The sequence below is a fragment of the Myotis myotis genome, unplaced genomic scaffold (assembly GCF_014108235.1).
Source record: "Myotis myotis isolate mMyoMyo1 unplaced genomic scaffold, mMyoMyo1.p scaffold_m19_p_3, whole genome shotgun sequence".
Taxonomy (NCBI): domain Eukaryota; kingdom Metazoa; phylum Chordata; class Mammalia; order Chiroptera; family Vespertilionidae; genus Myotis; species Myotis myotis.
Window position 1 is genome coordinate 14,048,798 of NW_023416335.1, and position 144,179 is coordinate 14,192,976.

Genomic DNA, 144,179 nt, shown 5'->3' on the forward strand with positions numbered 1-144,179 from the left:
GCACATCCCCAGTGGGGAGTGTGCAGGAGGCAGCTGATCGATATTTCTCTATCATCGATGTTTCTAACTCTCTATCCCTCTACCTTCCTCTCTGTAAAAAAAAAAAAATCAATAAAATATATTTTAAAAAAAGAAAGAAAGAAAGAAAATACATTAGACATAGCCCAGTCGGTGTGGCCCAATTGTTGAACACCAACCTATGAACCAGGAAGTCACAGTTAGATTCCCATTCAGGGCACATGCCTGGGTTGCAGGCTCGGTCCCCTGTGTAGGGTGTGCAGGAGGCAGCCAACCAATGGTTCTCTCTCATCATTGATGTTTCTATCTCTCTCTCCCTCTGCCTTCCTCTCTGAAATCAATAAAATATATATTTAAAATAAGTGAATAAATAAATAAGAAAATGCACTGAATATAAAACTTATAACCTCATTTTTTTCACATAAAATTGTAGCAAAGCCTTTTGTATATTATTGTAAACCGTTCTTCAGAAGCATCATTCCAATGACATTTCCCATCTCGCACTTCATCACGTTCCCATTGTTGCTTTATATGTTTATGAGAAACATCCATATACATATACCTTTGACCATATCTCTAGGATGTTGGGATAGAGTCCTGAGAGTGGGGTTAAATTTGGACTCATTGAAAGCTTTTGCTAACTATTTCTACTCCCATGAAAGTCCCACTCCTCTGCCATGCCTCAGGCTCTGAGTGCAGACAAGGTAACATTTAAAGGCACCTTATTTGGGAAAGTCCTAGTGGCAGATGGCACAAAGTGACAAAAATAAGGTGGTTTATTGGCACGATCCCTCTCAGTATCTTCACTTTACAGTCCTAATAATGGAGCACAATTCTGTTTGCGTTTCCACCTGGTGAGTTTGGCCTCAGAAACGCCTCACATTATAGTCCAGTCAGTCCATGTTTTAAAAACATGGGTTCCAAGAACAGCATTCCAGAAGCGCCCGGGTGTTAACATCTCTGGCGAAACCAGACTCACTGTTTTCCTTGCGCTGTCTTGAATGTCCTCCTCGTTTTTACAGGGGAGCACCCTTGCACAGAAATGTACCACTCCTCCAACCTGTCCACTTAAGAACTTGAGCACTGAGTTCTTTTCACTTGCGTTTGAAAATAACACTGTGACCAAATCCTTGAAGGCCAGTGATTACATGAACCGCTTCATTAACTATCTGTTGGTCTCTGCAGCTAAGGAGACTGCAGTCCTAGAGGCTGTTCCCGAGAGTAAGAGGAAAAGTGCCCCAGCACCAGCCAGATCTAACTATTCAAGGCCACTGCATGACAGTCGCAGGGTTAGCCACAAGGAGAACCAGGTCAGAACGTGTGTGTGGATCTGTGCAATTAGAAAAATGACCAAATGTTGACAGGTCAGCTGCAGTAATTTTGTAGCTATGGGACAACAGCCTTATGAACTGACATACTGGTAGATTCTGTTCAAACTGTGGAGGGGACTGCAAGCAATCACTAGGAATACAGATGAACAATCTGTGGCCTAAAGAAGTCCCATCCCATGTACAAGATCCCACGGCTAGTTAGAGGCTATCCGGGTCTTTATCCAGGTCATCTGATAGGAAGCCCAGTGCTCCTTCTAGTCCTGCATCAGCTGTATCTCTGGCCATGTCCATGGGGACTTGGCAAGGCCCACAGTGCTTGGCAGAACTGGTTGAGAGAGAAGCCTGGGTCTGTGAGAAGACATCCCTTTTTATTATGTTGCTGTCACCTGCACATAGTAGTGGAATTTTCTGATGCAGCTCAAACACGGACAGCCATCCACTTGTCTTCATTTGCATCTCTTAGGAGGAAATAAAATCATTTAAGAATTCCAGCCCCTTATTTATAACAAGCTCCTTCCCTATGCACGAAGGAATAGCTCCAAATCAAGATGCTTTCCCGATGAGATGCAAACCAGTGTGCAGTGAAACATGTAACCAGAGAGCTGTAATTTCCTGACCTCAGCAGCATTAAACCTCATCAATAGCATGCCAGTAGCTGGTTTCCATGTAATGGCATAAACACAGTTTTGCCAGTTCAAAGCACTTGGAAGTATTTCATTATGCCTTCTTCCTAGCTGGATGACACTGACATATGCCAAGTCTGAAATAATAACTAGCTTGTCGGTCGACTGGTGATGTTTTAGATTTGTAAGAAGGCAGCTGGACCAAACAGTCTTTAGATATATGTCATCATTTCAGTTGTGCTCTAGGATCCGGGGTGATAATGAGGGGCTCATGCCCATATGCTCAGATGCGGAAGCTGGGAATCAGGGGAAAGGGTGAATGTCCTCCTCATTTCTCCCTCCCTGGTTCCTCAGAGGTTGGGTGTAGTTCAGTGGAACCAATACACATTAAGGCAGCAGTTCTCAACCTGTGGGTCGCGACCCCTTTGGCGGTCAAGCGACCCTTTCACAGGGGTCGCCTAAGACCATCCTGCATATCAGATATTTACATTACGATTCATAACAGTAGCAACATTACAGTTATGAAGTAGCAACGAAAATAATTATATGGTTGGGTCACAACATGAGGAACTGTATTTAAAGGGCCAGAAGGTTGAGAACCACTGCTAAAGGGATGGAACGTGGAAGGTGTTCCCAAGGACTTCAAGTTCCTAAACATAAGATATAAATAACTTCAACTCTGAGCCAGAATGGCAGATGTGCCATTTGGTCTGGGGCAATGGAGGCAACTCTAGGGACCCCCGATTGTCTCCAGACCCACTCACAGGGGTGTGGCCTTTAGCTCATTGTTGAGTTCTATTCTTCTTCTGTCAGCTTCCTCGGCTTCACCCAGATCTCTGCTCCATCTTTACTTCGGTCTGGAAGTGGCCCTAATGGCCACTCTGACCCTTCTCTCCATATCACGGCATTCTTCCTACTTCTGCTGTTGGTTGGCTTCTATTCTAAGAGCGGGAAACTTACTTGTCTGGACAGTTTTTGCACACCAGGCCACCAGATGCCCATGCCTACTTTAACCAGCATTGTAGAACTGGCAGAGGGGCATTGGGAGCTGTGGGCAAGGTGTTACCGTTAGACTTGGGTGTGGTTGCACTGATACTCTCAAGTATACCTCTAGAGGGAATGGAGTTTAGATTTATGCCAATTGACCAAGGAATTGCCTCCATGCAGGAGGCACATGTTGCGAAAGGCTTTTATCTGGCCATAGGCCACTGGCTCTATATCCTTTCACGGTCTCAGACTCTACCATGCCATGGGCAAGCAGCCTAACGACTCATTGCCTCCAAATATTTTCCTTTATTTCAATTTTGTGTCTTCATTTGAAAGACTCATCACTCCTTTCTCAACGTGGCTCTATCACTCGGTCTTTGTCCTTCAAGGCTTTCTCAGAGAAGCCTGTGCTCTCAGCTTTCATAACTGCAGACTGACCTCCATCATATGAGTAGGCCTCACCCAATCAGTTGAAGGCATGGACAGAACCAAAGGCTGACCTTCCCTCAGAAAGTCAGAATTCCTCTGCCAAACAGCCTTTACACCGGACATCAGCTCTGCAGATACTGGACTCGCTAACCTCCCTAGTCAATGAGCCAATTTCCTATAATCTGTCCCCAATGTATCCTATTGGTTCTCTCTCTGGAGAACCCTAGTACACTCCCCTAAAAGAATCCCTGCACCCCTTAGCAGTCATTGCCAAGCCCTCCCCACTCCAGAGCAACCACTATTATTTGCCTATTCTGGATATTTTATAGAAATGGAATCATACTCTATGTGATCTTCTGTGACTGGTTTCTTTCACCTAGAATAATGTTTTTAAGGTTTCTCCTAGTGGTAGCATGTATCACTACTTCATTTCTTTTTATTGCCAGATAACATTCCATTGTATGAACATAGCAACATTTTAGTTCTCCATTCACCAGTAGATACATATCTGGGTTGTTTCCGTTTTTTGGTCATTATGAATTATACTGCCATAAACACTTATTGACAGGTGTTTTTTTTTGGATAGACACGTGCCTTTTTTTCTCTTGGGTATAGACTGAAAGTGGAGGAATAGAATGTTTAACATTTTGAAGAACTGCCAAACTGTTTGCCAAAGTATCTTGATCATTTTAGCAGCAATGTACAAGAGTCCCAATTTCTCCACATCCTAGTTAACACTTCCATTGTCTATCTTTGTTATGTTAGCCATCACAGTAGTTGTGAAGTGGTATCTTACTGAAGTCTTGGTTTGTATTGCCCTCTAATCATCCTTTTGGTTTCTTCTTTGACCCACTGGTGATTTAGCACTGTGCTGTTGAATCTATATTTTTGTGCATGTCCTAAATTTCCTTTTCTTCCTGATCAATTGACCTCTTTTCATAATGAAATATCCCTCTTTACCCCTCATTTTTAAAAATTTTATTGTCTATTTTTATCCAATATTAGTGCAGTCAGTGCAGCTCTATTGTGGCATTTGTTGTTGTTTTGTGTTTTGTTTTAGTTTTGTGTTGTGTGTATGTTTTGGCCTGGTATATCTTTGTCCAACCTATATTTTTAAATTAAAATCTGTGTCCTGTAGAGAGCATAAATTTTTAGTCCAATCACAAAGATCTCTTATAATTGAGCTGTTTAAGCCATTCACATTTAATGTTATTTGTGATGTTGTTAGTGCAAACCTCTCAGGTTGCAATTTGGGAAAACTGGTCTCAGAGGATGTCCACAGACAGCTCTTGGGAAAGACTTCCTTCCACAGTCAGATACACATGGAAATGCTGCATTCTATCCCCTTTGGACACTCACCATTTAATCGGCATCTGAAAGGTTCTGAGTCTTGCAGCAATAACTCTTAAGCTTTGTTTAATGCAGCATTTCTCAAACTTACTTGATCTCAGAACTCTTTTGCAGAAGAACAAATCTCAGGAGACATGGATGTTTCATGGAGCAGTTGGGGAAACACAGTGTTTAGAATGAAATTAATTTCATTCAAAAATCTTTCCTGTATATCAAGATGAAGAAGATATTTCTTACTTGTGCTTAAATATTCAAACAGGGTTTCTGTCACCAGGTGAATTTTCTCATGTCATCAAACCCAGGCAACTTCAAAGGGCATTGCTTTCTAGAACTTCTTCCAGGTCCCCTCCCTGCAGCAGCCGCAGGTTCTACCAGGGGATGTCCCTTCTGGCGCCCAGGACCAGTGGGTGCCACAAGCAGACACAGTCAAAGGCAAACCAGGGCTTTTGAATTTAACCACCTGTGGTACTCAAAGCAAATCTGGAATCTATTTCAAAAAGCTCACAATTAAGTAGGAGAAACAGACTTGGGAGGGAGTGATCGATGTGATAAATCAGGAACTTCTATTGTCACCACGGTCATCTGTGACGACTTCTCTTCTGCCCTGTTCACCAGGAGGGATAGAGGGCTGGGCACGGGGCCTTACTCACCTGGACCAGCTTGTCAGAGCAAAACCGTCTATGCTGCTGTTTTGAAAATTCCGCCAGCCTCATGGTTTCATCCTTTCCATTGGCAGAGGTATGTTTGGATTCAGGGCTCCCGGTGGCTCCACCTACCTTCTCAGGAGTCTCACATGAAGCCTCCTGGCTGAGGGGGCCCCTTCCTCCCTGTGCCCCCAGGTTGGGGCTTTCCTGCTTTGGTTCTTCTCTAGAGGCTGTGGCGTCTACACGAAGCAGCCTCATTCTTTTTCTTTCCTTAGCTTCTCAACTGTCCTTTCAAACAAACAGGGAGAATAGGGCCTCTGGTCCTGGTACCTGGTCCCAGCCTGAAATATACACCCTCCCTCCTCGATAGTAACATGGTGGTGGCAGGCTGCTAAGAGCCCAGGGAGAGAGAACTTGCAAGCTTATCACACATGCATAAGCTCTGATTCAGGAGGACAGCAGGTCACTGGGAAAAGGATCTGATTTAAGAAACCAGAGCCAATATTCAAGAGTTGAATCTCCGGTCTGAAAACAGAGGACAGAGTGGGGTTTTTTTTGTTGTTGTTTTAAATATGTTTTTTATTGATCTTTAGAGAGAGGAAGGGAGAGGGATAGAGCGATAGAAACATCATCAATCAGCTGCCTCCTGCACATACCCCCACTGTAGATTGTGCCTGAGCATGTGCCCTGACCAGGAATCGAACCATAGACCTCTTGGTTCCTGGGTTGGTGCTCAACCACTGCGCACACTGGCCTGGCCAGAGTGCAGGTTTAAACAATCTTCTTCTTTGGGACTCAATCCCCAAACAGAGCTGCCACTGCCCACCTCCCATAGCTCAAAAGTGACTTAGCTAAAAATATAAAAGTTATTCCTTAAGTGATAAAATCAAAACTAAAAGAAAGAAAGAAATAAACACACCCATAGAAATAACTAAACTCTGGAAATACATGGCTTAAACATTTGTATTTTTATTGAACTTTTTTTTTTTTTTTTAATTTCTGCCCGGTTACAATTAAATAGGAAACCGCAATTACAATTCACAAACTGTGGCATGAAAAATAACACACATCCCATCACCCATCAGGCATGACACCAAGCCCTTTCCATGTTTTTCAGTCATAGGAGTCCATCACACAAGTGTCAAATATGAGCACTGTCATTTTTTCTTAGAAGGGGAAGAACATTAATCCTGGCAGCACGTTACAATTCCAGGAAGCGGTTCTGATACTGCGAGTTGCAGGGATAGAAACCATAACCAACGTGGAGGGTGTTTCTTTGGGGGGCCAGGGACTACCTGGCGGGAAGACTCCCCGTGTGCTTAGGGACCTGTCGCCTCCGCTGGCTGAGTCTTCCCAGGTGTGGAAGGAGGAAAGGACTTCCTGCACAGAGGGTGCAAGTTCCCGAGAGCAGAGTGTTTTCTGTATCTTCACCCCTCCCCCACCCTGGGCCAACGTCTCAAGCTTTTCTGGAGCTGCTTTCGGTCACATGACCCTCGACTGCATGGTCTTTTTACTTGAACACATGTGACCCCAAGATTTCTTCTTACTCTGCTTCTCTAGGGTTCGGATGACAGCACAAAACATCACTTGTTGAAAAACTGATATTAAGAACGTGGACATTTATGTTCATAATAACAGCACACACTCTTCAGGGTATGTCACCCAAAGGGGCATTTTTTTTTTTTTTTTTCATTTAATATGGTCCCAGGAGAATTAGCTCAAAGTCACACACTTAAGAGTCTTTACAAAAGACCGGGAAAAATCTGTTAATTTGACATTTTAGGAACTGTCTCGTGCCAATTAAAAACTTTTACGATTCAACGGTCCACAAAGCAATTAAACATTAGCATTCAGTTGACACGCACGCACACACACCCATGCACACACACGAGAACTGTGACAAAAGGCTCAACCAGACTATTTTTGTGACTGTTCTCAAGAGAGCAAAATCTCAATTTTGAGGTGTCATATTCAAGTATTTAAAAATGGACAGTCTGATTCCACGTGGTTTTCTGATCATCAGAAATCACCCTTGTTTAACTGGAGATTCTGGAATTGGTCAAGTTAACTCCTGGGGCACAAAATAGTCTACAAAAATTGATTCGTGATTTTTTGTGATGCAGCCACTTGCTTGTTGACACTTTGTGGACCGTGGCATTCCAAGAGTTAATACTTTATGAAAGAATACGACCAGCGGACTCACTTTTCCTGCCTCACACGGGTGAGAACAGTCTTACACATTTTCGATCAACACGCAGAGGAGGCAGATGTAAATGGTCCCTCACATCCCTCAGACGAGAAGGTGTTACTACTGCAGGAGATGCTGCTTGGCCCTAGTTAGGAATCGAAGGGAAAGCAATTTGTTTGGTTTGCTTCTTACGTTTTGCTTTGTGGAGATTTTAAAACAAGTTTTCCTAGTTCTTGGCAGAAGACCGACCAGTCAGAGGCTCTGTATTTATAAATAACCAATGGGGGATTATGCTCTCCAATTAGACCATTGACTATCTGAAGGCCTGACAGCCAGATGTGGAGGCTTGCCAAGTGCTCTGCTAAATTTCACAGACTCTGTCCTAGAAGAAAGAGCACTCACTCTGGGAGTTCTCTGAGTGTTTCAGAACTGACTCCTGATTATCTTAAGCTGTTGAAAGACTCAGGCCCTGCCAGTGTGGCTCAGTGGTTGAGCACCGACCCATGAACCAGGAGGTCATGGTTCTACTCCCGAGCAGGGCACATGCCCGGGTTGTGGGCTTCATCCCTAGTAGGGGGCATGCAGGAGGATCAGATCAATGATTCTGTTGCATCATTGATGTTTCTCTCTCTCCCTTCCTCTCTGAAATAAAAAAAAATTTTTTTTTTTAATAGAAAGACTCAGGTTTTCAATGGACTCACTAACGCTTCGGCCTCCTGCTAAAGAACCCTAACCCCAGACCTCCATCGGTGCATCACCAGTGACCACAAACGGTCAGCGAGGAACACTGTGCTCGGCAGTAGTGACATGTGGCAGCGAAAAGGAACAACCCCACACCCTGCCCAGCGGCTCACAGGCAGGGCCTTTCGTCAGAAGGAGAGGAGTCGGTGCCTGCGTGTACCTTGCAGACTATTGGCAACCTCTACAAGCCAACCCTTACCCCATGGGCAGACAGGTATCTTTTTCGTTTTTTAATCTGCCAAGGATTACAGAGTAAAGAATGAACAGAAAGGTCTTATGCTAAAATAAGAAGTCAGCCCCGTCTTGGCACAGTTCTCATGCGAATATTGCACCCAGTGTTAACTAATGCTAGAAGCTTCCAACTGTATAAATTTAAATGTCTTTGCATATTATAAAAATAAAGATAAACATGTACATATTTTACACTAGTTGCGGAACAGCAATGAATGGTCAGGCGCGCCCTCGTTCACATTGAACAGAACTGAAATCTGAGTGCTCTAAATACTGCCACCTGCGCTGGAACTATGGCTTATATGTGCACAGAAAACAAAATCCCTGAGAAGCCATTCGACTTTTTTTTTTGTCTTTTCTTTTCTTCAAGTAGCGCTCTCCTTGGAGGATCACAGTTCTGAGGTTCAGGTTGTAAAACACTTGCTCCATATTCTCCCTCCCGACCTCCCCCGGCCCCTCCCCACCTCGTGGGAAGGCCAGGCGGGCTCCCTCCTCTGAGAGCACCCTGAGCCGTGCGCTCAAGTTCACGACACACGGGGAGTGTGGAGGGTTACCAGGTACGAAACATGGTCCAGGTGAGTCTCTTCACGGAAATTCCACAGCCATAAAGGTCACTGGTTTCTGTGCTTTTCACCAACGTTCTTCCTACATGGGTGGGTGAGAAGAAAGCACAGGAATGACAACAGGCAATGGTATTCTCAACAATAAGGACAGGAAGCGATGCTCTAAATCTACTTTGCACGGATTTTATTTCTATTTCCAGAGCATCTTATAGTTGCCTAATCATGTTCCTACCAAGGAAAGAGTCCTTTCACGAGACACCTGTCGGACATTTCTGTGACATGAGGCTCAGACATAGAGACGAGACCAATGACATAGAAGCACTTACTCCACTGCAGTCTCAGTTCCCTGGGTCTGTAATTAAGAACCCCAAGCTCTAAACACATCACTGCCCCCTGACCAGGAACTCACACAGACACACGCTAAATAAATAACCCTCTAGGACAGTGATGACAAACCTATGACACGCGTGTCAGAAGTGACACACGAACTCATTTTTTTGGTTGATTTTTCTTTGTTAAATGGCATTTAAATATATAAAATAAATATCAAAAATATAAGTCTTTGTTTTACTATAGTTGCAAATATCAAAAAATCTCTATATGTGACACGGCACCAGAGTTAAGTTAGGGTTTTTCAAAATGCTGACACGCTGAGCTCAAAAGGTTCACCATCACTGCTCTAAGAGTAGGGATGTATACTAAAGAGTAAGAAGAATTTTACTTAAAGTGTTGTGAACAAGGCTGTTAAACTATACTCAGGAGCTGGGTGAATATAAAATGAAGAAAGGGCTGTGTCTTCAGTTAATTAAACGAAGTGACCTTCAATTCAGACAAGAGGGGAAAATGGCCAATGTCCCCCTCCCTAATTTCAGCTTTCCTACAAAGGCAAGCTGTGATGTTTTAAGAACTGCTTTAGCAACGTTTAGAAAAACATACGAAGACATACAGGGGTTAGGATTCCCCTCCCTCACCCTCCAACCTCCACCTCTCCTAAGGCTGCTTGATCTCAAGGAAACTGATAACTCAGTATCTACCTAAGACATCTCTCCAGCCCATACAAGAATCTGCTGAACATAATAATGATGTCACCAAAAACAGACACCTTCCATTTACTAACAACATACTACACGCCGGGAAGAGCACCGTCCACTGTGGAGCATTATTTCACGAATCATCAGCTCAGCTCATCCTGCCAGGTAAGCACGTTTCCCCTGCATTTTACCAAGACGCAAACCACACCAGAGAGCGGCAGGGCCAGGCCTTCAAAGGAGTTGCCTGACCCCAGCCTGTGATGCACGGGTTGGAATATTCAGGGCCCCAGGACAGTCTCCGGCTTCTATGGCACTCAGCCACAAGGACCCTTTGAAGGCCTGTTAATATAGTAACTTCGGCCCTAGCCGGTTTGGCTCAGTGGATAGAGCATAGGCCTGCAGACTGAAGGGTCCCCGGTTCGATTCCAGCCAAGGGCACATACCTGGGTTGCAGGCTCAATCCCCAGTAGGGGGTGTGCAGGAGGCAGCCGATCAATGATTCTCTCTCATCATTGATGTTTCTATCTCTCTCCCCCTCTCCCTTCCTCTCTAAAATCAATAGAAATATATTTTTAAAAAAATAGTAACTTCACAGTAGAGAAAGATTTGAAGGCTGCCTGAAATTCAAGTAATAATACAGTACATCTAACTGTAAAGAGGACGGCCTCGTGAAAACACACGTTTCAACCAAGCAGTTAATTTTGGCACTGGGAGACGTGGGTTCGTGCGAGAGAAGTGCAACGTAAATGTTTTGTTCACGGAATCCAAGAACCTGCGGAAATGCGGACAGCTGTGTCTGGCTGTCGGCTCCCTTGAGCCACACATGAGATTGAGAAACACAAGAATCCCTCATCAGGGGCACCTACAGGGGATTCTCCAGCGCGGAAGGGAGTAAAAGGAAAAGCGGTGTGAACATTTCCCCACATGAATACCACTCTTCATGTTCGGGCTCTTAGAGAAAAAAAATCCATCAGGTCACCGCTTCCCCATCTCAGTTAGCTTGTCCTCACCCATCAATCAAGATCCACTCAAGTTTCTAGAACTTCTCCCAGCTCTGGCTGGTGGTGTTCTTTCTTCCCTGTGCCTACAGGACTTTGCTGATCCACCGGTCAGCAGGTATCACACTTTAGTTGTAATTACTCACAAGACTGCCTGGTTGTAGCTTTGGTTCTCATTCTCCTCAAGGAGGCTATTAGATTCTTGAGGCCAGAGTCTAACTCAGTTATTTCTGCATCAACTCTTGGCACAATGCCTAGCAGAGGTTAAACACTCAACAAAGATCTGCTGAATGAATGATTAATAAGATGTGATGAAAAAGTCACAGGTAAAAAATAGCCAAGCTACTGTGAGCTCACTGCTATAATGGAGGTATATAGAGGTATTGAAGAGATGTGAAGGAAAGAGTGACCGATGAGTTAGAAGGGCTGATGGCTTCTCAGAGGTGACACATGGCCTTGGCCTTAGGAATAATGGGCCTTCACTGGGTGGGAGAAAAGGGGTGGCAGCCAGCTGAGGCCTAAGACCCAGCCAGGGGCACAGTATGGCTGACCGCTCCCACAGTAAGAGGGTATGGGAGTCATGCCCAGGATTTAAACTGAGACTATAATCACTAGGAAGCAATTCAAGGCTTTTTCATAAGGAGAGAAGTAACAGGGTCTCACACTTGAGTTGAGACTTAATCACAGAAATCCTGGCAAAGGCAGGTGGATCTAGAGAATAGCGTGGGTTGAAGAGAAAGTTACACGGAGGGTTCACTCCTGTTGCGACACGCAGATATGTAGAAGGTGTGCACCTGGAGAAGGGGGGCAGTGCTGAGGCTGACGGATCCCTAGCTTCACAGATGGGTGCAAAGCACAGGCTGATGAAGGGCTTTGGGGGAGAAAGACAATAATTCACACCCATGAAGCCTACATCCAAGGGGGTTGCCAGGTAGGAAGTTGGAAACAGAGGCCTGGAGAAGGGAGAGATCAACTGGGTGGGGGGGGGAGGGTGTCTGAGACCCAGCATCCTCACCGGTTATTGAACACGCATTCCTGGGATATATGTTATTGAAGGTATTGAGAAGCTTAGCCCCAAACTGAAGCCACACCATGACGTGGTAGCCATGCCTTTTACTTCCTGTATTCTGAAGTTGTGACATCGGGATCTTGCTGCCCCTGGAGGGGCTGCCCCCTCAATGGGAGCCAGTTGCCAGAGATGGTAAACAACTCAAATGTGAGTGTACTTCTCAAATGCAAACCAGACCCCACAACCTCCTCACTCTCTGGGCCACCATCCACCTGCCCCAAACACTGCAAAGGTCCCAGACAACCAGGGACAGTCCTAGGCCCCAGAGCCCCCTGAAACTATCCAATCTGGCCAGTGCTAAGCCTGCCCCTCTGCCTTCCCACAGAAACCACAATACAGGCCCTTGCCCAGTTCCTCCCTCTCTCTCCGCCTTGTGACTGACCGGGTGATTCCCCATGCAGCTCCCCGCCCAGACCGCCCGCGGCATGTCTGTCCTCTAAGGAAATGTGAGTAATCAACTACCTTTTCAATGGCAGCCGTTTCCTGATCTGGTGGCCTTACTATACCTCCAATGTTCTATTAATATACTATATTTTGAAACCAATGTGGAAGGAAGAGCTTGCTGTGAAAACAGCACCGACTGGGAGCCACGATGCAGATTTCAGCCCAGCGGTGCCCTCAGTAACTGTTTGGGCTCAGTGCTCCGGCCTATGGAACTCACAGGGCTGTCGGGAGGAGCGAAGGAGTCGGGGTCCCCTCCGAGGAGGTTATCCAGTCACAGCAGGCATGCGTGACTACAACACGAAAGAAATGCTACCGCTCATCTCTTAGCTCCTGAAGCCTGGGCTGGGTACTGATGCTCACTGATAACTGCAGGCAGCCTTACCAACAGATCCTCGTGCATTCTACCTGGGCCCCTTCATGGGCAAGGCAGGGGAGGGAGGCCAACACCCTCACCTACCTATCCCGCACTCATGTGTACCTTCCGTGGGCAGGCACCTCCATTAACAAGCTAAACCCTGCTAGTAAGTCAGAGGGTGGATTTTACTCAAATATCTCTATGTGTATTATGAAATTTTTTTCATTATTACCTGTATGTGCCACCCCCAGTACACACCACTAATAATTCTGAGTAGAAATAAGAGCAACTAAATTTATTGAGCATTATTTACTCAGTGTAAGGAACAATGCTAAATGCTTTCCCTGTGATAGTCTCTCATTATTTTTTTTTTTTTTATTTTTTACAGAGAGAAAGGGAGAGGGACAGAGAGTTAGAAACATTGATGAGAGAGAAACATCGATCAGCTGCCTCCTGCACACCTCCCACTGGGGATGTGCCCGCAACCAAGGTACATGCCCTTGACCGGAATCGAACCCAGGACCTTTGAATCCGCAGGTCGACGCTCTATCCATTGAGCCAAACCGGTTAGGGCTGTGATAGTCTCTCTTAATGCTCCCAGTAACCCCAGGAGATTAGCGCTTCTGTAATCTGCATCTGACAGATGCTACCTCACAGCTAAACAAGTCAAGTCGGGAAGATTCCAACTCAGGAAGTTAATTCCAGAGCCCATCAAAGTGCCCTGAGAAAATAAATACAAACACGGCTTTTAGAAAGCTATCGGCTGTGCTGACCAACTGAGCTTTTCCTGACGTTATCATCTTGCCTAATATTGGAGTAATTTTTTTAGATGACTTCTTTTTTTCCAGTAAGGATCTGCTGACTGATGTATTCCGGATTACAGTGAATTGGGTGAAAGAATCAAGCACTTTCCTTATCCTTAATTCCCAAATGGGTCTTGATTCTGGACAAGTAAAAGATTTGTAATCTGTCCTGCTCAATACAATCTCTTCATCCCAAACCCAATCCCCCCTTTGCCCCTAAACTCTCTGAGTCGGTAGTTCAGAAACCCTCTCTGCTTCCCAGAGACTTACCCTTAAACACTGGTGCTCCTAAAGTCAGAGTGGGCACAGTAAAAATGATGGCATAAGGGAAAGAAGCACTATCTTTTCCACTTAATTTTCCAAGAAAGTATGGAGATACCTAAGCAGAGAGGGAACAAATGCCATATCAATGTGGCTGACGGGAGACTCCATCATCACAGAAACACTCCTGCTCCTCACCTGTAAAGGCGGCAAGGCAAGGAGCTGCAAAGAACAGCACAAGTCAATGCACATCAACCTGCTCCACACCCCAGGCACACTCCGCACGCAGCCTGCCCCGCCCTCGGCATTTAAAAAATTCTGTGATCAGTGAGAAAGTCCCCACTGTGATAAAGCCAAATTTATCTCATCCCATTGTTTAAAGGAATTTTTTTTAATCGAGTTCATATTAACAAATCTGAGTGTGATTAAACATCCTTTGCCTGTTTAGTTGGTAAGATACAGGCCACAGGGTCTGCATCCTACTTTTTATAAAAGGCTATTTCAATTGGTCTTGAATATCCTTGTCATAACAATATAACGGCCAACATTCCTATGCAAAGTAATCATTATATTTTTGAGAATACTTACAACAGTGCATAACTGGAATTTTACTGGGATCGTGCTTGAATGGAACGCTCCAGTATATACACAAGAGCTCATGTTTAAAAGGCAGTTTTGAAGTGCGGTACCTCAACCTTGCCTCCTATTATTAGTAGTACTTTTTGGAAAAGGAGAAAGCTCAGCCCAACAATTTTCAAACCGGCCCATTTTTTTTTTCTCGCTCTGTAACACACGACCTGCCAAAATCAGAACTGAAGGTCCTTTTTCAGTACTACCACCCCACAAATGACGGAGCCCAGACAGACATGTACCAACACAAGAGAGATGGCAGCTGTCAGGAAATAAAAATGATAGATTCCCATTTCCTGTACATTCAAGGATCAGTCCATTAACAAGCCACAGGGAAGAACATGGGCTGCACTCCAGCACGGAAGGTAAAGCATTTTCATGTGCTAACCTGTTGAATTCTATCTTTTACAGGAAAATCAGAAGATACACTGGGGTATCTGCCTGGGGAGCGGGGGGTGTTGTCCTACACGTCTTTGGAAATGAGAAAGAGAAACATTCTACAGGGAACCTAAAAATGAAATACACAGGCTGCTTTTTGCCCAAAGTTCGCACCTTCCCATCAGAATTGGAATTTTAAAAGGCTCAACATGCATAGCAACAGGATGGAGATGGGAATTCACAAATAAACACTTTTTCAATAACCGTTATCCATCTACCTTCTCCTTTCTTTTCTGACTGAAAGTGTATTTTTGTCCCTTATGACTCCTAACGTCCAAGGCTCAGCATCCCTTTAAAGCCTGGGGGTCGGCTGGGCTGCCGTTCAGGAGCCCTGAAGGGTAGACATATGAGGGGGTGGGTGTGTTCCTTCACGAGGTGCTGGACCCCGTTCACAGTGTGCACACGTGAAATCACCAGGATGCATACTTTAAATATCTTACAACTTTATGTGTCAATCACACCTCAATAAAGCTGAAAAGACAAAGACCAGTGTCTGCCAAGGGTTAAGGGGGCGAGGCACAGAGAAGTTTTAGGGCGAAAAAATCTTGTGTACGACACTGTAACATGTATAATATATGTCATTATACACTTGTTCAAACCCACAGGATGCACAGAGTGAACTCCAATATAAACTGTGGACTTGGTGATTACATGTCAGTGCAGGTCCATCAACAGTAACAAATGTGCCCGCTGATGGGGATGGGAATGGGGATGGGGATGGGGATGGGGATGGGGATGGGATGGGGATGGGATGGGGATGGTGGGGAGGCTGTGCATGTGCAGAGGCAAAGGGCATATGGTATCTCTCTGTACCTTCTGCTCAATTTTGTTATGAACCTAAATGGCTCTAAAAAATAAAGTTTATGTTTGAAATTGCTACCTATACTTAAAAAAAAAAACAAAAACAAAAAACAACTTCCCTCCAAGCAGCTCTAATTCCCCTCTTTGTCCAGTAAACTGGCGGCGGGGGGCGGGGGTGGGGGGGAGGAGTGGGGGGGTGCAAGTCAACTCACTGCCTTTAGACTGAACGGGACCAGGGATAACAGGTGTTTATAAGAATTTCGTTAAAACTACAAATCTGTTTAATGCCATCACAACAGGCAGCAAAGCCATTCCTGAACGTGCTACTACAAATGTATTGACTGCAGGGAGCTAGGTGTTATGCCAAACACAAGTGATCACAAATGGGCCGGAAGTTTCTCTTTGGAGTGTTGAAAATGTTCTAAAATTAAACTATGTTGTCAGTTGCAAATATCTTCATCATCTCTGAATGGGCCAGTTTTATGGTATGAAAGTCTATCTCAATAGAGCTTTAAGAAATGTACCCTTAAGAAGGTCAGAATTTTTTAGAGCAAACTTGCTACTGGATAAATTTTCATCTCAACTCAAATGCAAATCTTTGAAAATCAGCCCCAAAGGGCAAAGTATGGAAATGGCTTGTATCTCTCTCTGATAGTCAGCCCCTCGGTGTCCCCCGGGAGGCCGAGGTGCAGGAGCAGAGGTACTTCATTTCCTCCAGGACAGGTAACCTCTCGCCGGGGCAATGTCTGTCCAGACCTCAGCCACCAACCACGGAGACAAGCCAGAATAAATCACTCCCTACTCTTTGTTCTCTGTCTCTCCCGACTCGGGAAGAAAACACCTAGAACATTTGTAAATGAGCAATGGAAAAGCTTAGAATTCATAAGGAATATCCGATCAAATCACAGTCCTCAGTGGATTTTCTTATAAAGCTCACTGAGCACCACCGTGTACACATGGTCAAAGAAGAGCTTGGAATGTCTTTTTAAAAACCACGCAAAGGTCTAGATCTGTGACCCAGAGAGCAGGGTGATTATTCAGGTCTGCCTGGGGCAGCTCTGGTTAATGCCTGGCATCCTGGTGTAATAATTAGGAACAGCACACCTTCCACTCTCAATCCTTCCCTGATTTGAACAATAAATTACGTTCAGCTCTAAAAGTGAATTGGGGGTGGAATGGGTGTGCTCATCCAGGCAGCATGGCTCAATTTTGCTCAGTGAGGTCCCCTGGCCAGGGGGCCCTCCCTCAGAGCCATCCACCTGCATTTTATGAGATGACAGAAGTCAAAGATCACTCTACAGTGACCTGCTTAAGTTAACTTGGCTGGAGTTGCAAGGCCGGTGCAAGAGCCCCTGTCTCCGTTTCTCCTGTCCATTTGGGCCCCAAGTCTAACTCTCAGGCTCAGCCCACAGCTGTGCTGATGTAATGCCCACCTCCTGTAACAGCTTTCCTCATTGTCTCCTAAATCTCCTGCTTCCAATATATTGTCACCTACTAGTAAGTTAGACCTCCCACTGGGCCTGGCCTGGATGTGTTTGTTTTCACAGATTTCCTTCATTTAGAATAGAGACCTACACTCCAAACCTGCCATCCACTGTATGAGGCCTTCAAAAAAAAAAATCCATTTCAAAATAAAGCCATTCACAGAGCCAGGCCAACAGCAGTTCAGTCCTAAAGGCATTCCCTCCAGCATCTAGATGTCTGAGGCGAGGCGGCTCTGGTTACTCAGGACTTTAAAGACCTGTTCATTTGGATATAATAAACTGTGGGAGAGACAGGGCTGATAGCATTTTTCCAGGTTGGTGTAAGTGTCTTTCTGTGGCAGGACAACAAGAAGCCCCTGGGAAAACACCGATAAAGCTGGCTCCAGGCCACAGCGGTTTCTCCTGCAAATGGATATGTGAGTCCTAGCTCTCTCCTGCCCATTAAATGCCACGTGGCTAGGGCAAAGCAATAGGCTAATGCCTCTCCTGGCTCAAGAAAGTCTACACCAATGCAAAGTGTACTGAACAACTGTTTCTCCCCCTCCCACACCTGCTGTGTCGGTACTGTCCCCGTGTCCTTACCCCAGTGTATCTGAAAGAAAGGGACCCGTTCAAAGACCAGAAAATTTCTGTGGTCTGATAGGTTCAGGACTGGGGATTTTCTGGTTAATAGGAAGATACTGTGTAATTCGACTTAATATTTAAGAAGCACTTCAAGATCTGACAATGTCTTAAGGGCATATTGGCGAGGCATCACGCTGTCTCTATTCGTGTTAGCTAAAACAGCATTCTGAATATAATGACATTAGATATGCATTTCTGTGAGTGTTCCTATTTCCCAGGAAAGAGGGATTGGAGATGTTCTGTCTAATGAGCCGAATGAGCGTGACACTGAAGGCCCCTCCCTCTGCAAAGAGCCCCCCAAAGGCAGGAGAGCCAACACCCCAGGGATACAACTCTCCCCAACCCAGCCTGGTAGCAAGCTTCTCCAGAGGAGATGACGGGTCACCATCCTCACATGTGAACTGCCCAACCTCCCTGCAAAAAGCTTATATATGAAAAAGAATTCTATGTGGTCAACTAGGAGGAAAAATAAAGGTTTCCGGCATGAATACTTTGCTGAAGTGACAGCACCCAAGATACCAGATCTGCTCCAAGAAGACAAGTTTTGTGGTAAGAATGCATTTCATCTCAGTTGAAAAGTGGTTTCACTGTTTAGTTCTTAATACTACCAAAAAAAAGAAAAAAGAAAAGAAAAAGGATGAGTTTTATCTATAATACTAAGTAACATTGTACCCAAAAGTTAATTCAGCCCTAGCCAGTTTGGCTCAGTGGATAGAGCGTCGGCCTGCGGACCAAAGGGTCCCAGGTTTGATTCCGGTCAAGGGCATGTACCTCAGTTTGGTTGCAGGCTCCTCCCTGGCCCAAGCCCTGGTCAGGAGGCAACCAACTGATGTTTTTCTCTCCCACTCTCTCTAAAAATCAATGGGAAAAAAAAGATTAAAAAAAAAAGAAGTTAATTCACACAGGTGCATTCTCCATCTTTAAGTCCCTTTTGGGGAAGATGGGAGCAGACAACACAGCCTCTGACTACCAAGGACTGATACAGAACCAAAGGCCCAGAGGAAAAGTAACCTACTACCGCTTTTCCGCAAGCTTTTCTTATTTAACTGGAGGCCTGATGCACGAAATTTGTGCAAGAGTATGCCTTCCTTCCCCTGGCTGCTGACACTGGCTTCCCTCCGACACCCGGGACCCAGGCTTCCCTCCGGCCGCTGGCAGACACCTGGGACCAGGGCTTCCCTCGCAGCCTGGCTTCGTCCGGAAGGACGCCTAGTCTAATTAGCATATTACGCTTTTATTATTATAGATGGGCACTCACTGTTCCCTGACGTGAGGGCCCAATTACTTCTGCAATGACAGAATTAAGACTACCCATGAAAACAATGCTTTGATTGTATTCAGCTGCAAAAATGAATTATACACATTTGATGAGTGAACTGTATGGCATATAAATGATAAAAAAGTTGTTAAAAATGCTCTGACTTTTTTTTTTCAGCAAAGGTTAAAAAAAAATCACAAATAAGAAAAAAATAAAAGCTCCTAGTTTGCTACATAAGCCATAGTGTTGATGTCACCTAGATAACTAGGTCTGTTCTGGGGGGTGGGGGAGACACTTTATAAGGTCTGTTGAGATATACTTGAACTTGGCTTTTTGTCATCACAACTACTGAGGCAGGATCAGGAGTGAGGGGCAGGGGCTACCCCGTTCAGAACTCACTTGGAACAGGGGCTGATCACAGTCGGTGTAGGTGGGTAAACCAAGGCAACATTCACTCGCTCACTGCCGTTCTTGGGGCAAATGATCTCGGCCACTCCTTCAGGTCTGGGCTGACTCAGCAGCTCCCCTGCAGGAGGAGAGAGAAAAATGCATGAATGAGATTTGCCTTAACAACGGGACCATCTGACAGAGGAACAGAGCTGGGGATGAAGGAAGCAAGGAGAGGGCAGGTAGTGGGGAAGCGCCAGGTCCACAGCCCATGGGCTCCCAGAACAAATATGCGAGGAGAACAGCAGCCTTGGCTCTGTGCCCACCTGCGCTGCCGAAATTCTCACCTGCATCACCACAGAGAGCGTGCTGAGGGCTGTGGCAGGAGGGCTCTCGTCCCAGACAAAGACAGCATCTGCCCCAGTCTCCTCACCTTCCTTTTCACAGACTGACTCCACGCATCTTTATCTACACTCGGTCAAACTGAGCCAGGGTCCCCAGAGCCCAGGGAAGCGGGCGCTGCCAAGGAGTTGTACACCATGAGGACGGGGCAGATGGGACGTGGGCAGAGGGAGCAGCCTTTCAACAAAGCCCCACACAAATGACCTGGAAATGCAGCCACCAAAGGCGTTATCAAGGTGAACAGCCCAGCCTTGCACTGGCAAGAGGATTTCCTGGGTAGGTCTGTGTGCGGATTTGAAAAGACCAACACAATACTATCTTATTAGTAACGGGGTCTAGGAAACACAGATAATTAACATAATGGATTTCCACAATACCCAAAGGAAGCCTGTGTCCCCAGCACGCCCCGGATACAATTTCTCTCCAACTGGATCATTAAATCCCAAAGAGCAGGGATGAAGGCCGCTCCTCAGTACCCCCCACTCCCCCACCCCCCACCCAGCAGCACTTTCTCTGTTGCCATGGCCAGCACAGTGCTCTCGCTCAGTACAACCGTACACTCCAAAAGGCATGGTGACAGTATTCTTAGGATTTAAGAAATGTGCCCAATTGCTAAATTAAGAAAATAACAAAAACGGCTTTTTCATCCCCCCAAAACCTATCTTAATCACGAGTGCAGAGAGTGGCTCATAACATGTGCTATCTACTAAAATAGAAGCTCATCGTCTCAAATATCTTTAACACAAATTTGATTTTAAACTAAAGTGCAGCCACTCCCTGAATATTTAAATAGAGAGACGACCATTCTGTGTGCGAGGAGCTGCAGAAGATGCAGGGGATACAGGAGTCTAAGGCAGGCTCTCCCGCGTGGAGGGTCTCAGCATCCGACAAAGTCAACTTAGCAAAAGGGCAGTCCTGCGTGATGGGTGCAAGCAGTCCAAGTGCCCGTCAATGGATACAAAAGCTGGGGCACATTTACACAATGGAACACTACTCGGCTGTAACACAAGAAGGAGACCTTACCCTCTGTGACAACATGGATGGACCTGGAGCGCATTCTGCTAAGTGAAATAAGCCAGTCAGAGAAAGACAAGTACCCTATGATTTCACTCATATGTGGAATCTGATAAACAACATAAACTAACAAAACAGAAACAGACTCATAGATAGAGAACAGACTGACATCTGTCAGAGGGGGGGTGGGGGTTGTGGGGCTGGGTGAAAAAGGTGAAGGGATTGAGGAAAAAAAGCATAAACACTCATAGACACAGACAAAAGCATGGTGGTTAAAGAGGGGAAGGGGGCTGGAGGGAGGTGGAAGGGAGCTAGGAGGAGGGTATAGGGGAGTGGGGGCAGAAATGGTGACTGAAGGAGACTTGACCTGGGTTGGTGAACACACAATACAACATACAGATGATGTATTATAGAATGTACACCTGAAACCTATATAATTTTATTAACTGATGTTACCCCAATAAATTCAGTAAAAAAGTAGGCCTTGCTTTCTGACAAAAATTATACAACGATTCTTCATAGCAACACTATTCACAACAGTGAAAACTTGATAACCCTCTCAAATGTCCAACAACGGGGACATGATAAACTATGACCCATTCGTCGGATAGAATTGTCCGTGGTCACTAAAAACTCTGAGACTGACATTTCAATGTGGAAATGTAAACTTGAAAGCACATTCTAATTAGAAACATAAATTGACAAAGCACACACATGAACCTAGAGCGAAATGGGTCATTCGAGATGAAGAGGCCCTGGGGTTGCTGGCTTGTTTATTTTAGGTGTGAGCCAATAAGAAGAAGAGAACAGTTTGCCTCACACTGAAGGGAGAGGCCAGTGTGAAGGGCCAAGGCTTTCTCCTCTGCGGGAAATTGTCTAGTCATGTGCAACGTACAATGAATGCAATCAGTCTTCCTGGAGATGCAGACATTTGGCCTGATAAACAGACCCCTCCATTAACTGAAGCTGTGTTAGGCCACTGAACTGCATCCTTGTGCCCACGAAAGTTATGAAAAACTATTCTTAATTGCCCTCGCTCAAGATTTCTGGCATGAAAATGCGAGCAAACTCTTATAAACTGTGTCTCCCTCTCCCTCCCCCCACCGCCCCCGTGAAAGAGCAGAACACCACGTTTTATGATGGTTTTTCAAAGTAAAATTAATGGAAGATAAGTAAAATGAGCTCAGCTTTTTCTGCCCCTCATCAGAACTCTCCCATATTAGGCACATGATGAAAATACTAAAAATGTATCATACTGACAACCCAAACCACAATATTAAAAGCCCCAAACCTTGCTTTTTAAGTGCAAATAAAACCCACTTCCTGATCCAGGATAATGGTGCAGGTTAGGAACATCCCTCCAAACAGCAAAAGGAGTCTTGACATTAAACAAGAATAGAGGTTCTATTAAATAAGACATTATCTGGATGTCTTTAAGGCCTCTTTCAGCTCCAATACTGTAAAATTCACACCCTCCAGCCCCGAGGCCCACTCCTGTCTTTTAATTAATTTAATTAAGTGAGACTCTGGATGTAGCTATAATGAGATACACGAATGCATGTTTCCCAGGTCTCCTCGGGGCACAGGCAGCGTCCGCTGCAACCAGTGAGCAGGCAGGGTCCGCACCTGGAGAGCCCAGCATTGTCGGGGCCCGCAAGCACTGGCGAACTCCTCGGTCCCTTTTATGTGGAACAGGAAAGCCAGAGATAAAAGGACACCTGGTCTTAAGACAACATAAAGCCCAGAAAGCCTATTCACAGGAGGAGTAAACACGGAACAGTAACATGTTCAATTTAAAACCATGCCGCTGCATCTGTTGGTTCCAACGTCGCCAACCGTCCACAGAGGTGGCTGCCCTCTGCGCTCCAGGACGGGGCGGGTCCCAGTGCCCGCACCTCATCCCAGCACCACGGTGCCTCCCTCAGGACCACGGCTAAATCAATCCAATAAATAGGCCAGGCTGCACTTTTGGGTAGTCCTGATTTAAAAAGATATTCCACTGGGTGAAGTGACTTTGGTCTCGGCTCTTGATGGTGAACGATAACGTTTTTTGGAAGAGAAAGTGCCGGCAGGAAGGAGCAGAGCAAGTCCGTGTAAAGAGCAGAAACAGGTCTGGGCCTTCGTCGCCGAGCCCAGGGCTGTGCCCGTCTCTGACAGTCAGAAGTAAAAACCTCATAATTTGCAAATAATTTGTAAACTTTTTTTTTTAATTAAAATCCAAAAAAGATGCAGGTCATAATACTTAAACTAAAGGTGACGTTTAAAAGAAGATGTTAAATGCAAATGAATTAAAGGTAATATAACTTTGGAAGTGTTTTAAGAAATGTTACCATAACCTTTAAGTAAACAGCAGATTATCAACAACCTGGAGCCAGGAAGTGCTTCACTGGCAAAAGACATCCTGGTATAAATTAGAAGAGAAAGGAAAGAAGAAAATCCTATGTCCCAGGCCTGACTCTGCCACTGAATTCACTCATTCCTGCAACAGCTGCAAACTAGCCCTTGACGAATGCGAGACAGGCACCACTGCAGAATGAGAACGGCAGGGAGTAAGTACACAAAGATCCCTGATTTCATGGAGCTTATAGTCTACAAAGAACACTAGTGAAAAACAAACTGCATGACCGATAAAAACTTGTTATCCAGCCTGGCCAGTATGGCTCAGTGGCTGAGCGCCAACCTATGAACCAGGAGGTCATGGTTCAATTCCCAGTCAAGGGCACATGCCCAGGTTGTGAGCTCCATCCCCAGTAGGGAGTGTGCAGAAAGCAGCCGATCAATGATTATCTCTCATCATTGATGTTTCTCTCTCTATCTACCTCTCCCTTCCTCCCTGAAATCAATAAAAAATATATTTAAAACAAAAAAGTTGTTACCCAGGTAATTAAAACAGGCTAATGAATCAGAGAGTGACTGGGTGTTTGCTTTCCCGTCATGTCCAGGACAGGATGCCTCTCTGAGGAGGTACCATTAAGCTGAAATCTAAATAATAGGAGACGTGAGCTACAGGAAGAACATTCCAGGCAGAGGGAATCTCTAATGCAAAGACCTGAAGTAGGATGATGCTTGGATGCCCAGAGAAGAGCCTTGGGTGGTTAGATCATGGGTGAAGGAGAAAGCGGACAAGGAGAGGAGGCAAGACAGTGAGGGCCAGATCATCGGGACTTGGTTTTCATTCTAAGTGGTAGGGAGCCACGTGCAAGATTTTAAACAGAGTAACGACATCTGATCTGTTTTCAGAAGGTCACTCTGCTGAGGGCAGGGGCACTATTAGGAGGCTCACACTCCTGCCCAGACGGTGGAGGCCTGGTTTGGAGACGTGCTGGTGGAGATGGGGAGGCTGGGGTGTGTTTTGTAGACAGTCAACAGGACTTGCCAATGAATTGGATGTGCAGGTCAGAGGCAGAGAAGAACCAAGGATAATTCCAAATCTTTGGTTTGAGAAACTGGCAGGTGGTGGTGGTACTGCCTGCAAGACTAAGAGAAAAGGTGGCTTGTTGGGAAGCGGAGAAATGAAGAGTTCTGTTCAGGCCACGTTAGATTTGACTGTTAGACAAACATGGGACTAGGTATTAAGTGTGTAATTACATAAACTACTCTGATTTGCAGGAAAAGGTGAAGGCTGGAGGTAGGGATTTGGGAGTGATTGGCCAATAGATGATATTTAAAGGCCTAGGAGTAGATGACATCACCGAGAAAAGTGAGGAGATAAAGAAGAGAAAGGAACCACAGACAAACTCCTGGGGGGCTGAAAACTTAGAGGCTGGGAAGAAGAAAGAGAGCAGCCAGGAGCTGCCAGAAGCAGAAGGAAAACAAGAATGTGGCTTCACAAAAGAAAACAAAATCCTCAACAAAAGGAAGTGATCAGTGGTGCCAAGTTCTGCTGAGAGGACAAGCAAAATAACAACAGAAAAGGGACCCCAGGGTTCAGAGGTCCCTGGGGGCCTTCGGCAGAAAGGTGGGGATGGATGTGTGCGTGAAGAGTGTTTGCCTAAGTAGGTTTGGGAGTGAAGTGGAGACCACAACCAGAAGTGGTGAATTGCGTTGTGCGCATCACTTGTAATCTAGGAGCTGGACAAACCACATCTGAAAAAAATAATTAGAAAAATGGACTCGCTCCTCCTGGTTTCCTCCGAGGCCCTGTGTCTGAACTACCGACAGGAATGAGAGATCCCAGGGCTTAGGAGACAAAGAGGAGAAAGGAGCCCGGAGGGGAAGGCACTGGGTTGCTATTTTGAAAAGGTAAACAGACGTCTACTCCTGTTCTGGGATGGCTTCCGTGAGAAGGAAGCCATGTGCGCGGTAGACGTCTCCGTTCTTAAAAATAATGACCATGAAATAACACCTGTGCGCTATTTAAAACAGATTTTTATCAAAAATGTAAAAGCAGACTAAACGCCTTAATCACACTAATCAACTTAATGTACTGGAAATTACTGGTCCTTGAGAAATAATCAGATAGAGTCGAATCGGCAGTCAGACAGCCTTAGTTCCCAGCCTGACTAAGATTGATGGCTGCAGGAGTCAGCCAGGGTCTAGTCACGCAATAGAAACCACAGAGTGGGGCTTAATATAAACAATTAGAGACTTTTTAAAAAATAAATTTTATTGATTTTTTACAGAGAGGAAGGGAGAGGGATAGAGAGTTAGAAACATCGATGAGAGAGAAACATCGATCAGCTGCCTCCTGCACATCTCCTACTGGGGATGTGCCCGCAACCCAGGTACATGCCCTTGACTAGAATCGAACCTGGGACCTTTCAGTCTGCAGGCCGATGCTCTATCCACCGAGCCAAACCAATTAGGGCAACAATTAGAGACTTTTTACAGGGAATGTATTATCGAGAGGAAAGAGACTACTAAAGGCCACCCTGAGACTGAGGGAAATTATCTAAGGAAGAAAACCTTAGATGTGGGGAGAGCCCTCCCCAGCCTGGTTGGATAGGGTATGGCAGAGCCTCCTAGAGAGTAGAGAGGTGGGCTGGGTTGCCCCGGGTCAGACCTGCCCACAGTCAACTGACCAGAGCCAGCAGGGATCTGTCCTCTGAGTGCCAACAAAATTCCCGGGAAAGCTGATAGGGTACCTGCAGATTCAGCAGGAATCTTCTGGCTGGGCCACTGGGAAGTCAGCTGGGCGGCCAGCGATACCGTCCAGCACTTGGTCACATACACTCTCAGGGAGCTCTGGGACTCAGGTCTCCCAAACCACGGGGATGTGGCATTCTTCGCCCAGGAGTTCTAGGCAACTGAGCGACGTCCAGCCATTGGTTGAATTCTCAAGTCCAGTTCTGATTCTGAAGGCTGGGACTTCTTTTTAAAAAACACTCAGAAATGCACTTCGATGCCTTGAACTTTGAGGACAATTTTGTATTTTCTTATCTATAAGCCAGACAGAAGCAGGCCAGTGGGGTTCTTAAAAATGCCCTTGAACTAGGGGCACAACTCATACCTGTCCTCTGTGAGTTTGTGTGGCCTGGTCATCAGGCTGCAGGAAACACACTAAATCTCAGCACTTCACTTCGGCTTCTTCCCAACATTCTCCAAAATGGTGGCAGCAGTGAGAGTTACAGGCAGAAGGAACAACGAAAGCCACGCTCCTAAGCACGTCTATGACATGCTCAATGATCCCAACTTGCAAAGTCCTCCCTCCCCTGATGATTAATGCAACTGAAGCCCCACGCTGGGCACAGACGCTTCTTGTTTAGCCCAGTTCCTCACAGAAGGTGACTGTCCTAATAGTAATGTCTGCTTATCATGACACAAAGCGTTTCTGTTTGTGTGTTTGAGGGACAGGAGATGACTAAGTAGCTCAGGTGTCTCTGCCGAGAACAGCGGCATTTGGTCCATGGGGTTCCCTGATGGGTCATCACGGGGGTCTATTCTGGATCAAGAGCTATGACCTCAGATCACAGCACCTCTTCCTGAGCATCTGACTAAAGTTCAACCAAGGGGAGAAAAATCTGTTGACAAAATTTGTTTTCAAATGTCTGCCTGAGTTCTGGCACATCCCTCATACTACAAGCTAATATTTCCCTTTGCTAATGTCTCTTTTTGTCTGTTTGTTTGTTTGATTTGCACACATCCAACCTGCTTTCCTACCGGCTACCTCAAGTCTGTCTATTTGAAATTCTCTCCCCTACATCCTCCCACCCCCATCCCATCACCTGCAGTGGAACAAAAGCCTCATTCCACCTCCTCCAGGCTGTTCTGCCTGGACCCTCTCCACCTGATCAACCAGCATTGGGGTCTCCAAATCTTCAGAGTTCCTGAGAAGTTTCCTAGGGCGACATGCCAGGTAGAAGCTTCTGGAAGATTCCACTTGGAAGTGAGGCTTCAACGATATAAAATGAATATCCCTGGGGCCAGAACAAATATCCGGGCCAGCAGCTGAACGTGGCTCCTGCGGCATTTATTAATATGTAGGAGGAATTACTCCTGGGAAGTTGCAGGAAGCTAAGGCGCCTACCAGGAAGGGCTTTTGCTTTTGGTTCTAAAAAAGTGAACAATAGCAAATAAAGGATTGTTTGATATCAAAGTTCCTTCTACTTGCTGTTCTCAGCATCTTCATCAGTTTCACATTAGGCCAGATAATATACAAACCACAGTAACACAAAAACGAGGGATCCCGTCTTCCGATTCTGTGTGAGATTTTTCTAGAAGGTCTAAAAATGAATCACCCTGCATCCTAGAAACGCAGAACCATGAGGGCACCACGTGAAGCTTAAATGGAGTGGTTTCATGACAAGAAAGCATTTGTATTGATGGCAAGCACACTTTCAAATCGCACTACCCACGAGAAGTAGCAAGGGTTGGCCTAAAAAGGTGTAGACGGATCCGTGTGTGTCAATCAACAGTGGGACACACTGAGAAGGTCAAGCTTCCTTCTGAGGCTGAGTCAGAGAAAACTAAGGCTCCCACATCACTCTTCTCTTAGTAACAACGAAGAAATGAAGTGGCTCAATCATTCATATACATACAGGGTGGGGCAAAAGTCCGTTTACAGCTGTTTGTATACGTACAATAAATTAATAACATAAGAATAAACTCTGTGTTTCGCGTACGCACTACTGTTAACCTACTTTTACCCACTCTGCACATGTAGCTCGTTGCCATCACGGTCAGGGGTTAACTGATTTGCTGCTGGTTCAGCCTACGCTGTGCTATAACGGTCCACAGATAGGCCTGTCCTCCAGAAAATGCACGCGAGGTCTCGTACCACCCTCTCCTCGCTGACCCTTCAAAGGTCTGCCACCATCAAAGGCGCCTGGGGCAGAGGGACAGCCTGCCCTGCCTCTTCCCGCCATTCATTCATTCATTCATTCATTCATTCATTCATTCCACCTTGCCTCCCCGTGGACGCGTGTGCCTGCCACTTGGATCCATTTCCATTGCTAAGGGTTTATATAAATACAAATCCACCCAAGAAAGGAAAAATATTTCCCTTTTTCCTGCTCTGGATAAAGTTCCAGCAGACTTGGCTGAGGATTAGACATGCTTCACAGATCAAAGGGGGGGGGGGGGGGAGGATCAGAGGCCTGGCCTTCCCTTTCTCCAAACGCGAGTGAGGAGCGAGAAAAGCCCTCCCTGCCCTCCCTGCGGCTGCCGGGATGAAGTGCTTGCAGCGGCTCCTCTTTATGGGGCTGGCCTGTCACCTACTTCTTCCTGGAAGTGGATCCAGGCTCAGAGAAATGAACGCAGACGGCATCAAAGCGTTCGGACTAAAACTGTCTCCCTCCATCATTAGTCTTCTTTTCAACTAAAAATGGGAGGAACTTTCGTGACCCGAACTGAAATCTGAAACGCTGGCCCAGAGGTCTTATCCAAATCAACCTGATTCTGAAATACTCCGGGAGCCATTGGAACTCCTCAGCAATGATCAGAAGCCACACATTTCTCCCCGTCTCCTAACAAGGAAGATGACAAGAGTCTCTGCACACTCGTTTCCTTGGAGGAAGGGAAGGCGGAGGAGGAGTGAATGTCGGGCTGGGCAGGGGGAGCCCGGGAGCCCCTGTAGGGCCTGGAGACAGAAAATCCACGGAAGTGAGGGTTGGACAGGACCTCGGCGCCGTATGGCTGGAAGGAATCTCGAGATGGTGGACCGCCTCCTTTTTCACATGAACAGGATCTCCCACGTGCATAACCAGCAGTGCAGGGGGCGTGGGCCAGCTGGGCCCTCTCCCAACACCAGCTTTTTTGTATCTACTCCCCTACCCACGTTCATTCCCAGCAGATCCAGCCCGGACTGGAGGCCACTTTACCCAAACAAAAAGCATCTGTGATGACCTGAAAAGCAGTAAATTGCACGAACAATCGAAACTGAGCACTCCTCAGCCTCTGCAGCCTCCTAAAGGTTGTCATTACGGACAAGAAAGGCTCTTTATGTGTCCGCTGCTCCACCTGCAAAGCCGAGGCAGCTGGCTTCCAGACTGAAGCCGCAACGCAGACAGACCAGGAGGACACACTCATGGCAGCCACAGCCAGTTACAAAGTACGGGATCGCCACGCAGGACCAGCTTCGCCGGAGGCAAGGGCGGTGCCGGCTCAGTACTCAGGGGAACCACCACGTAACTAGGCCACTGGCCTGGCCAAGGTCTCAGTTTACCTTCAGTCCTGAACTCTCGCCTGAATATCAGACTGAGATCAAAATATCCACTAAAGCCCTGGCCGGTTTGGCTCAGTGGTTAGAGTGTCGGCCCTGGGACTTAAGGGTCTCAGGTTCGATTTTCGGTCAAGGGCACGTACCTCAGTTGCAGGCTCCATCCCAGGCCTGGGTCAGAGTGTGTGCGGGAGGCAACCAACCGATGTGTCTCGCTCACATGGATGTTTCTCTCTCTCTCCCTCCCCCACTTCTCCCTCCCTTCAACTGTCTCTAAAATTCAATGGAAAAAGTAAAATAAATAAATAAAAATCAATGAAAAAATATCCTCGGATGAGGATTAAAATATCCATCAAACATTGCCACTTGGATACTGATGTGTATCCCAGACTCCTCCATACCCCAAAATGTCCACTCCATGGAGTCATCTTTGCTTCCCCCCCTCTCTCACACACACAATGAACCTATCAGCAAGTCCTGGTGCTCTGCCTTCAAACCATCCAGCATCTGACCACTTACCGGCTCACAAGTCCACACCGTGGTCTCCTTAATCCAGGGGACCTTCTGGGCGCTGTCTCAGCTCCCCCTGTCTGCACTGCAGCCTGGACTTTTGAGGCCCTGGCTGAGGCAATTCTGGGACTTGTCCCATTTCTATATCTCAGGATATTGTCCTTTGCTGCCTGATGCTCAGTGTCTTGAAGATTATTATTTTACTAGAGGCCCGGTGCATGAAAATTCGTGCACTGAGGGGGTCCCTCAGCCTGGCCTGCGCCCTATCACAGTCTGGGAGTCCTTAGGGGATGTCCTACTGATGGATCCCCAGGGGGAATGGGCCTAAACCACAGTCTGGCCTCCCTCTGCGGGAGGTGAGGACAGGGATCAGGGGACACCGCCGCCCCCATCAACCCGCCGTTGCTGCCCGGCCTCCCTCTGCGGGAGGCGATCGGATGGGCCAATTAGGGGACGGTGCCAGCCCACCCCATCGCCCCTCTTCTGCTGCTGGTCACTGCCCCCCCCCATTACCGTTCCCTCCCTCTACTTGCTGGCACGAGCCTTGGCTAGCCTGGCACCGCCTGCTTGCCAGCCCCACCCCCCTGCCAACTGGTTGTTCTGCCCTTCTGTCAATTTGCATATTACGCTTTTATTATACAGGATATATTTTACTTGTTTGGTGTTTTTTTCTGAGTGTGAGAGTAAAGACAGGCTCTGTTACTCTATCTGAGCTGAAAGTGGAAGTGGGGCTATAGGTCTCGAAGTACTTTTGAGCCTGTGAATAAAATAGTATCTTTCTGTATGGCAAGCTCATCATTGCAGTGAAAAACCTATACTCTGCCAAAGACACTGAATGAAAGACAAGACACTGAGAGGGAATATTTGTAAAGCACATATTTGACAAAGGATTTGTACCCAGAATAAAGAACCCTCAAGACTTAGTAAGAAAAATATAAGCAGCCCAATAAAAAAAACTGGGCAGAAGTTTGAAGAGATATTTCACCAAAGAAAGTATACTAACAGTAAATAGCACCTGATAAGATACTCTGCATCATTAGTTGTTAGGGAAATGCCAACAAAACCACAGTGAGATGCCACTTCACACTTAAGTTGTCTAAACGGAAAAGGCTGGCCACACCCAGTGTTAGTGAGTGTGTGGAGGAACTGTAACTCTCATACACGCTGGTGGCATTTCTTGAAAAGATGAAACATACACCTACTATGTGATACAGCTATTCGCTCCTATTTACCCAAAACAACTGAGAGTGTAAGTCCAGACGAAGACTTACACACACATGAGTGTTCACAGCAGCTTCATTTGAAGTGGCCAAAAACTAAAAGCAACCTAAGTGATCATGAAAGGTGAGCAGGTAACAAACTGTGGTACAGCCATGCAATAAAATACTACTCAGCAATAAAAAAAAGATGAAGCATGGATATGTAGGTGAATCTGAAAAATTACTGGGCTGAGTAAATGAAGCCAGATCAAAGAAGAGTCCATGTTGTATGATTCCATTGTATAAAACTCTAGGGGATGCAACCTAATCTATAGTGACAGAAAGAGGATCCGTGGTTGCCTGGGGTAGGGATGGGGACAGAGGGGACAGGAAAGAAGAGTGTGAGCAAGAGAAAACTCCTGAGGGAGATGCATTTGTTCATTATCTTGATCATGGTGATGGTTTCATGGGTCTCTAGACATATGTCAAAACTTACCAGACTGTACACTTTCAAACTGTGCATTCTACTATATGCCAATTATATCTCATCTGTGCCTCAATTAAAAACAAAGCCCTATAGTTAAGCAACAATCTGAACTAGAAGCAACAACTGGGGTTTCAGCATGACCACCCTCCCCAAGAAAATGAAAGGCTTGACAGATTTCAGGAAGGGCAAATTTCATTTACCATATCAAATGAGTTTCAAGCTAAAAAAAATCAGGGACTCTCACAGATCAATCTACAGAAAGCAGAAATGCCATGAAAGCATGTATCTTTTGCTGAGATTCTTTTTTCAGCTTATACTTATGATTATTTCATTTACGCCTCACTGCGATAGTTATAAATAAAAGGGAAAATACACATTCTATTAGATGAAATTCAAGCTGAAGCTATACTCAATCATGTAGAAAATTCCAATATGAATAACACTAGATACATACCATCTAATATCTAATAATAATGGGTAGGTGACACTACCTGCTAATAGCTATAAATTAGTAGGTCCGAGTAGGCAAAGATAATTGGTGGGTGTCAACTGTCAAGGAGCAGCAGTAACATGAACATGCTGTGGTAGGGTAGGTCACGGTGAACATACTCCCAGCACCTCTAATCAACTAGAGACAACTGAGCTTGGCTTCTTCCTTCTCTCCTTCCTCTTCCACCTCAGGAAATTACCCCCTTCCTACTGCAAGGTTAAGAGTGAGTATCTTACAAGTTGAAACGTAAGTTTTAGTTCATCCAACACTATCCCCCCAAACCTCCAGAAGACAGGGCTAAGGGTGAGAAGAGATCAGGACACTGGCTCCCTTCAGTCTGGAAGCAAAAAGTCATCTACCGGCCAACCCACACAATTAGCTCAGAAGAACACCATCTTCTCTCCATCTAGACTGGAAACTATCCCACTTCTGATAAAACAAGTAGAAAAATGAAAAACTACCATAATAATCCCTATCACCCATGAGAAAATTTATCCTGGCTTGGATGGGAGGAAAAAAGCTCCTTGTCTCTTGAGCTGAAAAATTACACCAAGTTATATCCAAGTTCTTTAACTGAAGCCCATTTGTATCAGAGGTTATTAGCTTAATAGAGTCACGTGAAACAAGAAGTAGAGGGAGTTGCCAACCTACAAACATCTAACTTTCAAAAGTAACAAATGCCCCGTTTCTTACGCAGTGACGTTGTAGCACCTCAGAAAGCCTCTACTGTCCCGTAACCCCTGGTCCCAGCCCTGACTCACTGCAGCCAGGCCCCATGTCACCCAGCTGTTTACTTGTAGGGATTTACCCGAAAGAATATGAGGTCCCTCGCCTCTCCTATTTTCCTCCTCGCTGTAGCTCTCGCCTTTATTCATGCATCCTCCCCACTATGGACGGCGCACACCAAGGAATTATGGCCGCCACACTCTCCGAACACTGTAGGTTATGTGGGCTTTTGTGATCCAGCCTGGAAGCGAACCAGCATTCAGAGCACCGCTGTTTTAGGTCTATCTTCTCCATCAGTTAGTAGACAAAAAATAATAATAATAATTTTTTAAAAAAATATTTTTTATTGATATTTTTTACAGAGAAGAAGGGAGAAGGATAGAGAGTTAGAAACATCGATCAGCTGCCTCCTGCACACCCGCTACTGGGGATGTGCCCGCAACCAAGGTACATGCCTTTGACCGGAATCGAACCTGGGACTCTTCGGTCCACAGGCAGAGGCTCTATCCACTGAGCCAAACCGGTTAGGGCAATAATAATAATTTTTTTTTTTTTTTTTGGAACACAGCCCTTTGTAGATTAAGGACAATCCTTATAACCCGATGGCAAACTTGAAACAGATGCCTTGAAAGGGACTTCTGAGGTACAAGCAATGTCACACATTACAGGTCAATCATAGGTGACATCCACCTTCTATACCTAATTCATGCTCAGTGCATCTCCAGATTTTCTGCAATGCAAGAGCTACAGAGATTTCTAATTTTGGCGGGGGGGGGGGGGGGGGGGGTAGATAAATGAGAACCACAAAGATCATGAGTTCTTTGGTAAAGTCTGAAATCTGAGTCTCCATGTATCCATTGTTGGCCCTGGGAAAGTTACCTAGCCTCTCTGAGCCTCGGTTTTCATCTGTGAACTGTGGTTAGTTCACAGGGGTGCGACAAGAATTAAGTGATGATGCTTGTAACTGACCTAAGCCTATGCCCGGCACATAATAGCATCTCAGTAAATGTTTATTTCTTCCTCATATCCTTGTTAATCTGAAACATAAAAACTGAGGTTTGAACAAAATCAACTTCTCGAAAGAAAAAAGCCTATGAGAGGAGCAGCGGAAAGGCCCTGACATCCCCCCTGCCTTCCCGCCAGTCCCCGCCGCGCCAAGGCAGCACCTAGTCCTAGTCCCTAAAGAACACTTCCGTTCATTTCTGAAGGAAGTGTACATCTCACCTCCCCTCTGGAGAGAAATTGGACAACTCCACTTCTAGGTATGTATTCTATGGACATACCCGTACATGTCAAAGGATACAGTCATAAGTATTTACTTCAGTGCTGTTTCTAAAGTAAAAACCCAAAAACCAACTCAAACGTTCAATAGAAAGCTGGTTAAATAAAACCAGCTTATGCAGCAGAATAATATACAACCAATAAACAAAGAATCAGACAGTGGGCTACATATCCATATGACCAGTATTAGTATATATTTTCAATTTTTTAAAAAGATACAAAACAATGTTTTCCTTGGAGGGGAGGGGCCTCTCTCTTCTCCATTTATACATAAAAATATGTATATATTTGTAAAAACATAGAGCATCCTGCAACGACACCCAAGAATCTGGCAAAACTGGCCTCGGGGAGGGGAAACAGATGGCCTCCTTTTCCCCGTAGCACCATTTGTACCTTCTGAATTTTGTGCCATTTCCATAGACCACAACTTAAACATAAAACTTAAAATGATCTACTCCAGTGCAAATTTCAATATTTTTCCTTTTTTCTCCCTAAAATGGCTTTCTGGGTTTTTTTTTTATCTTACTTTAAATCTATTTATTTTTAATTACAAAAGTCAGTATGTGCTCATTTTAATAAGTAAATTAACAGAAAATGTGTTAAGAAGAGGGTAGAATCACTTCTCCCTTCACCCCTCGGCAAGGATCCAGGGCTGGGCTGAGCTGAGCTGAGCGCATCCCTTCATCCCTTTCTCGTGGTCTGACGTACTGAGAAAGCCTAGATACGGACCAGGTTTTTGCTGATTTCCCTTCCGCAGGCAGCAGAATCACACGGTAAGCATAAATGCAACATTCCTTTCTTTCACCTGACAGGATGTTCTCTGACGGCCACATGAGAACTGTATTTGTCCCCAATTCCTTTATTCATCTGATTTCAATGTCTTCCTCTTCCCTGCCCCTCCTCTGCCCACACAGACATAAACTATCTATATACATAAAAGGCTAATATGCAAAGTGTCCCCTCGGGAGTTCGACCAGGAGTTCGATTGCTCGCTATGATGTGCGCTGACCACCAGGGGGCGGCACAGAACAAAGGAAGGCCCCAGCTGGCAGCCGGGGAAGGAAGGCCCCGGCCAGCAGCCAGAAGGCCCTGATCTGCCCTGATCACTGGCCAGGCCTAGGGACCCTACCCATACACAAATTTCATGCAACAGGCCTCTAGTCCTATATAATAAAAGGGTAATATGCAAATAGACCGAACGGCAGAACAACCGAACAACCAAAGCGTAATATGCTAATGATATGCTAAGGATACTCAACTGCTCACTATGATGTGCACTGACCACCAGGGGGCAGATAGTCAACTGGTCGACTAGTTGCTATGACGTGCACTGACTACCAGAGGGCAGTCAACCAGTTGACCAGTTGCTATGACATGCACTGACCACTAGGGGGCAGATGCTCCAACCAGTAGGTTGGCTTGCTGCTGGGGTCCGGCTGATTGGGACTGAGCGAGATGGGCCGGACATGCCCTGGAGCCCTCCTGCGGTCCCTCCCCAGTCCGATTGTGCACCGGTGGGGTCCCTCAGCCTGGCCTGTGCCCTCTCGCAATCCGGGACCCCTCGGGGGATGTCAGAGAGCCGGTTTCAGCCCGATCCGGCAGGCCCCTCCCCTTGGGAGGGTGCCAGACGCAGGGTTCATGGCTGGTCAGCGCTGCTGTAGCACTGCGAGCCTCTCCTGATTGGCTGTGAGCCCACAGCAGGCACAGTGGGGCCAGGATGAGCGGGAGCGGCAGGTAGGAGCTGTAGGCAGCACTGGACTGCGGGTTTCAGCCCAATCCCTGCAGGCCACCCAGAGGGACCCCACCCATGCACAAATTTGTGCACCGGGCCTCTAGTTTTATATAAATGGACTCATGTCACATATGAATATTTTTATTGGGGTCCTTTCATCTGTCTGATTTTTATCACAATCACCCTGATCTCTCTAAACAACCTCGCGCCCCCTGGCAGGTGAGTCTGGTGCCCACATCCCACCTGACCTGTTGGGCCTGCAGGGGCTCTGTGCTGAGGCAGCCTTCTCCTCTGAGGGTAGCTGAGAGTCAGGGATGCCCTGGGCAAATGGTGGCCAGCTGGCCAGTCAGGGAAGCTGGACTCTGGCCACATGGGAAGTGTGATTCCAGACTCAAGCCCAGGTGCCACTTGCATCGCAGAATTAAAGGATCTAAAGCAGTGGTTCTCAACCTTCCTAATGCCGCGACCCTTTAATCCTCATGTTGTGATGACCCCCAATTTCATTGTTACAAATTGAACATAATTAAAGCATAGTGATTCATCACAAAAACAATATGTAATTATATATGTGTTTTCTGATGGTCTTAGGCGACCCCTGTGAAAGGGTCGTTCGACCCCCAAAGGGGTCGCGACCCACAGGCTGAAAACCGCTGATCTAAAGGGAGAGGCCACAGGCAGCCTGTCCCAGACCTACATCACATGTCTGATTAGGAAATAGCTGTACAGGGACAGAGAAAAGCTCTCCAGCAAGTAAAGGCTGCTTGTTTCAGCTTCCTGCCCTACCCTCTTCCTTTAAAGCCAACCGAGATGAGAGAGGCAGATCTGGACAGCCTCTGGGTCTGGCCGCCTACTGGGGTCCCAGGCCACTCCCTGCCCGGCCTTGGCTGTGACAGGGAGCAGCTGTGGACAGAGCCAGAATGAACTGCCGGGAGATTAGTGGCTTCTGTGCAAAGCTCCCAGGATGCCAGGGCCCACGGCAGGAGGTCAGCGCAGGAGGGCCAGGGAGTGGAAGTGAAAGCTCTCTGACCACTAAGCCCATTTCCACCCTGTATTTCTTGGGTCTTAGATTTCATCACGGCAAATTTCACGGAATGTAAAAAGTACTTAAAATCTTTGTTTGCAAGGAAGATAGTGCAGAAATGATCACCTCCCTCCCAAGTATACCTCCAATCCTTACGTCCACATAAAAACTTTACGGATGCCAGAGGTTATGAAAATATAGGCTTATTACCCCTCATTAATCAAAATTTGATTTATGCCAGAACTTCAAATATTCTTTAAGAGGGGGTGTGGGGGTTTTCAAAACCAGCTACGATGTTTACATGTTTAAATTGTACCGGGTGTTTCTACAAAGCCTTGACCTAGATCCAAGAAATCCGCTTCATGCCCTAGCTCAGTGGATAGAGCACTGACTGGCCTGTGAACTGAAGGGTCCCAGGTTCAATTCCCATCAAGGGCACTGCCTCGGTTGTGGGCTCAATCCCCAGCAGGGGGCATGCAGGAGGCAGCCGATCAAGGATTCTCATCATTGATATTTCTATCCCTCTCTCTCTCTCCCTTCCTCTCTGAAATCAATAAAAATATATTTTAAAAAAAAGAAAGGAAGAAAGAAATCCTCCTCGGGCTCGAGGCACGTGAAGTTGTCAGTAGGTGCCATGCAGTTTCAAACAAGGTTTTCACAGAATCCTATTGACATCGAGCCTATACTGACAGCTCAGGTGCCTTCATAGTAACTTCCACATACAGTCTGTGCACAAGACAGTGGGGTCTCCCAGCAAGAGGACATTGTGACTCAGTAGGACTAACTGACTCACTGCAGAAAAGGCCAGCCCCAGGAGGTCAGGGCAGTGCTAACCCCTGGCTGGCTCCCAGCTCGACTGCCTCCTGCCGTGGAACCCTGAGGTCATGGCTTTAAGGGGAGAGGCCTGAGTGTCCACACCCCTAAGGTTTTCATGAGGACTGAGATGACACACAAGCATTTCGCACAGGCGGCTGCCTCCCTCAGCACTCCTGCGGCCCCCGGGACCCCGCTCCCACCCAGAGCAGGACTGGCCACCTGGTCCCGGGCAGCCCATGCCTGGGTGTGGCAGGAACCCCGCCTGGTGAGAAGAGCTGAAGTAGGTGGATCAGGAGGCTCCCTGGGGCACTGGAAATGGGGTGAGAGGCAGAATTAGTCTGTGGGAGTGACGGAAGCAGAGAGGCTGGTCTGAGGGGAGAATGAAAAGCAGGGCGAGTCGTTAGGGACAGAAAGAGGTGGCACTGAGAGGTGACCACACCTGAGGTGGAAGGACAGAAGCTGGGACGGGGACAGGGCACTGAGGTAGGCACGGGGGACCAAGAGACAGAGGGCGGGGGACCAAGTCAGGGGAATGGAGTTGAGAGTCAGGTTGACAAGTAGAATGAGACAGGACAAGCGGGGCGGGGGAGGTACCATCACACAGGAGATCTAGGGCAGGGGACACAGAGAGAAGCTGGGACAGAGGGACAGAGACCGACCAGTCCCAAGTTCCAATTCCCATCAGGAAAATAGCCTCTACTTTCCTTGGACTCTGGGGTTCGCGCTACTCCTGACAAATCCTTTTTCCCCCTTAAATTAGCTCAAGAGCTCTGACTAGGACTTAATAATTAATACACGGCTTTTATTGAGCATATCCATTTCTTTCATTAACTATAAATTACTACTTGCAACTAATTATGTTGCTCTAATAAATTATTATAAAAACAGCTTCTTAAAAAAAATCCTTTTAAATATTTTCATTGGTTTCAGAGAGGAAGGGAGGAGAGAGAAAGATAGAAACATCAATGATGAGAGGGAATCATCGATCGGCTGCCTCCTGCCTGCTCCCTACTGGGGATCGAGCCCACAGCCCAGGCACGTGCCCTCGCTGGGAATCAAACCGTGACCTCCTAATTCATGGGTCAATGCTCAACCACTGAGCCACACCGGCCAGGTTATAAAAACAACTTTTAAACCCTTAGCTTTAAGAGTGACAGCGTACTTCTCTGCATTCAGGGAAATGCTTTGCAGAGTCTGGGTGAGCATTCCTGCAGGGAGGGAAAGGGCAAGCAGGCTCTGGGTCCTGGGTTCTAGTCCCGGGCTGCCCTAACTCCCTACGAGGTCCTGACACACCCTCACTCTTCTGGGCCTCAGTCCTGCAGCTGCAAAAGGAAGGAGCTGAACTGGTTTATTCAGCTCAAAATAGTCTGTTCCGGCTTAACATACTGTGAAAATGTGTTTTCTACTCAATTTTCTAGGCTTCTCAAGTTAAACTCCTCGCAAATTCAGCATGATGTAGAGCAATCTCTTAAAGAGGCCAAACAAACACGTCCTGGGCTCTCCCCAGCCACCATCTTGCTACCTCCCTGGTTCCCCAGCCTGGGCCATCCGCACAAGGTACTGCAGCCTCCTGGCACCTAGGAAGGTGTCACCTGATCCACTGCTTATACAAACGCCTACCTTCCTATTGGGCTTGTTTTGAGCAAGGCACAGAAACTGGAATATTATATGCAAACTTAGTTATTACGAAGTTTTAATTGTATGTAATACTTTAAATGTCTTTATTTAACCCTGAATAACTAATAATAATAATCTATACTAATAAAAGGGTAATATGCTAATTAGACCAGATCAAGTGGACATCTTCCGGACAAAGCCATGGTGGGAGGAGTGAGGCGATTAGGGGCAATCAGGCCGGCAGGGGAGCAAGCAGTTAGAGGGCCATCAGGGCATCAGGGGAGGGCAGTTAGGGGAAATCAGGCCAGCAGGCAGAGTGGTTAGGGGTGATCAGGCAGGCAGGTGAGTGGTTAGGAGCCAGCAGTCCCGGATTGCAATCCCTGTTGGACCTACCATGGGAGTTGGACATCCCCCAAGGGGTCCCAGATTGGAGAGGGTGCAGGCCAGGCTGCACCTTTGTGCACTGGGCCTCTAGTAATAATAATTAATAATAATAATAATAATAATAATAATAAAAACAAAGGACAATTACACGAAGCAAAACTCCCTAATACAGATCCGCGAACTAAATATGTAGCATCTCCTTAAAGATACTTGCTAAAGGTACTGGCGGCAACTGCATGAAGATACTTCTTGTTGTTTTCTGGAAATGAACCTACCACATACAAAACACTAACTCACTCCCCTCAAGTTAACAATGCCAGAGGCAGTGTGAGCTAGCAATGGCCTTGTCAGACGGCCCAGTTGGAAGCCCTTATTGGGAAACTTTCACACTCGGGCCCAAAGGGTTTTAAGGTGCTCACTGCAGGCTGCCGGGACAGAACAGGGATAAGAAGTCCCCTGGTCCCGACTGTCTCAGTTCCCGCACGTCTCCCTGACCCCGGCCACCCCGCATCGCTTTGTATTCTCTGCGTGAACAGTACAAAAGCCTTGATCCTACTCCTCTAGTCCTAGAACATATCACCCCTCATGCTGCTCCATAATTTGAGGAAACATACCATCCTATTTTGGCAACTCTACGTAAGACTTTCTGAATTTAAAGACAGTCTATGTGTTCCGTATCGGTACTGGAAATAAAAGCCCTCCTGGTTTCAGCAGGTGTGCAGCTAAAAATCATCAAAGCCTGGCCCTAGCCCATTTGGCTCAGTGGATAGAGCGTCAGCCTGCAGACTGAAGAGTCCCAGGTTCAATTCCGGTCAAGGGCACATGCCCAGGTTGTGGGCTCAAACCTCGGTGGGAGCATGCAGGAGGCAGTTGATCAAGGATTCGCTCTCATCATTGATGTTTCTGTCTCTCTTTTCCTCTCCCTTCCTCTCTGAAATCAATCATCAATCATAATATATTTTTTAAAATATTTAAAAAATCATCAAAGCCTGGCTCTACACTGAAAGGAGGAAATGAAGAGCAAAACCACGTGAAAGGTGAGTGCAAATAGGCTTTTCTCTTCTTAATTATTTTTTACAAACAAAGATTTCATTTACACAGAACAAGCATGTCAAACACTGAGCATGCGGCCGTCAGCCGTGAGTTTGACATGCTTGACATAGAAGGAAATCTCTAAATTAAGGATTTTTAAAGCATGAAATTCGTTTTTAAAAGATCTAGAAATACTTACATGCCTGATCAGGAGTGAGGCTTTCCTGGAGTCGGAAGAACATCATATTCCTATTTTAGACATAGCTTAAATTTGTAAAAACAAAAATCTATTTATTTATTTCTATTTTTAAAGTTTTCAATGTTTTTGTTTGTTTGTTTGGCTTTTCTCTTTTAATAAGGGCTGCCCCGGAGAAAGCACTGCCCGCCTCCAAATTTTCTAAGACTGTCATCTCAGACACCAAGTTTTAGACACCAGCACTTCCTCGGTCCACGGAAAAGCATGCAACTTCAAACTGACGTGGGAGACAAGTGTAGATCCTCCGAGAACAGTGATGGCGAACCTATGGCACGCATGTCAGAGGTGACACGCGAACTCATTTTTTTGGTTGATTTTTCTGTTAAATGGCATTTAAATATATGAAATAAATATCAAAAATGTAAGTCTTTGTTTTACTATGGTTGCAAATATCAAAAAATGTCTATATGTGACACGGCACCAGAGTTAAGTTAGGGTTTTTCAAAATGCTGACATGCCGAGCTCAAAAGGTTCGCATCACCATCCTAGAAGCCCACCTCCTGCAGCCGTGCTAACAAGCGTGGCCAGCGGCAGCAGCACACAGCACCTGGGAGCATGTTAGGAATGCAGAGCCTCCATTGGGAAAAGCAGCCCAGATGACTCGTGAGCACACAAATGTTTGAGGAGCACTGACTGAATTCTGGGAACCACTTGCTTTTCTCAAACAAATCCCTGGAGGCTGCCTCATATTTATTCCCAACTGGTGCTTCGGGACATACAGATGCTTGTGACATTCCATATTACCTCTCAGCTTTCTCATATTTTGCAAATTTTGATTTACAGATTAGGATGGTTTTAACCAACATAAAAACAAGAAAGTAGGTGTCTGGTGTGCATGTAGGAATGTGGGAGAGAAAGGAAGGGTCTGTGTGAGAGAGAAAGGAAGGGAGAGAAAGGTGGGTGGATGCAAGGTAGATAGGGCAAGGCAGAGAAGAAAAAGAGGAGAGAGAAAGGATGGTAGGGGAATGGTCATTCCCCACCCCCTGGACTTCACCTTGTGCCCCCTCTCTCTCCATAAACACTAACAAATGCATCCTATATTTTATAGACTGAAAATAAAACACTAGCATTCCTCTTGAATTTAGCTTTTACACTGATGAACCAAAAAATGGAAAGGTAGAAACTGAAGATTTATCTGTTTTATCATTATCTGGGGCAGGATTAAAGTAAACAGCAGAAACCTATTTTATAAATGATTGTAGGGTAATGCTATATAATAAAAGGCTAATATGCAAATTGACCAAATGGCAGAACGACCAGTCGCTATGATGCGCACTGGCCACAAGGAGACAGACGCTCAATACAGGAGCTGCACCCTGGTGGTCAGTGAGCTCCCACAGGGGGAGCACCACTCTACTAGAAGCCAGGCTCATGGCTGGCGAGTGCAGCGGCAGTGGTGGGAGCCTCTCCCACCTCCACGGCAGCACTAAGGATGTCCGACTGCCGGTTTAGACCCACTGTCTGTCAGACATCCCCTGAGGGCTCCCGGACTGCGAGAGGGCACAGGCCAGGCTGAGGGACCTCCCCCCAACCCCTACCCCAAGTGCACGAATTCTGTGCACCGGGCCTATAGTTTAATATAAAAATCTACTCTTCTCTGGGACTCTGATAGCATGGATGTTGTGCTGAAATACATGGAGACACAGATGCTAATGGTTTGGAAAAGTGGGACGGATGGAGAGGGCAAGAGCCCTGAAGTCAGAGGAGCCTGGGCTGCAGTGCCAGCCCTTCTGCTCACCAGCAGGGTAACCTTGGGCTCAGATTGTCAGGCTCGGCTTTGTCATTCAAAGAAATGGAAGAAATCAGGCCCGATGATTTCCAAAGGTCCCTCCATTTCACCCCTAAAAACCATGATTCTAAAGCACATACCTATTGTTCCAATATTACTCTGTCTCTTAAAAACGGGGGAAATAATCCACAGATGTTCTCACCAGGTGCAGGCTTCAAATGTGTTATTTGTTCAGTGTGGGAAACAGAACAGCCCTCTTCAAAACACGACTCTATTCACACTGAACCAGGTTTCTTTACAAAAATACAAATAAACTATGCATGGGCACATACATCACTCCTGTCATTGTTTAAAATTAGCATGCCTTTGCACCAGCTTCTCACCCGGAAAGATCTAAGAGTACACAATTGAGATGCTATGGTTCTGCAGAGACAAGGCTGGCTTCCCTCCACCTTCTCTGTCATCACCCAGGAGGCTGGTGAAGGTCCGATCTCAGCCTCAGATGCCTCCTTCTCAGATCATCCTACGCACGGCCCATCACTCTCTCACTCCTGTCAAGCCTGCATCCCCAGCCTCTCAAAGGGTGCCTGGTCCATCGAGGTGCTCCACAAACACTGCTAAATAAGCAAATTTAAGTTCCAACACTGGTCACGTAAGAAGGCCCAAATACTATCAACATAAAAGAGCAACACTGGGGTAAAATTAAAAACCACCACCACGACAAAAGGTAAAGACGAAGAGAGAAAAGAAAGGAAGTCAAGGAGGACTCTGAGAACAAAATAGCTATAACTCCCCTCGGTATCTTAAATGCAGACGTGTTGTTTTTTCCTTAAAGCTAGGGACAGAGCTTTAAGCTGGCTGTTCTCATCCATATGCAAACAAAAGGAAGTGGCACAGTGGATTTTCCTTCTTCCACATTCTGTTTCAACTGCAATTCTTTCTCAGGCTGAATAAGCTGAACAAATAATGAGGTTTTCTAGAGTTAGTTTGTACAGAGTCAGAAATAGTTCCATTAAAAAAAAGGAGAATAAAAAAGCTTCTTTCACAGTGAATGCCAATACTGGCAGGATCACAAAGGACCCATGAGGCACCAAAAAATCATATTCCTTTTTAGTAATATTAGCCCCATCACACAGCACGTCAGGTAGCTAAGTCCAAAGCTGGGTGCACACCAGCCAGAGCCAGACACAGGAACAAAAGATCATAAAAGACATCTGTGAGGCTGTCTGCAAAGAGGTCTCAATTAGAAACGTACAGTTTAATTAAATTGCCTTGTAAAAGGCCCTCAGGCTGGGCCCAAATCATATTCCTGGAGGTGCCTTCTCCTAACTGGTCTTTTCTGGTCTTTACCTTGAATTTTTCTTTCCATCACTTAATGTTTCCATATCTCAAGTTAGTGTTGCCCTGAGATTTATTAATAAAAGCACACTGATCCCTTTGGGAAAGCATTGGGAGGATTAAATAAGACAATAATAGGTTTTAATAACAAGGATAATGAAAAAACTAAGCAGGTTCCATACTCAACTTCTGACTTTTCTCTCAAAATCCCAGCTGTCTTTCCCAGCTCAATAAATGGCAATTCCATCATTCTGGTTGCTCAGGCCAAAGACCTTATGTCTTCCTTTACTTCTTTCTCAACAAACCCTTTAGCTCTACCTTCCACCAGATCTAAATGTGAGCGCTTCACCGGCTTCACTGCTCATATGCAGTCCAAGGGGCATGTGTCTCCCAGGACTACTGCACCAGTCCTACCTCCCTTCCCTGCTTCCCCTGTCTATTCACCACACACCCTAGGGTCTTTGAAAAATATTTAATTTAAAATTTTCTTAGCCCAGAAACCCCCATTGGCTCTCCAACTCTCATAGAGTTGGTGAGATTAACAAGTGACTTATTTTCTCCTTTCTACTTCTATGCATTGTAATTAACATATTTTATTGTCCCTGAGAGGAACAGCGACAGGGTTTTGGGGTTTTGTTTCCAATAAACTCGTTAGAAATGTCACGAGAGAACCAGATTCTTGGAAGTGGATGGAATGTATTTAAATCGTAGAAAGAAAATAGGCGCTGGAATAGGAATTCATTATTGACAACTAGTGGTTAGAAGACACTAAGAAATAAAAAACCTCTCTTTTTTTTCAATCTTTAATTTCTTTATTGATTAAGGTATTACATATGTGTCCTCATCCCCCCATTAACCCCCAACCCGCCCCGCCCCACTCACGCTCTCATCCCCCTGTTGTCTATGTCCATTGGTTAGGCATATATGCATGCATACAAGTCCTTTGGTTGATCTCTCCCCCTGACCCCCACCCTCCCCTACCTTCCCCCTGAGGTTTGACAGTCTGATCGCTGCTTCTCTGTCTCTGGATCTGTTTTTGTTCATCAGTTAAACAACCTCTATTTTAAATTGTCATATATGAACTAAAATGAAGACACCTCATCCTACACGTACAACTAATTTTGCAATCAATCCCTTGCACATCCTAGACCTTTGGAAAACACTGACTAAGATTCTGTCTTACCATAAATGAAGGGAATATTTCCATTTCCAACGACTTCCAATAGCGGGTGCCTAAGTCCAACCAGGCCATATGCGGCTTAGTATATACGAAGCATACTGAGTAGAGTAATATTCGGTGTAGCCACACAGCTGAATAACCTCAACTGCCCACCACATTCGTGCATAAGCAAAATGCTGCAGATATTTGGTACGGCACGAACAGGTGAGATATAAAGCAGCACACACACATCCCTCCCTCTGTGCGGTATCTTCCCCATCATGACAAAGGTGAGGAAGGACAAAGCACAACCCAGACGCGGACTTAACCGAACGTTGGGGAATCCACCCGGGCCACCTACTGATTGACACACGGCTAATTCCTTGCTTCCCAGTCTCCTGGGGCTGGACGCAGAGGGTGCCCCGCCTGACACCTTGAAACCGCCACTGTGTCCTGCTGTACTCTTCTCTTTAATCATTTCCAGCACATTTCTCATAACAGCACTCCTCCAGTTCTTCAAAGAAAGGATTATGACCCCAATTTACACACAGCTGAGCACGTTAGCCATTCTGAGGGAGTGGCTCTGCTCTTCATTTTATAAAGAGCGGGTCAGGCTTAAAAATGAAGAAGAAGTCATCCAATCTCATTCCCTCCGCCATCTCCAGCAAAGGAATAAAAGTGAAAGCCATTAATATAAGGAGACACAAAAATAGCAGCAAATGGAACTCAGGGGGACTCCAAAGCTCCTCGTCATTAAGTCTGAAACTGAAATATTAAAATATTCATGAGATGAAGGAGGCCCTTTAATAAGGCAGCTGGATAATCATTCTGAAACAATAGTAAAATATTCAACAGAGAGAACTGGGAAAGCTCTTTGTACTTACATTGGGACTTTTTCTAAAAGCAAACAAATGAAAAATGCAGACTACTGTAGCAAGCCACCAGCCCGCAGGCTACGTTAAGTATTAACTTAGAATTGAATGTCCACAAAAATACTTTTATCAAATACATCGCAATGTCGGCTTCCACACACAAAACTGGCTTGGAGAAAAGTGGTTAAATCAAACAATCTTTTTTTTTTTTCTGACGACGAGAGATTTACTTCTGATTTCAAACCACCCTTATACTTACTTTCCTCTTAGTTGCTAACTGATTAAATTTATCATTTCCCCCCAAATATCACAGTGAAGGTACATAGCTAAATGCAATCCAGCTCTCTGAAACAACTCTGAAAGTTAACAATTCATGGGCTTTTATCTCTTCATCCACCCACGTGTGTGTGTGTGTGTGTGTGTGTGTGTGTGTGTATGCATATACATATATGTATGTGTGTATACTGAGTACATATTGTCAGTAATGTTTATACTATAATGATATAGTAAAATAACATATAGCAATATATTATATTTAGCATTGCACATTGCTAAATAGTAAGATTATATATTTTTCTAAGTCAGGAAGAAGAATGTGCGTTTATTATAAAGGCATCTATCCAGTCGCACATTTGTACCTTCATGGTTCCCTCAGAATCTAGTCCAAATCTGGCACCAAAAGAGCCTCCCACACACTGAAAACTTGTCTCTGGGACACGAAAAGGAGCAGCCGAACTGGCTGCTGCATTGTGGTCAAGGAAACTATGCTTTTGAATGAACAAACTGTCTCTTTCTTTAAAGTGCAAACAGGTAGGGGGAGATAGGCTTTACTTTCTAGCAAGAGCAGGCCTTATCTCCTTTCCCTTCTCTCAAAGGGAACCAAACCCTGAGAGAGGGTTTACAGCTCCAAGCCCCAGGGCCTGGCATGACCCAGGAAAACTCCTTCGACAAATGTGCTTTCCTCAAACACTCCAAGACACACCGCAGCCTGGTCTCTGAAGAAGCCAGGGGCTTGCTCAGGATGGCAGATACTTCTAGAAAAGCAATGGAAGTTAAGGTACTGAAACCTAACAGAGTTTGAATCCTTATGAGCAATGCTGATAGCTAGTACCACGCCTGTTCTCCTGAAGATAATTTCATATGCACCACCTCTGCCTGACTAGGTTTTGAGGCAAAAAACATTAAAATCAGATTGTAAACTTTTACATCCAGTGGCAACTACCAGCTATTAAACTAGTTAGCACTTTGACACTATTAACTCTCAGCTACACCCCTTGGTAAATGTTCACAGTCCCTTAAGGTTTTCTTTCAAGAAATGGAATGCAAATGGTCTAACATGGGTGTGACAATGCACACTAATAATTTCCCGCTTTTTATAAAGTGTTAATAGCAAGAGTAACTCTCGCTGACACCCAACCGGGAAATACTTCCCACATCAGGGAGGTGGACTGCGGGGCTGGTATTTTCCTAGCGTGTGTGCAATGATAGCAGAATTTTTGAACTGAAAGAGACTTTAGAGATCACTGAATCCAAAAACCTCCTTTTAAAGATTAGGAGACAGGACCAGAGAGTTGAAATGTCCAAAGCCACAGAGATTATTAGTAAAAATAATATCAAAAGACCCTGAATTCCCAGGCCATCGCACTACACACCAATCCACACAACCCTTCACCACTCACGTAATCGCCACAGAACTCTTCTTTTCCTTGGCTGTCTCCAAACTCACCACTGCCTCTTCCAGCGAGTTCCATACACAGCACATCCCAACACAACAGTTCCATCAAGGGTTGTGCCGCCCTGGGAACCAATCACCTACAGCCGATCGGCTTTTCCTTAGAGTAAACCTCCCCTTCATAATATAGAAGTCTTACCTAAGTCAGGTATGTATGTTTCCCTCAAGGGCTCAGGTAAAAATTTCAGAACTGGATGAATTACCAAAAATTAAAAGTACCAAGTTTGCTGTCCCATTGTATTAAGTTTGGGTTGTTTTCAGGATGCCCAACTCTGCCAACAGGAGTCTGCACTTTCCATTGTGCAATGGTTTAGAGGTGGGTGTCTGGTTATTGGGAGCTCAGTTTTGTCGTCTGATCCCAGCTATTGACATTTAGTATTTTTCCAGTGCTTACCATTGGCACAGTTTCTGTCACTGAAATGAGAAGTACACTGGCAAGAGGAGGACCCTGACTCTCTCAGAGACACGTGATGCCAGCAAACAGCTGCTCCACGGATGGGTGAGTCGGTGCAGGAGAACCCTCTCCAGAGTGAAGTCTGGAGTCCCCAAAGCAGCCTCTGCAAACTCCACATCTGGAGTCGCCATCTACACGAGAAGACTGATTCGCTTGGCAGTTTAACCAAATGCACCATATCACATAGTACTACAAAATAGAGTTCTGTGGTTGTTTTATGTGTGTGTATATACATATACATATACACATACATATACACACATATACATACTAGAGGCCTGGTGCACAAAAATTTGTGCACTTGGGGGGTCCCTCAGCCTGGCCTGTGCCCTCTCACACTCTGGAACCCCTCAGGGGGTATCCACCTGCTGGCTTAGGCTCGCTCCCCGGGGGATTGGGCCTAAGATGGCAGTCAGACATCCCTCTGGCAGCCTGGCAGCCCTCGGGGGATGTACACTTGCCAGCGGGGAGCAGACCTAAGCTGCAGTCAGACATCCTTAGCGCTGCTGAGAAGGCGGGAGAGGCTCCCACCATCACTGCTGTGCTGGCAGCTGGCAGCCTGGCTTGTGGCTGAGCAGAGCTCCCCCTGTGGGAGCGCACTGACCACCAGGGGGCAGCTCCTGCATTGAGCATCTGCCCCCTGGTGGTCAGTGTGTGTCATAGTGACCAGTCATTCCCAGTTGTTCTGCTGTTAGGGTCAATTTGCATATCACCCTTTTATTATATGCCTGGTGCATGGGTGGGGCTGGCTGGTTTGCCCTGAAGGGTGTCCCAGATCAGGGTGGGGGTCCCACTGGGGTGCCTGGCCAGCCTGGGTGGGGGGCTGAGGGTCATTTTCAGGTTGGCCACACCCCCTTCAGGGAGGGGGGTCCTGCTGGGGTGCCTGGCCAGTCTGGGTGAGGGGCTAAGGGCTGTTTGCAAGCTGGTCAAGCTCCCCAGCGGGGACCCTCACCCCTTAAGGGTGTGGCCAGCCTGGGTGAGGGGCTGATGGCTGTGTGCAGGCCCCCAGCCACCCAAACTCCCAGTGGAGGCTGGCTGGAAGCAGGTATCTGGGATTTATCTTCTATAATTGAAACTTTGTTGCCTTTAGCAGAGGCCACAGCCGGCCAGGGCAGGCAGGAAGCTTGGCTTACTCCATCGCTGGGGCAACCAACCCTCCTGCTTGCTCTAGCTCCGTGGCTGCCAGCTGCCATCTTGGTTGGGTTAATTTGCATATAGTCGCTCTGATTGGCTGGTGTGGCTTCGGGGCGTAGCGAAGGTAAATAGGAAATAGGAGGTTCCCATGCCCCCTTTTAAGCTAAGGGTCTCTGGCCTATGAGACTTCAGCACCCACCCTGACCTCCAACCTCAGCAAGTCCTCAGTGACGGGAAAGATTTTCTCTGGGCGCAGCTGAAGTTTAAGTGCAGGTTCCAGTTCACCCAGTGCATCCCCCCGAAGGACTGAGAGCCCCTCAGAGCACCTGCAGAGCCCAGCTTCAGAGGCACAGGGAGGGGGCGCCAGCTTCTTCTCAAGGAGAGCCACACGGTGCGGACCCCCAGACCTAACCCTCTCCCCCAGGGAGCTGAGGTGTCAGAACTTCCGGGCACAGTGCACGGCATTAGTGCAACTCCTTAAAACACACCACACGGGTTTGTATCGAGCATCTGCTGGTTTCAACGGCTTCAGAACAGATGGGAACACTGTCCTTTTTTTTTCTTTTTTTTTTAAATCTTCACCTGAGGATACTTTTTCCTTTGATTTTTAGAGAGACCGAAAGGGAGAGAAGAAGGGAAGAAGGGAGGGAGGGAGGGAGAGACTGACAGACAGACAGAGAGAAACATCAATGTGAGAAACACACATGGACTGGTTGCCTCCCGCACAGGCCCCGACTGGGATTGGGGACTGAACATCCAATCGAGGAACATGCCCTTGACCAGGAATCAAAGCCAAGACCCTTCAGTCTGAGGGCAAACAATCTAACCACTGAGCAAACCAGGCAGGGGCATTTTGTTTCTTTTAAATGCCATGTCCTCAGGACACCATCTCCCTTCATTAAGGCTGGGATTCCAACTTCTGTGGCCATTTGCCACCAATGCTCTTAATAACCAGACATCAATTCGGTTCTCAAGTCTAGAGAAAAAGCTTTCTATTTTTGTTTACCCTCACAGGTTTCAGCCCACAGGGCGCACCCACCGTGCCAAGCTCTAATTTGGCTATCACGGAACAAAGGGTGTTCAGTGGTCTCTTACATTAGGCCATAATTGTTTTTAGCCCTAATTAGTCAAATTTACATTCTGGGAAAAGGGCATGGATTCCCACTTTCAAATACTTACTTTGCAGGCGGGAAGATGACATGAAAACACCAATGTAACCCAAAGGAGGGGAGTTCCCGGTCTGCTCTCTGCAGCAACTGCCTGCCTCAGCCTGTGTCTGCTCTCAGCCTCTGACCTCATCCCTCCCTGACCCACTTTCTCCTACAGTAAGATTGGGGTATTACCATCCACTCATGCCTATTTAGTTACATTATATATTTACACTGACCCCCCCCCCCCCACACACACACACATCACAAAAAAAGAGACTTACAGTACCCCACGCTGCCACAGCCCGCTATGAAGCTGTCTCCACCCGCCCAACAGACGACAGCCCATCCTGCCTGCCCTGCCCGCCTTCCAGCAAGGGTGGGAGCACTGGAGAGCTGCACAGGGAGAAACAGAAACCACAGTTCCACAACCCAGACAACTACTTTACTAGGTGACATGCACGGTCTCACAGGTGGCTGGTCAAGGACATGGAAAACCTGGGTTAGGCGGCCTGGCTCACAGCGGCCGGAAGCACCCCAAACCCACCCATCAGGTCCTCCTGCACATCCTAGTGGCAAGGCTCTGTAGCTGCTGTGGTGGAAACAGCCATCTTCACTACCACTGTTGGTGAAAGAGGGCAACCACTCCTATTTGCAAGTCCCACCCTACATCCCATAGAGGCCACACCCAGGGACCACCTTGATTTGCCTTAGGTGTGGGTCACAATACAGAATTACCAGAGGCTCAGTGCATGACATTCGTGCACGGGTGCAGTCCCTAGGCCCGGCCGGTGATCAAAGCTCAAGTATCTGGCATGGAAGGGCAGGTCCCAGCTGACCTCTGGGCCCTGGGCAGCACCTGGGCCCCCGGGCCCCCTGCGCACCCCCCTCCAACTAAGTCACGGAGCTTAAGTCCCCACGCGGAGATGCGATGAGTGCAGCGGGACGCCACAGGCCGGGGTGCAGCGTGGGCCTCTGGGCTGCCCAGCAGCACCACACGGAAGCCAGGCAGGCAGTGCGCTCTCTCCCGGCCGGCCTCGCAGACCGGCTCCTGGTGAACCCAGGGGGAGCCCGACCAGCCCCTGCAGACTCGACGGCTGCGGCCTGGCTCACTCAGAAGAGGCCGTGCAGGTGCAGTGTGGGCTCCTCGCGGGCGCCCGACACCTGAGCACAGAGGCTTCCCCGGCAGACGAGCCCTGGCGTCCTGGGGAAAGGTAGCAGGGGGAGTGAGAGCAAGCTCGGTGGACACCCCGCATTCTCACCACACCTCCGTCCCCCATCACCCCTGCCCCCAGGTAGGCAGCGAGAGGTCACACAGCCCCCCGCCCAGGTGCCGCAGGAGGTTGGTCACCGCCACCCATCCCCAGCTCCCCGTCCCAGTCCGAGGCCTGGCCCCAATCAGGCAATCAGAGCCTGCTGGCCACTGGTCACCATCTGTGGGGCGATAAGTCAGGGCTGGGCCCCCCGCCTGGCTCCCTCAGTGCTTGGCGCCCACCCCCCACCCCCCCGCCACCACTGGTTGCCATCTGCAGGGCATTGGGCCCCTGCTCACACCCGCCTTGGCCTGGCACTCCCCGCTCACCTGCTCCACCATCCTGCCACAGTCCCACTCTCATCAGGGCCCATCAGGGCCAGCAGCACCTCCACTCCCGCCCGCTGCCAGCACAGTGTCGCCGATGCCCGCCATGTTCTGCTCCGCCCCTTGGTGGTCAGCACATGTCATAGCAAGCGCGTGAACTCCCGGTCAAACAATTTGCATATGAGGCTTTTATTACATAGGATACCTATTTTGGTTTCTTTAAAAAGTTCCTAAGTACTGAACTTTCTATAGGTTTGCCTGATTTAGCAAGTAAAAACACAGGATGACCAATTACATCTGAAGACTGGATGGCAAACATTTATATGAAAAAGTTATTTGTTGTTTATCCAAAATTCAAATTTAACAAACACAGGCACGAGATACATTTTGGATAAAACTTAGCTGATGTTTATCTGAAGTTCAGATTTCACAAAAATAGAGCATCCTCTATCTTATCTGGCAACCCTACCCCGGCTCCACGACCTGAAGAACAAAGGTGAGTAAGACACGGCAGCTGACTCCCCGGACAGAGCTCACTGTCAGGTGAGAACCAAACCTGGACGAGGACGGTACAGGTTACAGTGGAGGTGAGAGGTGTTTCCCAAGTGCTTTCAGGAACACAGGCACAGGAGCCATTAAATCCCAATTTAGCGCCTCCCGTCCCCATCCTTCACAACGAAAATGAACATTATGGAACTTCTCATTCTAGAATTCTCTACATCCTACAGGTTCTATAATCCTGATTCATGACCATGCTAAGCGTTCCGAATGTTCCTCCCTGACGGGACATCACACACCACCACCACCACCACCACCACCATCCCCGGAGTAACAGCCACAGCAAAAGCCTTTTCGGACACGTCCAGGGCTCAGGGAGCTCTCTCCTTAACCCTGCGCTGCGTCGGTAACCTCACAAGATCCCACCTAAGAACAGAGAGCCATGTGGTTTGCACGCAATGGGCGCTCAGTAAGGGCCACCTGGGTAAGAAAACCGAACTTCACTAATGCCACCCCATCTTCATGTGCAACCCCAAAGCCTGAACAACTGTGAACGACATCCATTGTGCCTCCGCCATGGTTTCCACCAGAATCAAGTGGCTGTCAAGGTTGTCTGAAAGGAGCCAGAGAACACCAGGCCCAGGACAGATGTGAGAAGACAGGTGAGAAAGCACACGGAGTTGCATACACCGCCACGTGACCTCCATCGCCCGCATGCTCTGAGAGCGAGCATGGTTGGGGAGTCGGCCTATTTCCGATCCAACTTAAGGACGTCCTCACCGCATCTGCCGAGATGAGGGACTCCCACGTACTACTCATGAGCACACTTCTGAAAGCACAATTTGGGGCCCATATTTGGAAAACTCTCCGGACCTCTTCTCTGAGCCAGCAGCTAAGGGAGCTGGGCAAGGCCCGGAGTATACTGGTCAGGTGGGGTCAAGCAAGGACAGTGCCCGAGAGACCTGCCCCAGGCTCACGCTATTCTCTCCTCGTGGCCCTCGGGCAGGCGTGAGGCGCACAGCCTGGCACCGAAGCGGCTCCAGCCTAAAGATCACCTGAACCGTCTCGTGAAAAGCTGCTCCATTTCCCCAGGATTTCAAGATCACAGGAGACAAAGCAAAAGAAGGGCGCGGGGGGGGGGGGGGGGGCGAGGAAGCTAAGAAATAGGCGGCAAGTACCTATTTTCTGCTAGGATTGCCTTAGACCACGGAAAAGAGGGCACAACCCAATATTGCCAAGTGCATTCAATAAGACTTTGGGACCTACAGTGAGAAACCAAGGACATATTTCATGTCAAAGACAACAATCTGAAGACTCAAATGGGATAATTAGCTGAGTAGTATTTTACTGTCTTACAAGGTCTCAATTTCCCAGTATGAAAAAATAAAACTGGCCTTCCCTTCCTAGCCTATTCACCTCTGCATCCCCGGCACTGAGTACCATTATGGCATTTAGCAGACATGCCAGGTGTCCGATAAACTGATACGTTAATGGATGGCGTCCAGGACGTTTCAATCCCATGAGCCTGATTCCCTGATGGGCATCCGTTAGTTGATGACTGCACCTGGGGAACTGCAGCCACATGGTTTTGTTTATAGATTTTCCCTCACAGCCAAGGTGAACCTCCAAGTGATAAAGAGAAACAAGTAAGTATACTCAAATTCCCATCTTTCAAGGCCCAACATTAAAACTTACTCAAAATAAGATCCTTTTACAAGTCAGCAAAGTGAAGACACTTTCACAACTTCAATATATCAAAGAAACATCAACTTGTTTAAAATTTTTAGAGGGAGTACAGAAGAAAACATTTTGAAAGCACTGCCAAATTCTTTAAAAAAATTAAAATAATTTGTACAAGTCCCAAAATAAACTCAGTCCATTAAAGCAGAAACACACACACACAAGGCAATAAAGGTTTAGACAGAAAGTTAATAAAAGATTAACAAGTAAATTCCAGATATGGCCCTACTGTTTAACTATTAAACAGCCAACCCAATATAGGACAGGTTTGCTTCTAACAATATCCCTACTGGATCTCTGACTCTATAGCAAGGTATCTTCCAAGCCAAAATATGCCAACTATTTCTGCCTTGAAATAAATACTGTATGTGAACTTTCTGGGCTTAGGTACGTTCTTCTCTTTTATCCAGCCACAAATGGTCCAGTCATCTCAACCACATTTAATAGTAAGTAATCTATAATAATTAAAGTGTAATATGCTAATTAGACCGGAAGGACGAAGCCCGGGGTCCCAGGTACCAGAGGGAAGCCGGTGTCGGCAGCCTGGGGAAGGAAGGCCTACTCTTGCATGAATTTCGTGCATCGGGCCTCTAGTGTATAAATAAAAACATACATATGTGTACAGAAGCCTCCCTCCCCACATCCGCAGTATCGCTTTCTATAGTTTCACTTACCTACCGCAGCCCATCGTGGTCTGAAAATATTAATTGGAAAATTCCAGAAATGAACAATTCATAAGTACTAACATTCTGAGGAGCATGATGAAATCTCAGGGCATCCTGCTCCATCCCACGTGGGACGTGAACCATCCCTTCGTCCAGAGAATCCGCGCTGGATACACTCCCCACTCATTAGTTACTTAGCAGTGGTCTCGTTAGCACAGTGCGTGTGTTCAAGTCACTCTTGTTTTACTTAATAATGGCCCAAAAGTGTAACAGTAGTGATGCTGGCAATCTGGATAAGTCTTTAAGCGAAAAAGTACAGTACATTAAGACATTTTCAGAGAGAGGGGGAGAGCACATACACGTAAATTTTATTGCAATGTATTGTTGTAATTGTTCTATTTTATCATTAGTGATTACTGTTAATCTCTTAGTGTGCCTAATGGGCTAATGGTAATTCAAAACCGTGAACTACTGTACTGCACTTTTTTAGTAAACAAGTTAAAAACCCAGGGATTAAAAAAAAATTTTTTTTTACTGTTTTTTATTGATTTTAGAGAGAGAGGAGAGGAGAGGGGTGAGAGAGAGAAACATAGGTGAGAGAGAAACATCCATTGGCCTGCACGCCCCCTACTGGGGATCAAGCCTGTAACCTGGGCACGTGCCCTGACTGGAAATCAAACCTGAGACCCCTTGGTGCATGGGACCTGAGCCACTCGGGCCGGGCCAAAGCCCAGGGATTTGATGTTGGCTCTAGAAGAAAAGGCCATTTGTAACTTCCTTCATTCACAGCCTGCCTTTCCCACCATAATAAACGGAACTCTAGCTCCTCCAAGACCCACTCAGCTGGAAGGAGCCTCTCTCTCCTCTGAACTCCCGTGGTGTTTGTCTAGATCAACGGTTCTCAACCTGTGGGTCGCAACCCCTTTGGCGGTCGAACGACCTTTTCACAGGGGTCACCTAAGACCTGCATATCAGATATTTACATTACAATTCATAACAGCAGCAACATTACAGTGATGAAGCAGCAACGAAAATAGTTTTATGGTTGGGTCACCACATGAGGAACTGTATTTAAAGGGCCAGAAGGCTGAGAAACACTGGTCTAGATTCATTTCTCAATGCATTGCAGCTGCGCACAAGCCTCAGCTCCCTTTCTGGACCAAGGTCCCCGAGGACAGGCTCTGGGGGAAAGTCCTGCTGACCCTCCCCTGGTGCCCGAGCCCGCACCGTGCTGGAAGGTTTGAGTCAATCCCTGCTGAACAAAGGCAGGATTCTCGAATAAATACCCTACTGGCCTCCTGTGCATTAACTCTAAATGCTACTCTATTTCTCTGTCCTGCATGAGCACTGTGCAGTGCTCCAAGCTAATAATAGAGACTAAGTTAAGTGATGTTTCCTGCAAAGCTTCTTTTCACCTCGTATGAGCTAAAATCATCCTAACCACTGAGAAGGCAGCCCCAACATTTTCCAACAGCCTGGGAGCTGGAACTCTGACGGGGAAGCTGCCCTCCGTAGACGTAGACTTCATAACAGAGGTGGATTACCCTCCATGCAGAGCCACGCCCAAATGCTGGGATCCCTACCTCTGGTCATCCCACACATGACCCTTCTAGGAAGATGAGAGCTCAGCAACCCACAGTGCAATCCCTGGGAAGCCCTTTCTAATTAATCCAGATGAGCCAGGCGGACACCTGCCCGGGAGGCTCCTCCCACAGAGCAGGCCGTCGCCGTCACTGCAGATGTAAGCACTGCTTTAAATGGCCAAACTAAGCAGCGTGACAAGTGGCTTCATTGAGAGTCACCATGGCTTCATGTATGAAACTTAAATAAGACCTTTGATACCATAACGCAGTTCCCAACAGAACCTTTAGGGGAGGGGAGAAGGGGACCAAGAGCACACCCTCATTCTCCGCTGCGTCGCACAGTTTTCAATCCTCTAATTGCAGCTCAAGGCTAGAGGGAAATCGGTGGGACAAAAGATCATGGGCGTGTTCTTAGTAACTTATTCCATCTTATTTTCTCATTACGAGGTTAAAAAGTAGTTAAGGCTTAATCTGCTTTTACTCGGAGCCTGAAGATCTGCATGGGGGCCACTGCCTTGAAGATGTAGCGGGAGCAGGAAGGAAGAGGACGGGGCAAGAACAGAACTGCTTTACAGCTGCAAGGAGCCGGGAGAGGTGTGCCCGCTCTCTGCTGGGTCCTTAGACCAAACCTCAGCTGTGAACATCCCAGGGCATCTCCTCCCACAGTCCCCCAACCCCGCCCTACCGAGGACCAATTTGATAATGAATAAACAAAGCACAAACAAAAGCCACTAACAGAATAGAATGAACAGCAAAAGAAGATCGTCTTACACCAAACAGACTTCTTTAACAGACTGGCTGTGACCTCTTCTTTTCCCAGCACCACCACTGAAAACAAGCGAGAACAGAAGGTGACTCAATATGCACAGCCATGAAGAACTCCAGGGCACACCGCACGCATAATTCATGATCCAAAGCAAGCCGCCATCGGCATCAGTTATCCTCTCAATATTTCAAGTGGTGAGAGGTTACTAGATACTCATAAAGTCTCTTATTTCTTCCGCACGGCCCTTCCAAATTTAAGAACAAATTGGGAACTTTATTATCTGCAAATGACATTACTTACAAACCTGACACTATAAATCTGCTAGAATTCACTTGGTATCCATCATAGGGTGGTGGCTAAGCAACCCTAACAAACCAACTAAGGCAGCAGGCAATACGTATCAGCCCTGTTGGAATTGATCTTATCAAATCACTTCTGCTTTGTTTTAAAATAAGAGCCCCCGTTTTCTTCCCACTGCGGTTAAAACTCATCCCACACACTCAAATCAGAGAGACACGCTTTCCGCCTCACAGACGGGGACTCTGAAACCCAGAGAGGTCACCTGGCACGTCTGAGATCTCACAGTCAGGCAGAGAGGCCCAGGACTGCCTCGCTTCAGCACCCAGACTGCCTCCTCCATCCCCAAGGACCTGCCCAGGGGCCTGTGTCCTGTGCAGTGTGGTCTGAATTAGCCCAGGGTGGTCCCCCTGACTCCATTCACATTCTATCCAAGGCCATGGTCCATGCTGCTGTCCTGAGTGTTCGTAAATATTGTAAATTTGACATTTCGCCACGTGACCCTCCAATATTTCCCCCTCACCGAGAGGAAACAAATCATCAAATCAAAAGAATACTTTAGCTTTATATCAAGCTGCCAAGAGTTCTGTTCTAGTGGGGAAAAAAGTTAGCTGACAGATTAGATAGGCTAAAAAAATATTTACAAGGAATGTGCACCTACAAGGGAAATGGCTGATTCCCAGTAATTGTCATGACCTTCCTGCCCCCACCCCGACTGCATCGAAGTTCGATGGCTCTGGTGGTTTGCAGAGAGGACCCCAGCATCACCTCTGCTTTGCTGGAGACCTGCTCCTATGCCTCCAACCCCACCCACCTGGCTCCAAGGGCTCCCTTCCTCGGGCCTCTCTTGGCTCCTGAAGATCTTTTCATCCCAGCATTTACTACCCAGCCCCACAACTCTATGTCTACTGCTTGCTCCCCTCCCTGGACTGCAGCTTCCGGGGACCGGGGCCTGGTCACCCCGACTCTCCATGACCTTCCCAATGCCTCGTCATTGCAGGTTTCCAGTTAATGGGTACACAGAGTTAAACAACCGTGCCTTGCACGCACACTATTTTGTTTTTCATTCAACCGACCACCCATGTTTGACAGGTGGAAAGCTATCATTTTCCCAAGAGGCATTATATACAGGGTGGTGGCAGAGAGCGTAGGTTCCGGAGTGGGTAGCCACGTGCCATGGTGCCCAGGCCAAGTTACTCAGCCCCCCTGAGCCTCCGTGTTCCTCACCTGTAAACAGGGATCATGGTGATCAGAGCTACCACTTATTAAACATACGGCAAAAACTACTCTGGACACTCCTTCCTTCAGCTAATCCTCACATCGTCTGAGGCGGCTGGCAGCAGGGGCAAAGGCGTAGGCGCTGTTAGAACGATTCCCTTTGTTTACAGATGAGCAAACTGAGACCAAGCTTCCTGATACCCTAATCCACTGGATCTCAGAGGCAAAAGGTGTAAGGCCGCTTTATCTGATGCTGGTTAAGCGGCTCGCAGAAGAACACTTCCCCGCAGCGTTCATCTCTGTCCACAGCAGCGGCCGCCAACCTTTCGGACCCCGCGGACCACCGGTTGGCGACTGCTGGTCTAGAGGACACCTGTCCTCTGTCCCCCTCCAGAGAAAAATACTGGACTCCTTGGGGTGAAAGGGGAAGGAGGAGGAAGTGGGAAGTTACTCGTATGTGACAATCCGAAGTGACACACTGGGATTCCAAGCATTATCCACTCATCTGCGTGACTCCTGCGCCTGCATCCCTGGAAGGCCAGAGCGTGTCTGTGCTCGGCTGAGAACAAAGCCACCAACACACCACCAGACCCTTCAAAAGCAAGTATTTGTCTGCAACTAAAGGCACAGGATTCTTTTCTAACGAAGAGCAACGTGACGCTTCCCCCCGGTTTTACACTGGCTCTGCCTTCAATACAAACCCTCCCCTCCCCACCCCCACCCCTCCCTGCGTGAGTTAACTAATGTGCCTTGAGTCACAAATGGCACCGTAAGTCAGGAGATTTATGAGCTGTAACAAGGGACAGCGGGCGTATTCCGACCTTCCTGTGAACACCTGGGGCCGGCTACAGGGCACTTCATCACTTCCTGGAAACAGTACCTGTGTTTTTGGCTCAGGGACAGAATTTTAACAGCCCTGCTAATTGACCAGATGCAACCATCCCTGCTATGTGGGTCAGCTTCTCTCTCCCTCTTTTTTTTTTTTAAATATATTTTTATTGATTTTTTACAGAGAGGAAGGGAGAGAGAAAGAGAGTCAGAAACATCGATGAGAGAGAAACATTAATCAGCTGCCTCCTGCACATCTCCTACTGGGGATGTGCCCGCAACCCAGTACATGCCCTTGACCGGAATCGAACCTGGGACCCTTCAGTCCTCAGGCCGACGCTCTATCCACTGAGCCAAACCGGTATTGGCAGTCTCCCTCTTTTTTTAAGTATGTTTTTATTGATTTCAGAGAGAGGAAGGGAGAGATAGAAACATCAGTGGTGAGAGAGAATCAACAATGGGCTGCCTCCTGCATGCCTCCTACCAGGGCATATGCCCTGACCTCCTGGTTCACGGGTCGACGCTCAACTACTAAGCCACACAGGCCGAGCTGGGTCTCCTCCCGCTGCCCCATGTCACACAGACAAGGCTCAGGGGGCAGAAACAGCCCTCGGGAGGCGGCCAAGAGGCTAGCACAGCCCTAAGGAGCTCTGTCTGGCTGCAGTAAAGCTGGCCCAACCGTCTCAAATGCCAGTTCCTGAAATGACCAAGCAGAAGGCAAGCGCATTTTCCTTTTGCCCACACCAAGAACAGGAGATGGAAATGCTGTCGCAACCAGAAAGAATGCACAGGACAGGGGAGGGACCGGAGGGTGTGCACGTGTGTGTTTTTCTGGGGAGAAGAAAAGGCACACACAGGCACAGAGGCTTAATAAAAGAGAAAACTCAAAGGAAACACCTGCCCCAACCTAGAGGGGCACAAGCAGGCCAGCCATCTGGGAGCGAGCGGGGTCAGCGAAGGGGACGGATGCAGCCTACGGGGCTGTGCGTGCCATTTTTGTTACAATAACCTGCGCACAAAACGGCCCGGCTCCCAGCAGACCAGTGGGCTGTTCTGGGCATCACAGCGTTCTGGAAAATTCACATTTCTCTCTTTAGTTCTTTCCCACGCAATTTATAAGCAACGGGCCTCCTGAATCCAGGGCACCGCAGCCATGCCGTGTGGAAGTGTGGCCGAGGTGAATGAAGAGAAGCCCAGAATGAATACAAATTCTCAATAACACGTCCGGAAAATGTGGCTCGTGCTTTCCTCCTCGCCGTCTGCACTGATTTGGACACTTAGTATGAGATGGAGGCTTTGTGTGTCGTTCTGCTTCTCCGAGAACCTGGTGGGTGATTCTGTTAGCGCTGGTAACATATTTTAAACACAAAAGCCACTCTAACAGGATTTGATTGTTTACTTTTTTTTGCAAGTCAAACACATTTTAGTGGGCTGGGTTAGACCCATCCTTTTTTTTAAATATATTTTTTATTGATTTCAGAGAGGAAAAGAGAGGGAGAGAGAGAAACATCAATGATGGGAGAGAATCAATTACTGGCTGCCTTCTACACGCCCCCTACTAGGGGACGGAGCCCGGAACCCAGGTATATGCTCTGACCGTGATCTCCTGGTTCATAGGTCGATGCTCAGCCACTGAGCCCTGTCAGCCGAGCTAGGCCCATTCTTTATTCACTATACTCACTGAAGAGCAAATGGTGCGGATGATCTCTTAAATTTTGAACCTCTGCTGATACCAGGATCCACCCAAGGCACATTTCCTGAGCAGAACTCCCCAAGCTGGAGTCTAGAAACACAATGGTGTGGACTCTGAAGGCTGGCTGTAGGGCAGAAGGAGAAAAAGCCGCCCCCACGGGCTCAGGCGGTTTTCCTGGGGCCGAAAGGCAGAAGCAAGGTTTGCAGTCAGTGAAACACAGCTCGTTATCAATTCTTTTCCACTAATTTCTCACCCCGACACCACATTAGTCTATCTGCCACTGTCTTGTTGTAATCAGCAGTACATTTGTTTGCAGGCATGTAAGATTTGTAATTATTGCTGTGTCTAAACATTACATCACATTATAATGGATGAATTAAGCTGTGAAATGCATAATTATGCTGAAAACAGTGGTATTCCAATATGCATCACAAAAGCCAATTACAAAGATTACTCTTCTTTTAAATCACCAAGGTAAGCTTTATTATAATTCCAAAGCCCTTTTTTAAGTCCCACCATTTTGACTCAGTCATTTGTCTTTTTCTAATTGCACGGCAACAGTGTTCCAAGCACAAGGAGGGATTATCAGCCCTGAAGGAAATAAGGTTGTTTCTCAAAATTCTGGAAAGTGGAGAGCTTGCTCAGCTTAAAATCTGTAAAAGAATCTTGAAAGAATCAAAGGCCTGTCACTATAGGGCTAATTAAGCAGTACATCCATTTGTAAATTATGATATATATACATATATGTGTGTGTGTGTGTGTGTGTGTGTAGATAGATATATAGATATAGTATATTATATCTATACTACGGTCCCAGTGCATGGATCCATGCACATTGAAAGGAAATTAATTAGAAGAAATATTTTAACCCCTAGAGTGCCAGGGAGCGCAATCACGCTCCTCCTGTCTTTCGCCAAAAGTGCCGGGAGCGCTATCGCACTCCTCCTGTAGCGTCCAGTTCTAAGTCTGCTTTTATTAGTGATGATGATATTGCTAAATATGTCAATTCTTGCTGTGAAGATGACGATTTTGTGGAAGATATTGAATATGTAACTTCATTTACTTGCGATTCATAATTTTTTTCCTAAACTGCTGTAAAATCAGCAAAAATGCCTTGGAAATTTTAGCATAGTTCCTAGGATACTGGTTGGCACTCAAATGACAGAAATGTCAACCAAATTTGCGATCAACAATGACAGATCAAAACACAAGCGTGCGATTGTGGTGCCAGTGAGAGCTTTATATGTTTCGTGCATGCACAAGTCAGCTTAGCCTTTTATATATATGCTAAAGGCCTGGTACACAAAATTCATGCACTCAAGGGGGGGAGGGGGGTCGGAGCCTTCTGGCCTGAGGAGGGGGAGGGACCGGGACCGAGAGGTCGGCCGTTCCCGCCCACTCGCTGGCCCGACCCCTGTCGCTGGTCGCCCTCTGTGTGTGGGGCGACCGGCAGGTCGGTGGTCTTGGCCTGGTGCCACCCGCGTCCCCTGCCACCCACCCCCGGTTCCCCGTTTGCCATGGGGCAATCGGAGCCTGCTGGCCAGGAAAGGGACCTAGAGGTGGTCGGTGCGCCTCATAGTGGCCGGCTGAGTGGTCATTCTGGTCCTTCTGCTGTTAGGGTCAATTTGCATATTACCCTTTTATTATATAGGATACACTCATCACAGAATCACTCATAACAACAAAAACCTGAAACAACTTAAATGTCAAATGGTAGAACAAAGGTAAAAATCTGTTGATGTACTATTCTGTAAGCATTTATAATTACTGAACAGATACTAATAACATAAAACCATATTTGAGACAGCTTACGTTAAAAAAACAATAAATTATGTATACCAGATTTCCAAATACAAGGTGGGGCAAAAGTAGGTTTACATTTGCTCATATGGAAAAGAATACAATAACTAATCCATAATAATAAAAGCATAATATGCTAATTAGACCAGACGACCTTCCAGACAAAGCCAGGGCTGCGAGGGAAGCCCAGGTCCCGGGTGCCAGAGGGAAGCCGGTGCCGGCAGCGGGGGAACGAAGGCCTACTCCTGCACGAACTTTTGTGCATCGGGCCTCTAGTAAATAATAATGCAAGAATAAACTGTTTCAAAAACTCACAACTATAAACCTACTTTTGCCCTCCCCTATGGAAGTATAAACCTGGGCTTTTGGAATAATTGTAGGGACAGCAGCCTCTAACACCTCTTGAGCTCTTGCCATGTGTCAAACACTGTTCTGAGCACCTTACATGGATTAACGTGATCTTCAGGACACCACGTGAGTAGAGAATATTAGGATGCCCAAAGTCACACAGCTAACAAGTGGTGACTTGTGAACCCAGCATTCTCCCTCAAGAGCCCTTGCAACTAACCACTCGGTGATAATGCTTCCATTTTAAACTGCAACACAAAATTCCAAATGTTTCAACCCAAAATATAAAGACAAACAAAATATAAAGTAAAAATGTAAAGTTATCTTGCACTTCCTAGGATTTCAATTACAATGTAACTTAAGTAGAATTTTGATAAATTGAGGGACAAAGGAAGACAAACTCCAATGTTGATATGATGAAAGAGGTAAGAAAAACACTCTCTTATGGTGGTAGGCAGTGTGCAACCTAATGAAATGCATAAAACATGGCGCTCCACTAGTGCAAAATTAATAAAAACCAGTAATTCTAGGCAGTCTGTGGTATCATAAAAATAACAGAGGGTAAAGTCAGTGAATCTTAGTCCACAATAAAGTGCTAACTGTCTTCTAGCCAAATTCGCCTTTATCCCAGGATCTGTTATGGTTGAGGTTCAGAGGAAGGAAAAATCGATGTTTTCGGATGCATTCCCAGGGATCACAGAGGCATGCGGCCACCTGGCTGTGAGGATAACCAACACTCCTTTTCTCCCGGGCTCGGAGGAGGAAGTCTCCGGCGGCACCCTTAGACATGGGCCTAGAGGACAGGTGTGTTGTTAGCCCAACAATAACTAGAACGTGAGTCTGAACAAATCATTTGACGCTACCTTTACGTTCTCCCAGCTGCCAATCGCTTCCATGGTCTCAACAGAGGCCTGCCCGATGGAAAAGCACAGGCTAGGACAGGGGTGGGCAAACTTTTTGACTCGAGGGCCACAATGGGTTCTTAAACTCGACCGGAGGGCCGGAACAAAAGCATGGATGGAGTGTTTGTGTGCATTAATATAAATTCAAAGTAAAATCATTACATAAAAGGGTACAGTCTTCTTTTCAATAGTTTTATTCATTTCAAACGGGCCGGATCCGGCCCGCGGGCCGTAGTTTGCCCACGGCTGGTCTAGAACAAGATGAGAACTCAACAGTCACCGACTCTCATATTTTCCCCCAACCCTCCACTCTTAGACAGATGTGATAATTAATACAATAATAACCCCATGGCGTGAAAAATAAGAATCTTATTGAAACTATAATAAAGGTGATAAGTCAAACGGTACCTAGGAGAAATATCATTTTTCTGATTACCTCTTCCTCCTCCATTTTCTTTCTTTTTAAATCCCCCTTTTCAAAAACAGAAAGGCAGGGAAGGAGGCTTGTTCTACGAACCCAAATTCACTAGTACCGTAACAATGTACTAATACTACATTCATTTATATGCATCTCATTTATATGCATCGTTTTAGCAGTGGGGAGGATCTAAGAAAAATTAACTCTTTAATTCTCTCAACATTTAATATGCTAAGAATGAAAAACCATCTCAACAACGCGTCCTTCATCAAAGAAATCTATAAGTAGCAGCCATATATTTTCCTGATGACAGGATCCAATTTAATTTATACTGCCTTTGGAGTCAGTGAGCATGCAGTCTTTGGTGTTCAGAAATCACGGATGACTTCAATCCCTCTCGATACAAAAGCAAATCCATAAATAACTCTGAGAAATGTAAAGCCTTCTGAAAGAGGGGGCATTTCCCCCGCCCCCCTCCCTGCCCCATCGCCCCAAAAAGCTGATTAGTTTTGGAAGTTTTTAGAAATCTTCAGATACCATGCATTTTCCTATCTCAGGATCCTGCCTATTTTGAGACCTGCCTGAGATTTCTCGCAAACAAATGATCTGAACTGAAAATCAATGGAGAAGAATGATCTGGGTTATTACTTTCCACCTACTCACCTAAGTCAAGCAAATTCAAAGCTGTAGCCAGTCTTTCTCAGTAGGATCATATTTTTCCCCCAGAAAATCAAAAGCCAGTTTTTTCAGTAATTACTCAAACATGCAAATGAATTTCTCTGTGTGTGGCCAGATTCCATATATACAAACAACAATTACATCACCGAAGTCCCTGATCAGCTCCCCATGGCCAATGCCATGTAACTGTGGAAAGGGGCCACATGCTAACCCGCCAAGCTCAGGGAAGGCCTGCAAGGCGGTCTTGCAAACTCAAAGACCTAAAGTCACCACAAAGGACGTCTGAAATTAAAATTTAACTAAATGCAGTTATGGTGGGTAGTCACATCCTAGGCCCTTATCTTCCCCGACAAGGTCAATCATTACCTTAACTGAGCTTATTGTCTTTTTGCATCTACGATAACATATCATTGAAATGTCAGGGTAACTTGAAACTTCTCTCCCCCCCCCCCCCCCCCCCCGGACTTCTCAGGGCACAACCAATGCCACAACAGATACCACAAATTCCTTCATTGTTAGTGTTACCATGTTAATTGTTGACTGTTAACTATCCTGTACCCACCTAAATAAAAGAAGTGTCTATCATTTTATTTTTTATCCAATCCCAGAGGTTTCCCACTTTGCTTTCTCCCACCTCTCTAATCTATCACCAGTGGATTTCATGTAACCCACCCACATCTCCTCCTTTGATTGTAATGTACAAAAATAGATTTTTTTAAAAATGCCATTTTCGGGAGCATTATCCCAATCCATTGAGAGTCTGCTTCATGACAATTGTCGACAGTTTGGCTCAAAGAAACTCACAAAAGCCCTAGCTGGCTTGGCTCAATGGATAAGAGCGTCGGTCTGTGGACTGAAGGGTCCTAGTCAAGGGCACATGCCTGGGTGGCTGGCTCGATCCCCACAGGGGGCATGGAGGAGGCAGCCTATCAGTGATTCTCTCTCATCATTGATATTTCTAACTCTCTCTCCCTCTCATGTTCTCTCTGAAATCAATAAACATATTTTTTTAAAAATTAAGTGCAGCCCTAACCAGTCTGGCTCAGTGGATAGAGCGTCAGCCTGCGGACTGAAGGGTCCCAGGTTCGATTCTGGTCAAGGGCATGCACCTTGGTTGTGGGCACATCCCCAGTAGGAGGTGTGCAGGAGGCAGCTGATCGATGTTTCTCTCTCACGGATGTTTCTAACTCTCTATCCCTCTCCTTCCTCTCTGTAAAAAAATCAATAAAATATATTTTAAGTGTAAAAAAGCACACACAGATGATAGGAATTGCACAGTACTCAGGTGTGTTCTTCTCTGGGCTCTTTATGTGCCAGTCCCCCATTAACTCAGGAACGCCAGACAGACCTCTGTCCTCTCATCAACACTGAGTAAGAGGATGTCGGTCGCAGCCAGGTTAAAAGATGTTCAACAGCGTGGCATCTCAAGGCCTGGCCTAAAAAGCCCTTCCCTCCTTCCACCATGCCTTAGTGTCTCAAAACTATGCAAAATAATTCCCAGTCAACTCCCCCTAGGCAGGAAGCCAGCGACTGAATCTGCTCCTAGCCTCCAGAAGCACTTGACTTAAAGGTGTGGCTGTACAACACTGAATGCACTAAATGCCACGGACCTGCTTCCTTACAAATGGTTACTCGGATGTGATGTGAATTTCCATGAGAGGAGGAGGAAGAGGAGGAAGGAGCAGCAGCTTGGACTCAGTAAGCCACTCTGCCCAGAACCGAAAGGCACACACAACCGAAGAGCAGTCTTGACACAGCTCCAGGTCTCCTTTCCTCCTTGCCCTTCTCGCAAGTGCCCTTTGCACAGATTTGCAAAAGCAGAGGAAGCAGCTGGAACAGCCTGGGTGCCTGGGGCTGCCAGTCTAGAGCGTGGAGTTCCTTCCTGAGGCCCATGACACAGCCTCCAGGCTCACAGCACCCATGGGAATCCACCGCCGGCCCCCACCAGGACCCTGGGACCTCTGTCCTCCTCCATTTCCGACCCCCCCCGCCAACATTCTCTCTGCTTCTGTAGTCTTTGCCTTCTGTAAACCTACCACTAAAGATAAACATTTGATTTTTGTTTTGTTTCTTTTACTAATTTACTCTCTAAGTAACAATCCGTATTTTCAGCTAAGAGACTATGTTGAGGAAGGAAAATGAAAAAATGTTTTCAAGCACTCAGTGCCAAAAATAGAAAATAACTACAAATGTTCCCTTCTCCCTCTGCACGTAAGTCGGCCCTGCTGGCCATGGTGTCTGGGAGTCATTATCCATCGTAAACAGCACATATAGAACCATCTCTGCACTCATTACAGGCGGCAACTTTTCCAGGGGCTTCCATGAGCTCAAACCAGCAACCTTGACTCTGTCCAGAGCTTTGAAAGCAATGTCATGTGGGAGAAGAGAAAACAGCTGGTACACACCATGAGGAACATCTGCCCGCACCACCCTCCTCTCCGTCTATAGTTTCCCTCTTTGAGAGGCCAATGTCAGGGTTGGGGTGGGGTTAGCTGGAAAGAGCTATGGAACAGCAGGCTTGGGGGAGGGGAGTGCTCACTGCCTAAAGAAAGAGAAGGCAAGGTCAGGTGGTAGAAGGCAAGGTCAGGTGGTAGAAGGCAGGTCAGGTGATAGAAGGCAGGTCAGGTGGTAGAAGGCAAGGTCAGTGATAGAAGGCAAGGTCAGGTGGTAAAAGGCTTTCTGTATTTTGGGCACTGAATGCTTGAAAACATTTTCTCACTTTCCTTCATTCGCTTTGCATCCTGATAGCTGCCCCTTGCCCACTCTTTCCCCCACCACATCTTTCCTGAAAGAATTAGGAGTTGGGATACAGAGGACAGGAATATATGTACCAGAAAAGTCACGTGGGAAAAGTATATGCTTACCTTAAAGTGCACACTTTAAGACAAAGAGCATAAACAACCTGAAAAAAAGCACTTTGCCAAAGAGTCGATTAAGAAACACCAGAATTTCTTGAGTTCTTTAAAAATAACCAATCCGCTTTGAGCCCCTTCCCACCTGCTCAGCCCTGCACCAGGCACTGTCTAGGGCAGCGGTTCTCAACCTGTGGGTCGGGACCCCTTTGGGGGTCGAACGACCCTTTCACAGGGGTCGCCTAAGACCATCAGAAAACACATACATAATTACATATTGTTTTTGTGATTAATCACTGCTTTAATTATGTTCAATTTGTAATGATGAAAATACATCCTGCATATCAGATTTACATGACGATTCATAACAGTAGCAAAATAACAGTTATGAAGTAGCAACAAAAATAATTTTATGGTTGGGGGTCACCACAACATGAGGAACTGTATTAAAGGGTCGCGGCATTAGGAAGGTTGAGAACCACTGGTCTAGGGAGTGTGACCTGCCAGCACAGGAAACATCGGGTCTCAGAGAAGAGAGTATGTAACCGTAGGGGAGAACTGCCACACTTACAGGGGAGAGAGTCTTCGTGGTTCAACAAAGACATGTCATCATGCGTGTTCCGTGGCTGTCTGGGATGCCTGTCAATCACTCTGGGTTCTATAGGCTGCCCAGACATGAGGAGCCAAGTGGGGCTCAGAGGGTCAGCTTCATTAATGCAAAAGCAGGACTGGGGAAGGCAGGCCAAAAGGGGCCTCCTCACCCCCAATGAAGGGAAGGAAAGCAGCCCCCAAAGGAAGGGAAACCTGACCGCCACCGGCAGCTGGCTTTGCAATCAGAGCAGCTGAACCAGGGAGCACAGACCTGGCCGGGCCTGCCCCCAAGCAGACCACCGGGTGTACTTTCCACAGAGCCTAGAACACCAAGCAGCTCAGCTTTCCACTCCACCCAGCGCACAGGAGTGCCGAGGCTGCAGAGACAAGAGAGGGCAAGAAAAGAGGGCGGCACCCGCCTCCTGGTATTAAAAAAAAACACGGGGGGAGGGGGGGAAGTCTTGCCAGTGCTGCTCAGGTGGTTAGAGCATCGCCCCGTACACCAGAGCACCGTGGCTTCGATTCCCGGTCCAGGCACATACCCAGGTCATGGGCTCAACCCCTGGTTGGGGCACGTGCGGGAGGCAACCCATGGATATTTCTGACATCGATATCTTTCTTTCGCTCTCTCTCTCTCCCCTTCCTCTCTCTAAAATCAGAAATAAATAGGTAAATTGGGCCCTAATGGAGGGATCAGGTCCTTAATCCTAACAGGCTCCTATGACGAGAAGGGAGTTCATGGGTGGATGGAGACAGCGACCAAAAATATAAAAATGTTCGCTCCACTATCAGCCCCACCCGCACCCATACCATGTAGCAGAAGCCCCTCAATTCCTTACAAACACACGGAGAATAACCATTTTCTCAACACACTCTCTCACCTAATCCCCAAGACAACCTCGTGAGGTACACTGGAAATGTTTTAGGCGTTAAAATGAAGTAAATGCGTAAGAACTAAGCGTTACGTGAGGCTTACTGGGAGTAAGACTAGCAGGTGGCAGAGTAGGGTCCAAAAGCTCTGTTAACGAAGAAAAAATACTTTCTCTAGGAAATCTACGCTGCCTGGGCAGGGATGGGCTTGCGATTTAAAGGGACGGCCATCACGTGATGCGATTTACTCCTCAAGGCCTTCCCAGCCTTTGAATTCTATCAGGCACAGTATTTGTTTCTCCCACTGCATGATTAAGGTTTTAATTTTTATAGGAAACAAAGCCCAGGAGAGTTCAAAGAGGACACTTCACAAAAATAAAAGCCAAGAAGCATCAATATTAATAAAGCTAAACTCCAAAGATATTTAATAACCTTTGTGAAATTAAAAACAGTGACTAATTCAATCCAAACAACTAGGTCAGCTCAAATTCCAGCAACTCTAAAACTGAGATATAACAAGGCAAGAACTTTGCTCTGCTTCAGTGGTCAAAATGAAGGGCCTATTCAAGGGAAAGACCAGCAATGCAGCGACAATGGGAACGCTTGGGGCATCTGGGGCACAGGGGGAGGGAGTTGGGACAGGGGACGAAGCAAGATGATCACTATAGTACCACCTAGGAGTTTGACAGAACATGTGAATGTCCAAAAAAAAAAAAGGACATTTCTCACAAACCACCAAAGAGTCATTCAGCCAACATCTGACAGGCTCACAGAAGCCACAAAGCCCCAGGCGTGTCTCCTGCTCAGAGAAGGGTACAACCTCATCAAAGAGCAATCAGGGCACATACACAGACACTAGCAGAGCAGGGCAAAACGCCAGAGTGCCTCGGAGAGCTACACAGCGGGCGAGAACTTGAACTCAGGCAAAAGGGACTTGACCGGAGATGTGCAAAGGCATCGAGTGAACTAGCGAATGAAAGAAACCAAATCTAAAGACCATGTGCCAACGCTCTGTCTACCTGCTTTGGGTTGCTCCCAATTATCCTTAAAAATAGCCTTTAATAATCTGGAGAGTAGGATGTTCAGTGACAAACTACACTGAACCCAAGTTCGACTCATTAAGGTGCACTCTTTCAATTTAAAAACACACAGCATTCATTCAACGGCTTACATGGAATGGCAAAGCACTAGAATCTTGCTGTAGGCCTATGTCCTGGCCTCAATAATCCACATACCCAACCTCAGGAGTGTTCAGCTTTTCTGCCATATTGGTAGAAAAGAACAGAAGATGCCCGGCCAGCGTGGCTCAGTGGTTGAGCATCGACCTATGAACCAGGAGGTCAAACAGTTCGATTTCTGGTCAGGGCACATGCCTGGGTTGTGGGCTTGGTCACTAGCGGGGGGAGTGCAGGAGGCAGCCAGTGAATGATTCTTCCTCATCATTGATGTTTCTCTCTCTCTCTCCCTTTCCCTTCCTCTCTAAAATAAAAAAAAAAATGTTTTAAAAAAAGAACAGAAATAAATATCGCACAAGAAGAAACTTACTCCAGAACACCCAGACAAGTAAGGGGGAGGGAAGCCTGGCTGTTGGAAGCTGGCAGTCCAGCCAGAGCCTGCAGAAAGCAGGGGAAGGTTCCCACATCTGACTTTTAGGCTCATTACTGGCCTCATTCAAATTTCCTGTCACTCAACCCATTTATCTTAAGTGAGATAAATCAGTAATCTCTCTGGCCACATAATTAGATCTTTTTTAAAAAAAAAAAAAAAAAGAACTTTTAAAACCAAGAGGTAGTCAGCTGAGTTTTCCAAAACATGGCATTTCTTTCATTGGTCAAAATAAAAAAAGAGAAATACTGTACTTTCCTAGACCAACTACATTAGTATGGCGTAGGCTGGATTTAATGACCTATTGACAATGACAGGGCCAACACAGACTTTTCACAAAATAATGTTTAAAACTATTAATCCAACTTTACATTTCTTCTGTATAAAATCAAGGAAGACAGTAATTTGCTTTTTACTCACAATGTCCCAAAACTGAAAAAAAAAATTCAAATTCTAGGTGTTTTTTTTTTACATTGTATCAAAATTACCAGTTTACATGTAATAACTTAATCAATAATAAAAAAAAATTTACCAGTTTACAGGGGTACTTGGTACTAATAAAATGTAAAAGCAAGTAACCAACTTTTTCAATGTTTCTAAAAGCAAAATGACTTCTTAAAAAGACAAAAAGCTACCAATAGAGTCAAAGGTTTCTGCCAAGGTAAAATATATTTTAATAATCTAGGGACTGGATAAACATATTTTAAATGTATGCCCTAACCCAGTGGTCGGCAAACTGCGGCTCTTTGGCCCCTTGAGTGTGGCTCTTCCACAAAATACCACGTGCGGGCGCGTACGTACAGTGCGATTGAAACTTCGTGGCCCATGTGCAGAAGTCGGGTTTTCCGAAAGGAGATAGACGAAACAAGTATACAAGATGAGTGTGGATGGGAGAGTTGGAAGGGGTCGACCTCAATGAATGTACCTCAATCAGATTGAGGACGTTTTTAGCAAAGGCCAGTTTAGGAGTACCCTAATTAAGTTAATAACAATGTACCTACCTATATAGTTTAAGTTTAAAAAATTTGGCTCTCAAAAGAAATTTCAATCGTTGTACTGTTGATATTTGGCTCTGTTGACTAATGAGTTTGCCGATCACTGCCCTAACCAACTGAACACCCAACATTATAATTCTGTTCCTACATCACCTTCTAATTTTTTATTACTTTACCACTTCCCAAATCTTTTTTTTCCTTAATCCTCACCTGAGGATATTTTTTCCACTGATTTCTAGAGAGAATGGAAGGGAGAGGGAGAGACAGAGAGAGATAAACATGGATGTGAGAGAAACACAACCCTCATGTGCCCCGACCAGGGAATCAATCCTGCAATCAAGGTATCTGCCCTTGACCAGAATCGAACCCACAACCCTTCAGACTGCGACTGACACTCTAACCACTCAGCAACCGGCTAAGGCATTCCCAAATCTTTTGGAAATGTGGCAAATACTAGCAGATGATGGCTATCACAGGAAAATATGAAAGAGGAAAATGTATTTTTTCCTTGTCTTATTGTAATGAATGTACTATAATCACCTTTTTCTACAGCTTTTGTGCCCTCTGCTACTTTTAGAATAGAATCCTAAACAAAACAAAAAGATAATTTATTTCTCTGCCCATAAATAAAATAGACAGTCTATATTATCAAAACACCTGGTAATTTATTCCTATTCAATATATAAAATAATTTACAATTTTCAACCATTTCTTTGTTGAGAAAAAATCATCTCTTCCTTAGAGCCTGAATGACAAACCAGGTGTGCCTCCTTTAACTGGCAAATAGGCAAAATGATAACGAGAATGGACCTGTTTGTGGAATTTTTGACTATGACCAAAAATAAACAGCTGAGGTTAGGAGACAAAAATTCCAGCCTCATTGCTTACTCCTCAAAGTTCTTGGAATTCCTCTGCAAGATCTTCACTTGTTCAATAACCTATGCCTTTCCCTTTGTGGCTAATAACCTCAGTTGTATGAATGTTCCATCTGGATTAAGAATTGGCTTTCGTTAGCTCCTTCAATCAGCTACTCTGTGAATATGTAACTCTCAACCACTTCATTCAATTTAGTTAGACAATAGAGAAGTATCTGCTTTCGGGAAGAAAACACAATGGCAAATATAAAACGAACTGAAGCATCATCTACCAAGTCTCAGACTGTGAGAAGACACCAGATAATCATACAGAATGGACAGCTCAGTTGACAGGTAACTGAATACGATGGCTTTTTTTCAAGTTGAAGAATTAAACTCAGCCTAGATCTAGGGCAAGGGGAAGATGTTACCTTCGGAAATATTGGTGTCTGGTTCCTTCCCGACACTATGACGAGCTGCATCAGCCAGGACAAAGATCACAGTGGTACAGTCTTCTATTTCACCACCTCTCAATGTGCTCTGGGGGTGGGGGGCCGAGGGAAGAAACTGGCAATGATACTATCATTAGGTTTGTCCTCAGGACACTTGGAATGTTGTTAGCCAAGCCTGTGCTCCACAAATATCTGAGATGTTTAAAGAATTGCTCCAAAGAATGCCTTCACATGTGGGAAATGGACAGAGTCCAAACTGAACACTCAGGATGCCAATTAAGCAGAATCAGAAGTCCCAGACAACTTGTCCTGGGTTCTCCCATTCATTACAATGGTTCAGGTAGGAAGGTAGGTAATTAGGTAGGTAGTGGAAGGAAGGAAGGAAGGAAGGAAGGAAGGAAGGAAGGAAGGAAGGAAACATTTCCCAGAAGAGAAAAAAATTATTGGCAATATTCTGTCTCTTCTATCTCTTACAAAGTACTTCCAAAAAGCTCCACTCTCTAACACTTACAAAAAAACAAACAAACCAAAAAAACACCTTAAAACATCTGTAAAGCACCAAATTGCCAGGAAGCACCCGAGGAAAGTCCCGAGAGAGCTCAGTAGGCTGCGGTTCCTGCCCACGAGTGCGGTGAGTAAAACTGTGATCCCAGGAGTTAGTCATGCATTACAGACTGAAAGTTTTGTTTTCACTAATTCATCATGAATATCAGTATCACTGTCTTCACTAATCCAAACCCGATTACAAAACATTCTTCTCAGGAATTTCTTAAGAAAAGTGAGCTATACTTTTTACTTTATGACGTCACCCTCTAAATTTAAACAAAAATAAATAAATAAAAATGGCAATGACATGTCAAACTCAGAGCATCTCAAACCCTCCGGGTGTGTGTCTGATAAGCATTAAAGCCCAGGCTCAGCAAGAGACTAACCTCAGACCCCATCTTCCGTTCAGCTACCTGACATTTCCTCCCATGAAAGGCGGGCTCAATTGGGAAGAGGGGAATAAAGGAGACCCACATGTTTTGACTAGAACCCACTTGGGAAGTCTGAATCTCTCTTGTACGAGAGTATGAGACTGGGGACTGTATGTCATATTGCTCATGTACTTACTGCCTTTTGCTTGTCCCCAAACCCCCTTGTATTTACCTTGAGCTTTCCTGGGAAGCCTGTGAGGTTAAACATCTTACAAAGGAAAAACAAAAATCTTCTAAAGAAATGCATCCAAAACACAGCACAGAAGACGCACATCCCTCTCTCCACTTACCCGGGAAAGCGTGTGGATTGGGCGACCCTCTCTTAAGGCACTTAGAACAGAGAATGTGCACGGTGTAGTGCAGTCCAGGCCATTCCTGAAGTAAGACATTCAGTTCTTCCACCAAGGGGGTTATGGCTTGCCATGCCGTCCATATGTTTGGTAATGATGCATGGCTGGCGATGGACAGGGTATCGGGCTGCAGGACCCCCTTGGCGGGTCTGTAGCTCACCACCACAGGAACTTTCCCTCGATATGCAAAGATCTGAAGTTTCCCGTCCGACCTCTGCACCACGTGGCTGTTGATCTGGACGCTGTAGCGTGCAAACAACCCAGGTGGGAAGGTAAAGGGAAAACTATATTCAATCTGCAACTGCTCAGCCACAAAAGACTGCCCGGCCAGGTTGGTCCCGTTAATCCAGGCCTCTGCATGGGGCACCTCGTTCTGCACGTAGCAGGGGAACTTGTACCAGGCCGTGGACCCATTCAGAGGCTTGCCCTTGGGTTTATTGAGGCAGTAGCAGAGTCCCATCTTCTCCAGCAGCTCCAGCAGCAGTTGCAAATCCTGCTGGGCCTGGACGTGAGGCTTAAGCAGCAACCGAATGACATGGGCCGGCAAGAGCCCGTGAAGCAGAAAGCCCTCCACGTAATGATGGAGCTGGGTGGCCCGGAGCAGGTCCTGGCTGGTCGGTGGCAGTGCCATTACGAGGGAGCTTTCCCCGTCTCCCTCGCCCTCTCCGTTGGTCCCTAGGAGCAGCTTATGCAGCAACAAGGAAGGATCCCTCTGGAAAAAGACATTGAGGATGTCAATGAGGCGGGTGAGGTTGTGGAAGACGTGTTCCTTGAGGGCTGGGCTGTCCTCAAAGTAGAGCAGTTTGCCGCTCTCGTGCAGGTAGGACAGGGCGCTCTGCAGCCGGTCCTCGGTCAGACCTGCCTGCAGGCCCAGGCGTGCCGAGTCCCACCAGCTCAGCCAAAGCCGCTGTGCCTGAGGGGGCTGGAAATGCAGTTCCTCCAGCACCTGCCAGGACCGGGGCAGGACTCTGTGTAAGTTGGGGAAGATTTCCCGGTGCTCAGCTACCGAGAGCAGCTTGTCCCGAAGGCGCTGTAACTGGCGGGGGTCCCTGCAGCTCACAGGCAGCACCGGGGAGAGGATCTGCAGCCGGTGGTTGAGCAGGTACTGGAAGTGGGCCTTGCGCCGCCGAAGGTTCTTGTCTGACACACCATAGTACGCGGCATGGGGGCTGGCTGAGCGCAGCTCGAAGTCGCGGGCCAGCGCCTCGTCCACCACCTGGGCCAGGCGGCTCAGCCCCTCAGCATCGCGCTTCTCCTGCAGGGCGATCTGGCGGTGGATGTCCAGACACTTTTCCTCCAGCTCCCGCTCCCCACACAGGTCTGCGTGCGTGCCCACAATGCACACCACCGCGTGAGGCACGCGGGCCCCCACCCGATGCAAGAAGGAGCCCACGGTGGTAGGAAATCGCCGTGGCTCGTAGGTGGCCAAGTTCACCACCAGCACATAAAGGGCCCCTGGGGAGAGGAAGAAGGGCTGGATCACCTCGTAGCTTTCATCTCCGGCTAAGTCATACACAATGAACCGCAGGCCCCGGGAAGCGTCGGCTGTCCAACTGGTCACCTCGATGCCCTTGCTCGGGGGCGGCGGTGGAGGTGAGTAGCCCTTGTCCTTGTCCCCTCCTTCACTTGCCTCCACTCTGTCCTCAGTGAGGCAGTGCCGGAGCAAGGTCTTCCCGGCAGCCTTATGGCCCATCAGGAGCAGCTTGAGGCGGGGCTGAACTGCCGGCTGGGAGTGGGCCAGCTCCTTCTGGTAGGCTGCGATGTAGGGGATCCCCTTCATACAGACCTCGTAGGGGGGCTGGATCAGTGGGTTGTCCTTGATCTTCCACAGGCCCACCCGGGAGAGCTGGCCAAAGTTGTCCGGCAGCACAGCGATCTGGTTGCCCTGCAGCACGAGCTCCTCCAAGCCCGTCAGCTCCACAATGGAGTCCGGCAGGTAGCGGATCCGGTTGTTGTCCAGCCACAGGGTGAGGAGCCGGCCCAGGCCTGAGATCAGGGATGGCACTGAGGTGAGCTGGTTGCGACTAAGGTAGAGCTCCTCCAGGCCAGCCAGGGGCAGCAGCGCGGCAGGGAACTCCTCAAAGAGGTTGGAGGAGAGGTTGAGCATTTTGAGTCTCTGCAGATGGCTGAACTGGGCGGGCAGAGCCTGCAGCCTGTTGTTGTCTAGCATGAGGCTCTCCAGGCTGGCCAGCTCACAGAAGCCCTCAGGCAGGGTGCCAAGCTCGGCCCCACTCAGCCAGAGGATTTTAAGGGCACGCAGGGCACTGATACCCTCAGGTAGGCCTCGGAGCCGGTTACTGGACACGTCCAGCTCCTCCAGGGCAGCCAGCTGCAGCAGCTGCCCAGGAAAAGCGGTGAGCTGATTGTGGTCCACATCGAGGGTGCGCAGGCGGCAGAGGCAGGAGAGGGAGTCGGGCAGGTGCGCCAGGCGGTTAAAGCTGACATCCAGCTCCTCCAGGTGGGCCAGCGAGCCCAGCTGGGCGGGCAGGGCGGGCAGCTGGTTGTGGCTGAGGTTCAGCTTGCGCAGCTCGTGCAGAGCGCTCACCACCTCCGCGCCCAGAGCCGTCAGTCGGTTGTGGCTCATGTCCAGCTCGGTGAGGTGGTGGCCCAACTCGGCCACCGCCGGGGGCAGCCGGGCAAAGCGGTTCCTCCGCAGGACCAGGACGCGCAGGCTGCCCAGCGCCGACCCCAGCCCCTCGGGCACCTCCTCCAGGCCGTTGTTCCCCAGGTTCAGCACCTCAATGTCCCCGATGTTGGCCGGCAGCACGAGCTGGGGGGCGTCGGGGGAGTCGATCTGGTCGGCCCCGACCCCCGGGCAGCCCCCGGCCGCGCTGAGGGTGAGCTGGCGCAGGTTGCTCCGCAGCTTCCTGGCGCGCAGGGCGGCGTCCCGCCACAGCCTCACCGTCTTCAGGTTCCCACTGTCCTTCCCAGCCATGGCGGGGCCCCGGGCCGACACCCTCGCGCGGGCGCGGGAGCTCACAGCTCCATGCCGCGCTGCGCCCGGGCGGGCGCCAGGCTCCCGGTCGCTCCCGCTCCTCTCTCCGCACCCGCCCTCGGCGACCGGCGGCGGGTCCTAGCGCAGCCAGCGGCCGGGCGCCCGCAGCTGGGGGGCGGCGGCGACGCGAGCAGCTCCGGGGGGCGCCGAGCCGGCGGCGCGGGGGGAGGCGGCGGCCGGCGGGGAGTGCCGCTCGCATTCTCCTACCTCCGGGGCCATGGGCGCGCCGCGGAGGATGCCTGCTGCTCCTCCTCCGCTCCGCCCGCCGCGCGGCGCCTCCGTGCCCGCTCCGGCTCCGCTACCCTCGCAGCCGCGGCCCCGCGGCCCGCAGCGCCGTCGCCTCCGCGAGCTCCTGGAGGAGGGCGGCGCTTGGCTCGGCGGCGGGCATGTTGCGAGCACAGGGCCGGGGTGCAGCCGGGAGGAGGGGCGGCGGCGGCGGCACCTCCCGGTCTCTGCTTCCCGGGGCCCGGGAGAGAGCGCGGGCGCCGCGTCCCCGGCACTGGGAGGGCGCGATCGGGAAGCGGCAGCGCCGCCCGGCGGCTCGGCCCCCACGTGACCGGCGGAGGCGCCGCGTGTTCCCGGCACCGCCCCAGGGGCGGGCGCCCGGTGCGGGGACGGGGGCGCCTGGCTGGGTGCCGGCCACTTGGCGGGGACGTGCGGGGAGTGGGTCCTGGCTGCGCACCCCAGGCCCCGGGACCTCGTGTTTGGATTCGTCTGCTCTGGCTCTTTGTTGCCCCCAAGCCTCCAAGGATTTCTTTTCTCTCCGGGTGCGTAGGCTGCGCTGTCGCCCTTTACTCATTCTTGACCGCCCTCTCCCTTCCACTCACCCTACATCCACTCGGTAATGGAACTGGCAGAATTCAGGGGCTTGGGTTTCATTGTTGCACCTAATAAGTACACAAAAGGAGAAATGCAAGCAGCCATTCATTCATCTGATATATATTTATTGAGGCCCTATTTTGTGAAAAACCAGCTGAGGCAGGTTCTCAGAGCCCCTGGGGCAGGCTTTGAGCAGGCTCTCGGCAGACCTAATTGGGGGTTGGGCTGCGGGGGGGGCGGGGGGGGGGTGCATGGTGAAGCACAGTGTTTTTTTCTGGGGTGTCCCATTTATCATTACTACAACCCTGGGAGCTAGGTACCATCTCCCCAAACTACAGAGCTTATGTTGTAGGTTCAAGAAAATGGCAGGCAAACTTAGCAGCCCAATGCTCACTTCTAAAGTTGATATTTTCCTTTTTGAGGAAGTTTCCTTGTCACATCTATGCTACGTACATAATTCCTTCAGAATCTTAAAACTTATTGAGTCTCTGGGTATCACCTCCATCACTGCCTCCAGGTTAGTTAAGAATGAAGCAAATTCTTTTCGGAGACACAAAACAATTCATTGGTTAAATCTACCACTTAACACTTGTGACTATCCCCCATGCATGACAATGCCGTCCTTTGGGGACCCATAGCCAGGTGAGAGGAGTTAGGTTGACACACAGGCAGGCAGGGCAGGGGTCCAGTGGAAAACAAAGGCAGGTGGGACAGAGGCGGAGGCAGCCAGGGCAGTTTGAGCAGCCTAATCACAGAAACCAACCATGCAGGAATAACAGACTGTTTTAGACTCAGAGCCAGAGGCATGTGAAACTAGGGAGGGACTGCAACAAGAAGGTGAACTGATGGTGAACTGAGGCATAGAAACAGGAAAATTTAAAGTCCCTTGCTGGGCAAGAATGCTTGAGGGAATCAATCAGGTGGTGACACAGGCTTGTAGCACATATATACTCCTAGACCAATTAGCTTCCCTGGCAACCCTTTATTGGGCCCCTCCCTGTGCCGGCAGTCTGAATCTGCTTGCAATAAGTTTTCCACGCATTTGCTTAAATCTTCCGAGATCTCATTTTTCAGCTTCGAGACATGACAGGGGGACGACTCAGCTTGCTATTCCAGTTATCACTGGGGCAGTTATTGCAGTTATTTTAGTAGTTATAGTTTGTCTCTTCAAAAAGAGCAACTGAACATTTCAGCTGGAAATCCGCCCCAGGGATGGTTGTCAAGCCTGGCTCTACATCCGAGAATGTGCCCTCGGACAGGTGGGTCCCAACTATGTGTACGTTACCAGGGAGAACTGAGCGGTGTGCACCTGAAGGAGTTCCTGGAAGATCACATTGCTGGAGGAATCCGTGACCTCCCACCTCAAGAAAATTCTAAATCATTCTAGGCTGACTTTTTTTTTCCTTTTTTTTTTTTTTTACATAGAAGGAAACAGGACCAAGACATGAAGCAACTTCCCAGCCAGGTAAAGGGTAGAGTCAGGTGTGTCAGCTCCCCTTGTGGAATGATTCCCCTGAAGACATCAACTTTGTGGTCAGACCCCAAATCTCCATCCTCTGGCGCATCTAACTCCAATCTAAACCTCAGCCTGCAGCAGGAGATGGGAGAAGGCATCGGCTTCCTACCTTAAATGGCTAAATTGAAGTCCTAGAGTGGTTTGGATTAGATCTAAATAACCTGTGCTAAGCTGTTCCCCTTTAGAAGCCGTCAGAAAATTACGCTTCCATTTTAAATGTCTCTGGAAATTGTGCTCTTCTCTGTCAGGGGATAATGTGTCATTTGCTTTATCTAATAAAGAGAGCTGGCCAGGACCAGACAACACCCCGTTTGTGGCCACTCTGGGCCCTCACTGAAGCACCGCAGCCTGGTGTGAATGAGTTTGCTCAGAGCCCCTTGGCCTGCTATGTGCTGTTGCCGTCGATGTGGTGGGAAGCCTTGTTGTAAAAAGACTTATCTGAGAGTTTGTTCTTTGAAAGGTAGATCAGGAGAATGCAATGTGCCCAGTGTGGCTCTTAAATCCAGACAAGAAGGATCCTGCCTTGGGCTCCCAACCTGGTCCTCCTCTTGCCACATCCCACCCCTTGTGGTAAAATTTCTGATGGGCTGAGGGGCAGGATGGGAAAGCCCCTTCAGCCTTCTAGAACATGCTTGGTGTGAAGGACACAGAAATGCCTGTGCAAACAGTCTCAGGCCTGCTTGTAGGAGGCCGGGCAGTCTTTCAGAGCCATTCGGGAGTTACGTGGCCATTCGAGGCCTATGGGGTATGGACGGAGTTGACTGTCCCTCTGTGGCCACAGGCTCCTCACTGTGCTCAATGGAGCCTAGGTTGGGATGAGAGGACCACATTTGCTAGCCTGATATAGCACACTAGAGGCCCGGTGCATGAAATTTGTGCATGGAAGGGGGGTGTCCCTCAGCCCAGCCTGTACCCTCTCCAATCTGGGACCCCTCGAGGAATGTCCGACTGCCCATTTAGGCCCGATCCCCAGGATTGGGCCTAATCAGGCAGACATCCCTCTCACAATCCAGGACTGCTGGCACCCAACCACTTGCCTGTCTGCTTGCCTGATTGCTCCTAACCACTTCTGCCTGCCAGCCTGATCACCCCCTAACCATTCCCCTGCCAGCCTGATTGATGCCTAACTGCTCCCCTGCCGGCCCAATTGCCCCTAACTGCCCTCCCCTGCAGGCCTGGTCACCCCTAACTGCCCTCCCCTGCAGGTCTGATCGCCCCCAACTGCCCTCCCTTGCAGGCTTGGTCCCTCCCAACTGCCCTTCCCTGCTGGCCTGATTGCCCACAACTGCCCTCCCCTGCAGGCCTGGTCACCCCTAACTGCCCTCCTCTGCCAGCCATCTTGTGGAGGCCATCTTGTGTGTTGGAGTGACGGTCAAATTGCATATTACTCTTTTAGATAGGATTTAAACATTTAAATATACAATATATGGACCACCACCGAGGTATGACCAGGAATCAAACAGCAACCTCCTGGTTCATAGGTCTACACTCAACCACTGAGCAGCCATGCCAGCCAGGCTCCCAAATCTTTTCATTTCTCCTATCTTTCTTACTCTGTTTTCATTTTAGCCACTGCCCTATGATTGCAGTAATATCTCAGGCACATTGGCTTTCTCCCAGAGTGCAGACCCTCTGTTAGGGCACAAGTCTTCTAGGGGAGAACATGTGTGAAGAGGTTGGGTCTTGAGCTACAGGGGAGGATCCTATGCATTGTGGGCATTAGTCTTCCATTCATTACCTGTCAATAACAGTGTGGATGGCCCCAGGCAGCCGGGCTACTCTGCTGTCACCCCTTGGTAGACTAGCAACAAGCTCCAAGGAAGCTTTCATCCCTCATTTATTTTGTTCTGCCTTCAACATACTTGACTTCCTTCCATCTTGACAGATTTTTTCCTTGACCTTGCTAACCTTCTAGCTACTGTCTCATTGCCTTACTTCATTTCTCTGTCAAATATCTTACATAAGTGGTCTGGGGCCAGTCTGGTTGTCTCCACTGGTTCCCTTCTTGGACCCAGTAATCTGGCTTCTATCCCCAGTAGCCAGCACATTTCTCTCTAGAAGGTTCACTCACGCTTCTTCCTTCCTTGACCTCCCATCATTGAAAATGTTAAGTAACTTCCCTTGGAAACTTTCTCAACTCCTTGATTTTAACCTTTTTTGTTTTGATTTTGTTAGATGAACGTGTAGGAAATCAAGGGAAAGGTAGGAAGAGGAGGAGGAAGGCACGTCCCTCTAAAACAGCGGTTCTCAACCTGTGGGTCGCGACCCCACAGAGGTCACCTAAGACCATCGGAAAACACAGATATAATTACATATTGCTTTTGTGATTAATCACTATGCTTTTAATTATGTTCAATTTGTAACAATGAAATTGGGGGTCACCACAACATGAGGAACTGTATTAAAGGGTCGCGGCATTAGGAAGGTTGAGAACCACTGATTTAAAAGGTTTTAGGCCTGTTCCGAAGAAGAGGATTAGAAATAAAAATAAAGCCAAATTTGACAGAGAGCAGTTTAACCACAGGGATCTTCAAGGTCATGTCCTCTAAACTCTGGATATTGGGATGGCTGAGCTATCTAAGAATAATCACCAGCAATAATAGCTAACATGCATGAAGGCTTCCTGTGAACTCAGGCTCTGTTCTGTATGCTCTTCGTGCAGTGTTTCCTTTAACCTGCACAACAGCCTTGAATAGCAGGTCCCATTATTATCCCGTTTTACAAACGGAGAAAAATGGAAACGGAGCTACTGAATGGCAGAATCCAGGCTCACAACAAGGTGAAGTCCAAACCTCCTGTTTTAATCACTGTGCTGTTTCCTGGAGGTGTGGTGGGGGGTGGAGAGGAATGGGTCTAAGTTCATTGTCAGCCAACTGAGTATTTTAAGCTGTAGAAAAGTGGTACCAGCTGAAAGCAGGGAAGACACCCATCTACAGTTAAAGTGAACTCTGCTCTTATAATATGTATGAAGAACATTGGGCCACCCAAAGATTAAACAGCCCCAAACACAAGAACTAGGTTTAACATCTGTGATTAAAACAGAATTTCTCTGCCATTTGTTGATAAATTGTTTGATTTGCTTCTTTGTTTGCTTATTTGAAGGAAAAAGGGATAAGTACAAGTGTCCATAAAAATCTGTCCTTCAATTAGAGGGCATTTTAGATTCTGCCTTTTAAAAAGATTTAAAAAAAAATAAATAAATAAATAAATAAAAAGGAGAAAGAAAGCTTCCCTCACTCTTCTTTCCCAAAATATAATAAATCTGCCTTGGACTCACCGTCTGATTTGAATGAGAGCCAGTTCATATCAGCACTGGCTAAGAAGTCTGAGAGTGTCACTTAACTACCAACAGGGAGCGTAAAAAATGTGTTCAAGACACTGACTCCCCCTGAGAGCAAAGGCAACACTGTCCCAATGTCTGTTGTTTTTTCTTTCCCCTGCACTACAGAAAACAAATTTATCTTGGACTGGGCAGCATTCGATTTAACATTGGCTCTCTTTGTGTTTCCAGGTCAAGTGGGAACACATATGCTCCCTACTGAGGAAAATAAACTGCAGTGTATTTTTAGCATCCGTTGGAAGGACTCGCAGCTGAAGCTACGCAGGATCCAGGCCATTTACTGAAGGCCCAAGGATTGGCAGCAATGTCACCAAGAATTCCAGAATGTGCCCTGGGGGTCTGTAAGTAACAGTGTCCCTTTGCCCCCCACCTTACCCTCGACCATTCGCAACCCCAATCCTATTGCAAACATTTTTCTCCTGAGAAAGAGAGAGAAAACATTCCAGTGAAAGATCAATGAGAAACATCTGTGAAATAGTTATGACACATGACGCTAACTATAGCACACTTGGCACTCTGAGATGGAGCAGGTTCAGGAGGGAAGGGGGAGCATTGGGAGCAGAGATGATGCCCTCCCTCCCCTTGGTGCCTCACGCTGGAGATGAGCCATGCACAGGGAGCCACCATATGTGTCTTCGTGAAAGAGGACAGGTGCCACTCTGGCACACCTGGCCGCTCCATGGCATGGTGAGCTTGCCCAGATGGTCTCACCCTCCATGGGTGGCATGGGCAATGTGCAAGGGGGCCCTCGTCTGAAATGGAAGGTTTGCTCACGAGATTTGGTGACAGTGAGACATATGGTTTAAGACCTTCCTTCTGCCTGCAGTTTTGAAAAATATTTTCCATTTTTGACAACCGATTTAGGCAACTGTGTTAACGTAAAAACATTCAAACCGATAAAGAATGTTTGTGAGTTTATTTTAACCAAACTCTTGACAATTGCTGGGTTTGGAATAATGCTCCAGAGAATGGCGGCTTTCATCTATTTTTTTAAAAAATATATTTTCTTGATTTCTTTACCGAGAGGAAGGGAGAGGGATAGTGAGTTAGAAACATGGATCAGCTGCCTCTTGCACACCCCCTACTGGGGATGTGCTCACAACCAAGGTACAGGCCTTTCACTGGAATCGAACCTGGGACCCTTCAGTCCGCAGGCCAATGCTCTATCCACTGAGCCAAATCAGTTAGGGCTTTCATCTATTTTTAAACATTGCAATCAAAGGAGGAGACATCAGTGGGTTACATGAAACTCATTGGTGATAGAATAGAGGGGCGGGAAAAAGCAAAGCAGGGAATCCTCTGGGATTGGGTAAAGAGTAAAATGACAGACGCATACGTAGCTGGGTGCAGGATAGTTAACAGTCAATGATTTTCATAACAACAGTAACAATGAAGGAATCTGTGGTATCTGCCCTGGCACCCAGGGCATTTGGTTGTGTCCTGAGGGGTCCGGAAAAAGGGAAGTTTCAAGTTACCTTGACATTTCAATGATACTTTTTGTTATCGTAGATGCAAAAAGACAATAAGTTAAAGTAAAGGTTGACCTTGTCAGGGAAGATACAGGCGTAGGAGGTGACTACCCACCATAAGTGCTTTTAGTTAAAGTTTTTAGTTTCAGACCATGCCAGGTCTTTGAGTTTGAAAGACTGCCGTGCAAGCCTTCCCTGAGCTTACCAGGTTAGCATGTGGCCCCTTTCATCCACAACTGTTAGCTTTTAAATGAATGAGACAATGATATTGTATCCTTCTTTCAAAAATAAAAACAAGCCCTGACCGGTTTGGCTCACTGGCTAGAGCATCGGCCTATGGACTGACGGGTCCCGGGTTCAATTCCGATCAAAGGCATGCACCTCGGTTGCGGGCACATCCCCAGTAGGGGGTGTGCAGGAGGCAGCTGATCAATGTGATGTTTCTTTCTCATTGATGTTTCTAACTCTCTATCCCCCTTCCTTCCTCTCTGTAAAAAATCAATAAAATATATTTAAAAACAAAAACAAAATCTTGAGGCATTTGTAAAATAAAAACCAAGTCTTTGGTGGCGTCATATAACACACATCATGAAGCAGAGCGTAAGATAAAAAATGTGAGGTCTTCCCGAAGAACTATAATTTTGATTAGTATTGTAGTTATTAAAAGACAGGAAAGGCAAAGTTACCGTGGATGTTATTCATGATATTTATTACTCTTGTACCCAAAAAAGAAAACTTTCTGCTTAAAATTCTGTAGAATAGAACAATAAAACCTGATCCCCTACCTACTCTACATCCTACGAAATAGTGAGATAATAAGGGTTTATGGTGAGCTGTTATATAAGAATCACGGTTGGTCATAACTTCATTATAAATTCATCTAATATTTATAGAAGGCCTGTGCAGGATAGCTGAATACGAGACTACTTGGGAAAGCTTCTATCTCTGTTCTCATCATCAAGGTGTAAAAGTAAAGCATTCATCTGATATTAAGGCCGTCTCAAAAGCTATGGCCCTCTCCTAAATTAGATACTGCCTAGTTCAGAATTGTCAGAGCAGGTTGAATGGACGTCCTGATGACGTCGCCAGTGACCCCTCAGCTTTGTTCCTTTGTTCCCTAACTACAGTGGCTCTTCAGGTGTAAAAACAATTTGAGGAAGCCCTTCCCTTCCTCTGCAAGGTAACATTGTTCCGAGGGTGTGGTTGTTCTTGAAAACAATTTTATTAACACTACATTTTCAAAGCTAAGAATATTAAGTTTATATATTAGGAGTTTGGGTTTTGTTCTAAGTACAGAATATTGAATGTATTACTTTTCCCTTCCTTTGGCTTTTAAAATACATTTTTTTAAAAAAAATAAAAATAAGTTTAACGTGATGTACAAATTAAGTGAAAATATTTCCCAAAGTAAACTGGAGAAATTATAGGAGCCTTATACTAGAAGTTTAGGTTTGTAGGAGAGAAAAAAATATTTTTCCCTCTACCCTTCTGAATTCTTGGCTAAGACCTCTGTAATGAAGGACAGATCAACAAGAGAAACACAAACAGAAGTTTATTAACATGTATAACGCATGTACACATGGGAGAGACCCAGGGATAAGTGACTAGCTCCCGGGGGTGACTTAGAATCAGGTGAAATACCATGCTACTAGGACAGCGGAGAGAGATGTAGGCCTCTTGTGGGAGGGTAAAGATTTTCAGGAGAGATGAATGGGCCCTGAGCAGAACAGATGGGCGGTATGATCCTGTGTGACAGGTGTGTCTGGGTGTGATGGCCATTTCTAGCCTCTTCTCCTGGCATGGGTCAGTCCTCCCTTGTTGATGACACTCCTGAGGAGGGATCTGTGACAACCCAGTTCCTTTTGGAAGATCTTGAGGCAGATGAGGGAGCTGAGAGAAAGCCTCTCCCTGCATCTGCTGTTTCTTAAGTGCTTACAGCTCAGAGAAATCAATATGCCCAAGCAGCATGTTTTGAAGTGGCTCGTCCTGAACTCCTACAGTCGTATTCTGGGTGGCATTCAGCTACTCTTCAGGTTCCACGCGACACTGGGCATAGTCACCTACCACTCCCGCTTGTCATTGTTGTGTCAGAGGCATTGTCTCTGCAAAACAACAGAATTAACTAGGACCAAATTCTCAGGTTTTTTCTTAAATGTCAGTGGTTACTTTCTTGCAGATGATATTCCTGAAATGGATGGTTTTCATTTATTTTTAAATTTCCTGGCATGTAACATTACATCTATGCTAGAAGTTATAGGGGAGGATCTTTAAAAATACAGTTAATGTGATGCGTACTTTTTGTATCTGTGTAAATTCACAGCAGTCCCTTTGGCTGCCCCCTGTCTACCGAGCAGTGGGTTCCCACAGCCATGTGGACAATGTGACCTCACACTCCTACTCTCAGTGCCCAAGGTAGGCACCTCATTAAAACTGGACCAAAGTTCCTATCTTAGAATTTTAGATTTAGGATTGTAGGGAAAGAAAAATCTCCCTCTAAACTTCTGACTTCTTGGCTAAGACTCCTGTAATAAAAGACAGATTTATAAGAGAAAAACAAACAGAAGTTTATTATCATGCATACCTCAAGTATACATGGAGATAATCAGGGGGAAATGAGTAATTAGAACGCTGGCTCATAGGGCAATTTCAACTGACACCATAAGAAAGTGTGGGGGAGGCCTGTTTTGGGGCGTAGTGGAGGGTTTTGCACATAAATTACTGCCTTTGTTAAGGGTCTAAAGTTGCCTCCAGGGATTAAATTTTGTCTTTCCTGGTAGAGAAGGAAGTAGGGAGACCTTTGAAAATATATGTCTGCTTTTAGGCATATAAGGGGAAGGCAGTGTACTTTTCTTATATCTGCTTCTTCTCAATAGCCTTCAGGCTCAACATAATCCTATGCCAACATGGCGTATTCTGCAATGGCACGTCCTGCTACCCTTCAGGACTGAGAGTAGGAAAGTCGGTCTTTCTACGTTAAATTGGAGACCATGAGCAGCTATCCCTAGACCATCACAGGGACTTGGGAGCAGAGGAAATCCAATCCACCAAGAAAGGAAAAGGCGGATATGACATGATAGCAGATATGAGCGTGAGAGCATATTTCTTGGATTTCCAACATTTTGGTTTCTTGCCTAGTATCCTTGAGTCTTAGCTACATTTTCTGCCCCAAAGACTTGTAATAAATCCTCTGCTTTTGCTAGAGCACCCTTGAGTTGGTTTCTCTTCTTTGAAACCAAAAGAATCTTAGCATAGAAATTCTATGGAAGCAAGTTTGCAAGTTACAGACCATCAAAGAAAAATGGTTATGTCATAGTAGATGAGGCGAGAAGTGGGGAGTCCTGGAAGCAAAGAACATACATATGTTAAAGTATGTTCAGTTTTTGCAGCCTCAAGGAAATGCAATAAGATCAAGAAAAAGAGAAGCTTCAGGCCAAGGTTGCCCAGCTAAAAATAGACAGAAAAGGAGAGTAAGAGTACAATTATGGCCCTGGCCCGGTGGCTGAGTTGTTTAGAACATTGTCCCATACACCAGGTTCCATTCCTGGTCAGGGCACATACCTAAGTTGCTGGTTCAACCCCCAGTATAGGAGGCAATGTATCAGTGTTTCTCTCTCACATTGATGTTTCTTGCTCTCTTTCTAAAATCAATAAAAACATATTCTCAGGTGAGGAATAAAAAAAAAATACGGTTATGTTCCAGAAGCCTTTCTGACTATAGCCACCCACCTGAGACTGCTCCAAGTTAGTCCAAGAGGCATCTAAAAGACACAAATAAATACAACCAGCTTCTGTATTGTAGCCATTTTTGAAATGAAAATTGGTGTGTTTGTTGAGAAAATGTATCATTTCAGTGATTAGAATGGGGATATCTGGGAGAAACCAGAGGTGCAGAGAACTTCAACTCCAGAATTTCAGCTTTAACACCCCAAACCCTCCATAGGTGTCCCCTCTATTTGCCCCACCAGATAAATGTGATGAGGCCTGCCCCATTGCAAGCAGTTCAGCTCAAATCTAATGGAGGCACAAGTAACATTTCATGATACATTAAGGGGAGAAAGTGCCATCAGAAGCTAAAGAAAATAATGGCGGAAATATTTTCAATTCCTAAAACATAGGGTTTATACTTAAGTTATATAAGGAATTTTTATAAATCAGCTTGCAAATGATAAGTACCACAATTTTTAAAAAGCATGCATGGAAAACAATTTATAGTAGAAGAAATAGAGAGAGATAATAAATATATACAAAATAGTCTCATCTCAAAAGTAATCAAAGTAATGACTTTAACGTAGGATACCATATTTAGCCCATCAAGTTAAAGTAGATTTTTAAAAACTTTCATTCTTTTTTTAAAAAGTGATTTATAGAGAGAGGAAGGGAGAGAGAGAGAAAGAGAAACATCAGTGTGATATGCTACCCATGATTGAACCACACCTGGATATGTGCCCTGACAGGGAATCAAACCCATTACCTTTTGGTGCATGGGATGATGCTCAACCAACTGAGTCACGCTGACCAAGGTGGCATCGATTTTTTTATATAGCTACTAAGCTTTATTTCTCCTAGTTATATTGAAATATAATTGACATACATCTCTATTTAAATTTCAGGTGTCCAGTGTAATGGTTTGACATATATATATATATATATATATATATGATGGTTGCAAAATGTTTAGTTAGCATCCATCATCCAATACAGATACAATGAAAAGAAAAAAATTAAACATAGAATATTAATAGGAGAATAAGGAAAAGGGGGCACTCCCAGGTATTAGAGCAGAATGTGTTGGTACAACTCTGTGTAGAGCATTTAATAAGAAGCAGGAAAATCCTGAAGAAATGTTTATCCTGGGAATTGTTTTAAAGAAATAGAGCTCCATCTAGAAAGATATTTGGTGGGGAAAAATGACTTCACCATCATTTTCTTTAGCTTCTGATGTAAATAGATACATACATTGGGATATGTATGTATGTGTGTATGTTTAAATGTACATTCATTGAAAAAAAACCTGAAAATACATGCATCAAATTGTCAGTGGTTTTTATCGCTGCTTAGTCAAATTACAATTTTTTTTCTATAATAGGTGTCATCTTTATCATTAGAATAAATCATATTTCAAAAGAAAGTCATGCAGACAAATACATCTTTGTTCAAGCAATCACAAAAAGCACTTGTTATATTTAGTTATATTTAATATACTAGTATTTCTGTATTTCAATTTCTGATTTGTTTGAGCGCAAGTATGTTCAAAAGGAAATCCCATTTTTCCCGGAATATCAGTCTAAGCTTCCTTCTTGGCCTTAGACACAGCTCTTATCCAACATGTGCAAGTTTCTCCAAGTTAATTGCATGAGACTTATAAAACTGGAGACTTCTAAATACATTCCAACAATGTTGAGAATATGGTTGCCTAGTATTACAATATAAAACATTTCCAGAACTCTGACTTCTAGCTGCAAAAATATTTGAACCAGATGAATTTCTGAAAATGCTGCCTTTGCTTAACTTTAATCTTGCTAAGGAGAGTTTTCTGCCCCATCCCCCTTTTTCTTTTACACCAGATCTCTCTAATTCCACCTCCTTGTTCCACTGAGCTGATGTGGGAAAAGTAGGCAAATGCATGAAGGCATCAAGGTCAACGGCAGGTAAGGAGACCCAGAATCCCAAAGGAGAATTCCCAGAGAAAGAATCTGGGCTAGTGACCCATATCATCCTCTAGTTGGCCTTCTCCTGGCATTTGAATGGAGGCCGGTGCTTAATGTTTTGTTCACATTAACACAAATATGCTACCAGAAGAGCTCACATGTGAGAATTGAAGGCACTGTGAGAGGCTCGGTAGAGAGAGACATTTAGGTCAATGGGGCCTCTCACATTAGTCATCTAAGTTAGGTAAGCTCTTATTTAGAAGTTTCATAACCAAGTGGTAGTAAAAATCACTTTGCAATTAGAGTGAACTCTCTACCTACCTCACATGGTAGCTGTGGGCACGTTTCATAGCCACCATGATTCTCAGTTCCATCAACCATAAAAGGAAGTAGATGAATTATATCTGATGCTTAATTTGGAGTCCGACAATGGGCATCAGAGGGTTCAAGAACATGTGAAATTATAAGCAAAATTATATACATTTTTGTAGAGGGAAGAGCCATAGCTTTCATCAGGTTCTTAATTCATGAATCCAAGGAAATGATGACCCAGTGAATTATATAATGTTTAAATATCAATCAACATTAATATTCTTCAGTTCTCCATTTATGTATATTTTGGTAGTGTTTTTTTACCTTATTAAAAGACTTTATTTTATACCATGTTAGGTTTACTCAAACTTCAAGTTGTTGAGGTCAGATTCCCAGGTGAAGTAAATATTATTATTTCCTTTCTCATCTACAAGGAGTTTTTCCACAGCAAGGATTTGTGTATGTAAATATACACAAGAGCTACAAAATGCAGAAAACTTAGTAAAGTAATTAACCATCTAATGCAGCGATTTCAACCTTTTCTATCTCATGGCACCTGTAAACTAATTATTAAAATTCTGCAGCACAACAAAAAACATACTTTTTGTCCATCTGACAAAACATAGGTATAATTTTGATTCCACCACACCAGATGGCTATTGTTGTGTTGACTGTTGTCATTTTTTTATTTGACAATCTAAGGGAGAAGAGGTCAGTGCCCATGAATAAATAGTCAGGAATTGCATGTTTTAAAATTCTTGTAGCACACCAGTGTGCCTGCCACGCCCACAGGTTGAAAATCACTGATCTAGTATATATGATGTCAATGATGGAAATCTTGCCATTATGTGAAATTTGAAACAATTTACTAGTTTAGTTGGTCTAATTAAAATATCTTAAAATGAATATATGTTAAGATTGATTTTTTACAGTGTTATCACTATATGATCCTGATCCTGACTTTGTTTTTAAAGAGTAGGTAGAAAAGAAATTGGGGGAAGTCATAGAACTATAATTCCAAGACCCCAACCCCATCCATAATAATAAAAGTGTAATATGCTAATTAGACCCGAAAGCCAAACAACCTACCAGACGTCATTCCGGACATCCTTCTGGACGAAGCTGCCATAGAAGGGGCTGAGGCAAAGGCAGTTAAGGGCGATCAAGCAGGCAGGCGAGCAGTTAGGTGCTATCAGGCAGGCAGGTAGAGTGGTTAGGGGCAATCAAGCAGGCAGGCAGAGTGGTTAGGGGCAATCAGGCAGGCAGGCAGGCAGGCCAGCGGTTAGGAGCCAGGGGTCCCAGATTGTGAGAGGGTGCAGGCCAGGCTAAGGGACCCCCGCCCCCCATGTGCGAATTTTGTACCTAGTCTAGTCAATATATAATTAACCGTAATAAATTCAGATTCTTCAGATTTTCATTTCCTGTTTGACATCCATAATCAAATTGTCTGTTCACACCAGTCTCTCTGAAATTTGCCTACTCTTTCAAGAGACTGCATTAGAAGTGACTTAATGATGACACACAGCATCTTATTGCCCCGTAAGCTGACTTCAGGTATAATGGGAAATTCTGTCTGGGAATGAACACTAGCAGTGTCTGCCAGGGGCACTGAGTCAACACTCCAGACCACGGTCCTCTTTCCCAACCAGACAAGCTGGGCACCTGGAGCCCACATTCGTGGTCCTGGGCTCTCAGCAGTGATGTCTCACCATTTGACAGACATCACATCCACGACACAAAGAACAGCCTGGCCCCATAACTGTGAAGAACAGTCTGCTTTTATTTTTAAAGTATTTAACTCTGGATTGTTAGAGCTCTATAAAGGTCTCAAAAAGGGTTTAAATTCTGTAATTTGATTCTTAGATTTCTCATCTCTTTGAATTTTGAAAAATACCACTACCACATATTTTATGTGCAGCTTTGCTTCCAAAGAATAAAGTGGATTTTCAAACAAAGACTGAAATAAAACAGTTAAAAAGAAGTATGAGACAACTGGATAAACAAAATGTGGTATATACATACAGTGAAATATTATTTGGCCTTAAAAAGAAATGAAGTCCTGATAGATGCTACAACATGGATAAACCTTGAAGACGTTATGCTAGTGAAATAAGCCCAGTCGCAAAAAGAGAGATATTACATGATTCAGTTTATATACGGTACCTGGAGTAGCCAAATTCATAAGACAGAACGTCGAATGGTGATTGTCATACTTACTCTGAAGGAAAAGGGGAGGAATTAGGAATTGTTTAATGGGTATAAAGTTTCAGATTGGGAAAATGAAAAAATTCAGGAGGTGAATGATGTGATAGTTGTACAACAATGTAAATGTACTAATGCCACTGAACTGCACACTTGAAAATGGTTAAAATGGTAAATTTTATGTTATGCATATTTTTACCACAATTTTTGAAAATCTGCTTTATTAAAAAATTATGAGACTATAGAGAAATTTGAACACTGATTGGATAAAGAAAGTATTGTTCTTTATTTTAAGACTATCTTTATCTTTTTAGCGATACATATGAAGTAGTTATAAGCATAATGATATATCTGTCATTAGGTATATATGAAACAATTTTGGCTGTATGTTGATTAAATTTAAAAAGAGAAAGAAAAAAAGCAAAGCTATAAGCATGTATTGCTGTTAACCTGTTAAATGAAATCAAAATATAGATTGTGGGTTATTTTTTTAATCAAAATGCATTATCCATTATATTATTATTTATAGTTTTTGGTTTGCCTGAAATATCCAATATTTTTAAATCATTTTTATTATTTTGATTGTAAACATCTCAATGTTTTCCTTGTTCAGTGCAATAGTCTGTAAGATGTCAAGTTATAGAAGGCATTCACCGTGTTCTTTTGAACGATCTTTCAGCTTAATAAATCTAGTGTCTTGTTTGAGATCATAAAGAAAATATAAACTATGCATTTGGAGTCTCATTGCAGTGTCATTATTATTTAGGAGTCACTTTTTTCTTACTATGCAACTTCGCTGGATTAAAAAAAAATTATATCGCATTGTCATAGAATCTGCCTAAATACTAACACAAAGTTAACACGAATTGAATTTAGTTTCCTCATCCAAACTGTTTGATGTTGTCTGTTTCCCACACAAGATTGTAAATTCATGAGGACAAGGAATTTGTTTTCACCACTACACATTGACACATGGTAGATCACAATTGAATATCTGTTGAATCAATGAATAGACAAAGAGCTGAACATGAACATATGGCTAAAGAGAGTTAAACTTCTAGCTAGAACAATGAACTCAGTCATATCGTCAGCAACCTCTATGGGAACGTTGATGGAATTTAATTACATGTATAGTTCATCTTCAAAGTACATTCTAAATAAAATTTTAATACCACCTTGAAGCAGATGCCTAGAGTCCATTTTACAGATGGGAAATCTAAAGCACCAAAAATCTAAATCCTTAAAGAAAAATGCATGAGTCAATGTCAGAGATAGATTGAGAGAAGAATTTTAAATATTTGGTCTTGAGTGACTGTCTCCCCAAAGTTGTTTATCCATATCTTGCGCTTGTTACAACTCATTTGAAAGTATTTACTACTAGAGGCTCGGTGCACGAAATTCATGCCCGGGAGGTGGTGGGTCCCTCAGCCCAGCTTGCACCCTCTCCAATCAGGGACCTCTGGTTCCTAACAGCTCACCTGCCTACCTGATCGCCCTAACCTCTCTGCCTGCCTGCCTGATCGCCCCTAACTGCCTCTGCCTTGGTCCCCACCACCATGGCTTTATCCGGAAGGAAGTTGGATATCCAGAAGATGGCCAGTTGACTGGTCTAATTAGTATATTATCCTTTTATTAGTATAGATTCTTGAATTTGAAAGTCTCTCAGGTAAGAAGTCTGTTTGTTGTGACAGCAGGTGACTCAGTTCTGTCAATGTTTTCTCAAGAACTTGTTCCTCAATCTGTGTCCAGTAATCACAGAGTAAGTTGCTCTCTCAGCTGAAATATATGGTGTGTCACTAATTTACCAGAGAGTTTCATTAATGCTTGGCCCTCATTTAGTTTTTAAATGGATTAAACCACCCCAAATCTATTGCACACACAGGGGGAAACCTTGTATGTCGTGTGTATAAAATTAGAATTTAAGAGTCTAATTTTACTGATGATTCTTCAAACATTACTAGAAATGATATGACTCCAAAACTTAGTATGCCAGAGGGATCACACAACCTCATTTTTAATTGAAAAGTCTCTTCTTCTGTTGGGACTGTGGTTCTCAAATTTGGCTGCATTTTGGAATCACCTGGAAACTTTACAAGTACTGATACCTGGATTCCACCCCTGAGATACCGATTTATTTTATCTGGGATGTTGTCTGGGTTTTGTGAGTTTTAGAAGAAGCTTCTAAAGTTCAGCCAAGATGGAAGAGCCTCTTCTGACATGACCTGGGAATGGAACCCAGGAAGGAGGCCAAGCCAGAGGACCGTGGATACAAGGGCTTCTAGATTTCTCTTTAAATCCAGATATTTTAAACTATTTCAATAGTTTTAATATTTTATGGTATTCTTCACCCTGGGGTCATTTCGTAGAAGGCTCTAGTTTTACAGATCTCAGATTTAAGTCAAATTGGGCTAAGGTGAAAAAGATGTCAAGGTGACAACAACTAGGATAAAGTGTTTGAAACACCCCTTAAAATGTAAGTAACAAGCTATACAATTGTGAGATATAATGATTATTAATCAAAATTTTGACATGCTACATGAGCCATACAAGACCAAAGTGGTCATTTGTATGATATGAACTGCCTCCAAAATAATTCTTCGTAATAAACAAAAGTTACTCAAAATGTGTCAATTTTTATTTTGGAGATGTCCTTTCATCACCACCACTTTCGCTCGCAGGAAAATGAATTTAGTTCTTCATGCCTGAAAGTTGTAATGGCGACAGCTTAAAGTAAAATAACCCTGTTGCATCACCCTAGATATTACATTTAACAATTCCAGTCCCTCCAGAACAAAACCATTATGAGAGTTACTCCCATGCATGGTTTTCATTTGTCTTCTATCAAGTTTTTACACTTAGTACTTCCTCGGTTAGCTTGCTTGCTTAATTGTGAATGGTAACTAAGGCAACATACAAAAACAGATCCAAATGAGGAAAGAATTACAGAAAAAGAAATGCTTTTCTAAAAAATCAGCAAGAAAAAAGACGTGAACTCAGCTCTTGGAAAGCAAGGACTAGACACCCTGCCTGCATCAGTGTCTCGCCCTTGGCATCTTGTTGGTTGCTTCCAGAACCTAGTTCTCCCAGAGTCCTCGCCTCCCTTCAGGGACTTGCTTTATAATCACTTGATTACTTAAGCTCTTGGAAACCGAGTTATTTACCCTGCTTTGCTCCAGGCTGTTGGGCTTGCTTTGGGGTAGGTTTTCTGAAGCAAGAGGCTAGTGTCATCATTTAGCACTCCTATTAAAAACCCCCTTAATTCCTCCTGTTTAGTCTGGCTCACTGGGTGTTGCCCATAAAAACAGTTTGGCTTTTGTAATCACAATTAGAGCAGGGTGGTGTGACTAATCAGTCAGTTCATGGCATCTCTGTTATCTTCTATGAAGTGAGTCAGTTTCAGCATTCGCTTGTGCTCATGTGTCACTCCCTACTTTCTGATGTGCAAGTCTATATTTGTCCAGATGCGAGATGTTGGTTTTATTTTTAAGGCTGTTTTCTTTCTGAAAACATGTTCTATACTCCCTCTCAGGAGTGAAACTAACTCCACAGGAATTTGGAAGAATTCCCACAATAGGAGTTCCTATACAGATTCCCAGGGCAGAGAGGCCATTTTGTTCTCTCAGTTTGGGAAATTGTACCAATAATACAACTAGTTCAGGCCAATACACATGTACTGAATATTTACAAAGTGCCAAGTACTTTTCATATAGCATTGTTTTAAAATAAGGTTTATTTTAGAGCAGTTCTAGATTTACAGAAAAATTATAAAGATAGTAGAGTTCCCATATGTCTCATACTCAGTCTCCCCTATTATTAGCATAGGTTACAATCAATGTAATGACACAATAATGTATTGATGTTGATGCATTATTATTAACTAACATCCGTATCATTCATATTTCCTTTGTTTTTACTGAATGTCCTTTTTCTATCCCAAGATCCCATCCTGGATACATTACAATCATCATGTCTTCTAAGGGTCTGCGGGACTGTGACAAGTTCTCAGACTTTCATTTCAATGAACTTGACAGTGTTGAGGAGCACTCATCAGGTATTTTGTAGAAAGTCCCTTAATTCAGTTTTGATTAATGTTTTGGTCATTAGACTGGGGTTAAGTGTTCTTGAGAGGAAGACCACAGAGATAGAACACCATTTTCATCACATCATGTCAAAGGATGTGATATATGTATACACTCAACATGACTTAGCATTGTTGATGCTACCCTTGATCGCATGGCTGAAGCAGTAAGTGTCAGATTTCTCTACTGTCACTTATTTTACAAGTAGAGGCCCAGTGCACGAGATTCGTGCACTGGGGGGGGGGGGTCCCCTCAGCCCAGCCTCTGCCCTCTCGCAGTCTAGGAGCCCTTGGGGGATCCTTAGTGCTGCCGTGGAGGCGGGAGAGGCTCCCACCACTGCTGCTGAGCTCGCCAGCCATGAGCCTGGCTTCTGGCTGAGTGGCACTCCCCCTGTGGGAGCACACTGACCACCAGGGGGCAGCACCTGCATTGAGCGTCTGCCCCCTGGTGGTCAGTGCTCATCATAGCAACTGATAGTTCTGCCATTGGTTCGATTTGCATATAAGCCTTTTATTATACAGGATGACTGCCCTCTCTTCCCCTCCCCATCTTTAGAAGGAAGTCACTATGGACTACTCACACATAAGGAGTAGGGAATTGTGGCTCACCTTCTTGAGGGCAGATATCGACATAGGTTATTTGAAGTTCTTATCTATTCAGTCATTTATATCAGTATAAGTTTAAGGATTTTAAAAACACACTTTGGCTTATACAGTAATCCAATAAATCCTTCTTTGTTTTCTTGCTCAAATTTTCCCAGCTGTGGTCACTGGAAACTCTTTTTGTTGGTTCCTTGTCCCTTTGACATACTCCTTTGTTGTGGATTTTTTTTTTTAGCACTTCCTTAATTTCTGGATTTATAAAATGCTCCAGCCTTATTTTGCATTTTTCCTGCCCAAGGCCTAGAAATCAGCCATTTCTCTAAGAAACCCTGGTTCCTTTTATTGGAGAGTGCTATTAGAAATCAAGATCTGGGTGATAGGTATGTCCCTTGTTATTTGGGGTGGTTTTGCTTCTCAGCTGAAAGAGAAAGGAACTAACCCAGTATTTACATATGTGCATAAACATTTTTATATATAACCATTGGTGTCCATATTAAGCAAAGCATGAGTTCATACAGATGTCTCCAACTCTAATCCATTACCACATGGATCACTGTAGCCCAGGGGTGGGCAAACTTTTTGACTCGAGGGCCACAATGGGTTCTTAAACTGGACCGGAGGGCCGGAACAAAAGCATGGATGGAGTGTTTGTGTGAACTAATATAAATTCAAAGTAAACATCATTACATAAAAGGGTACGGTCTTTTTTTTTTTTTTTAGTTTTATTCATTTCAAACGGGCCAGATCCGACCCATGGGCTGTAGTTTCCCCACGGCTGCTCTAGCCACTTCCCCCTGCTCCAACAGTGAGAAACCTGGCTCCCACCATCCACCATTCATTTATTTGATTGTTCAATACACATGGATAGCAATGTCTGAATTGTTGTTAACCTGTACCCAGTGGGAGGCAATTTATCAACTAGAGTAGTTTTCCAGGGAGTCTGGAAGACAGTATTCTGGATGGCCCTGAGCCTTGCGTCAATCAATAATTCTGTTACCAAGGAAGAAGGGAAGGATCGATTAGAGAAGACAGTGGTCTCCACCATAGAATGCACTGGAGTCGCAGATCAGGGAAGGGAAAAACAGTGATCTGATTTTGAACTTTAGCTGTGAGTTTCTATGAAAATGTCAGTTATTTTCTTCTGCAAATGGCAGCCTTTTGACATAATGCTCATTTCCTTCCTCTGCCACAGCATGAGTTCCATCTTGCTTTAGCCTCCACAGCCATCGGCCATCACCAGCAGAAGTAAGGGGAGAAGCCCCATTAAGTACATTGTAAACTTCGAGGTGAGAGGGCAGGGTAATGAGGTGGTGAGGGATGGATGGGTGGGAGTATCAGCTAGTTATTGGGCAACTGAAAGTAGCAGAGATTGCAAATAGGTGCTGCCTGATCCAAGCTATTAATACAACAAGGAGGAAGGAATGTGGGTGATGGGATGGGCTTGTATAGTGGACCATTAGTGATGCCCTATCCACCACTTTGACAAGTCTGTGCCCTTTATTGATCTACTAGAGGCCTGGTGCATGAATTCATGCACCGATGGGGTCCATAACCCTGGCCTGCTCCCTCTCGCAATCCGGGACCCCTTGGGGCCAAAACCAGCAGTCCGATGTCTACAGAGGGATGTAGAAGTGGGGCCGGGCACCACACAGCTCCTGCTCATCCCAGCCCCGCTGTGCCTGACATCTGCCACTGCTTGGTAGCACGCTGCTATGGAGGCGGGAGAGGCTTGTGCTGTGGGAGAGGCTCATACCGCCGCAGCTGTGCTCACCAGTCATGAGCCTGGTGTGTGGTGACCGTCAGTCAGCTGAGCGGTGCTCCAGCTGTGGGAGCACACTGAGCACCAGGGGGCAGCTCCTGCATTGATTGTCTTCCCCCTGGTGGTCAGTGCACATCATAGCGACCGGTCGTAGATCTTGCGTGAATTTTGGGACACCCTATAGGTTATCAAATCAGTTGTCAATGTGCTATTTTCATCCAACGGAGTTGGCAATTCTAAAAAAAAAAACCCTTTCAGAGCCACTCTTTAAGCTTGACCTGATATCTAGGAAGTGCTGTGCCAATACATGGGAAAGAGCAAGTGACCCCACACAGGAAATCTAAAATTCTTCCTATAAAGTGAGAAGACTCAGAGGTTAAGATTCTTAAAAAAGAAAATAGCAAGGTAGAAGGAAAGAGGGCTTTGCAGATCCATTCATCAGGGTTTGAATCCTAGCTCTGCAACTTAACAGCTTGCAACCCTAAGCAAATTATGTGCTGTTGTTTCTATTAAATATATATTAACATACTAAATTATTGAATACTAGAGGCTCAGTGCACAAAATTCATGCATGGGGTGGGGGTGGGACCTCAGCCCGGCCTGCACACTCTTGCAATCCGGGACCCCTCGGGGGATTGGGCCTAAACCAGCATCCAGACATCCCTCTCACAATCTGGGATGCTGGCTTCTAACCACTGGCTTGCCTGCCTGCCTGATCACCCCTAACCACTCATCTGCCTGCCTGATCACCCCTAATTGCTCGCCTGCCTACCTGATCGCCCCTAACCTCCTCTGCCTTGTACCCCGCCTTGGTGGCTACATCTGGAAAGACATCCGGAATGACATCTGGAAGGTCATTCGGCTGTCCGGTCTAATTAGCATATTATGCTTTTATTATTATACACTAGAGGCCCATTGCAGGAAGATTCCTGCAAGAATAGGGCTTCCTCGGGCCGATCGCACTGCCAATCCCCACTGCCCAGGGCTGCACATGGGGGGCCTGGCTGATGGCAGGGCTTAGGTGGCACACGGGGGCCCTGCCGCCCAGGGCCGCACATGGGGGCCCGGATGGCGGCTCGCGCTGGCCTGCCTTGCCTGCAGTATGCAAATTAGCCACCATCTTTGTTGGCAGCTAATTTGCATATTGCTCTGATTGGCTGATGGGTGTAGCGAAGGTATGGTCAATTAGCATCTTTGTCTTTTATTAGATAGGATAATTTATTAAAGAAATATCACAATGATACAGTTTATTGATGTTTTAAACAATATGTGACAAAACCCATAGAATGTTGTAGCATAATGAGTGAGCCTAATGTGTACAAATTTAGAAACCATTTAGGAGGTTGAGGGATCCCAGAATGTGACAAAACTATGGGAATTACAAATGCATGAAACAGCCTCTCTGGGGAAAGTGTTGACCTAAACTGGAACGGAGTGGAGTCTGTCAGACTGCAGGCAGAAGAAACTGCACAGAGACACTGCTCTAGCAGGAGGTGAGATGTGATACTTCCAGGAAGTGTCCTTAAACAGAGGGTGTGTCCTTCTCACTTTCCTCCTTCCTGCTGGGTAGATAGGACGCTCTGCGTGGGTGGAGCTGCCTGTCCTCTTATGATTGTGAAGCCACTACACCAGTTGAATTTGCATGAAAAGAAAAAGAAACTACTGCCTTAACCACTCTTTTATTAAAAGAATAAAATTCTTTTATTTCAGAAAGAGGAAGAGAGAGATAGAAACATCTATGATGAGAGAGAATCATCAATTGGCTGCCTCCTGCAAGGGGCCTACTAGGAATCAACCCTGCAACCCAGAAATGTGCCCTGACTGGGAATCAAACCTGACATCCTGGTTCATAGGTCACTGTTCAACCACTGAGCAACACTGGCCGGGCTTACCTCACTCTTATTTTGACTTTTCTGTCATGAATGAATCTAATCCCAACTAATACAGAATTTACTTATATATGTTCCTCACTGCCTTTTACCCCTCCACCAATTCTTCAATTATGCGCCCCCCCATGAGGTTACTTAACTTTCTTAAGCACCTAATTCTAGCCGATGAGAGATATGCCCCCCAAAATGTGGGCTTTTGTTCCCAAAAATATTAAGCCTTTCCATGGGATGATAATTATTCAATAGCATAATTTGTATCCTCACAAAGACTTATTTAAATGAGCTAAACAGTATAAATTTAGCTTTTATTTCCTTTATATCTAAATTACACACTTACTGAATTTTGGGAGAAATTCCAGAAAGTATAATCTTTAAAAATGTAAAGCAACCCAAAATAAGAACACTAACATGTTGGTTTGTGAAGTAAATTCCATTGACCTAAAACAATGGAAATGTTAAGAAAGTAGTTATTCATGAGTGGCATGTTAGAAGGCATGTTGCTTTTCTTTTAAGTATTTCCATTAGTAGGCACTGATAGTCTAAGCTAAGATATCTCCCCCCCCCGCCCCCCCCCCCAACCCCACGACTTTTGATGTTACATTGAATTTAGAAACTGCAAGTCCCTTCATGGAATCATAGAACAGAAAAGGAAGATGGCAGTTAATAGCCGCTAGGTGTCCATTTCAAAATGGTTACCTAGCAACAGTTCCAGCCCATAGCTAGCAGGAGTAGTGCTAGGGGCTTACAGTTAAACAGCTTGCTTGAGCTACATACTTGCTCCGCTGACATCTCATCTGCATGGTTCTCAAAATTAGCAGCACCTTTTGGTGTCATGTGGGCTGATGCACAACTAACCATCTGTTTTATCTGTCTTATCTCACCTTCCGAGTGAATGTGCTCGCTGTGTTTATAGAAAACCATGCAGGTTGTGGAAAACACACACACACACACACACACACACACACACACACACACACACAGACCCTAACAATATTTGAAAGCAAAACAAAATCCCTTTCAAAGTTCCTAGGGGCCAGGGATAGCAGCTATGTGAATTTATAAATAGATTTAAAAATGCACAGTCCACTTTCAAGTAAGAAAACGAACAGTTTATTTTAACCTACAGAATAAGTTTGAGAAGTTTAAATAAATATTAAACAAAATAATCTTCACTAAAGTTAAGTATCACGCTAAGAGCACTCTAACTAACCCAGCCTCCCAAGTTTACGTTCAGTTCCTGGAAACTAGGACAACTATCTATAAAAGAAGAAATGCAGGTTGTGGTATTTAATATTTATATCTGGTCATCAAGCTGCTGCACCTGCATTTCCTCTGTGTTAAGTCTCTCTCCTGGTTTAAGCCTATTTTCTATCTGTATTTCACAATTATAAACATATTTCATTTGTATGAATTCTTTATAAAGTCTTTGGAAATTTTTAAAATATTTTTTTATTATTTATTTTAGAGAGAGACAGAGTGGGCTAGAGAGTTAGGAGCACCAATGAGAGAGGAACACTGATCAGCTGCCTCCTACACACCCCCTACTTGGGATCAAGCCCACAACCCGGGCATGTGCCCTGACTGGGAATCAAACCATGACCTTTTGGTTCATGACACTCAACCACTGAACCATACTGGCCAGGCATCTTTGGAGATTTAACCTGTCAAAGGGAAAGTCTCTCAAGAAGGTTTAAATACGCATCACACATGATGTATGTGTTAAGGTATGAGATTTTTGTTAAAAATCAAATTTGTAGGGACTAAGATATTAGCACACCAATGTTCATAGTAGCACAGATATGTGTACACCAATATTCATAATAGCATTGTTCACAATAACTAAAAGGTGAAATAATCCAAGTGTCCATTAACAGGTGAATGGATAAACAAAATGGGACATTTCCATACAATAGAATATTATTCAGCCCTAAAAAGGAATTAAGTTCTGACATATGCTCCACCTGGATGAAGCTTGAGGACATTATGCTAAGTAAAATGAGCCAGACACAAAAGGACAAGTATTGTAGGATTTTTTTTATATGGAGTACTGATAGTAGGCAAATTCATAAAGACAGAAAGTAGAATGGCAATTGCTAGGGGTGGGTGGGGAATGGGTAGTTCTTGTTTCAGTGGCAGAAGATGAAAATTTCTAGAAATGGAGGGTGGTGATGATTGCACAACATGATAAATGTAGTTAATGCCAATCAACTGTATACCCCAAAAGGGTTAAAATTGTAAATTTCAGTTATATATATTTTACAAAAATAAAAAATTAAGTGCATTTATTTAGTCCAGACCAAATATTAACAGTAAACAGGGTTCTAAAGGGAGATAATTACATGGAGATGAAAATGTGTTGTGGGTATTGTTGTAATGTGCACCCATGTACAGAATGAGCCTCATTGTTAAAAGATCAAAGTCCTGCCAGATTTTGCTAGCAATTCTGACATCTGTTAAACCAAAATTTGTAAAAAAAAAAAAAAAAAGAAGAAGAAGAAGAAGAAAGATTGACTCTTTTAAGGGGAGAAAGGGCTGCCAATATGTATTCTAACAAATATATTCATTATATTGGTTTTCGTTGGACTGTTTTCTTCTATGGCCAGACATCTCTTAAATTATGTACCCTAAAGAATTAAAGAAAATATATTTAAAAGTGAGCTAAACTTGAGATTAGACCCCTGATTCTAATTCAGTTCTCATTGCTTCCCCTGAGCAGAACTTCATAACCACACATGGCTTTTATAATTGACTAGAGGTCTGGTGCATGGATTCATGCACTGGTGGGGTCCGTCAGCCTGGCCTGTGCCCTCCTACAATTTGGGACCCCTCAGGGGATGTCGGAGAGCTTGGTTTTGGCCTGATCCCCACAGACCAGGCCAAGGGACCCCACCGGTGCATGAATTCGTGCCCCGGGCCTCTAGTATTCACATAAGATCTTTGGTTAATCTCTTCCCACTCTCCTCCCTTCCCTCTGAGATTTATCAGTCTGTTCCATGTTTCCATGCCTGTGCATTGAGCGTCTGCCCCCTGGTGGTCATTGCACATCTTAGCTATCAGTCAGCCAGTCGCTTAGGCTTTTATATATATAGACGAGAGGCCCGGTGCACGAGATTCGTGCACTGTGGGGGAGGGGGAGGTCCCTCAGCCTGTCCTGTGCCCTCTCACAGTCTGGGGCTCCTAGTGGGCAGTCAGACAGCCTTAGCGCTGTTATGGAGGTAGGGCTCCCACCACTGCTGCTGCACTAGCCAGCTGTGAGCCCTGCTTCTGGTTGAGCTGCTCCCCCTGTGGGAGCACACTAGCCACCACGGGGCAGCTCCTGTGTTGAGCATCTGCCCCCTGGTGGTCAGTGCGTGTCATAGCATCATAGTGACCAGTCATTCTGCTGTTAGGTTGATGTTCATATTAGCCTTTTATTAGATAGGATTCTGCTCTGTGGTGTAATTATAATGCTAGATTCGCTTGTTTTCTCACCTGGCCCCTATACTGAAACACCATGGTAGCTGTTACATAGAGATATTGCCATTTTCATTATAGTGCTGTAGGTTAATCATGATGGACCCCAAAGGAAGACCAAATTAGACCTTTAGGCTCTCCTGAGTCACAAACATAAAATGTGTCATTTTAATAAAGGCAACTCGTTTCACTTAAAAGCATGATTTTTAACTTTTGACATATATTTTCTTTATTTTTTTCTTCTTGCAAAAGTAAAATGTGTCTATTATTTTAAAAAACCAGGAAATATATGTAGGCCTACTAAGGCCTAGGGGCCCACCTCGCCCAATGGCCACACAGAATTCTATCAAAGAAGCCTGGTAGGCTAGCATGTTGCTCTGCACTGAGCTGATTACGTCCCATTTACTGCACCCATTTCCTCCTTGTAACCCCCCAAGCTTCTCTGTGCTGGTCCAGCCTCTCAGAGGCCAATCCTTGTACACCGTGTCACCCAGGTTTCCTATCTTTTGGTTGGAGTCTGCCAATGCAAAGACTAGCAGCCCCACATTTCCAGCATCCCAAAGAAGTAGCTACTGCCCAGCAGAAATACGGTGTCTTATGTGGGGTTCCAACAACAGCAGATCTCGAAACAAGGATTTGAATGCAGGTAGTTTATTTTGGAGGTGATCCCAAGCACAGTGGTAGGGAAATGGGGACGTGAAACAGGGAAGAGAAGAAAACAAACAAAAGAGAGTGTTATCGTGCAAGTCACCCTGTGGGCAACTGGAGCTTAATCTCTTGGTGGCAGATCCTGGAAACAGTGAAGAATCTGCGGCTGGGAGCTGTCTGGGGACTTGGGGTATTTATCTGTCATCAATGGAGGATGGGTTGGGGGTAGTGTACATGAGCATGTGCGGACAGAGGGCTTTAGGGGGACACTGCATATTGGGTCATGAGGACAGAGAAGAGCAGGGAAAGATGGAGTCAAAAAGCTGCATGATGATGCTGAACTGTACCCATTGGTTTCTCCAAAGAAGTTTCTGGGAGAACAGTCTTAGTGTAGTGGCAGGAGTTGAAGCAGGAATCTTCAGAGAAGGAAGTGGAGGTATTGTGTGTGGACAATTCTTTCAAGAAACATGATTCTCACCCGGCCGGCGTGGTTCAGTGGTTGATCATCAACCTATGAGCCAGGAGGTCGAGGTTAAATTCCTGGTAGTTGCAGGCTTGATCCCCAGTGAGGGGTGTTCAGGAAGCAGCCAGTTGATGATTCTCTCTCATCACTGATGTTTTTGTCTCTCCCTCTGCCTTCCTCTATAAAATCAATAAAAATATATTAAAATATAAATAAATAAACTTGATTCTCGAAGGGAAGAAAGTAAAGGGGCTGCAGCTAAAAGCTATGAGCTTAATGTTTTTCAAACTGGGATCTTTGAAAGTATTTGCAGTCCATAAAACGTGAGAATTTTAACCCAAGCGCGCGCGCGCGCGCACACACACACACACACACCATATCCACTGACTGCCCACTTATAACTAAATACTGTCTTGGGATTTGAGTTTCTCCGGTTATATTTGTGTTTACAATCAACTTACAGCCAGGCAGTCATCCTTTAAAAATGGCCTCTGAGCAGAAATTGCTCATGCTCTCCCGGAGAAGGGATGATCTCCATGAGAGCGAACGCCGCTTCTTTGTTGACAAAGAGAATTGGGATCCTGTTTTATGCTCCGCTGTTCCTTTGAATTAGATTGAACATTCCCAGTGGAGAAGGCTCATGGAACTCAAAGAGAACAAAGGGAAACAGAGGGAACAGACGATGGGGATGGGAGATTGGTCCTATTAAACCACTGTGTGGCTCAGTGGTTGAACATCGACCTATGAACCAGGAGGTCATGGTTCCATTCCTGGTCAGGGCACATGCCCGGATTGTGGGCTTGATCCTCAGTGTGGGGTGTGCAGGAGGCAGCTGATCAATGATTCTCTCCCATCATTGATGTTTCTATCTCTCTCTCTCCCTTCATCTCTGAAATCATCTCTGAATTTAATAAAAATATATTTAAAAGCAAACAACAACAACAAAACACTGGAGCACAGGCTAAAAGCTCTATTACATCGCTACTAACTCACTCTGCTACTCCAGGGCACCTCTCCTAAAAGCAGCTCTGGAAACTTCCTACCACAAACTACTCAAGGACTTGCTTTGCAAAGGGGAATCACTTTAGTGGGTATATACATGGGTATATAAGCAAGATTCAGGGGGGCTGGGCTCCTTGTGGCCATAGCAGTGTTGGAAATGGGGACACAGTAGCCAGATGTAAAAGCTATTTGTTTGGCCACCCCAGACAGTCTTCCTATCGGTGTGGGAAGGCAGACCACACATAGGACCTGTGTGTACCTGGGAAAACAAAGAAAACCTGTGTTATAGGTTATCTCACGATTTGATGTCAATTAAGGAAGCTGAAAACATAGCTGCAATGATTAAGATATATAGCCATAAAGATATCCAGTGTTTAAAGGAGCTTTACAGAAAACAAAACAAAAAACAAACACATACACACATACCCTAGAGAAAAACACTTTTTTTGTTGTTTTAAAGAAAAACACTTTATCTTAACAGAGCAACTTTTGCAACTTGTTATGGTCTTTCCAGTTTTGATCTTTGTACCTGTGGTTTTTAAATCGTTGTGGTCAATGAGTTGAATATTTCATGAGTGACCCCAGAAAACCACTTCTTCTCCACGAGTTGGTTTTCTTATCAGCAAATGGCGAGAACGACTTCTGTTTCATAGAGTTGCTGTGAAGAGCCAATGAGATAATGTGATGCAGAAACAACTTATAAACTCTAAAGTGTCTAATTACGAGGTATAATACTCACATGGATTGCTTCTTAGATGCTTTTCTATGTTCCATTTTTGATGGTTACAGATTCTAACTGAATTGCTATCCTAGTTTATTTAACCACGGTCTAATTGTTGCTCATTCTTTTCCCTTTTGCTATCCTAAAGCTGATTGCAATCATCTCTGTGTGATTAGCATATTTCCCCTTGGGAAATGTTTTTTATAGGATGAATTCCTGGGACTGAGTCCAAATAGTAGCTGAGACAGACATTCTTCTGTAGATGATGTACATCTTCTCAGTACAACCCCTGCCCCCTAAAAAGTAAAAACTTTAACTATGATGCATCACAGTCCAGATGGATTAAAAAACTAACCTAATCCTGGTGGTGGTAGCAAGTCAGCGTATAAAAAACTATATGATCAGAATTTTCAAAAGGCAAATAGGTTAACTTTTCTCTGATTCCAGAACATGTCTCCTAATGGCTAAAAATCCTCTTTTTTGAGTGTGGCCAAGAGAATGTGAAATACCAAGACCCTGACTTAGTAGCTGTCTTTTCCAGTGTGAGTATCATCTACTAGTATTGACAAGAGACATGGATTATAGGGGATACATTTCTTCCCATCTGAGGCTCCAGACATCTTTACTTCAATTGCTTTAGATTCAGAGCAAAGTGGTTTGGGTAAAGAATGGTTTGCTCTACAGCTTTTAGGTTAAATTCAGGAAAGTGAATTTTGTGCTGCATGTATAAAAATACAAAGATATATTTCTCATAATTTGGCTCCAGTTTCCTGGAAATATTATCTTAGTATTTATAAGGCATATGCAGATTCTTAGACTCTTGAACTGTAGATGCCTTTCACATCTATTATGGAGGCTTAAATGCTCATATTGGCAAGAGTTCTCTCTGCCCAAAAGATTCCTTATTGGATTGAAATTTTTCCTTCTTCTGGGCCATTTCTTTAGGGATGGCTACAGGAATCAAGAAGAAATATCTGACCAAACTAAATGGTTCTGTAGGAACTTTCCCTATACTATGTTTCAGGGGAATTTTACTTAGATTCTTAATCAAGGAACCAGTGTGATTATTAATGATTTGCTCTACTTCACTCATTTTATTTCTCTGTGTACTTCTTTTTCAAATGGCTTGAGGGGGAGTTAAGAGGAGGTAACAATGGAAAAGCACTGGCTAAGAGATTTGACTTAATGGTTTTAGCTTTGCCACTAACTGGCTGTATGACCAGATCCATGTTATTTAACCTGTTTAGGTATTTAAAAAATTCTTTAAATTAATATTAACGTACAATATTATATGAATTTCAAGTGTATAGCATAGTGATTTGACATTTATATACCTACAATATGATCATCATAGTAAGTCTATTCACCATTTGTCACCATATAAAGTTATTATAATGTATTGACTACATCCCCGTGACTTATTTATTTTATAACTGGAAGTTTGTACCTCTTATTCCTCTTCACCTTTTCCACTCATCCCCCCAGCCGCGTCCCCTCTGGCAACCATCAGTTTGTTCTCTGTACCTATGAGGCTGTTTCTGTTTTGTTTGTTCTCTTTATATATGAAGTTTCTGTTTTGCCTGTTTGTTTGTTTTGTTTTTTTGACCCAACATATAAGTGAAATCATGGTATTTGTTATTCTCTGCCTGAATTATTTCACTAGCATAATACCTTCTAGGTCCATCTATGTTGTTGAAAATGGCAAGATTTGATTGTGGGTTTTTTTATTACTTACTAATGGTCCACTGCATTTTTATACATGCCAGATCTGAAGAAAAAGATCTTGAATATAAGATCTGTCCCAGATCAAACACTGTGATTCAAATGGAGCAAAGGCCCTTCCCCGTGACAGTAACCCTCTGAGGGCCAAATAACTTAAAAAAGTCTTTCCCAATTGTTGGGTTGCAGTGTGTGTGTGTATGTGTGTGTGTGTGTGTGTGTGTGTGTGTGTGTGTGTATGTGTGTATGGAGAGAGTCCAACTCTCTAATATCAGCAGTTTAAAACAGGTTGAAACAACACTGTGCTCTCCTGTGTTTGGGCAAACAGGAATCAGGCCACCCTGACCTCATGGTCCCACGGAGACTGGCTGCCAGGAAGCCTGCAAGGCCGTCCAACACCCGAGGCGGGGGGGTGGGGGTGGGGGTTGGCAGAGTCCAGGGTTTGGCAGAGCCCAGAGGAAGCTGGAAGGAGCTGTGTGCAGATTTAAAGCCTGAAAGAGGGGGACATGGTGCTTGGCAAGGGCGAGGCAGGTATGAAGAGCTGAATTAACACCTGCTTATTGTCATTATTAGCACTTTCAGCGATAGCCAGTAGCCTTGTCTGGGGAGGGGGAAAATGACCTTTAACTTACCCAAACTTCACTTTGGGTACATCAATAACTTTAAAAAACAAACTATAATACTTCTTTTATAATTTTTTAATTCTTTTAAAAAATTCGTCTTTTTTGTTGAAAGTATTACAGATGTCCTCTTTCCCCCCCATTGACAACCATCCACCCCCATCCACCCCCTCCCAGGCCTTCACCACACTATTGTCTGTGTCCATGGACTATGCATATATGCAAATAAGTTCACTGGCTAAACCAAAGAACTTATATACTTGTATGCATAGCCCATGGACACAGGCAATGGAGGGGGGGAGGGGGAGGGCTCGGAGGAGGGGGGCTAAGGGGAGGGGAAAATGGGAGACATATGTTATACTATCAACAATTTTATATATATGTATATATATACATATATATGTATGTATATATATATTTAAAATAAAAATCCTATATAATAAAAGGCTAATATGCAAATAGACCAAACAGTGGAACAACTGAACAACCCAACAACTGGTCGCTATGATGTGTGCTGATCACCAGGGGGCGTGTATGGAACATGGCGGGTGTCGGCCACAGTGGGATGATGGAGCAGGTGAGTAGGGGCGCCAGACCAAGGCAGGGTGCTGGTCGCTGCCATCAGGGCAAGCCTCTGGTGGTTACTGAAAATTGTTTGCTGCCATGCGCAGTGGTCCTGCCCAGCACTTGCACCTGCTGCTGACGCTGGCCCCGCTCGCACCCTCTGCCAGCGCTGGAACCGCCGCTCACATCCACTGCTGGTGCCCTGCACCGGCCCCAATCTCTCAGTGCCGTCAGTGGGTGTGAGCGGCAGCTGCTGGCCCCAATCGCCCCTCAGGGCTTCTCCACCTCCCCCTGCTCCTGAGGGGAGATCAGGGCCAGCAGCTGCCGCTCACACCCGCTGACGGCACCAGCCCTGCTGGCACCCGCTGCTGGTGCCAGCCCCAATCGCTCCACGCCTTCAGCAGGTGAGAGTGGGGCTGGAGCCTTGAGTGCATGGGAGTGGTGGTGGCAGGAGCGGGAGCTGCTCGCAGACAGGGGACTGGGGCCAAGGTGGGAGGGGCCTGGAGGGGGCAGGGAGGATGGGCCGAGACCCGCCCCTGTGCCTACCGCAGCCTCACAGCCCACAGTTCCTTTCAAGGTGCACGAATTCGTGCACTGGGCCCCTAGTTAAAAATAAAAGGCACATCTGAAATGCAAAAAAAATAATCTCTCCTACCCACCACCCACTCCCGCCATCCCTCTGAAATTCATCAGTCTGTGAAGGCACTAGTATTTCTTTTTTTTTTTAAACAATTACTTTATATATATATATTTGATTGATTTTTTACAGAGAGGAAGGGAGAGAGAGGGATAGAGAGTTAGAAACATCGATGAGAGAGAAACATCGATCAGCTGCATCCTGCATGCCCCCTACTGGGGATGTGCCTGCAATCAAGGTACATGCCCTTGACCAGAATGGAACCTGGGACCCTTCAGTCCGCAGGCCGACGCTCTATCCACTGAGCCAAACCGGTTAGGGCAGCACTAATATTTCTTTCAGGTTCAGATTCTGGCAGCGTTTATTTCTATCTTCCTTTGGTATTTTTCTGCATCACCGTTGACTCTGAGGTCCCCATGGAGGGTCAGCAGCTACATAGTTCAGTTGTGCGAGCTGAGTGAGAGCAGGTCCCTGTCTCCTGGGCCGGCCTCTCCATCCGGCAGCCACCTTCCCACTCGGCCCTGGCAGGCCCAGGCCTCTGGCTCATGCAGTCTGCACACCTCTGCCACTACCTCCTGTAGCCACACTCTCATTGCCCCTGAAACCTCTCTGGCCGCCTCCTGGTCCCGCTCTGTGTTTCTGCTTCTTCCCACTGGCCCTGAGCTCCAGGGAAAATGATCCTGCTGTGGGCTTCCAAGTGCCCTTCCCTGGCTCTGCCTGGTAGGTTCCCGTAACTCTAGGAAACTGCTCGCTGGCCTAGTAAACTCGTACACCTTCCATCCTTCAGGAATCCGCTCAGGTGTCTCCCAGGAATTCTACGGCCTCCTCCTCGGAGCTGCCTCGGCGCCAGGACAACTATACACACACAGGGCACTGTAGGTTTCTTAGGGCACCTCACTTTGATTTTTGCACTTCTAGCACAGAATCTGTCAAATAAGTGCTGAATACATATTTAGACCCACCTTCTAATACTCTCATCTTCAATTCCTGTTTAGAACAAGGTGGGGGGATTTAAATGGAAGAAAAAAAACAAACCTGACATGAGGGGCCTCATATTAAACCCTGTTTGTATTTCACTGCCCTGTATGGAAACTCATCTTTAAAGATGAAAAGTGGGACCAGGTGACCTACAGCCCCTTTTAGTTTTACTAGCAAAGATCTTTCCTAAGAGGAAAATCCCTCAGCATCCCCTAAGCCTCCCACTGTGACTTTCTTGTACATTTTCTACCAGCCACGAACCCGTTTAGGTTAACATGTTACTCTTTTAATATGTTTATTATTTGCTAGAAAGGCCTTCTTTATCAGTTGGTGGGAGTGGCATTAAGTAGAAATCCTCTTACGGAGATTATGAGAAGTTGTGGCAGTTCATGAGAAAAGCAGGACAGATGGGTGCTGGGGACAGTGAGTACTGGACAAGCGGACTTTGGATGGAGGACTCTTTTCTGGCATACAGGTCACAGCTCTGATGCTCATTAGTGCTCCTCAGCTGCAATCCACTCTTGGCCCCAATTCCTGGCCCATGAAAAGCCAAAATCCATAAAGAGCCTAGGGATCACATCCCGGCTCTGTCACCTACTGGCTCTATGATTTTGGGTCAGTTATAGATCCTCTACTTTCTTTTCTTTTCATATATATATTAGAGGTCTGGTGCATGAAATTTGTGCACTGGGGTGGGGGTGGGGGTCCTTCAGCCTGGCCTGCACCCTCTCCAATCCGGGATCCCTCTCGCAATCCAGGACTGCTGGCTCCTAACCACTCACCCGCCTGCCTGCCTAATCACCCCTAACTGCTCTCCCCTGCCTGTCTGATCGCCCCTAACTGCCTCTGCCTCAGCCTCCGCCACCGTGGCTTTGTCCAGAAGGACACCTGGAAGATGTCTGGTCTATCTGGTCTAATTAGCATATTACCCTCTTATTAGTATAGATATGTAATTGATTTCTTCAGAGAGGAAGGGAGAGGGAGAGAGAGAAACATCAATAATGAGGGGAAAAAAATCATTGATCAGCTGTCTCCTGCATTCCCCACACTGGGGATCAAGCCCACAACCTGGGCATGTGCCCTGACTGGGACTTGAACCATGACCTCCTGGTTCATAGGTCAACGCTCAACCACTGAGCCACGCCAGCCAGGTGATCCTCTATTTTCTCACCTGTAAAATTGTGGTAATAACAGTAAATGCCTCACAGGTTGTTGAGAAGATTAAAAGAGATGATGGGCTAAGGTCCTGTCACATACCAAATACACATAAATGGCAACTGTCGCATTTTTGCATGGCTTTGGGGCTCCCTAGACTTTCCAGGACTAAATTTGGGTCAGTGGGTTATTGGGTCTTGCCGTGAACTGGAGATGGGGTGGGGTGCAGTTTGGTCATAAGACAGGAGGCCTGGGGAATAGTTGCTGTGGAACCCTGAGGTTTGATCTGCTGAGGGATGAGGTATTCCAGGAGCTCCAGCACCATCACAAATGCACATCCTGCCTAAGGGGTGATGGTTGATTAGATTCTGGTGTCTACTTCCTCTTTCAGCTCTGAACCCAGAGAAGGCCACCACTTTATAGACTTGGAAGGCACACAGAAACGTTTATTTCAGATATTCAAACATTCATCTATAAGTTATCCGTCTCACCTTTGGAAGTACCCATAAAGATTCTTTCTTAAAGTGGGGGGAATTCAGAGCAGCTACAGCTGAGCCCGCTGTCACACGTGTTGAGTCAAGATCTCTGAGATGGGGATGGAGAATCCATAGTAAACCAAGTCCCGCAGGTGATCCTGATGCACCACACTCTTGTTCTGCAAGTGCGGTCCCAGGGCCAGCATCAGCTTCACTTAGAGGCTTATAAGAACTGCAGAATCTCGGGCCCCAGCCCACACCCACTGACTCTGCATTTTTAAACCATCGTCTAAAATACACGTAACACAAAGTTTACCATCTTAGCTGCTGTTAAGTGTACAGTGTAGTAATGCTTAAGTGCATTCACATTGTTGTGTAACCAATCTCCAGAACTCTTTTCATCTTGTGAACGGGAAACTCTATACCATCTCTCTAAACCAGTGGTTCTCAACCTTGGCTGCACATTAGAATCGCCTGGGAATCTTTTTAAAATCCTGATTTCTGGGCCTCATCCTCCAGAAATTCTGTTTCTTTGTTACTAATCTTGTGGCCCCACCCCATAACAAAGAAACAGAATTTCTGGAGGATGAGGCCCAGAAATCAGGATTTTAAAAAGATTCCCAGGCGATTCTAATGTGCAGCCAAGGTTGAGAACCACTGCGCTAAACAATCCCTCTCCTCCTGGCCTCTGGCAACCACCCAGAACCTGCATTTTCACAAGATCTCCAGGTGGTTCCTATGCCCAGTAAAGGTTGAAGAGCACTGCCGTAAGGGTGAGAACCACAGATGATAAAATCAGCAGCCACAGTGAGCAACCAGGCCATGTCCTTGGACAAGGCAGTGGAGACCAGACAGCAGAGCAATGACACCTTCTTTAGACAATGCTGATGCCTGCTGCAGCGTGAGACCCACTGCCCTAGGGCCAGTGCTGTGCAGCCTGCCTACAAGTCAGAATCAGCTGGAAACTTTAAAGTATCCCGGGACCCATCCCAAACCAACTCCAGTCTCTAGAGTTAAAAGATCTCCCAGCAATTCTAAGGTAGCAATTCTTGTATGTGTGTGTGTTAATCTTCACCCAAGGATATTTTTTTCCATTGATTCTTACAGAGAATGGAAGGGAGGGAGGAGGAGAAAGAGAGAGAAAGAGAGAAACATTGATGTGAGAGAGACACTTTGATTGGTTGCCTCCCGCATGTGCCCTGACCAGGGCTAGGGAGCAAACCTGCAATCCAGGTCCCTGCCCTTGACTGAGAATCAAACCCATGACCCTTCAGTGCCCAGGCTGACACTCTAATGGTTAGAGTCTAAACACTTAGCAAACCTGGCAAGGGCAAACAATTCTGATAAGTTGGTAGGATGACATGGATTCTGCAACCAAGTGTGGGCATCAGAGAATATTGGTCCCAGGGAGTACTTGTTACTACAGTCTGGATTTCCTAACCCCTTCTTTTCCAAACCTTTTCTTTCTTTCGTTTCGCTCAGGTGACTGCCTCATTGCTAGAACTTATGGTCTAGCAATGATTTGAGAAATATATATATATATATATATATATATATATATATATATATATTAATCTCACACTGACTTGTGAATTGTCTCCTATCATTATACCAAGAGCTGTTGTAGAGAGAATATACAAAAAATTGAAAGATTTATTTAACCTATTTCCCAGCCCAAATGGAAATGTCTTTTGGGACAGGGACCTAACCCTCTGCTTCTTTCTGTGTTCCAGCCTGAATTCTGCAGTCAGACTCACAAAGCTGATTAAGCACTTTTAAGATCACAACAGGGACAATCATTCAGATGGTTGGTGATGCTCCCGGAACATTCTGCGTCCCTCCAAGCAACCTCTGTTCAAATGCAGTGCATCCATGCATGGCTGACACCATGGACCTATTTACATTGTGACCGTGTACTATACTGATGGAATCATATTTTTATGTGCTTTACCTTTTAACAGAATTCAAAGTATTATGAAAAGAGATATTATGCTGAGGCTGACCAGCAGATCCTGAGCAACGGATGAATGGATTACTCCAACACAACATTTGCTGTGAAAGAGAGGGCTAAGGGATCGCCTGGCTAAAGGAACCAGACAGCCTCGATTGCCTGCCTCATTAGGCTTTTATTGTAATAACAGTTTGAGATAAAGTTTATCTTTTAGATACAATCAGTAGAGTAAGTAATATTGGGAGGATATATGTGTCTGCAATGTCCTTTAAGCAAGGACACCTAAAGATTACGCATAAGGATTCCAGTAAACACCCGGGGGTCTGCAGGTGCACAGACTTGTTTGGAAAGGTCCAGGAATAGTTAGGACACCGCATTTAGCACTCTATTAAGTCGGAATTCTGGTAAACAGAGCAGGTGGCCTTCTGCACACTTCCCTTTTCTCAGAATGTCCTCCTTACAAATTTTCCAACCAAGTCTCATGTGCTCCAACAATATTACGTCTTTAAATTGTCATGCTATTGTTTGTGTTAAGACAGTGGCAGAGAATAGAAATTTCCTCCCCCAGTCTAATCTCCCCAGTTTCTTTAAGTAACAGATCCCCAGTTTTTGGTTGGTGCATTGCCGTCCAGTTAACAGAGGACATTCCCTAGTTTCATGTGCAGATGACTTGGTCAGATGACTAGGTGCTTGCCATAGAGATGTGAGTGAGAGCATCATGTGGTAGGTCTGCAGTAGTGTCCTTATGAAGAAAGTGTTCTGTGCTAATTCTGCCTCTGGGCCTGAAACATGGCCGAGATGGCTGGAGCACCAGTTGTCTTGTTAGATGATGAGTACAGGGGCTATTAGAGATCATAGAGTTGACAGCCAGAAGGAGATTGAGCCCTTAATGAATTTTGGGCTCCTTGCCACACCAACCCCCAAATTGCCTATTTATAAAACCCGTTTGCAAGAGAAAGTGGCCAACAGTTATATGCAGCTGACCCAATTTGGACTGGTACAAGGTATAGTTACATTATGCCCCTTTCACATTCAATTCATATGAATGAGGCTTAATCACAGATAATTAATACACCGATTACATGATGATAAAATAGTGTAAAATCTACTAATTGTACTGAACTGCTGGCTGAATGTAGCATTTTTATTTATAGTACAAAATAAAAAATGTTAAGATGCTTCAGAGAGTGTAGCTGATCCCAAAGCCAATTTTAGACAGCAATAAATAGCTCTAGCCACCAAAGATGTCCCCTTACTGAAAAAAAAGCACCATAGTCTAGTTAAAATAGAAACACTGCCATTGGTTTTGTCGATTTACTAGCTACTTTTGTTTTAAGTTTTAGGTAGATTTTAAACACAATTATTGTGCTGAAGAAATTTCTTCCTCAGAAAGAACGGAAGTCTCTGTTCTAGAAACACATACATGAAAATGTTTTAAACAACCAGAGTGGGAGAGAGACAGAGACTAAGGTAAAGGCAGTACAATGGAAGATCATGATACTGGTCAGTAGGCAAACTGGGAAAAGCAGAACTTGGAGGGGAATGATGAAAGTGGGTGTCCTATGTGCTGGCTGGGACATAGGGTAGTGATAATACCCACTGCAGTCATTCGCCGCTTAACGACATTTCGGTCAACAACAGGCCGCGTATACAAGGGTGGTCCCACATAATTATAATGAAGCTGGAAATTCCTACTGTCTAGTGACATCATAACATCCTGGCTCGGTGTTTGTGTTTGTGGTGATGCTGGTGTAAACAAACCTAACGCCCCACCAGTGGAATAAATGTACAGCACATACAATTACAGTAGTCGGCTATGCCATCCACGCTTATGTAAGTGCACTTCATGATGTCTGTACACGATGTAATAGCCTAATGATGCATTTCTTGGAATGGCTCATTACTAAATGTGAATAATGGATTTCTGTTTACAAAGCCCATGAATTAACTCACTCAGAGATAGGAACACTGGGAGGGTTGTGAGAGCTTATGGGTGAGGGAAGGGAAGACCATAAAGGAAGCAGGAGGCAGTTCTTCTGGGTGACGGAAAAGTATAAAGCCTTCACATTCCAGCCACCCAAGATAACCAAGGCTGGTCGTAATGTTTGGTCGCGTTTATAAATAGCAGGGAATGATTCAGGTTTTGCATCTCACTCTTATGCTGTTTTGGAGAACCTCTTTAAGGAGAATACAAAATTAAGTTCAGGGTCTTGAAAGAGACCTACGCAAGTGAGTTCCTAACACTTTGTTAGTGCCACAGTAAATCCAGCTCTGGTCATTCTTTATACCTTAAAAACAAACAAAACCGGCACCATAGTATACATACTCTTCTGTAAACTCTTCCCCTCAACTACATATCTTGGGTACACTCCTCGGTCAACACATGATTTAGCTCATCTTTTAAAATAATTCCGTGATTGTCCCTCATTGATGATATTTAAGTTTTATTGCCACACTTTGATCTTCTCATGGGCGGGAGGCGGGGGGGTGGTGGTTGGGGGCGGGGGGTGCTTTACATAACAACTCAGCCTGGAATATGGTGAGTCCTAAATAAACATTTGTTAAATTGGTATGCTGTTCTGAGCTGTACAGTCTCCAGGTCTGCCCGTGTAAAAGATGGTGATCTGTACTCTGAAGCTGCCTTTGGCTGGAGTGGTGAGAGAGAGAACAAAACAGCACTCTTTTGTCCTGGAAGCCTGTCCTTCCTCAGTATCTCCTTCCCCCTCCCACTTTTTTAGGCTGTCAACACCCAGCCTGGATCTTCGTGAGAGGAGGGAAACCTCACTGAACAGGTTTGGCCAGAACACAAGATGATGTTTCAGGAATATGCTCTAGATTTCAATGCACTTAAAAACAAACAAACAAAAAACCCCACAACTTTTTATTTGTTGATGAGAGAGAGAGAGAGAGAGAGAGAGAGAGAGAGAGAGAGAGAGAGAGAGAGAGAGATGTTGATTTGATTTGTGCAATTCCACTTATTTATGCATTCATTGGTTGCTTCTTATATGTGCCCTGATTGGGGATTGGGGATCAAACCCACAACCTTGGTATATCAGGTCAATACTCTAACCAACTGAGCTACACAGCCAGGGCTATTTCAATGCACTTTTAACTTTAGAGGGAAAGTTTCATGAACATTCTTTCCTCACATCAATGACAGCCAAGTTTAAAAATTAAAACCTGAAAAATAGTGCCAATCGGAACGTCTTGAGCAGTGCATTTAGCTGTTGTGAACCTGAAAAACAAGGAACATTAGAAATGAACAAAAATTTCACAAGGAGTGCAGCACTCTAGAAATAAATTTCGCCTTACATTTTATATGATAAAGGGGACCAGGAATATATCCACTTTAGCTGGGACAAAGGCATAAGTAATTCATTTGTGAGTAGAGACATTCTCTAGAAATAATAAACAGACCAATAATATCAGCGAAAGAAAGAAAGGCTTCTATCGTCCCAGAATAGTGGATAGAGTTTTGGTGTTTTTGATGAGAAAATAGTGGATAGAGTTTTGGTGTTTTTGATGAGGAAATTCATTTCCTAGAAGAAATCTCTACAAGCTTGCTTAAGGCCACCTAGTCCGGTAGTGACTGTCCCCAGGTCTTGTCTGTCCCCTGATGACTAGACACAGGTGAATCTACCAAGAATCTACCAGGTTCTGAACCATAAAGAAATACGCTTCCCAGCAGCATCTGGGGGGTCATGCTACCCAGTCAGAGGAAAACATGTGAATCTCTCCTCTCTGCCAGAGGTGGGGGGGGGGGGGTGGCGGTGTGTGGCAAGAAATAAATTCTTCAGTCTCGGTTGGAATTCATATTGCCTTTTATAAAAATGCACCCTATTCCAGAGAGAAGCCTTTCAGATTTGCTTGTTCATATTTTATTAACACTTATACAGACTTTGTAAATCTATTACTGCTATTTGGCCCAGGTGACTGATGAAATATTGACAGCACGTGATTTATGTGCGCAGAATGGCACCGCAGGAAGGCTATTTGGCTGTAATTACTTAGGGTTTTAGTACCTGCTCTGCTAAGGGAAAGTGTGAAAGGGTGAAAGCACCAATTGTTCCCAATTACTTGAAGTATTTTCTGTAAATATCTAACCCCTTCCTGCATTTTTATTAGGCAAACTGAAAGGGAAATTATCAGATTATTTAATGGATTTTTTGTTGTTGTACAAATACTGATAGTCGACATGAAAACATTTCCAATTCTGTATATATGACAGAAAAATGTAGTTAAACCCATAATAATGTATCTTCAACAAATCAAAAAGGGGATTTAATTTATGGTGTAATAATTTCCAGTGACAGGAATAATCAAAATCACGAGGTTCAAGCGTGAGCAACAGAGATGTGAGTGAAGACCACGTCTTGCTGGTTCACACCACCTCCAACCCAGGAGGTGACCCACATTCTCTGTGCTGTCCTGGGGTGGGCGTCTGCCAGGGCTTTACTGCTGCCCATTTAGGCTTGTTGCCTGGACAGCAAAAGCTTCTAGGAGCCCCTGCACCTGCCCACAAAAGCTCTCCAGAGCAGGGACCTCGGCCTGCCTCCTACATTACTCTGCGCCTGCTGTTCTAATGCCTCCACCTCCCGCTCCTGGGCGCAGCACCTGTCCTTAGCCTGGAGGAGCTCAGCCAGGGACACATCTGTGCTCAGGCCCTGGGCCTCCCGGGATCTTGCTCTGAGTCCAGGGAAGCCTGGTCCTTATCAGACGCCCCACTAAACCATAGAACTCCCCAGATGAAAAGGGCCCCCAGGTGATATGCCACCAGGGCATCAGGCTGAAGTGGGTCCCAGGCCAAAGGTAGGAAGTCCATTGAGAACTTGTATTGAGGTGGGCAGGGGTCCAGGGTGCTCTTGCTGTTGGTCAGTGGCGGCCCTCTGTGGAGCATGAAGTCTAAGGTGGAGTCCAAGGGGGCAGATCTCTTCCCCAAATAATCTAATAATACAGTGATTATTTGAGTAATCAAGATGGCTCTCTCTCTAAAATCAATAAAAATAAAAACACATGGCCGGGGGGTGGGGGGGTGGGAGAATTTGTAGTTCAAGTTTTCCTTCTGTGCCCTCTTTCATAAAAAAAAAAAAAAGCCCCACAGTACAGTACGAAGAGTCAACCTTAAGGAAAACTATGGGCTCAGTTGAATAATAACGTAGCTGTGCTGATTGGTCAGTTGTAACAAATGCACTGCACCAAAGCAAGATGTTAATAGGGAAACTGTGGGGCGGGGAGAAGGGGCACATGGGAATTCTCTGTACTTTCTACTCAATTTTTCGGTAAAACTAAAGCTGCCCTTTAAAAAGTCTATTAACTTTTAATGACAATGCTGTTTTAAAATATTTATATGCAATAATAAAAGGCTAGTATAACATAATACGATTACAAACTAGCATTTCAAATCCAAGCAGGGCTATGTTGCTCCTAGGCCATGTTTTACAAGGTAGGGCGCAAGAAAGGTTCTCTTCGCTATCTGGTTTGCACAGCCTTCCTGGAACCCATCCCAGGCCCTCCCTCTCCCCAAGCTGGCGCGGACCCGGTGCGCCCTCGTCCCGCCTGCGCAGCCTGGGCGAGCTCTCCCCTCGCGCGCCCTCCACCGACCGCCTGGATCCCTCTGCTTCCCACTCGGGCGCGGGGCACCGCGGCAGTTCCCGCGTCCTAACGCGTGCGTCTTCTACCAGATCGGTGATCACCGTGGACACCCCGCCCCATCCGCGCACGCCACAGTTCCGGCTCCACATGCCTGCCCAGCCCCTCTTATTACCAGCACCCCGTGCGCTACGCTGGGGCACCAGGATGGTAAAAGACGCTGAGCGGGTTGGTCGGCTATGAGCCCTTCTGTGCGCACGGCGACCTTGCCTACTGGGTGCAGGAGCCTGTGACCCCGGGGGCTGATTTCCTTTTCACGCTGCCCAGGCCCAGCTCAGGCCCCTAAACCAGCAGTGCAACGGACACACGTACACGCCGCTCAGGACGTTCAGTCTGTCATTCCGTAAGCCTGAGTGGTGGTGCTTACAGCCTAAAAATAAACACCCACTTCCCTTGGGAGTATTGGGATTTATTCTGTTTAAATAGCACAGATTGTTTTCATTCCTTGGTGTCTGAAGTATTGAAATCTGCTTCCCAGTTCTTTGCTAGTATTTGTTTTAGTGATGGAGCCACCCATGCAATAAGGGCTGCTCCTATGGCAACTGCAACAAAACAAGGTCAGGCTTCCACCAGGGTGGGAGAGGAAACCTCCCAAGAAAGCCAGGCACCAAGCCAGGGGTGGGGGCCTGGGTGGGGAGGGCTGGTTAGCAGGCCTTGAAGGAAAGCCAGTATGACAACGATGGCTTCATGATCAATTCTGCATTGTGCTAACTCAGCTGAAATTTTTCAAAAGCATGCCCAACCCTTTGGGTTAAAAGGCAGTATTGAAATTCAGTGTCAATGTTTATTTCAGTTACATTAAGGGAAAGTATTTCACCTTAGTTCATATTCAGAAAATTGCATGCATTATCCTTTATATGATTGGTATATATCCGTGGTCGGCAAACTGCGGCTCGCGAGCCACATGCGGCTCTTTGGCCCCTTGAGTGTGGCTCTGCCACAAAATACCACATGCGGGCGCGCATGTACAGTGCGATTGAAACTTCGTGGCCCATGTGCAGAAGTCAATATTTTGTGAAAGAGCCACACTCAAGGGGCCAAAGAGCCGCATGTGGCTCGCGAGCTGCAGTTTGCCGACCACTGGTATATATTATATACTAGAGGCCTGATGCACAAAATTTATGCAAGAGTAGGCCTTACTTCCCCTGGCTGCTGGCACCAGCTTCCCTCTGGCACCTGGGACCTGGGACCTGGGCTTCCCTCACATTCCCAGCTTCGTCCGAAGGTCATCCGGAAGGACATCTGGTCTAATTAGCATATTACGCCTTTATTATTATAGATATTACAGCGTATCCTATATAATAAAAGGGTAATATGCAAATTGACCCTAACAGCAGAATGACCGGGAATGACTGGTCACTACGACACACACTGACCACCAGGGAGCAGACACTCAATGTAGGAGCTGCCCCATGGTGGTCAGTGCACTCCCACAGGGGGAGCTCTGCTCAGCCACAAGCCAGACTGATGGCTGCCAGCACAGCGGTGGTGGCGGGAGCCTTTCCTGCCTCCTCAGAAGCGCTAAGGATGTCCAACTGCAGCTTAGGCCTGCTCCCTGATGGCAAATGGACATCCATCCCCCAAGGGCTCCTGGGCTGCCAGAGGGATGTCTGACTGCCAGCTTAGGCCGGTTCCCTGGGGAGCGGGCCTAAGCCAGTAGGTGGACACCCCCTGAGAGGTCCCAGACTGCAAGAGGGCATAGGCCGGGCTGAGGGAACCCCTGGGTGCACAAATTTTTGTGCACCGGGCCTCTAGTATCATATATAATATCCTATATATAAAAGCCTAATATGCTAAGTGTCCGACTGTTAGTTCGACCATTAAATCAGTCACTATTATGCGCACTGATCACCAGGGGGTAACCGTTAGGTTAGCTTGCTGCTGGGGTCTGCCGATCAGGACTGGGGGAGACTGGCCAGACATGCCCTGGAACCCTCCTGTGGTCCCTCCTCGGCCTGATAGTGCACTGGTGGGGTCCCTCGGCCTGGCCTGTGCCTTCTCCCAATCCAGGACCCCTCAGGGGATGTTGGAGAGCCAGTTTCCACCCAATCCCCACAGGCAAGCCAAGGGACCCCACCGGTGAATGAATTCATGCACTGGGCCTCTAGTAATCTATAATCTATAATCTATAATCTATAATCTATAATATAACATATAATATGTATTCAAAAGTTCAGAAATAACAGAAGTAAAACCAATGATTCACTGAAGTAGTAACTAGTAAAAGTTTATTCTGCACACACCAAAAAGACAGTGCAAACCGGGAGCACTGAGCACTCAAACCAAATCATGGAATGAGACTCAGGGGTATATTCTTATAAAGCAGCTTATCTAGTGAGAAAGCTGTGACTGTTTATTCTTCACAGTGATTGGTTATGATACTAGAATTTTCAGATTGTTACCTCATATTAACCCTGGGAAACAGTTCCATTTATGCATATATTTCCAGAGGCATACCAAGAAATGACCCACATCAAGTTAATCTTGCAAAATAAGCAAAATTAAGCTTTGTCTGTATGACTAAACTGGTTTGTTTGCTCAGGGAATTTTAAAAGCCAGTCTTCATTTAATACACACACACACACACACACACACACACACATACATACAATGCATAGAATATATAGTGCATATATAATTACAGTGGGGCCTTGACTTACGAGTTTAATTCGTTCCATGACAGAGCTTGTAACTCAAATTACTCGTATGTCAAATCAAAAGTGAAAGAGTGAGACACGTGATGCTGGGCTGATGTTGTGGCGTTCATTGTGGCTTCACTGTGACGTTTGCTGTGCCAACTAGCAGTGGGGTATCTGAAGCTGGCTCATAACCCGAATTTTAGCTCGCAACTTAAAGCAAAAAATCGGCGGAGAGAGGGCTCGTATCTCGAAAAACTCATTAGTCGGGACACTCGTAAGTCAAGGCCCCACTGTATATGTAATTCATTATATATGATGTAATTATATAATAGGACATTTATTTTGAAACTTTGTACTTCCAAGCTGATATTATTTGGAAAACACTTGTCCACTTTATACACTGAAATTTATCTTCAGTTTTTATATTAAATATAGAGTTGAAATTCAATATTTCTTTAGATTCAGCCTAAAAAGTAATTCTTTATTTCATTCTAAAGGAAGAGTTTTCAACCCTATTAATCCTTGATACTCACTTTTTATAACAAACTAGATGCCCGGTGCATAAAATTTGTGCATGGGGGGGGGGTCCCCTCAGCCCAGCCTACACCCTCTTCAATCCGGGACCCCTCGGGGGATGTCCGACTGCTGGTTTAGACCCGATTAAACCGGCAGTCAGACATCCCTCTCACAATCCAGGACTGTTGGCTCCTAACTGCTCACCTGCCTGCCTGCCTGCCTGATTGTCCCTAACTGCCCCCTGCCAGCCTGATCACCCCTAACTGCCTGTGCCTGCTGGCTGATTGCCCCTAACTGCCCTCCCCCCCCCCCCCCCCCCCGCCAACCTGGTTGCCCTCAACTGCCCCCTCTGCCGGCCTGGTCGCCCCACGCAGCCTGCTGTTCAGTTGTTTGGTTGTTCCTCACTAACCCCCCTGCTGGCCTTGTTGCCCCACGCAGCCTGCTATTTGGTCGTTACTGTTACTGTGATGGCATCCCAGACAATTTGCATATTCCTCTATTATTAGTATAGATATTTTAACATTTCCTTAACTCTCCTAAAATTCATTTCATAGGTAATATTATTCCCCATAACATAATTTAAAACATCAATACAATGCTCTAACTAAAGTATAAAGAAGTAAAAGGAAAATTACAATTCTATAATATAGGGGCATGATAGGAAAAGACATAATGAAGTAGACATATGCGTGCCCTTATTGGTACAAAACATATGAAAGTGACAACTACAAATGAAGGCTAATCCAGGTGTCTTATATCGGTAAGTAAAATGTCCCCAATTGGTAATAGGGTTTTCTGAAATGGCAAACAGGCTTTTAGTAAAGCAAGCAACACAAAGTATGGTCTTCCCTCTTTTTATTTTGCAGTTGCATTCATGGACTGCAGTGTATATTGAAACCATGCAAAAGATATTTTGTGTTTATATGTAAAATGGAGTTGAGTTCTAGGATTGGATAATCATAAATATGGTGTTTGGTTTATTTGAGTTTCTTAAGCAAACATCTGGTGGATATTCAAAATTTAGAGGAACTGTTTTATGCCAACGGTGCTATCCAAATATCATGATAGGGAATCCTCCTTCCCACACAGATTTACAAACAGCCCCTGGAGGCAATTCCAAAAACAGTCTACCTTTGAAACCACTGTTCTGAAGACTTAGAACTCTTCCTCCAAAGCAACACAGTGTTAATGAATTTTACACACGGACTTGAGATTTGAATCAAAGAACAAATGCATCATTGCTGAAAACCGGGCTGTCTTAAAATCAAAAGGCGGTAAGTTGATCACAATGAGCGGAGTCTTTCCCTAGTGCTTTCTGATTCAGGAGAGGACTGAAATGACTAGTTTATTTACAAACAAAAAGAGCTAAGTCTCTGAAAGCATTTCTCAGCATTTTATAAGGGCAGCTGGCCCCAAGTCCAAGTGATGCCTTAGGAGCTTTGTCATGGGGAATAACACTGTAGCAAATGCATGTCCAGTGATGAGCTGAATGAAATGGTGGGACTTAGAGGCAGTATTCTCAGCTTCTGCTTCTCCAAACAGCATCCTCTGCAGAAGCCATGTCAAGCTGGCTTGAACACAGCATCCCTTCTGTAGAGCTAAGTGTCATTTGCTTGTCTGGAAATAACATCAATCACAGGCACTTCCTATATGTCAGACGCCAAATAGTGAAGTGGGGATGTGCAGGGAAGTAAGACTGGATTAAAAGGAAAGAGATGAGGCAATAAATCTCCATCCTGTCCTTGCATTGGGATCTCTTGGGAAGCCTTTAAAAAATGGTGATGCCTGGGTCTGTCTTTATGGTATTCTTTTTCTAATTTTATTTGTTTTGTGCTCTTATTTTTGCAAACTATCTGTCCTCAGTGGGATTGTTTTTGAGAATTATTATTTTGAAATACATCTCAGTATTTTTCTCCCTAATTTGAGGCTCAGGATTTTTAGAAAATATATATTTTTATTGATTTCAGAGAGGAAGGGAGAGGGAGAGACAGAAACCTCAATGATGAGAGAGAATCATTGATTGGCTGCTCCTGCATGCCCCCTATTGGGAATCGAGCCCACAACCCTGGCATGTGCCCTGACTGGAAATCAAACAGTGACCTCCTGGTTCATAGGTCAATGTTCAACCACTGAGCCACACCAGCTGAGCAGAGCTCAGGGTTTTATAACCATCTTCTTAGGAAATAGAAAACCACTGACTACACTTGTTTCATTATCCATTACTCCCTCCACTTAACCTCCTACTCATTGATGCTAAAAGCTGACTGTAGTACTATCTCCTTGTCTCTCTAATTCACATTCCCCTAGCCATGAATTTAACATGACATTTTCAATGTAATGATAGTTCCCCACCTGCCTCCTGCTTTTTTCCATCTCAATCCATTTGAACTTGTTAGTTTAACTTGTTCTATAGTGATGTCAACTCATGACATTCGGACTGCATTGGCTGGTGGTAGGACCTCAGCATCAATTTTATGAGCTCATTGGATTACTTTAACCTGCAGTCAGAGCAAAGAGCACTAATCTGGCAACTGGATACGAAAGAGAGAACATTTATCTCTGTTGCTAGTGCAGAGTTTTCACAAAGTAGTTACATACATATGGATACTTCCCCAAAGGAGATTTGGGCCACAATATTGTATTCATCCTGAAATATTAACTAGAATTATGACCTTGGGCTGGTTAATTTATCTCTCTAAGACTTAATGTCATCTGTCAAATGAGGTTAGACAGAACCTGCTTCACACAGGTGTGAGGCTTAAATGAGATATGTGTGAATCATTTAGCATATGCTTGATAGAAAGGGCTCACTAGATAACTGCTTTCTTATAATCATCACTAGGGGCGGGAGGGACCCTCAGCCTGGCCTGCGATCTTTTGCAGTCCAGGAGCCCTCAGGAGATGTCTGACTGATGGCTTAGGCATCAGTTGGACATCCTTAGCACTGCCAAGAGGTGGGCCACTGCGCTTGCCAGCCATCAGCTTGGCTCGTGGCTGAGCAGCACTCCCCCTGTGGGAGCGTACTGACCACCAGGGGGCAGCTCCTGCATTGAGCGTCTGTCCCCTGGTGGTTCATATGCATCATAGTGACCGGTCATTCAGCTGTCTAGTCGATTTGCATATTACCCTTTTATTATATAGGATAGTATTATTATTAAATAGAATAAAAATTGGATTTAGGATTCAGAACACAGCAAATATGCCTCCATGAAGAAGTACACATTCTAAAATGCAAACAAAAATATTTAAAAATCATTTATATTCTTAGAGAGTTTTTCCTTTGAATGTGGATGGGAGGCAATTTAATCGATTTTCAATATTCAGTTATGAATCTGCCCCCCCATCTTTTTTGCCATTCCCAGCCTTGAACCTCTATCTTGTTAATCCTCCAAAAGCCCACATTAGGCTTTATTTTTTAGGTTTTATTTATTAGGCTTGATTTATTTTCTCTCAGAAGATCCAATTTCTGTCCATTCATACTCTATAAATATTAATTCTACACTTGTGCAGCCAGTACTTTTCTGGCCCTAAGGGCTCCACAGAATAGACTAGGACCTTCATATATAATGCATAGTCTACAGGGTTGGTGAGAGAAGACAAGATGAGCTGTGGTTTTGAAACTGAATAAACAGGCTGGGAAAATAATATTGAAAGTAAAAAAAAAAATACATAAAAAAAAGAATGGATTGGAGAGTCAGACTGATAATCACTTCAGTTCTTTCCCACCACCAGGGGAGAGGAGGACAAGGGTAGGGGAGAGGTGGGGAGGGGAGAGGAGGGAAAGGGAAGACTGTGACAGATGTAGACATTTAAGCAGTCAGTAATTTCCTGGCTCGTTGAGGAACAGCGAGGAAATGCTCTATTGGTGGCCTAGTTCTGTACTGAGGCTTTGGGAGGTGTTCCCGGAAACAGCCTAGGTTCTGTTTTGTTCACCTTCCCAATGAACCTGGCACAGTATTGCATATCTAGAATGATGTTCCTTGTGCTAATCAGGTGGGTTTTTTTTTTTCTGAAAATGAGCCCCAACATAATACATCTGCTATCATATTTATTTTATTGGTTGGAAGACAGTGGTGGAAGGAAGATAATTACTGTGTGCTCTTTTGTCCATTTTGTGTTCTGTGCCAATGTATATATTACCTATCCTGATGATAATGATGATGATGATGATGATGATGATGATGATGATGATGATGACAATAAAATCAAGTCCACCAAACATTTGTGAGTGATGCAATTTTTTTTAAATCCTCACCTGAGGATATTTTTTCATTGATTTTTAGAGAGAGTGGAAGAGAGAGGGAAAGACAGAGAGAAATATCGATGTGAAAGAAACACATCGATTGGTTGCCTCCTGGACACACTCCAGCCAGGGAACCTGTAACCTAGGTATGAGCCTTTGTTCTGGATTTAGGATTCAGAACGCAGCAAATATGCCTCCATGAAGAAGTACACATTCTAAAATGCAAACAAAAATATTTAAAAATCATTTTATATTCTTCGAGAGTTTTTCCTTTGAATGTGGATGGGAGGCAATTTAATAGATTTTCAATATTCAGTTATGAATCTGTCCCTCATCTTTTTTGCCATTCCCAGTCTTGAACCTCTATCTTGTTAATCCTTGACCAGAACTGAACCCGGGACCCTTGGCCCACAGTCAATGCTCTATACACTGAGCCAAACCATCTAGGGCTGCAAATTTTATTGTAGATTTTGTAGGGAGATGGATAAGACTAGTGTGCATATCCAGTGGGGAAACTTTTTAAAAAAAATTCTTCGTAGAGACTTTCTTCTCCCACAGTTCTTCTCAGCTGTCATTTCCCAAATTTCCCGATTCTTTCCCGCACAGGTTTCTCTTACTTTCTGAATCCCTCACTTTCTTCTCTCCCCATGGCATTTTAGTAAATTTCTTGTAATAGTTAAGTACTTCAGAATAAACCAACTCAAAGAGAGATGTTTTCTTGTAAAAGTAAAGAAAACCACACAGGTGCACACTGTTCCTGAGTAGTTATTGTTTTGCAATAAAAGGTTTAGAATTCTAAGCAGTAGTTGGATTGGAAACCACTTTTTTGCTTTGCTAGCTGGCTCTCTGGTAGACTATGTCAAAAGGGGGTGCTAGAAGCCTGGAGGTTGGAGGAGGAAGGACTTGTTTCCTGCTTGCCTTTTTTAAAAAAAATATTTTTTTTATTGATTTCAGAGAGGAAGGGAGAGAGATAGAAACATCTATGATGAGAGAGGATCATTGATTGGCTGTCTCCTGCACAGCCCCTACTGGGTATTGAGCCTGCAATCTGGGCATGTGCCCTTGACCAGAATTGAACCCAGGACCTTTCAGTTTGCAGGCCTACACTCTATCCACTGAGCCAAACCAGCAAGGGCTCTTGTTTGCCTTCTGATTCTGAGTGTCATCCCAGCAATACTTCTTAACAGCTGTTCATTCGTTTAGTAGCAGCCCAGTCCACTTTGAAGCTTTTCTAACACATGTAAAAACAGCTTCATTGCATGTCCCCTCATAGACACCAGCACCTCCTGGCTGATGCCCCCCTTCCCCAAAACTATTGCTCATTTGGTTCACTATTGCATTTCCAGAATCTAAAACAATGTTTATCTCTAGAAGGTGCCTAATAAATATTTTATGAATGAATAATTTCAAACAGACCAGAAATATAGTGGATTTCAAATGTCAAAAGTAATTCTCTCCCCATCCCCCCCCCCACCCCAAGTCCACTATCTCAGGGGCTTTGCATTATTCTTACCAAAGTAGGCATTAATTGTTCCATTTTTAAATGAGAAAACTGGGGATCAAAGGCTTTAGTAGATCACACAACTTAACCACAACTTAATTGGGGTTCAAACTCTGCATTACATCTGAATCCTAAATCTGAGCTTTTTTCCTGCTGCCCTACAAACACTGTGATATTTAAGGACTAGTGGGAGAGTCATTGACAAAGTATAAATATTCCAATGTTACACATGAACACAGAGTGTGTAACTCAGGAGCAAACATTTATTAAGTGTGGTATTATTATCATTTCCATATACCTAGTGAAAACATGGACATTGGTATTTAAAGATGCTTTATAAACTTTGTGAGAATGATCAGCAGCATACATTCTGCGGTCAGGACACATAGATTCTATTTCTTGCTCTGAGGCTAATTAGCTCTATGACTTGGGTGGGTCCCAGGACCTCCCTGTATATCACTTTTCTCACCTGCAAGGTGGGGCACTCAGACTCTGACTTCTGATGCACGAACCATTTAGCCTTGTAATTTGGCAATGCTATATCCTATATAATAAAAAGGTGGTATGCAAATTGTCTCCTCGACCAGGAGTTCGTCTAGGAGTTCGACCAGGGGGCGGGCCGGGGGGAAGGAAAGGAGTACCTGGCCAGCAGCCGGCAGTCGCTAGGGACCCTACCAGTGCATGAATTTTGTGCACTGGGCCTCTAGTATGATATAAAAGTGAGCTAGCTTATCCCATGCAGACAATGGGAACCATTCAAATAATAATTCAGGTAATAAATAAATGAAAACATAGACTCACTATTCTTCCATTAAAATGTTTACATTGACACACATGAAAATCTAGTCTTACAATTTATGATTTTTGCTCTAAAAGGACTTTGAAAAAACATTAGTAATGTAACATTATTTTCTTTTTAAAGTTAGCTTGAGGCTACAATTATTTCTTAAGGTTTGTTTTGTTTAGAAACTGTTTTTCTTCGAATTAAAACTTAAGTAGAGGATTCTGCTTTCTGTTAGTGGCATAATGGTGGTATTTATTGAGAGGTTTATCCAATTAGGTGAATGAAGTAAGGCTTCCTATATTTATTTGTCCTTGAATTATTTCTAAAAGGAGGCACTAAAATGTTTTGATTAAATTCTCTCCTTTTTGTGACTGTGTATTCAGTTATTATTTGGGGGGTACATCAGAGAGATTTGAAAGAAATGAATCAATCAATTAAATAGAATAGTTGCATTATAAATTAAATTCGATGAAATCTTTGTCCACTAGTTGAGCATGCCGAGGGCCTTTGACATTCTCATCGATTTAGAGATCCCTGAAACCTGTGACTACTGTAGTTTGCTGGTAATAAAGATGCTGCCTCCTTTCCCCCAGTGGTGCCACTTCTCTCCCACCTCCAAGGGCGACAGTGAAAGAGGGAAGGGTAGAATGTCCGTGGAAAGGGCCTGGGCTGGGGCTTGGCAGTCCCGAGTTCTAATTCTCCCTTGGCCAATGCTTTGCTGTTACTCTGGGCAAGTGACACCCTTTCTCTGGGCCTCACCTGTAAAAGGGAGATTGGAGTAAAATGTCCCTGAGACCCTTTTTGGATTTACTAGTCTATGACTTCAGAGCCGAATTTTGAAGGCATTCATAGTCCAGAGGAGACTGGTTATAGAAACTGTTTCAATAAAGGGCTGTTGTGAGTAAAGAATACTAGAAACTGGAAGACTGAGAGTTCCCCATGAGGGTATCCTCCCAGTGGCTGTGTTCAGGTCCCCTGGCAGACAGGCCCACTGCAGTTATCTTTAGTTAGTGTGGTGTTCCAGACAGTCAAAGCTGCTGAGGGGATTCTAAGGAGGCCTAACTAGGTGTTTCCGGCTGCCTGACTAATAGGCTTAGTGCAGCTTGTCTTGGGAGTAGCCAAACAAGAACCAGTTCTCCCAGGAGAAGTACTATTTGCTCGAGCAGTTACATTAATAACCCAAGGCCTCCTGGGACAGAGACTGATAGGAGAAAAAGTTATTTATTCTCCCTTCACAATCCCAAATATCACATTCTTCTAGGTCAAAGCTGTATCTTTCTTTTCCACCTGACTTTACTGCAGATCATTTCTATTTTAGTAACCTCCAAGAATCCTATCTACCAGGGAGAGAAAGAGGTTAAAAAGGACTATGTAAAAAAATTCCTTAGGTTACATGTTTTCAATTTACATTTTTATGTGGGTGTTGATGAAGTAAAACCAAGTGACTAGACAATGGTCCCATTCATTTCAGACTTTTAATCTATTTGCTGTAATATAGTCACACTGAGGAGTCCTGGGCCTGCAGGGGCCTTTGGAGACAATCTGGCCTGGGGTATGCTGGTACTGGCTCTCTGAAAACAAGGGTCCAAGTGTGTAGTTTTTGCTGGTTTCTGTGGGATAAACACTCTCTCACTGTGGTCAATTTCAAAGTATCAGTGTGATGTTACTGGATGTGAAGTCGGGAAGAGATATAGCAAAATAGGGTCATAAGAGGCTGGCTAATGGGCTGTTGGTATTGGATTGATGTCAAGCATCTTAGAGTACTCTTGCTGTTTCAAAAAGATTCACCCTCCATTAGACTGTAGTATAAGCACAGTGCAGTGGCCATATGAATGAAGTCACTGATTCAAGGCTTTCCTAACTAGCTGCACAAAACTTCTCTAACTTTGCATTACCTAGTTACTATTGCATTACGATTATATTAGTCTTGCTGTGACTGTCAATCAAGATGTCCTGCCCTAGCTAAGGAGTGGCCACGTGGCCCAGCCCAAGCCAATGAGACTCCTTCTCTATGAATATTGAACAGAATGACTGAAGCTGGAAAAGAGGGCACAGTAACATGGCTGCTGCCTTTCTCGCTGGAGATTTGAAAGATCTGAGAAGCTGATGTGAAATCTGTGAGATATCCCTGGTTAAATCCTACACCAGGAGAGAGAGATAGGTAGACAGCACCTTGGGCAGAAGATGGCTGGGTGCACCAATGGGGAATATTGATCTATGCTTCTTTCCATCCCTCACCTGCCCTGGGTATGTCACTGCCCCCACTGCCACTGTTTTTGGAGAGAAAAACCCCAGCTAACCCAGGACTGGCTGCAGACAACAGAGACACATTGGGGCACTACTGGGACCCTACGAAGATTCCAGAAATTACATAAAAAAATGACAATAGGGAAAGACAGATCATCCAGTCCTTGTGTGTCCTTCTTTCTACTCCTCCCATCATATCTCAAGCCCTATTAGGTAGTTACAACCAAGGGAAACAAAGATGATAATTAGAAACCAGACCTCCCAGGCAGGAGTATAAGAAGGATAAACCTAAATTAACATCCTAAGTATTCTCTCTCTTTCTCCACCCCACCCCTACCACTACTCCCTCAAGTCACCAACACACACATTTTCTCTCGCTTTCTTCCTAAACTCAACACAATCCAGGGCCTGAGCTAAAGACCCTCCACTGAGGTTCACATTACCAGCCACAGCACCCAATCTTCAAAGAGTTATGACTCAAAGGGGAAAATAACAACAGAGAAGCATAACTGCAATAAAAGAAAACAGATGAAACAGTAGATGCCAAATGAATTTGCAATTGTGAACTAGGGAGAAAATAAAACATAAAAACAACATCATGCTCTCCTTCAAGCACATAAAGGAGAACTTGATAATGTAAAGCAAATAGTCCTAAATGATACTGATTGGAGACATGACGCTGGGTATTAAAACACAGAATCAGTAGGTGGGGTGAAGAACCAAATGGACCAGTCTTTCTGGAGAAGAGTAAAATGAAGACTTTGTTCCTTTGGCCCAGCAGTCCCATTCCAGGCTGTGTTGTTGATCAGTTTTCCCCCAATACACCTGGCAATAAATTCACCCAGGGCACCTATGAAACGTAATGATTGCAGGGCCCCCTTCAGAGTTGCTGAATCAAAATCTCCAGGGGAAGGGCCCAAGAATCCGCATGTCAATAAGTAACATTCTTCCCATTTCCCCACAAAGTGATTCTTGCAACCAGGCAAGACTTCTGTCCTAGAAAATTTCTCACCCAGGTCAACAGAGGACATATCTAAGAATTGCTTATCACAGTGAGCTGTGTATTGGGGAACTGGAGACCAAGCAAGATGGCCATGGGCAAGGAAATGGATTTTTAAATATGGTAGATAATTCTATGAAACAACATGCAGCGTAGAGCCATTGAACTAAGTGTACACACAGCAGCATGGAGAGGACTTTAGAGACATTTTTATTGAGCAAAATGTAAGATAAACATCAGAATAATAGTTACAGTACAAACCTACTATGTAAATTTAACACACACACACACACACACACACACACACACACACACACACACGAGATAAAAGGAAAGGAGAAGAGAGGAGAGGATTGGAGAGGATTGGAGAGGATTGGAGAGGAGAGGAGAGGAGAGGAGAGGAGAGGAGAGGAGAGGAGAGGAGAGGAGAGGAGAGGAGAGGAGAGGGGAGGAAAGAGGGGAGGGGAGGGGAGGGATCTCTCCTTTAAGCCCCTAGAGTTGTGAGCTGGCTGCATGATGGGAAAGATTCATTCGGCCTGGGCTAGAGACAGGCCGAAGGGGCTGCACCCTGATGAAGATGAGCACCTCTGGGGCTCCCTTTCCTCCAAGCTGAGTCCAAGTCTCAGCCACCTGAGCAGCCCAATGTACTGAGGCAAACACAAGGATAAAAAGGGGAATATGCTCCCTCCTGAGAGCTAGATCAGAGTGCCTCTAATGCCCCTAAATTGTGTCTGGCAATGTTCATATTTGCCAGTAACAGAATCCAACTCCAATAACTTAGAAGGAAGAACATTATTAGAAGGCTATTTGGGAGCTCCCACTCATGTGACAAGGCTGGAGGAGCAGGATTATAATACAGCAACAACTCTCCTTCACTCTGTTCATGATGCTTCTAGTCCACCCTTCTCTCTTGTCCTCTAGATGCTCTAGGTGAAGTCAGACAGTGGTTCACTGGGCCTCCTCACTGTATGGGACACATACCACACTCTGGATGGTCCCAGGGATGCCCTTCTTGACTTGAGATGAAGAAAGAAGCATCCCCATCATACTCCCTCAGTGTGGATGGGAAAGGAACCAGAGAGTACCTCTCTCCAAATATATTTTCTTAAAAACTTTTTCTCTCAACTTCAGCTCTTTTATATATTTGACTTGGCTAAACTAGTCAAAAGTTGTATAAACAATTTTTCATCCTACTTTGTAAGCCCTCTGGGGTGGTCTGTCTTACAACTTACTTTGGTATTTAATATCTACTGTCTTCATGCCTTAGCCAAAGCTTGGAAAGAGACCCATTTTTTATATCTTGTATATGTGAAGAGCACTTTATAAAACTCTTTAATAAGTGTTAGCTATTATTACGTAACACAAGACATGTGGGTAGTTTAGGATTCATAAATGGAACAAAACCAAAAAAATCACTCATGTTGCCCTTCTCCAACAAATAGCCTTGGATAATAAATTTCATGTTTTCCATGTAAAAGAGATTTTGCTTTATTTGGGATAAATTAACTACAGTTACACTTAAGCAGAGCAATGGACTCATAACCTCTTATTACTAGTTGTGTGGCAGCAACTGTGGCTGTTAGATTCACAAGAGAGCTCATAAGCAATGACATCTCCATAGAAATGTTTTCCAAATATTATTCTTCATTTAAAGGAACCAGGACTTCTTAGATAAAAGGGCTGGTTCTAGGGCCAGGGCCATAAATATATGATGAGCTTGAAACATTTTATTGCACAAGAAAGTAGGGAAATGCTTAAAATATGACAGGAACATGTCAAAAGGACACAGGAACTGGCTTGAAGGGACTCCCGCGGGCAAATCTGTGTCAATCTGAGCATTAAAAATATTTGATAGTAATGGATTACAATCCCTTGAATAAAATAGGAAGCCATTAGTCCACACTAATATAAACAAACAAGTAAATGCAAATTGATAATCATTTCGGAAAATAGTATGAAGGTTCCTCAAAAAATTAAAATAGAATTAGCATGTGGTCCAGCAATCTCACTCTTGGATCTCTTTCCAAAGAAAATGAAATCACTATCTCAAAGAAATGTCTGAGAATGTCCTTTTTTGGGAGAGGTACACATTTAGGTATGTAGAAGCGATGGAGCACCTTGTTTGCAGCTTGTACTCAATGGTTCAAAATAGACTAAAAATTAAAAACTAAAAAAGAGGAGAAAGGGAGGGAAAAGAGAAGGATGGGAGTAAATAGGGAGAGAAACAAGGGCAAAAAAGTTAAAACTGGGTGAAGTGGATGTGGGAATTATTTAAACTGTTTTTGCAACTTTTCTATATGCTTGGAATTATTTACAAATAAATTAATAAAACTATTTCACCATCTAGCTAATCTCTTAACAATTCTAGAGTCACAGTGATCCTTTGATTATAGATTTTAAATATTATTTAAGTTTCTATTTCTTATCTTTTTTTTTTATTAGTTAAGGTATTACAAATGTGTTCTATTTCTTATCTTAATACTAGAGGCCTGGTGCATGAATTCGTGCATGGGTGGGGTCCAGCCATTCCACTCTGATTGGAGGCCAGGTCGGCTGGGGGAGGGGCTGTGGAAGGTTGGCCAGCCAGCCCCACCCCTGATCAGGGTTGTGGGGATCAATCAGGGGCCAGGCCGGCCGGGAGGAGGGGCCGAGGGAGATTGGCTGGCCCCGCCCCCATCAGGCCAGTTGGCCGGCCATAGTGTGCATCATAGCAACTGGTTGTTCTGGTAGTTCGGGTTGCTTGGCTTTTATATATATAGATCATTTGTTTTGTGACCAAGTCTGAAAGTTAGTAGTCCATTCTTGTCTTATTTCCACTACAACATATGGGCAGTATTAATACCTACTCAGAATCTCTGAAATGTTAGGTAAAAATGAAGATTCTGAGGTTCTCCAGTTCTATGAAGTAAAAACCTGGAACAAGGACAATGAATCTACATCGTTACCAAGCTTCCTCAAGTGATTCTTATTCACACTAAAATTTTAAGAGAAATGCCTTCAAGACACACAAAATTATATCATGAAATCCTGATTTTTTAAAAAAAATATGTTTTATTGATTTTTTTTACAGAGAGGAAGGGAGAGAGATAGTTAGAAACATCGATGAGAGAGAAACATCGATCAGCTGCCTCCTGCACATCTCCTACTGGGAATGTGCCCGCAACCCAGGTACATGCCCTTGACCGGAATCGAACCTGGGACCTTTCAGTCCGCAGGCCGACGCTCTATCCACTGAGCCAAACCGGTTTCGGCATGAAATCCTGATTTTAATCTAATTATTTTTCAATGGTCTGGAGTACATATTTAAATATATTTTTGGGTCCTTGCATACCTGAGAATTTCTGTTTACACTACACATGACAGAAAGCTTGGTTAAGAAAGCTATAGATATTGTCAATTTACTTCTAGAATTTAATATCTGAAAGAAATTTGAGGAAGGCCTAAGTTTTGTTCTGTTTTTAGAGTTCTAGTATTAATTTTCTGCCTGGATGCTTCTATAATCTTTTATCATTTAAAGTTTTAAAAAATTGTCAACATGTGCCATTGATCTGGCCTGTTGTACTACTAAGAATATATAACACAAATATACTATAATACTAAGAATGTTTTCAGCATAGGATAATTTCCTTCCATTGCATCTTTGACTATGCCAGATCCCATCAAGCCTCCTCACCTGTATTCCTACTGTCCTGCATGTCTCCTGAAATGTATTCTTGCCTCCTTTGCCTGCAAAATCCCTCCTCATTATTATTTCCATCATGGCTTAATAAAACATTCAAATTTATAATGATATTGTTTAAAAGCAAAGTAGATGTTTATAATTTTAGCAAATGATGTTTTTCTGTGCTTTTTAAATTGTGAAACATATCATACATAAAAGACTTAAAAATAACAATAATACAAACACTTTTGTTGCTGTTGTTTTCTCTCTTATTCTCCTAATCTTTGTGGGTGTAGGTTTTGAAACAAAACACTTCCCATCTTTATGTTTGTTCAAGAGAGAGGAAAATTAAATGCATATGTTCAATCTACCACTTTAACCTGGAAGTTCAAAAGTGTCTACTTATTCCGTAAGATCCAGTTCTTCTGAGAAGCATTTTTCTGAAACATTTTCTTTTAGCAGAATTTATCCTGTTCTTCACTGCATTGAAAGGTTTTTAATGTAGTACACAACAAATTGGATCCTAATTCATTTGTTTTCATATGTCTCTTTCCCCAGAAAGAATATTAATCCTAAAATGCCAGGATCAAGTTTTATCAACAGCACCTATCACAATTAACAGTAAGCCCTCAATAAATGTTTGTTATCATCAGGAATATATTATTAGGTTCCAAAAAGAGTAGTGATAAAATTTTTCAAAAATTTACCATTTATTAAGATACAATTTCTTACCAATTAAAAACAATTTTAATTTCTCCTCCCCAGCTCCCCTTCCCCTCACTGCCTTCCCAAACTAAAACTGAAAACCTGTTAGCATCTCCACAGCACAGAAGCCTGCTTATACATCAGCCAGAGCAATTTTTGGATTTATCGCCCTCTGGTGGTATTTCAAGAAACTAGTCAGTCATCATTAAAGAGAGGCTACCTGCTGCTACTGCTATTAAAATCTCAATGGAATGCATCTATTTAAAAATTTTTCTCAATTGAATATGCATGACTTTTGTAATCAGAGAAAAGCTATGATTTTCAAAATAATTTGATGAGTTTCTGATACAATTGTTTATAGAAAACAATCTATTTCTTTTTAAAAATGCTTTTATTGACTTTTAGAGAGAGAGGAAGGGAGAGGGATAAGAGAGATAGAAACATTGATGAGATAGGAACATCATCGATGGCTGCCTCCTGCAGGTCTGTGCTTGCCAGCAAGGCTACACATCCTTATGCTGTGGGTAGAGAAGAGGATCCTGTTTGTTTTGTGTTCTAGATGAGATAGGGCATAATTTGTAAACCAGATCATGCAAATGTTTCTAAGCAGTTGCATAATATTAGACAAGAAAAGAGCCTATTAGAATAAGGAATTATTTAACTGACAAATTATATATATACTAGAGGCCTGGTGCATGAATTCGTGCACAGGTGGGGCCCAGCCAGCCTGCCCCGATGGGGGCCGATCAGGCTGTGCTGGTGACGGGGCGGAGCCATGGGTGGTGGGCCGGCCGGCCCCATCCTTGATCAGGGTTGGGGGCACAGCTGGGTGCACTAGCTGAAAAGGATCTGGGGGTTGTCTCCACTGGGGAAGGGATGAGTGTGCATTATGTGCAGGAATAAGGGTGTGCATGAACATGTGTTTACCAGGATTGTGGCAGAGACTGTTAGTTGTCAGAATATTTGATCTTCCCTTTTTCAACAATAATAGACTTTCAACTGTTAACAGTTAACTGTTTACAGAACCATGGCAACATTTCCCCCAGCCTCTTTTGCAACTAGTGTGTGGTTATGTGACCAAGTTCCAAGAGATGGAATAGAAGCATAAATAATGTGCATAATTCTGGGTGTGACCGTAAAAGGAAATGCACATTTTCCCTTTCAGTTTCTTCCTCTCTCCACTGGCTGGACTGCACACAGAATGCCAAACTGTCTGCAGCAAGATAGAAGAACCCAGGGCCGTTGGACATCTTCGCCTTACAGAGTCAAGCTTTAACTTCTAAGAGAAATAAACTTCTATGTCATTTAAACCACTGACATTTAAGGTCTTTTTCTTACACAGTTCAATCTTTATTCTAAAAAAAAAAAAAAAAAAAATGCCAAGGAAAACGGCAGATCTCATAAAGGGCAGAACCCAGTAAAATCTGGAGATTTGGTGGAAACATTCTGGAGAAGTAGAGTTTAATCTCTAATCTAAAGAATCACAGAAATTAGCCTGGAAAAGCTCCAACATGAGAACTAGCATAGGATATTGAGGTACTGATGGAAGTTAATATGGAAGGAGATAGAAGGTATCTCATGCTGAACCTGGAGCGATAAGCACAATCCAGATCATTTTGAGCACTGCAGGCATCTAGTTAAGGAAGGTGAAGAAGATGAAATGTCAAAAGTGAATTCCATATTTCTGGCCCAATCAACTATACAGATTGTAGAATCATTTGCTGAGAAAAGAAACAACAGAGAAATTGTAGGTTTTGGTGGAAATATGAATTTACTTTTGGATATGTTAAATTTGAGGTGTTTGTAAGTAGGCAATGAGATATGTGGATCTGGTGGTCAGAATTAAGATCTTGGGTGGAAATATAAATTTTGGAGCCATTGGCAAATGAATGGTAAGTAAAGCTACAAGAATGGATAAGGACACCTAGGGTGAAAGTTTATACTGAGGAAAGATTATAATAACAAGTATCACATGATCTTACTCATATGTGGAATCTAAGGAACAAAATAAACTGTTGAACAAAACAGATCCAGAGACACAGAAGCAAGAACAGACGGTTGAATCTCAGAGGGAAGGTGGGAGTAGGTGGGTGGGAAGAGATCAGCCAAAGAACTTGTATGCCTATATGCATAACCCATGGACACAGACTTTAGGGTGGTAAAGGCCTGGGGCAGGGGGTGGGGTCCGCTAGAGGGGTCAATGGGGGTGAAAGGGGGACATATGTAATACTTTCAACAATAAAGATGAAAAAAACTACCAAAAAAATACAATGGAAGAGGGTCTAATATCCAACTCTGAAAGAATTCCTACACTATACAATTGAATATAAGAGAGGGAACTGACCAGGGAGATTAAGAAGAAATGGCCCGAGAGAAATAAAGGAAGCCAGGCAAGTGTGTTGTCATGGAGACCAAAGTAAGACAGTGTTTCAGTGAGTAAAGAAGGGCCAACAATGTTGGGTGTTCATCCAGGATGAGCTCTGACAAGAGCCAGCAGGGTTTAACCACATGGAGATAATTGGTGACTTCAATGGGGACAGTAAAGGCCCTGGACTGTGGGCATGGAATCCAAATTAGGATAGGTTATATAGTGAATGATGATGTGAGAAAAGAGACACTTTTTTTTCAAGAGGTTTATCTCCAAAGGGGGTCGGAGAGAGAGATAGAGATAGAGATAGAGATAGAGATAGAGCAGTAGCTGTAGGGTTTCTGAGATTGAGAGAAGTGCTTGGTTTGGTTTGTCTTTTTAAGTTGAAAATTTTTGAGTTAAACCCGTTTACATAGAGAAGGAAAAGGTCCTTTTGCAAGGAAATGATTTATGTAATATACAGAAGAAATAGTGGATAATACAAAATTCAACTGCATTTAAAGAGAATAACCAATTGTAAACATTCTCTTTTAGGTTTGTACCATGCCTGAAACATTTAGAGAGGCCTTCCCCTTTAGCTGTTTAACTGGGCACATATCTTCTTAGGCAGAAGCCACTAACATCTTTGGGATTTCTCCCTTGTTGGGGTAAACAACTGACATACTATAGCATGGTATTAAATGCATATTGACTTACAATATTTTCAACTTAATAAGTTTATCAGGACCTAACCCCGTCTTCAGTCAAGGAGCATCTGTATGGGACACTGTGTTACTTTTTGAACATTCCAGGCATGTTCTCAGCTTAGGGACGTTTTCACTTGGTGCCTGCTCTGCCTGAAATTCTCTCCCCCCAGATATCCTCACAGTTTGCTCCTTTTTTAGGTCTTTGTTCAAACAGCACATCATTAGGGAGACCTCCCATAATCACTCTATTTAAAATTGCAACCCCCCCTTACCTACTTAATATTTCCCCATATTGTAAACACTAATTTCTTTTATTGTCTGTAATCTGCTTCTTGAATGTGAAATCCACCAGAGCAAAGTTTTTGTCATTTTGTTCAATGATCATTCTTGGCACATAAAAGGTGCTCAATAAATAATTGTTGAATGAATGGTTATTGTATCTTAGCATCCCCACAGATACAGGCAGAAGTACTAAGGTATGAGCCCATCATTTGCAGTATAGATAGATGATCAATCCTTGATAGTGAATCTTCTTAACAGTTGAGTCACATGTATCAAATAAAAAAGTTCAAGTGAAACAGTTTATACCTAGTGCTTATTAATGTGCATCCTGATAATGTTCATTGGGTCATTTTTTTTCTTCTTCAAGAGAAAAGATATCTTTAGAGAAATGAGATGAACAATCCTCTGCAGTTGTGTGTCAAGACTGAAAGTCATTATCTGAAGAGAAAATGAATAAATCCTGGTAAAAAGAGAATATTAGTTCAGGAGTTGTACCTTAGAAGTCTTTTATAATTTCTGAGTCTATAAACCTTAGTTTATAAACAAAAAGGTAAGTCTGTAGTTTTAAGGGGAAAAATACAGTCCACTTAGGAAGACACAGGTGATATCAGAAGTAAAATAACTGTGGTAGATTTCTAGTTGTATCCCATTCTCTCTTAGGGAATTATATGCCCTCACCCATTACCATGTGGCTTGAAGTGAGCCTGTATTCCTTATAACAATGCTGAATAACAAACCATCCCAGTGGCTATAATAAGCATCTATTTTTCTTCCTCAGAGGCATGCAAGTCTGCTGAGGTGGCTCTACTTCAGGAGGCGGCTTTCCTGGGCTTGTCGGAAAAAGTCTGTCTAACTCTGCTGAGTATAGAATTCTAAGTTGACAGTTTTGTTTTGCACTTTAGAGTTGTCATTTCATTTTCTTTCGACTTGCATATTTTCTAATGAGAAGTTATGAAATTTCTTATTATCAGTTCTCTGTATATAATGTACCTTTTTAAGATATTCTCTTATCACTGTCTTTCACCAGTGTGATTATGATTTATCCTATTGTTTCCTTTATAGTTATTCTACTTGGATTTCTTTGACCTTCTTGGATCTATAGTTTATATGCTTCATTCAATTTGGAACACCTTTTTCCATTACTTCAAATATTTTTTTCTTCACCCTCATCCCCTTTCCGGGTCTGCAATTAGCCTCTTGTATATTGTCCCATACGTCACCGAGGCTTGGTCTTTTTTTATTTTTTTTTCAGTCTATTTTGTCTCTGTGCTATGTTTTGGATTGTTTCTATTGCTGGGTCTGCAAATTCATTATTATTATCATTATTATTTTTTGCAGTGCCTGATGTGCTAATGCTCCCACCCAGTCAGTCATGAAATTTCAGGTATTTTTCATCTCCAGAAATTCAACTTGTTTTATCTTTTTAAAAACACACACAACAACACACAAAAAAATTCTTGTTTCTCTCCTGCCATCTTTTCCTTTAAATACTTGAGCATATTGAG

At 45.0% G+C, this 144,179-nt stretch overlaps 1 protein-coding gene and 1 long non-coding RNA gene across 18 annotated transcripts; one reads left to right on the plus strand and one right to left on the minus strand.

The window, feature by feature from the left end:
* Positions 1-6,335: 6,335 nt before the first annotated feature.
* Positions 6,336-78,895, minus strand: MFHAS1 (malignant fibrous histiocytoma amplified sequence 1). 13 transcript variants are annotated; one of them, XR_004966168.1, is made up of 5 exons: positions 75,317-78,895; positions 57,654-57,710; positions 19,701-19,827; positions 14,076-14,184; positions 6,336-9,187 (listed from the first exon to the last, which is right to left on the minus strand). XR_004966168.1 is itself a non-coding variant. In XM_036300348.1 (4 exons), the coding sequence occupies exons 1-4, from the start codon at positions 78,309-78,311 to the stop codon at positions 9,154-9,156; spliced, it is 3,213 nt and encodes a 1,070-aa protein (XP_036156241.1). In that variant the 5' UTR covers positions 78,312-78,894; the 3' UTR covers positions 6,336-9,153. The 13 variants fall into 13 exon arrangements, 3 of the variants coding, with proteins under 3 accessions (XP_036156241.1, XP_036156242.1, XP_036156243.1); XR_004966169.1 differs by lacking the exon at positions 14,076-14,184 and adding an exon at positions 18,535-18,647; XR_004966172.1 differs by lacking the exon at positions 57,654-57,710 and having other exon boundaries at positions 75,317-78,893.
* Positions 78,896-79,015: 120 nt separating this feature from the next.
* Positions 79,016-118,849, plus strand: LOC118651317. 5 transcript variants are annotated; one of them, XR_004966179.1, is made up of 7 exons: positions 80,614-80,655; positions 83,369-83,485; positions 84,218-84,387; positions 91,080-91,163; positions 97,616-97,728; positions 99,551-99,644; positions 116,176-118,849. It is a non-coding gene; the product is annotated as an uncharacterized LOC118651317 (long non-coding RNA). The 5 variants fall into 5 exon arrangements; XR_004966181.1 differs by lacking the exons at positions 80,614-80,655; positions 83,369-83,485 and adding an exon at positions 79,016-79,138; XR_004966182.1 differs by lacking the exon at positions 83,369-83,485 and having other exon boundaries at positions 80,617-80,655.
* Positions 118,850-144,179: the final 25,330 nt, after the last annotated feature.

Excerpts from the sequence above, each read along its gene's own strand:
- MFHAS1 (XM_036300348.1), bottom strand. The coding sequence starts at position 78,311 with ATGGCTGGGAAGGACAGTGGGAACCTGAAGACGGTGAGGCTGTGGCGG. Across the intron at positions 19,828-57,653 it reads GTTAAAGAAGTCTGTTTGGT|GGGAGCTGCTGAGTCAGCCC; the intron begins GTAAGACGATCT and ends CTCCTCCTGCAG. Across the intron at positions 9,188-19,700 it reads GTGATCAGCCCCTGTTCCAA|GAAGAACGTTGGTGAAAAGC; the intron begins GTGAGTTCTGAA and ends CCACCCATGTAG.